The 136,014-nt window shown below is 39.3% G+C and overlaps 1 protein-coding gene across 3 annotated transcripts; it reads right to left on the bottom strand.

Moving 5' to 3' along the window:
* Positions 1–28,314: 28,314 nt before the first annotated feature.
* PSD (ARM repeat superfamily protein) lies at positions 28,315–111,320 on the bottom strand. Of its 3 annotated transcripts, none has more exons than XM_089460078.1 (16): positions 110,816–111,320; positions 108,412–110,434; positions 108,176–108,271; positions 107,908–107,997; positions 107,388–107,459; positions 107,197–107,256; positions 106,602–106,664; positions 106,413–106,508; positions 58,660–58,824; positions 31,197–31,370; positions 31,002–31,067; positions 30,773–30,871; positions 29,605–29,751; positions 29,069–29,433; positions 28,899–28,953; positions 28,315–28,773 (listed from the first exon to the last, which is right to left on the bottom strand). In XM_089460078.1, the coding sequence occupies exons 2-14, from the start codon at positions 110,158–110,160 to the stop codon at positions 29,344–29,346; spliced, it is 2,967 nt and encodes a 988-aa protein (XP_089316204.1). In that variant the 5' UTR covers positions 110,161–110,434; positions 110,816–111,320; the 3' UTR covers positions 28,315–28,773; positions 28,899–28,953; positions 29,069–29,343. The 3 variants fall into 3 exon arrangements, with proteins under 3 accessions (XP_089316204.1, XP_089316202.1, XP_089316203.1); XM_089460076.1 differs by having other exon boundaries at positions 107,388–107,492; positions 110,816–111,319; XM_089460077.1 differs by having other exon boundaries at positions 29,073–29,433; positions 107,388–107,492; positions 110,816–111,319.
* Positions 111,321–136,014: the final 24,694 nt, after the last annotated feature.

The following is a 136,014-nucleotide window of genomic DNA, read 5'->3' as shown; positions in this document are numbered from 1 at the left end:
TTTGTTTTAAAAAATGATAATAACATAATTTTACATATTATTCAATAACTTGAAATTAAGCGTAATTGGTAAGATCAATTTATTAAAAAAAACATAAATCCTACAAAACTAATATACACTTTTTAATATGCTTATATTGTTATTAATTTTACAATAATATTGTCCATAGATTTGATTTATCCTAAAATTACAAGGTTATATTTTTATTTATTTTGATTTCATATGTATAATATATATGTATAGATATTAACATATAATTAATTTGAAATTGTAATATTAAATCAAATGAGATAAACATATAATTTAAAAATAAATGTATGAAATTATACAAATATAATTTTTATTGAAAAGTGTGTAAAGACATGAAAATTGTGTAAGGATATGCATTGTTTATTTCAAAAAATATGAAATGATAATAATAATATTTTATTCAAAAAACGTGAAATGGCCTTTTATTATGAGTACTTTATGACTTTAAAATTACTTAGAACACTACCATGGTTAACCATGAGTTTTTATCTATCATTGAGAGTGTGACAAGTAAGTACCTTTAACTCAAGCAATGCCACCTCAACCATGGGGGATGATGTCATCCCTTAAAATGTGATTAGTTCTCATAAAATGAATTTTGATTGTACATTTTTGTTTTGAGGTTCATTTTTTATCTCAAAATTTCTCTAATGTTTGAAGCATCAAAAGATGTATTTTGTGGGTAAAACTTTGTTACTTCAATGCAACACATTGTTTTTCTATTGTACACACATAGACCTTTCCAAGGATGCAAGAATCGCCTCAATCGGAGTCTATATGAAAAATTTATGCCACTTGAAAGTTGACCTTCCTATTTTCACCACCATAATTCGAGAGGATGTCATGTTAGTCCCCATAACTCATGGGAAAGGGGTTATCAATGTGATCATGATAAAGAAGATTCCATATTGTAGCTCTAGTTAAGAGTTGAGGTAGTCAAACCTAAGCACTAGTAGGCTATCGAGTTGTACTAGAATTGGCCTACTAAGAGGAAAAGGAATTTCATTCTTTTCAAGTGCACTTGTTTCATAAACTAGTAGAATAGATGAGAATGATAGGGAGAGAAAGCATAGAGAGGATTTGTGCATTGCCGTAGTCCACTAGCCACAAGCCATATTTCTTTGTACTCGCAACCATTTTTTATTCGAAGAAAGAGAGCAGAGAGGCCTCAACTTCTAGCTGGGTTTTCTCTTGAAAGGGTTTCCCAAGTTATATCTTGTGTCAAATCATGGTTTGTGAGTTTTTATTTCGTTGTTCTATATTTTCTACATAATTTAATTTTCATGCATACATAATAAACAATAAACTACAAATCTAGAAATCTAAATAGAAATAAACCCACATAGTCTATATTTCAGATTTTTAGATCTGTTGTGATGAACTGTCTAGTGGAATATCCACGACATTTTACAAACCAACTTAGACCACACAAAAGGCATAAAGTGTCTGGTTCAATTCCCTACTTGGCCAGTGATGGATACCAAGTCATGTGTTGATGTGCCAGGAGGCCTTGTAAATGGGCATTAAGTGGTATTCTTGATCTGGCCCTTCAGATGACTTCCAAGCGCTAAATGGAAGGAGCCACCTAACTCATCAAACAACTGCCAAGTGTTGAATGAAGGTAACACCTAGCCTGACCTATGTTTGCCACCTGGTCCATTATTCAAGTGTCAAATGAGCTTTTGAGTGTCCTACAACATGCACATCATTTGGAATCCACCTAGCCTGTTAAAGGTCCCCAGTTGACTTTTGAATGGTCAGCATGTTGCATGTATTCTTGAAGTCACATGTCCTGTTAGTTAGGCACCAAGTGGGATTTCAAATAGGCCGTGAGTTTTCACATTATTTCGAAGCCACTTTTGTTATGTAGTCTTTGCCAAGTGGAAAAATTTCATGGGTGCCATTTGTTTCTTTCGATAAACACGAAGTGTCTCATCCAACTGGCACCATTTTTTTATGTGATGGATTCCAAGTGTCCAATAATGTGGTCGCCATTTGTTTGCCCTTTTCTCTGTTGGATCTCCGCCAAGGGACACACTGGATGGGCACCATTTGGGCCATCTTGTGGGTGCCAATTATCCCATCTAACTAGCACCAAGAGCCACGTCGATTGGGGACCAAGTGTCAGGTCAGATTTTCATTTGATGGCAATAAGTGTCTCACAATGTGCCATTTGTTTCACCTTTGCTCCATTTTATCTTTGTCTGGTGATGGGATGCATGGACGCCAAGTGTCTCATAATGTCAATGCCAATTGGGCCATTAGTGGGGCATTACATGTCCAGTAAAGGGGAATCACTTGGCCCATTGTATGTGCACCAAGTGGTTCAATGGATCTCTGTCAAGTGGTGTTCTTGGCATCAATTATCACATCGAAAGCCAAGTTTCCCATCGAATGGGCACCAAGTGGGTTTTTGGATTTTTGCCACCTGGTATGTTAATGGACGCCAAGTGGCACGTGTGGTAATTTCCAACTGGTCGGTTACAAGTGCACCAAGTGGGTTATTAATCTCTAACACGTGGCAAATAAGTTGAGCGCCAAGTGAGTAAGTTCAACATTCACCACTTGGCGTGTTATATAGGCATTGATACTGACATATGTGGTTGTCCATGTCTCCCACATAGTGTGCTAACCACATCATATCTGGTCATCTAATTTCTTCCACGTGGTCCTCTGTCTACCAGAGATATGACCATCAAATCACTATGTTGCACCCCATCATTGTTGACCTAGATTGTCATTGATGTCAATATGGCAATATTCTGGATGGGTAAACAATGACGTGAGGCCAAGGAGAAGTAGAGCATATGCATGAAGAAACAGGAGCAAGAAGCCATGAGGAGAAACCAGAGGAAAGCCAAGACATTCAAGCCATTAGAGAGAATATTGGAAGTCATAGGAGCTATGAGAGCAGAGCTATCAAAGTATCGAAAGCCACAGGAAAGCCAAGTAAGTGTAAGAGAGGGAGATTGAGGAGGAGCCATATCGGGGGTATCGCATGTAATATATGCCAAAGAGAGGAGGAGGAGCCAAAAGAGTGGAGGAGTATATAATATCAGAAGAAATCAAGAAGACAGATGAAGAGTGAATGCACGTGGTTATATTCCAAAAGGCGGGTTTGTAATAGTGACAATGGTTTTCGAGTGGACGCTAGGCGGTAAGTGGTATTTAGAGGAGAGTGCCCAATTCCATTAACTGAGCGACATGTAGCACGCGGGTGGAGAGAGAAAACCACTTTTTTGGGTGGTTATTTCCCTTGCAAATTGCTCACCCGAAATTCATGCAGATCATTGGATCCAGCGTAGGATGATCGATGGCAAAGGATCAACGAACGGTTTTGGGTTGATCGGGTTAAGTGTTGACCGTCAGATCGTGAGCACATCAACAGTGGAGGATTGCTAAGGAATACCACTTAATATCATATCATAAGTTATAAAGGGATATCACCCCCGAACCACCGAGTGCGATATGTATGCAAACCCGCTGCAACATTATAATACGACCTATTGAAATATCGCATCTGTTGAATCGCAATGTTCAAAAGAATTGACACCATTGAACTGTTGATTGCGATATGTATACAAACCCGACTGGACCATTGCAATATGATTTAATATATTATCGCATCCATCGCATATCGCAAGCCTCTTGTGATTCAAGCCTTTCCACATTGAAAGCGCCGATTGCGATATATATACATATATATATATATGGACCCGACGGAGTTATTAAAAACAGTTTATAATAATATCGTGTCCAGGTATCGGGGAATTGGCTATGTTATGTGCAAATTTGTCGTTTGCGATAAAGTTGTGGAGTTAATATAATATCACATCCAGAAGGGGAATTAGCCATCGGCTATGTTTTGCGCACGACTTATAAAAGACCTTCAAAACTTGCGATTGTAATAAAAGGATGACGTGGCATGTGGGACGTCTATATGGCTATAGTCTCTCTTATATGGTTTCCATGAACAATTAATGTATATTGTATGAATATTAAAAAGGGCCTCTCTGATATTTTTTTTAATATGCAACACTATTGTAATTCAGCCTCTCTTCCATATTAACGATTCCTGTGTGTATTGATGGATTTGAAGAGATAAAGGAAGCCGAAGAGTGAGCGCAGAGGAAGTTGAAAGATCAAGCGAGCACTGAGGAAGCTGAAGAGCCAGCGGAGAAAGGAAGCCAAAGTTCAGGGGTATCAGGAATATAAAACAGATAACAAGGAAAGTTTAGGGTGTTGGCGAACTGTAAGAAACAAAGGAAGCTGAAGTTCTGGCAGAAGTGGAAGGAACAGGAGGACAGAGGTAAGTCATAGGTCCAGCAGGGTTGGGAGAAGAGAATTACAACCAAACAGATCCATATAGTTACCACAGAGGGTTGGATCCCTTGAGGTTGGTGCCTCAGAACTGAAAGGATTGGTGTCCTGGGAGTTGGTGCTCCTAAATTCAAGGTTGGTGCCTTGACAAGACAGAGTTGGTGCTCTGGAGGTTGGAGCCTCACAAAGAGTCCAAGTTGGTGCTTGGCAACTAATTGAAACTATATATAGATATATATATTGTACTTGATTTATTGCAAATATCACATTAATAAAAGCATCTATTCATGTTATCTATTTATGTGTTCCAAATATAAATGTTTCATTCCTGTTAAAATAATAATTGAAAAAGAAACACTGATTCACCCCCCCTCAGTATTTCCAACAACTGGTATCAGAGCAGGCTTCTTCATATCAGCCTAACAGCTTGAAGAAGGATTCTTAGTCATGATGAGAAATCAAGAAGTGTCAGGAAGACCTATCTGTTTGATGGCACAAATTTTGGTTTCTGGAAAAAGAGAATGTCCTACTACTTAATGTCCCTTGGACCTGAAGTTTGGCGTTCGATCTTAAATGAGTACATAGCTCCTTCCACTCTTCCAACAGATCAAGACGAGAGGAAAGTCTACGTTGCAAATGTAAAAGCCTTAAACTCCATCACTAGTGGAATCACTGATTCTGAATATACAAAAGTCATGAATTGTAACTCTGCCAAAGAAGTATGGGATAAGCTAATTAGCTTATACAACGGGGACTCCAAAGTCAAGAAGGAAAAGCTTCAAACTCATAGAAGGAAATTTGAAAGTCTTAAAATGGATGATGAAGAAGATATTGCATCATACTTTCTCTGAGTAGCTAAAGTGGTCAACTCTCTTAAAGGATTGGACGAAAACATTGAAGAAAGCACCATTGTTCAAAAGATCTTAAGATCTCTCCCAGATAGATTTGACTCCAAAGTAAGTGCCATAGAAGAAGTGAAGGATCTAGATACTCTCAAGATGGATGAACTCCATCAAATCCTCATTGCTTATGAGATGAGAAAAGGTTGCCCAAGTTCCAAAGATGCAGCATTCAAGGCCTCAAAATCAAAAAAAGGGAAAGAAAGTAATGGCAATAGTGATGACTCCGATGTTGAATCCGAATTGGCGCAATTTGTACGAAGACTGAAGAAAGGATCTAAGCTAAAAGGTAAATGCCCTCTTATTTGTTTCAAATGTGGAAAAATAGGTCATTATGCTGCAAAATGTCCTCATAAGCATGATAGTGATGATGAAGAAAATTCTAAAAGGATGGTATACAAAAAAAAGGGTTCAATAAGAAGAGTTTCCTTTCTAAGCAAGATGAGTCTGATGAAGATGAATTTGTAGTCATCAAAAAGAAATCAACTAACCAGTTCCCTCACTGCAAAGGAGGTAATGAAAAATCAGATGAAGAAAATGATCATGTTGGAAGCCAAGAAGTATTATTTATGGCATTCACAAATGATGATGACTCGGGGCTAGATGGAAATGTAGATGAATTATTAATAAGTTCCATTGAAGAAAATGAGAAATTTCGGAATAAAATCATTTCTCTCAAGGTAGAAAACGAGGAAATAAGAAGAAGGGAAGATCTCTTGAAAAATAAGCTAAATGAAAAAGAAGAAGCTTGCGAAGAACGTGAAGCCGAAAGAGTATCTCTGAGGAAGGAATTGGAGCAAGTTAAAAAGGGTTGGAAAAGCTCTCAAATAGTTGACACTGTCCTAAATAATCAAAAACCTTAACATGACAAATCTGGAATAGGTTTTAAAGGAGAATCATCAAGTGCTAAGAATAATGCGAAAATCTATGCCGACATACTTTCCAGCAACCCAAAAGAAGAAAGATTATTTCATCAAAGGCTCATCCCAGATCCAAAGAATGAAGAGAGAGTAACTCCAAGGAAGAATGTTGATTCGAATCTTACAACAGATGCAAAACAGTACTTCATCAAAGGCCCATCTCAAATCCAAAGAATAAAGCGGGAGTAACTCCAAGGAAGAATGTTGATTCAAATCATGGCTATTACAACAGGTACAAAACTATCTTTTTTGGGCATTGTTTTCATTGTAAAAATTTTGGTCATCAAGCTAGACATTGCATGGCTTGTAAGAATGACACATCAAAACTGAAGGATCAAATAAACAAACCATATGGCCCCAAAGGGCAAGGACAAATCAAAACCTACAATTCTTTTGATCCCTTGGCCAAATTTGATCTGATTTGCTCATTATGTAACAATAATGGACACAATGAACAAAATTGCCCACTCAAAAGAGGAAAAGCAAGAAGTGAGAATCCCAACACGGATAAATGTGGCCTAGCTCTATGTGCTCAAAATGATGAAAATCATTGGTTTTTGGATAGTGGGTGCTCCAGACACATGACAAGGGACAAAAGGAAGTTTATTTCATTAAACAAAAAGGAAGGAAATGTATCCTTTGGAAGTGGATCTGCCACAATTTCTGGAAAAGGAACTGTTACTCTTATTAATGGAAAAGGAAAAGCTCAAAATACTTTGCTAGTAAACGAGCTCAAACACAACCTCCTGAGTGTTAGCCAAATCTGTGATCAAGGACATAATGTTGTCTTTAGCACCAAAGACTGTGAAATAAGGAACTCTTCCTCAGGGGAACTTGTGGCGAAAGGGGTTAGAACACCAAACAACATCTACATTCTGAATAAGATCCAAGAAGACAAATGCTACTTAAGTCAAACAGATGAAAGTTGGTTGTGGCACAAGCGACTAGGACATATAAGCTTCGATAACTTGAGAAATATAAGCAAGATTAAAGCAGTACGAGACATTCCAAAGTCATTCAAACCAAATCAAGGAATATGTGGTCCATGTCAACGTGGAAAGAAAACCAGAACCAACCACAAGACCAAGGAGTTTTCTACATCAAAGCCTTTGGAGATCATCCATGTTGATTTATGTGGACCAACTAGAACTCCGGCACTCCAAGGAAAAAAGTACTTTGCTTTATTTGTTGATGACTATACTAGAATGATGTGGATATATTTTATAAAATATAAGTCCGAAGAATTTGAGTGTTTTAAGAATCTTAAAGCTCTTGTAGAAAATGAAAAGAATTCAAAGAGTAAGTGCCTCGGAACACATAGAGGGGGAGAATTCACATCAAAAGAATTTAATGTATTCTGTAAAATACATGGAATTAAAAGAGAACTCTCTGCTGCCAGAACACCCAAGCAAAATGGGGTAGTTGAAAGAAGAAACCAAACAGTTCAAGAAATGCTAGAACAATGTTAATAGCAACTGACTTACACCCAAAATTCTGGAGAGAAGCAATCGGGACTGCTGTCTATACCCTAAATCGAACCCAATTAAGACCAAATAATGAAAAGACTCCTTATGAATTACGGAAAGGAAGACTTGCTTCAGTAAAATATTTTAAGATTTTTGGAAGCAAGTGCTTCATAAAAATCAATGATGGCTCACCAGGAAAGTTTGATTCTCGGGTTGATGAAGGGATCTTCCTTGGATATTCTACACGGAGAAAAGCCTACAAGTGCTACAATAATCAACTACACAAAATAGTGGAAAGCATTGACGTGAATATTGATGAAGACCATGAAGATTGATGAAGACCTTCCAGAGAAAGAAATTGAAGAACATGAAGTTGATCCTCTCATTGAAGAAGAAGAACCTAAAGAAGAAAAAAGAAATCAAGAAATACCCAAGGAAAAAGAACCATATCAAACTCCTTCAAAGATGAAAATTCTCCAAAAATATCGCCCGGAAGAGCAGATTATTGGCAATATAGATTAAGGGATGCAAACCCGAAGAAGGATGACAAATACACCAAAGAAAAATGATATTTCTCTTCTATCCATGATAGAACCAAAAACATTTACTCAAGCAAGTAAGGATCCTCATTGGGTAAAATCGATGGAAGAAGAGATGTCTCAAATTGAGAAGAATGAGACATGGGAGCTGTTACCTCATCCAAAGGACAAAAACATAATAGGAACCAAGTGGGTGTTTAAGAACAAAATGAATGAAGATGGACAAATCATCAGAAACAAGGCAAGGCTTGTTTGTAAAGGCTATTCACAAATTGAAGGAATTGACTTTGAAGAAACATTTGCACCAGTAGCTCATGTGGAAGCTATCAGGATGTTCTTGGCATTTTCTTTCTCAAAAGGATTCAAAATCTATCAAATGGACATAAAAACAGCATTTCTAAATGGGGAACTCAAGGAAGAAGTCTACATGGAGCAACCAGAAGGGTTTAATCTAACAGAAGGAAAAGAATTTGTTTGTAAGTTGAAAAAGGCATTATATGGGTTGAAACAAGCTCCTAGAGCTTGGTACGCAAGATTGGATCACTATCTACAACAACAAGGCTTCAAGAAGGGGGTGGCAGGAAGTAATCTCTACATAAAGACAGATGACGATAAGTTACTAGTCACACTTGTTTATGTTGATGATCTGATTTTTGCTAGTAATAATGATGAGATGAGCCATGAGTTTTCTCAAAATATGTCAAAATAATTTGAGATGTCAATGATAGGAGAGTTATCTCACTTCCTTGGACTACAAGTGTATCAAACCACGGCATGCATGTTTATATCTCAAGCAAAATATCTTAAAGACATGCTTAAAAGATATGGAATGGAAGACTATGCACCCATGAGCACACCTATGACCACAAGTTGCAAATTGAGCAAAAATGATGACTCCCCTCCAGTAGATGCAACTCATTACAGGTCAATAATTGGAGTCCTTTTGTACTTAATTGCTACGAGACCTGACATTATGCAAGCAGTAGGAATGGTGGGAAGATTTCAATCAGCTCCTAAACAATCCCATTTGTTGGCTGTGAAAAGAATTCTCAGATACCTAAAAGGAACGCCCGATTTCGGTCTCTGGTACCCTAAGAGCTCAACTCTTACTTTGACTGCATACACCGATGCTGATTAGGCCGGAAGTGTCGATGATTAAAAAAGTACTAGTGGAAATGCATTCTTCCTGGGAGACTATTTAGTATCTTGGCTCAGCAAAAAACAGACATCCATATCACTATCTACAGTTGAAGTCGAGTGTATAGTTGTCGCAGATTGTTGTACTCAAATACTATGGATGAAGGAAGCTCTAAAAGATGTCAACATAGGTACAAATCAACCAACTACCATCTATTGTGATAACACAAGTGCGATCAGCCTCAACAAAAATCCAGTGATGCATTCAAAGACCAAACGTATACCAATCAAGTATCATTTCCTTCGTGAACAAGTATCTGAACAAAACATCATCTTGGAATATATCAATACTAAGGAGTAGATAGTTGATATTTTCACAAAACCTCTTCCCTGAGAAGCATTTGAACATCTTCGTCAAAAGATGGGAGTTATCTCTTTAGCATCATTAAGTTGATTCATAAAGATGTTGCAGGACAGAGGGAGTAGTTCGATAGGGGGAGTCTCTGAGCACTCCTTTGCCATTGATGTCAAAGGGGGAGAGAAGAAGAATATTGCCATCAATAACAAAGGAGGATATTTTTGAGCTAGATTGTTATTGATGTCAATATGGCAATATTCTGGATGAGTAAACAATGATGTGAGGCCAAGGAGAAGTAGAGCAGATCCGTGAAGAAATCGGAGCAAGAAGCTATGAGGAGAAACCAGAGGAAATCCAAGACAGTCAAGCCATTAGAGAGAATATCGGAAGTCATAGGAGCTATGAGAGCAGAGCTATCAAAGTATCAAAAGCCACAGGAAAGCCAAGTAAGTGTAAGAGTGGGAGATTGAGGAGGAGCCATATCGGGAGTATCACGTGTAATATATGCCAAAGAGTGGAAGAAGAGCCAAAAGAGCAGAGGAGTATATAATATCCACAGAAATGAAGATGACGGATGAAGAGTGAATGCACGTGGTTATATTCCAAAAGGCAGGTTTGTAATAGTGACAGTGGTTTCGGGCGGTGGTATTTAGAGGAGAGCACCTGATTCCATTAACCGAGCGACACGTAGCACACGGGTGGAGAGAGAAGACCACTTTTTTGGGTGGTTATTTCCCTTAAAAATTGCTCACCCAAAATTCATGCAGGTTGTTGGATCCAGCGCGGGTTGATTGACGGTGAAGGATCAACGGACGGTTTTGGGTTGATCGGGTTAAGTGTTGACCGTCAGATCGTGAGCAAATCAACGGTTGAGGATCACTAAGGAATACCACTTAATATCATATCATAAGTTATAAAGGGTTGTCAACCCCGAACCACCGAGTGAGATATGTATGCGGACCCGCTACAACATTATAATATGACCTATTGAAATATCGCATTTGTTGAATCGTGAAGTTCAAAAGAATTGACACTGCCAGACTGCCGATTGCGATATGTATACAGACCTGACTGGACCATTGCAATATGATTTAATATATTATCGCATCCGTCGCATATCGCAAACCTCTTGTGAAGCCTTTGCCACATTGAAAGCGTTGATTGTGATATATATATGGACCCAACGGAGTTATTAAAAACAGTTTATAATAATATCGCGTCCAGGTATCAGGGAATTGGCTATGTTATGTGCAAATCTGTCGTTTGTGATAAAGTTGTGGAGTTAATATAATATCGCATCCAGAAGGGGAATCAGCCATCGGCTATGTTTTAGGAACGACTTATAAAAGACGTCCATAACTTGCAATTGCAATAAAAGGATGACATGGCATGTGGGACCTCTATATGGCTATAGTCTCTCTTATATGGCTTCTGTGAACAATTAATATATATTGTATGAATATTAGAAAGTGCCTCTCTGATATTTTTTTAATATGCAACACTATTGTAATTTGGTCTCTCTTCCACATTAACGTGTCCTGTGTGTGATGGATTTGAAGAGACAGAGGAAGCGAAGAGTGAGCGCAGAGGAAGCTGAAAGATCAAGCGAGCATTGAAGAAGCCGAAAATCCAGCGGAGAAAGGAAGCCAAAGGTCAAGGGTATCAGGAATATAAAATAGAGAACGAGGAAAGTTTAGGGTGTTGGCGAACTGTAAGAAACAAAGGAAGCCGAAGTTCTGGCAGAATTGGAAGGAACAGAAGGAAAGAAGTAAGTCATAGGTCCAACAGGGTTGGGAGCAGAGAATTACAACCAAACAAATCCAGACAGTTACAGCAAAGGGTTTGAGCCCATGAGATTGGTGCCTCAGAACTGAAAGGATTGGTGTCCTGGGAGTTGGTGCTCCTAAATTCAAGGTTGGTTCCTTGACAAGACAGAGTTAGTGCTCTGGAGGTTGGAGCCTCACAAAGAGTCCAAGTTGGTGCTTGGAAACTGATTGAAACTATATATAGATATATAGATATATATATATATATATATATATATATATATATTGTACTTGATTTATTGCAAAGATCACATTAATAAAAGCATCTATTCCTATTATCTATTTCTGTGTTCCAAATATAAATGTTTCATTCTTGTTAAAAATAATAATTGAAAAGAAATATTGATTCAACCCCCCTCTCAGTATTTCCAACAATCATATGTGTGTCATGTGACACATTTATCAATGGATCTGGTTGTTTTGTGTCTAAGAGTTGAGAAGGATTTGAGACTTGGATGTTTTCTGTGGTAAGTTGCAAGATGATGGATGGAGACCAACCGGACTGTCCATTGTGCTCCATTTGGTCTATCGACTTGGCACCAAGTGGCACTTCTAATGATCACCACCTGGACAGTCGATGATGCCGAGTAGTGTGTCATATATACCATGTGGCCCTTTGGATGACCACCATTTGGTTCGTCGAGTGGGTGGATTGGGCCCTTGATAATGCCCATTAGCCATTCCCAGTTGGTCATCAGATCAAAACACCGGAAGATGGATGACACCTAAAGAGGAGTGGGAAAACAAAATAGTGTAGTTATTGTACTAAAGAAATGGTAGAGACAAAATTACATTACATCATGTAATGTTTAGCTTAGAAGGATGATGCAAAAGGAAAAGAAGATGTAGTATACTTGAGGGGGATAATATGGGGTACAGAGGGAGGTACCCAAGGGAATAATGTAATAATGGGATGGGCCATAGTAATAAATAAGGTGGCTAACCCGTATCATGTATGGGACCACAAGTAGTTAGCAATAATGTAATAAGCCCATGGTATTAGATAGATGGTATTGAGGGAACCATGGTAACGACCCATGGTATTGTATGTATGAGGCCTATATAGAAGCTAAAGATTCCCCATTGAGAGATGTCAAGGACTATTGTATGAACAGGCATATAGCTTGTGGAGTGTTCTCCTTCCTTAAGGAGGAGTGTTGCCCTACCTTAAGGGTTTGATTAATAAAGTGAAGCATTTCTATCTATATTCAGATCTTGGTATTTCTTGGGTATATTTGTTATTTATCATATATATTTGGATCAGATCTATAACAAGTGGTATCAAAGCACATAACAAGTGGTATCAGAGCCATATGGAGTACAGAGGGAGGTACCCAAGAGAATAATGTAATAATGGGATGAGCCATAGTAATAAATAAGGTGGTTAACCCGTATCATGTAAGGGACCACAAGTAGTTAACAATAATGTAATGAGTCCATGGTATTAGATAGATGGTATTGAGGGAACCATGGTAATGACCCATTGTATTGTATGTATGAGGCCTATATAGAGGCTAGAAATTCCCCATTGAGAGATGTCAAGGAATATTGTATGAACAGGCATATGGCTTGTGGAGTGTTCTCCTTCCTTAAGGAGTAAATGTATGGTGTTTCCCTACCTTAAGGGTTTGATTAATAAAGAAACATTTCTATCTATTTCTATCTTATTATTTCTGGGTATATTTGTGTTCTCATATATTTTAGATCAGTTATATAAAAAGTGGTTTCAGAGCACTTTCTTGGGGAAAGTGGAAATTTATTTTTATTTTTTTGCAAGAAATTTTTGGGTGGCAAATTTACAGATCATATCTATACGTTTTGGTGCAAAATCTGTAGAATCTAATTGCAGATCTAAGTTGTTGGCAAAAAAATACCCAATTTGAAGAAAAAAAATCAGTCGAATCGGAGTCCGGATGAGGGAAATATTGTTGATTTAAAAAATTAGTTGTGTTGCGGACATTTTTCAGAGCGGCGAGTTTGCGGATCAGATCTGTACATTCTCGTGCAAAATATGCAGAATCTAATTGCAGATTCTTTGAAAAAAATACCCAATTTGAAAAGAAAGAAAAAAATCAGCCGAATCGGAGTCTGGATGAGGGAGATATCGCTGATTTAAAATTAACTATTTTTTCAGAAATTTTTGTGACATCGGGATAGTTGCAGCGCGAATCTGAAATTCCAATGCCTAGATCAGGATTTCTATCACATGAGAAGATGCAGAATGGTTGTTCCATTTCCTAAAACAAGTCATAATAAGGATTCTAAGCAATATTGACTAAATTGTGACAATTTCAAATTTTCGCCAAGTAAGTGAATTTTTTTTCCCAAACCCTCTTCATGGCAATTCTATATTTTACAGGAAAAGATAATGGTCCTACTATTGAAGAATACATAAAAGCAAAAAAGTCATCATGGGCACAACATTGGAGATTTTGGACAGTGGCTAATTTTTCAGATGAGGCAGCCACATGGTGGGAATTACTTAACAAAAAAAAGTGTTCCAACCTGCCCGATGAAGAATTTAAAAAATTCATTTTAGACAGATGATCTCATGCTAGAAAACAAGATAATGAGAAACATGTGAGGTTATTTTTTATTGGTATCTGCTTATTATAGGTTCATAGATATATTCATAAGGAGAAGATCATTGTGTCTATAAATCCTAGTTGCAAGCAAAATCTTATAAATGTCAATTTGGAAAAAAAATTGCAAGTTCCACCAAAACAAATGAAGCACACACAGGTTAATAGTGAGGAGGTGCAAGTTTATAGATATTTGAAGATTTCTATGGACAAGTATGTATTGCATTTTGAATTTTATGCTTCAGATATGGCTAATATGGATGTTGTTTTAGGATACCCTTGGATGGAATCGGTGGGTACTATCAATATTAATGTGCAGAAGAAATTCATGAAGCTCTGGTATAAAAAGAAGAAAATTACATTATAGGATATTCCATCAATAAACAGATAGAGTCCAAGGAGGTTGAAGCAGAAGATGTTCCAAGAACTGACACATCAGATGATGAGCTCTTAATGTTCGACAATCAAACACAAACATCAAACCAGGTACCAGAAAAACAGGTAGTGTGTAAGGAGGTTGAAGCAGAAAATGTTACAGGAACTGCTACATCAGATGAGGACTCAGTGGTTGAAGTAATATTGGAAGATAAGAAACAACAGCAAGCACCACAACATGTACCAGCTACCAATCAAGCGCCATTAGGTGGTGAATTAAAGAAAGATACACCGTTGATTAAAACTTCAGCATATCACCACCCACATCACCCCGCAAGAAAACAACCAACAAGATGACAACGAATTAGCCACAAAGACAACAACCCCTGCATGACAGATAGAGAGGAGCGACGATCCACCTACTACACCTCAACACAGAAGAGCCACCAGGGTCAACTTCCATCTCAAGTAAGCGAGGAACCAGCTAGATCGAGGGTTCACCTTTCTCTTGGATGGCTAGATGCACGTGCATGGTACCAATGGACTACTCTTTTGAGTAGATCTTATTATTTGTGTTCTTCGTATGTTTCGGGGACGAAACATGTTAAGGGCGGTGGAATGTAGTATACCTACGGGGGATAATATGGGCTACAGAGGGAGGTACCCAAGGGAATAATTTAATAATGGGATGGACCATAGTAATAAATAAGGTGGTTAACCCGTATCATGTAAGGGACCACAAGTAGTTAGCAATGATGTAATAAGCCCATGGGATTAGATAGATGGTATTGAGGGAACCACGGTAATGACCCATGGTATTGTATGTATGAGGCCTATTTAGAGGCTAGAGATTTCCCATTGAGAGATGTCAAGGAATATTGTATGAACAAGCATATGACTTGTGGAGTGTTCTCCTTCTTTAAGGAGTGAATGTATGGTATTGCCCTACCTTAAGGGTTTGACTAATAAAGAAGCATTTATATCTATTTCTATCTTATTATTTCTGAGTATATTTGTGTTCTCATATATTTTCAGATCAGTTATATAACAGAAGATTTAGGCATGACTTTATGGGTTGTGTAGGGATTTCTTTACTCGTTCCATACGTTGTTTGGCCTCGTGGACGTGATTAAAATATTCTATTCTATGCTATTCCCAGCAAATGGCCATGACTGATCTTCTCGGAATCTGTGTAGGTTATGTGTTAAACTGGTTTCGATGAGTATCTCACCTTCGTAACCCCAACATTAGTCTGTCATTTCTGAACCAGGGGGTTTATTCTCTAAAATAGGCGGGAGAATAAAGTCGTTGCCTCACCTATTGCAACCCAATTCCGGTCAAAGCTTATCCAAATCCCCCGACGTCTAAGCAAGCAACACCGACATGGTTTTTCTCATATGATTTTTGTCTCTGCTAAATTGAGAACATAAGGTCTTTATGTTTTCGTTCCTTAGAGCAGCCAATGCAATAGGAATTGATTGATTTAACATGATGAGTGGAAAGAGTTACAGAAGGTGGTTTCTCCACAGTTTAAACCAATAGTCTGGTGATCTAATATGCAGTGCGCTAAATAAGCGGAAGTAGGAAACACAAAATGGCGCAATGAGCTTCAGGGAAAGTAGAAACCACAAAGATTGTATGCAACCTTGTATGTATATGTATATATATATATATATATCATTTTCATGTTTTTACTATAAATTTTGGACTAAGATGTATAATTATGGTGAATATCTTGAAGTCTCTCCATCCGGTTCCAAAGTTTGAAATCAATTTAGAATATCAAGAAACCACTCATAGAATTGCATATGCTCTTTAATATATTGATTGTGAATTTGTAGATCCTTGAGCAATAATAAAATCTAAGGAATAGAGAAGACTAGTGAAGAAGACAACACGAAGGCATAGACCATATTATAGTTTTAGAAAAAATTCCTTCCTTATGTAAATAAGGATTGTGAACTCCAGAACAAAAAAACAAAAAAAAAAAATTAAAAAATTGAGACACCAAGACCTGACCTGTATATTGTTTTAAAGTTGTATAATCCAATTTATAAGCCTTATTTATCGTATGAATCACAAGGAATAAAGATGGCAAGTATGAATTGTGCAATGAAAAAGTGTCAATCTTATTGAGACATTGCTTAATTTAACAAAAACTTTTATCATTTGCGAGGGAATTTAATGTATAAAAAAATCATGGTTTAATTAATTAACCTTTTATACATATGTTGGAGATAAAGATGACCGAATATGAAATGCTCAATGGAAAAGCATAGAGTATAGAATTCCATGAGACGAAGTAATCTAACAAAATACTTAAATGTCATTTCCTAATACTTATTATTATTTGCTAGGGAGTGTAAGATAAATAAATTGAATTTTGGTTTATATATATATATATATATATATATATATTTTCAGAAGAAAAAAACACTGGAAATTTTATTAATATAAAAACCCAATGCATAGTCGCCCACCGCTACTAAATTAGTACCCTCAATAGGGACTGATCCAAGGATTTCCTAAAATTATCTCCTCCAACCACTGAATACTTTTTCCATTTCCAAGGATCCATGAAAGACAAATTGGATTAAAATGCATCAGTGCTTTGCACATTCACCATATAGGATATCTCGATTAATTAAGGACCATATTGACATCAATAATTTGAAGCCTCCCTTGAGAGAAGTATTTCTTTTGCAAGGTCATCTTCAACCATTCACTTTGTTCAGTGAACATCTTCTAGATTATTTTGCCACCTAGCATTTGATTAACTACCATAGGATCCCTAATCATTGGACCATCTCTATCAGCTAACACTCTTATAGTAGCCCACTTGACAAGATGGGATTTTTTATCGTTTGTCTCACCCCCTTGTCTCAAGACTTTCATGATTTCTCTACCTACAATTTGCATTATTCCCACTAGGGCTAAGAGGATTGATTATTGAGAATGCCAAAAAAATAGGGCTAAGAGGATTGATTATTGAGAATGCCAAAAAAATGAATTTTCTCTACCCATCCAATTGGGTTGAGACATTGTGGACCCCATTGGGCCATCTTGGATTTTATCTTCTACACTATTGGGACCCAATCTTAAAATATTCTATGCCTTGGTGAGCCTAGGTACATAAAAGAGGAGCAAAGACTTACCAAGGAAAATTCTAATATCCTAGCTATTTAATGAAGGCTTTGAAGGCTTGTGTTCCCATCATATATATTACTCTCACTATGGTTATTTTCCCTCTTGAGGCATTGAGGAATGTGTCCAAAATTATGTTAAACGTTTAAGTGATAATCATTATGCCCCTCCCAAAAAGAGTGTGTCATCCACAAACTCGAAGTGGTTAATTGCCTTCACCCCTCACTAATTTAATGCTCCTCAAAGTCCTAGACACTCTTTCCACCTCCAATTTTCTCTACATTTTTTCAACAATAAGGATGTAGAGCATCAAGCATAGAGGATGACCTTGCCTAAGACCACCCAATATAAGCTACTACCCCACTGATAAACCACTTTGCAAAACCAAAACGCCTTAGCACCATAGCGAAAAAAGAATGTATCAAACTATCAAATACATTAGGCATATCATGCTTGATGATCGTACCCTTCTCTTTGCTTGTTCAACTGACTTACTTTCTAAACCAATAAAATACTATTTGATATGCCTCTATTTCACAAATCCAACTTTATTTTCTAAGACAAGCTTGGGCAAAAAATTGCTCAATCTAAGAGAAGATTTTAGTTAGGATTTTATGAGAAGTGTTAAAGAATGAGGTAGGCCTCAATCTAAAGAGGGATGAAGGATTGCCATTTGGGGGGATCAATGGTAAATAGGAGAATTTTATTCCTCCCTCAATTTTGGCTTCCAACAAAATCCACATTTAATATCCTACAGATTTAATTTAATGATTTGCCAGCAAATCCTGTAAATGGACATGCTAAAGTTGCATGACTTAACTCCTTTATCTAATCTCAACTCCCAAATGGCATGAATTACATCCTCCTATTCTATCACTTAGTCATAACCTAGTTGTTGACAATGTGATCAACATCAAAGTCCCTACAAAAACTCTCGACTATTACTATCCATGGTGAACTCTTCCTCTATATAAGGATTTGAAGTGTTGGTATGCTACCTTTTGAAGGTTTTTATACTCGAAAAAATCCCAAAATCCAATGTGATTTCCTAGATGGGATTTCTCAACTACCTAGCATGCTTATGAAAGAAACTAATATTTCAATCTACCAATTTTATCAAATGCATCCAAAATTTCAATCTCCCAATTTCAATCTTCTTTGTGAAAAGTTTTTTTGAACCCCACCCTTCTAGATCATTTTCTTCAAAGTGAAGTGTCAAGGTAGCTTCATGGCATTCCATTGCTAATTGAAGTTTTCCGAGATGAAGTCATTATTCCTCCATTTCCTTCGAAAGGGAGATGCAATTTAGCTTGTTCCATGCTTTATGTTTATATGGTTCTTTTTTATTTTGGATTTCCACACAAAGAATTGAGACCCTCGCATAGAAATGTTGGACACTTCCTCTAGTATGACCATCAAACTTGATTCTCGACTCTGAAAAGGGTTAAATATAAACAAGATTAACCCATAATCTCCTAATACTAAATTGCATATGATTGTACTTTGTATATCATTGATTTATCCCATAGTATGACCCATTGAGGACAAACTTGCTCTCACTACAAAACCTAAACTACCCTTCCAAAATTCACCCACCATTTCCAACATATTGTTTCCTTCTATCTTTGTTTCCTAGAGGTGGAAAATGTATGGTTTATTTGTTTTATTGTTTCAATTCTCATTTGGTTGCCCATTCCCCTACAATTTTAAGACACAACCTTCATCATTTACTTGATTAGGATTGAGTACCATTGCCAAAGGCATTTTCTAGAGTCAATTGAGAGCCTAACTTTTTTTCCATGTTCACCATTGCTTCTTCCATTCTTCCATTTATCCCTCGCCTTCCTCTTCTTGTTGCAAAGCCTTCTTTCTAGTCACCATGTTGTCATAAGAGGGTAAAAAGTTTGAAGGGACAAGAGAGGATGAGGAAGGAATAATCAACAATTGAATAGGTTAAGAGATAGGTTCCTCAACAATCATGGGCATAGCAAAGGAGAGAGGGGAGAGGAAGGGTTGGAATAGATGGGGTAGGAAGATGGCAAGACTGGAGGGGGCAAGGTGAGGGTATAATCAAAGACTGCACTATTAAGTTCAAGAATGATAAAATAAAAAATAAAATGGAGTCAACTAGGTTTCCCCTTTCTATGTTGCCCAAAGAGGGGTTAGTTGCTTGTGTTCTCCTAACCTAATCCTATTGAGGTTGATTCTCAATTATTGGGGAGTTTGGGTTCTGTAGTGCTTTGTGAAGTGTCCATATCCTCGACACATTTGTCAGGCCAGGCAGTAACTCCACAAAACAAATAACTGATTCGTCTATTATTCCATAGGTAGGTCATTGTTATATACAATAAGGAGTGATTGTTCAGTTCATCTCCCGATGATTGTTCACATTCCTAATTTATTTATTTACATAAAATTCCCCCAATCATGAAGATTAAGTGTCAACAACATTGATGGAAAATCTACCTCTATATCAACTTCCTGTTGAAATATGTAACTAGGTTCGGTCTTCATAATGACATATGTAATCATGATTTTATGTATTCGATGAAAAGAGAAAAATAAATTTCATATTATTATTCTTGAGGCATGGGTTTCATGCTCAAGGAAATTTATTTTTAGATCAAGCACCCATTGAGTGTTTCCAGGGTTTGTCAAGTCAATTTAGTCATTGCCATATATTGTAGACCCATTTGGGCATGTTACATATTGTAAAGAAAAATTATTTGAGTCAAAGTAGAGTCAAAAGACTCTCCAAGACCTTGTCATGAGCTAGCAATCAAGTCAGCATTCAAAAGAGCAAGTCGACCTATCTAGAAGGACATGTTGGCCTATTAAAGGACTCTAGGTAGACTATATAAAGGAGGATTCTGCTTCATGCAAGGAGGCATTCGTTCAAGCATCAAGAAGTTTTTTCAAGCAAAGAAAAGAAGCCTAATACCTAGCAAAGAAAAGGAGCGCTAAATGAAGGAAGAGCGAAGCACTTTTGGGTCTGTTTTCTAGGCTATATTCCCACATGCATGTGAATTAGGGCATCCTCTGCAACAACGAAGTAACGAATTGCAGTCATCATCAAGGGTCATGTTTTGTGCCCAGAAAGGTCTCCTTTACAAGCTGAAGTAGCAAAGAAGAGAAGACAAGTCAGGCAAAGGAGAAAGGAGACAAATTTGTCCACCTTCTATCCACATGTGAACTAGAGTTATTGCAAACAAGGCTGAAATTGCAGTCTTGCTATAGTTAGCTGAAATTTGAGGTTGTGAAGCAAGTTTGACCAGTGTTAAATTGCAGGAAGGGAAGCACATCAAGGAGTGGCTTTGACTTGGTCTTGGAGGGGCCTTGGTTAAGGGTCATAGGTCTTGGATTTCGTCAATTGAAGTTTCATGAGAAGAGAAGAATTATTGTGGGTTTTCCTCTCATAATGAGAGGTTTTGGCCCTGGATGATAGCCTACATCTTGTGTTCTCATATCTCATTGTCCTTTATGATTTGGTAGTTGTTTGATTATAAGAACCCTAAATATAATCAAGAGAAAGAAGTTGATTAAGTTAAGGAAAAATACATCACAAGCAGTTATCAAAAGTAAGAGAAATCACCTTATATAGTTGCACTAGATTTCTCAACACGATATCACAACTAAGGTGATAAGACAAGGAAAGGCAACTTGAAGGACAATCAAAAGAAACATCAAGAAAGGTCAAGACATCAAAGAGGACATTGAATCATCAAGAAGGGATACATAAGGGAGAAACAATCTAAGGAGCATCAAGAAGGACTATTCATCTATCATCACATCTCGAAGAGAAGACCTCAAAACCCTAGCTCATCTAAAGAAGGGTTCTACACCTGAAGCATTCTTGAGAAGCTCACATCATCATCACAAAGAAAGGATCAAGACACATTGAAGCATCTTGAAGCCTATATATCCAAGGAAGTAGGAAGAAGCACAACCATCATCATCAAGGAATCAAGGTGATCTCGCTCTCCTTGATTCAAGGATCAATTTTGAAGAAAGACATATTCTATCATCAACATCATCAAGAAAGGCATCAAGTTGAAGATTTCATCATCTAGGAGTATCTTCACTTGACAAGTATGTATCTTTATATCTATGTCTGAATCTATCAAAATGACTTCATTTTGCAAGGAAAGCAACAAATTAGTTGGGTCATCAAACTTTCTTGCATGGAAAAAGAGGACAGATTTGATCCTCATAGAAAATGAAGTCGTTGGACATGTTAAGGGTTCAATCACTAAACCTCCAAAGGAAGAAGCTAAAACTCTAGCTAAGTATATGAAAAGAGAAATAAGGGTTCAAAGGATCCTTATAGAATCCATCAAGGATCCCTTCATACCTTACGTATCAAAGTTGGAGACATCAAAAGAAATCTACGAGAAGTTTAGTAGAATTATTCTCTATAAACACTATTGGAGAAGTTATAACTTTGAGCACCGAGCTATATAAGATAAAGGTATCAAAGGAAGAAGGGATATCCTCATATCTTATGAGGGTGTCAGAACCGATAAAGAAATGACCACCGTGGTGCTCAATGCACTACCTGATGAATGGGGCAACTTCGTATCAAGCATCTATGGAAAGAAGAAAGCCACCCCATTTAATGAAATTTGGTCATTATGTAAGATTGAAGAAACTAGGTTGAAGGCAAAAAGTGATGTGGGAACAAATGAACAAGTTCAAGCATTTGTTGCCATGGCTAAGAGGAAAAGGAAAGTTTGGGAAAAAAGAAAAAAATTGACATGTCAAAAATCCAATACTATGGTTGTCAACAATATGGGCACTACAAGAGAAATTGTCCTAAACTCAAGAAGGACAAGAAGAAAATGAATGAAGCTCATATCACCGAAGAAGTGGCAGACCCTAAATAGAAGAAATCAGAGTAGGAAGTGAAAAATCTCTACTATGACTGAGATAATCTCCTTTACCTATTTCTTCTTAGTTTTTGTGAAAGATACTTATCATGGTAGAAAGCATTGTAAGTATGATAGGATGGCATCATATTAGAAGCATATGATTGAAACAAGAACTCGTAACATCGTTATAGAAGCTTGAAAGATAGCTCAAGTAGAAGTTTACATGGATGTAGCAGTCATCACAGAAAGGAAGTAGCCCTTGACAACCTCATTGAAAGCGTAAGTAGTACTTTTGGGTAGAAGAAAATCATCTAGCATGATAGAGGATAGAAAGAGTTCATCATGCATCATCATCATTAAGAAGGAACATTTTCAGGATGAGGATAATCAAGATCATTCATTGGAAACTTCATTAGAAGGTTTGCCTCTACTTGGAAGAGGCAAGTGTCTCGTTGATCCTTCCACCTTATCTAGGATCTATTGTTTAGAAGAATGATGGTATGGTGACAATGGAGTGCAACATGTCAAGATGGTTGAAGTACTTTCAATCAAGGTAAGGAAGTTGTCGAAGGAAGTCTAGATGACCTAAAGAAGAAAAGGAGGTATGTATATATTTGATAGATTAAGTCATGTCATCACATAGTTGTAGACATCATGGGTAAATGCTCTACCTTGTGGGCATGATCAAAGAAATTAATTTCTTCCTTTGGAAAGATGCATGAAGGCATGTTTCACATATTGACAAGATGAAATCAACATAATATGTCCTCATATGGAATGTGTAGTTGACAAAGATGAAAGAACCATGGATGAGGGTTCTTGGGGAGCAATATGTGAAGAAAGAAAGAAGAGATCCTAAAGGATGCAACTATGGTAACAACCTCTAATTACTAGACGAATTAGCCATGACATCTCCATAGAGAAGAAATGAAGACCCTGATAAGGTCCGTAAAGAAAGGAGACCCTTTACATATAAAGTCTTGGAGATGTATTTATAAATGTTCAGGATGTTGATGTTGCAAGCAGATGTCATGATGAAAGGCCATCACAAAAGGTAACTTTGATTTGATTTTCATTTTTTATTTTTAAACAACATCTGGATGGGTTGATACAGGGCTACCAAAAGAAAGTTGTAGATGTCACCTACAACTAGCACTCATGTGGTTCGATGGAAGATCTTGAAAGGAAACATGACTTGAAAGAGGTAGTGGTGTAAAAGCCAGATGTGGACTAGAAGATCACTTTCCAACGAAGAGAAGGATGGCATGATTGATATGGTTCATGAAAGTGATGGATGGTCGATGCCCTACGAAAGATGAAGGCTCCATAATAAAGAAGATGTAGTTCATTACATTGAAAGGAGGAGCTCTACTAGAAGCTAAAGGTACCATGATCTCTACCAAAGAGTTGTTGGAAACAAGTCCCTAATTGAGACGGAGCTTGGACAAGTCCCTCAATAAGAAGGAACATTGGTACATTCCTTTTATAAGAATGGGTATATCTCCCCTAGTTAAGAGGGAGAGATAGACACATCACTCTTGTCTTCATATTGTGAAGAAAGAATGGAGGATTGGGTAAGCATCTAAGCCTGCTTCCAATACTCTTTGAGGATGAGGTAGGGCATCCAAGATAAGAGTAGTCGAAGAGGAAATTCCTTGAGGATATGTTATTCCAAGACAGGAAGAGTACTAAAAGGACTATGTGAAACACCTGGGTGGGGTATGTGCCTTGAGAGACAATGATGATGTTGGCTATTAGTCATTCGTCTCGCCAGCATTGTGCTCTGATCTTGTGGAGAGATAGAGTTGTTAGTCAAGGCCTTTCTATGTGACAATGTTGGTTGATATGATGAAATGCTCTAAGATGGCTTACCAATCCAACTCTTCTTATGAGAATTCTTCAGATTTACAATGTTAGAGTACCTTGTAAGGATTATGAATACCTCCCTAGTTAAGAAGGGAGTGTTGAAATATGTAACTAGGTTCGGTCTTCATAATGACATATGCAATCATGATTTTATATATTTGATGAAAAGAGAAAAATATATTTAATATTATTGTTCTTGAGGCATGGGTTTCATGCTCAGGGGAAATTTATTTTTAAGTCAAGCACCCATTGAGTGCTTCTAGGGCTTCTCAAGTCAATTGAGTCATTGTCGTGTATTAAAGACCCATTTGGGCATTTGACATATTGTAAAGAAAATTTATTTCAGTCAAAGTAGTGTCAAAAGACCCTCCAAGACCTTGCCATGAGCTAGCAATCAAGTCGGCCTTCAAAAGACCAAGTCGACCTATCCAAAAGGACAAGTCGACCTATTAAGGGACCCTAGGAAGCCTATATAAAGGAGGATTTGGCCTCATTCAAGGAGGCATTCTTTCAAGCATCAAGAAGAATGTTCAAGCAAGGAAAAGAAGCCTAATACCTAGCGAAGAAAATGAGAGATAAAGGAAGAGTGAAGCACTTTTGGGTTTGTTTTCTAGGCTATATTCCCCCACACGTGCAAAGTATTAGGGCATCCTCCTACAACAACAAAGTATTGAACTGCAGTCATCATCAAGGGTCAAGTTTTGGGCCAACAAAGGTCTCCTTTGCAAGCCAAAGTAACAAAGAGAAGACAAGTCAAGTGAAGGAGAAAGGAGATAAATTTGTCCATCTTCTAGCCACACGTGTGGACTAGGGTTACTACAAAGAAGGATGAAATTGCAATTTCTGCAGCAAGCTGAAATTCTGAAGAAGGGACAAAATTTGAGGTTGTGAAGCAAGTTTGACAAGTGTTGACTTGAATTGAGGGAAGCACATCAAGGAGTGGCTTTGACTTGGTCTTGGAGGGGTCTTGGTCAAGGGTCATAAGTCTTGGAATTCATCAATTGAAGTTCTATAAGAGAAGAATTCTTGTGGGGTTTACTCTCAAAAGGAGAGGTTTTGGCCCCTAGCTGATAACCTACATCTTGTGTTGTCTTGTCTCATTGTTCTTTATGATTTGGTAGTTGTTTGATGATAAGAACCCTAAATATAATCAAGAGAAGTTAATTAAGTAAAAAAACATCACAAGCAGTTATCACAAATAAGAGAAATCACCTCATATATTTGCCCTAGATTTCATAACACTTCCAACGATTCAGGGACATTCATTTGGTCCTATGAAATAGGATCCACTTCTAAAAATGAGGTCCCTATATATTTTAACTCGAAAAATTGAATTAAACCTTCTCTTCACATAAGTAATAGGAGAGTTTACTTTTGATTAAGGCCATTCAATTGCTTTGGACCCATATCCACGGCCATCTGGAATAGCCATAAACCCATGTATTGACCAACAAGTGCTTGATCTTGTTGTTGATGATTTCTAGAGTAGAATTGTGTGGTTTTTGTGATTCGTCCAACGTTTCGAATGGTAACTCCATCCATCATCAGGGACCAGAGAGCTTAGTGAGAAAATTGTGGAAGTCTCTGATCACTTATATCTAGTGCTTGATCTATCAACACCAACACTTTAATCCTAGTGGATAAAGTGACTTCACATTCAAGGTGGTAGAAGATTTCTTTATAAACCTAGACAATGATGTCTTACTGGGGTTTCTACAATGAGACACAACCAAGGTCTACAAGGCAATGGCCTCAATAAAGAGGATTGAAGGGTTTATGAGGCCATCCCCACCCAATTCCTCAACGAAGGGGTAGTTAAAGGAGCAAAGTCACGAGGGTCTTGCAATGCATAAAGGTAGATATATGTGTCTTCATAAACTCTTAGACCATATTTCCTATCACCTAAAGGTGTGTGAAAAGATTAAACCTTAATCTCATTCATCTTTTATTCTCTGTCATGTGGATATTTTTGAATCATTTTGAAGGTCCCCCATCAATATTAAACATTTTTTTAATTAAAATTGCTCTTAACACCATTAAGGGGCAACAACTCAAATGGTTGAGAAGTAAGTTTCTCACTCTCCCCACCCAATTTCAAATCCCCAAATGAGACAATATGACCCACTATAGATTGGCTTGAGGGTAGGTGTCCCCAAGATAAAGATGACCACTTGGGTTTATTCTTGAGGCATCTTGGTTCTAGGTTGAATCATAAGTTTCTTGTGAGGTATTGTCTTGCACGCGACTAATAATCAACTCCGGGCTTATAATAGTGGTAACTAGTTGGATTTGAACTTGGGCTTCACCCAAGTAATCCCAATCGATTATCAATTCCCTTAAGACCCAAAAGAAATTCTCAAACAATTGAGGGTAGGTCTCCCCAAAAAAGAGATTACCATTTGTGTTTAGTCCTAAGGCATCTTAGTACTAGGTAGAATCATACGTTTCTTGCGAGGTATTGTCTTGCACAATGCAAACAATTAGTTTAGGGTTTATTGTGGAAACTAGTTGGAATTGAACTTGGGCCTCAACCATGAAATCCCAATAGATTACTAATTACCTTACACCCAAAAAGAGTGCTCAAAACACCTCACTAAAGACATTCTTAAAAGGCGAGGCTTTCGTTACCTTCTAGCTTTAGGTAAATATCAACCCACTCGCCTAAGATAGAAGTTAAGTGATTACCTTAACAAAACTCACAAATATGACCTTTAAGGAATAAACCTTCTAAACATAAGGTTGACCCTATGTTTTAGAACATTTCTAGTTCTAGTCAACCCTAACATCAAAAGGTTTGGTCTTTGTTGTCCTTTGCAACCACTAAAGCTAAAGTTAATCTTTCCTTGGGTGCCAAGAAGATGTTTCAAATACTTACAACAACGGCATCCATTTCATACCTAAACGTTTACTTCTAGAATTGGCTAAAACCTCACCGTCAAAAGCACGATATCTTGTACATGTTGCATCAAATTTATATACATTTCTATAACAATCAACAATTTTAAGGTAGAGACTTTAGCAAGCTCGTAGTTCTTAGATGTTTATTTAAATGACGGTGTGGAGTCTGGCCAATAGATTTCATCACATCACATGACTTTCAACGGTTTTAAACTTCAAGGGCCAGTAGGGTAAAGTTTTATCTCCGTCACCCTAACATGTCCATGTTGACATGTCCATGTTCAAGGCGGGATGTGGTAGAACGAGTGCTCTGGATGGAAAGGAAACTGGAAAAGGCCATCAATAGCAAAAGGATATTGGCCATAATTCTCCATATCAATGGGGCTAGTATAGATTAACACCAAGCCCCGAGTAAAAGTTATACTAGGAAATTCTAAATATAGCGTCTCTTCTATGTCCAGGAGTACAAGTTATTCTAATGTGGCAGCATGCAATGCCTGCCATCCTGTAACTTTGCATCTCTTTCTGAAATAATCCTTTGGGAAATCCATCAAATTTTCACAATACGTTTCATAGAAATTGTAGAATAATTTTTTATTGCTAATGTACTGGCATAAAATGAGTTGCCTTAGTTCATCCACAACCGCCATGATAATTTCAGACTTTCTATCTATGCCATATGGTTGGGTGAAATACAACTACCTTTTAACTTGCAAAATCAAAGGAGGCTTACAACGTGCATTTACTATTTCGAATTCTAAACCTCTTAGCCTATGAATTATCTTAGACGCATGTACTAGAATCGAAAAACAAGTCCATGATTCTAGCAAAATTTTAAAGATATCTTTACAAATTACTAACACCATTGCATGGTGCAGAATGTGGTTGATATAATGCTCAATTACATACCTGTGTTTTTTACAAGCTTTATATTTCATCCTGTTTTCAAGATGAACATGAATATCAATTGCCTACTACTTTCAGCCTCAATTGAAGACACAGATTATCCTCAGAAAATTTCCATAACTGCAGCTGCTCTAGGCAGCAACAGTTGTGTTTATCTGACAACATCCACATGCATGCATATAAGAAATAACCAATAAATTAGCCATGATCTAGATAATAAATTTAAAATATATCACCATATCTATATTTATTACATCCATCCAACTGTCTATATCGGCTCTTGTGCTACAAATAGTCTAAAGCGCTATCATTTCTTGCGGCCTAATGATGGAAAATTGCCGGACTCCCTTCTCACCCACATCCTTCTAAACTTATTAACCAATCTAATAAAAACTATATTCAGTCAAAACTGGCTTGAAGCAGCTGTTACTGTGTGATTCCCATAAACTCAACCTAAGATTCCCATTCAAACCCTCTTGAATTCATTAGGCATTAGAGGTCCTTTGAAATGCTGCTATAAGTTACTTCCACAATATGATTGTTCATGAGAATGATCTTTGCCTCATGAATCTGATTGAAACGGAACAGGAAGAAACACCAAAACTCACGGCAGACCATAGATATCCCTGATAACTACACCTGCAGAAAGGCCTAAAGGTATGAGCAAACAGAAGCAAAAACAATATAGAGATGCTAAAATTAATCTGTCAAGTCAAATCCCTACTCACAAGCCATACAGACTACTAAAATTAGAGGTGGGCTACCTTCAGCTCAATCCCCAGTAACTGCTATCCAATGATCATGATGCAAGTGTACTACCTGCAAAGACACTTTGCACAGTAAACTTCACCTTAACAAAGATTTGACTTTCATATTCACGCCAAAGGCATATCTGTATAAGGAATCAGTGGAAAAGACAACCTGGTTTACACACCTACTGTTGGTCATCTATCTCTCAGAACAGAAACCAGAGAGTTTCAATTTCTGTTAGTCTCTTCAGCTCTCTTTACAGGTAGAAGATGAATGTTGTGATTGACTCAAACTATTTGAGCAGTTTGATTAAGCAATCAGAACCTCCAGGCATATATTGATCAGAAAAACAAATATTCATAGCAAAGGGGAATAAAAGCCCAAGCCCTCTGGTGTCAAAAATTGGATTAGCTGATCACTTGTAAGTATTCAACAGTAGCCATACTTGCAACGCCACTGCTATCTGAAGGCCATGCTTCCATTCTGCTGCATTCTTAGCCTTTCAACAAGAGACTTGTAAATAGATTTGAGATCTTTAACATCACAAAGCTGCACAGACAGTTTATGGCTAAAATCAACATCTCAAGAAAGAACAAACTTGAAGAAATTACAACAGCCTTTGTCACAACAGAAAACTTGTTTGTGTCAATGATAACAATCAGAAAATAGTACCATACTGATATTGGGTTTTGGGTAGCACCCAGGTAAATTTGTTCTTACCTTCAGCTCCAAGCAATACTTCTCAGCAAGATCCTTCGGGCACTGAATTGCTGGAAATATGTTCCTTGCAAGATGTAAAAGGAAATCATCCCCACATTTTTCATAGATGACCTTTTGAGCAACAACAATTTCACCAAATAGAGCATACTGCCAAATTGCATTGAGAAACAATCAGTAAATGTATTTTGGCCTAAGAAAGAAATGTCACATTGTCTGAAGGTAAAGGTATGATGCACTTAGTGGCTTAGGACATGAATAGTGTTTTAAGAGAAGAATGGTCTGGCCATTAATGAAAAGAAAAACATCTTCATGAGAAAAGAAAGGCATATTTTCCCAGTTTATTGACACAGACATCCATGCAAAACTAAAGCAAATCCATCTACAAAATTTCACACAATATCTTTAACAATAAAAGAACTAGTCATCAATGAAGATTGCAAATATATAGAGAACTCCTATATCGTAACTACACAACCCAGTATTGGATTCACTCAGAATGCCCTTTAAATCAGAACTGAACTTGTAACTTTTCCTTGGTGATAAAGACTCAACGAGAGAATTTTGAATTTCATCATATTTTGGATTTTTTTCACTTGTTGCTATCCTTAAAGCAGAGAATGGACGTTTCAAGACAAAGGCAAATCTGTCTCATGAAACATTGGAAATGATCAAAAGTTTTTCCAAGGCCATAAGTTCAGAGATTAAATCAATTAGACACCCCTATCTTCAAAACCAACTTTCTGCAACAGAATGAATGATTGAAAACCAGAAATTTATGTCATTGGTTATCAAAGTTCTGAATTGTGTAAAACATTGCTGAGAATGCACAGATGCCCTGCCTTTCACATGCATATTAGAATAAAAGACACTGATACATAAGAATGCCGAGCATGAATTCTCTGTTTAGCATCTGTTGATCCACACGAGGAAAAACAGTAGATAATGAACTTTCAGTATTTTAATCACTCAACAGCACCATGTCACTCTACCCAGTGGGTACTTAAATACCATTCTGAATTTATAATTGTTAACAAGCAATCTAAGATTCACAATACCATAGAGACCATTTGCAAATGAATTGTACCAACAGTAAAGTCAAAAAACTTGGATGATTTGTGATTAATGGGCGGCATAAATTTATAGCCACTGGCCAGGAAAAGAAACTTACAGTGTGTGCATCCCGAAGTTCAAATGTGTTGTCAAGAACACTATAGAAGCAACAATTTGCTGCAAAATTTTCAATGATAAAGCTTCGAAAACCAGGTACCTGTCGACATAAAATTAAGAGTATCACGCACACTAAGGAAAAGTGGGAATTAATCTAAACCATTCACACTTGTGCATGCACACATGCTACTAAAAATTTCTACATCCACACCTAGAGGAAATTAGCCTACCTTCTCATCTTCATTAGGCATGGTGCACCAATTTTTAATAAGCTTAATGAATACCTGTACACAGGACTGCAAAAAAGAATGTCTTATAGAAAGATCTGAGTCAAAATATAAGCCTAATAATGCACAAGTCAGATATAAAAATGTAAAAGTAAATAAATTATGGACATTGGATTTTCCTTCAATGACCATGCATACCTTCCTAACAAGAATGTCCTTGTGAATGCAAGCAGCACTTATAAGCAACTGGATTATTTCTTTCAAATATCCAGAGTTTTTTGGGGCAAGGAAGATTGCAGATAATTCATATGATGTTGCCGCATGCAAAAAATTAAAGAAAGTCTTCTGCAGCTCTTGCAACTCTCGTATTTCCTGAACATACACAATTATATCTCAACCAGATTTCCCAAAGAAACTAAACTTCAAAAACAGAGCACAACGTACCTATGCAGAAAGAATGCAAAAATACATGCTAATCTATACATAATGTCAACCTTAACAGAACATATTAGGGAAAAGAAAATATGAAATAACAAGCAACAAATACTGTATCGCTAATATGTCTATCTCATCTCAGCACATACGTATGTTCTAAATGAAACACAGTAAAATGTTATAGCATGCCATACTCCAACCAAATGTTTTAAAAGTCGGAATTGGACTCGGAACTGGCCAAGGCTCTCAACAGACTCAGATTAGAATTGGAAGAGTCTATCATTTATTAAACAATTTACTAAAATATACATAAAATATGAAAATTCTAATGAAAAAAAAAAATCATGTACATCAATGTAAATCCAAAGATTCCATACCATTACAGAATCATGCCCAAATTGGACTCCGTAACTCATGTAGAAGATTTTCAAGTTAATTAACAACATTTTTTAATCATCTTGTTGACTCTTCATTATCTGAGTCTATGACTCTGACCAAAACAAATTATGACTTTATCCTCCAATGATTCAAGATGATACTTCAGGGGCTCTCAAAATCTGGGGGCTGCTGAAGGGGTCAGGTGGGGAGGGGAGCCATTTTGCAATTTCCACCGACTCCCCACATTAGCAAATCAATCCTCACTCCACAAAAATACACTAATGGCAATGGCAATGACCAATTTCCCCTCAACTTGATGGAAGATATTGAATTTCTCTTTTAATCTGAATCCTCTGCTTTTTCTTTTCAAAATGAGCTAAAAGTCAAAAAAACAGAATTTATACCTATAAGCAACCTGTCTCAGAGTGGTTCAGTATGGAATCAGTATCATATTATTTTATATTAATACATTTCATCAATTATGATTTCCTTCATATCATCTTATCCAGAGTCTAGACCATGCTTGTATGGTCCAAATTTCAAAACATCGATCCAAAAATTGTTGCAATGATTCAGGAAGATGATTGACACCAGTATTGAATCAGTCAAACAGGTCAGTTCATGTCCCAGACACATTATGTATGGAACTGATCAAACCAGCCAGTTCAGTACAGAACTAGTCCCTGAGGCAGTTTAAGGCCCAGTTTGGTGCCTTCAGATGTCTGGCCAGCTGAACCAGACAGTTCTGGTTCCCGTTAAGCCAGTTTCTAAAACACTATTCCAACAAGGGAATAAAAATCCTATTGTAGCTACCACTGATGGCAATTATTGGAAAGCAAGCCCCACATAGTTCAAGCTTTAACATTGATAAATCCTTCTGTTGGAAAAGTAAATAGGTTTGGTCTTCATAATTATCTTTGTACTTGTATTAATTTGTATTTCATGTAAAAGAAGAAAAAGAATTTTATTTAAGCATGGGTTTCATGCTCGAGTCTAGGTCAAGCATGTTCTTCATGCTTCTAGCATTTGTTGAGTCAAAGATTTGAAATTGAGTAAAAGTCCATTTGGACTCTTTGTAGATAAAAAGAAAGAAAAAATTTTAGAGTCAAATAGTCCTCCACAAGGCCAAGTCGACCCTCCAGATGGTTAGGTCGGCCTGCTGAACAGACATGTCCCTTCACAGTGATGAGCAACTATAAATTGCAGTTAATCCTCTTCCAAAAAAGCAAGAAGTTTGTTGAGTTTCTGTAGCATAAAAAATGTGAGTTTCTGTGGCATAAAAGTGTGAGTTTCAGTGGCATAAAGTGAGTCCCTGTGGCAAAGGAATGTGAATTTCTCTGTGACTTATAACCTGAAGAAGATGCGAATTTCAGATCAAATGTGCAAGCTATTAAGTCTGGTTTTTTAGGTGACATGCAAGCTGATGAAGGACCTTTTTACGAGTTAGAGAAAGACTGCTAAGTCTGTAAAATACAAGCTACAGGAAGGACGAAGGATCACTGTGGGACAAGACATCTTGTGACAGATTAGCTATCTTATTGAAGATGAATCATGAAAGAGGAAGGGATGACTTCGAGTACTTGTGGAGGTATTTGTCTTGGGTCTTGATATCTCATTTGATCTGCTTCTATAAGAAGAGGATTGTTCAGGTTTTCCCCAATTGTAGGGTTTTGCCCTGGCATGGAGCCTATATCTTGTGTTCTTTATGTCTTTGTGATCTTTATGTTTTGGTAATTGCTTGATGAAGAAGTAAAATTAAATAATAAAGAGTTAACAAATATCACAAGTAATTATCAAGTAAAGAAGAATCAACATATTACCACAAATACCTTGATTTTCCAACATGGTAACAGAGCTAAGGTTAGAATAGGAAGTTTTGGAGATCACATTCTGTTGGTTCTAGTTCAGTGGCTCGCTTGTCTTTCCTGTGATGAACAGTGACTGTTGCAACTCACATAAATCACTGTATGTGAAAAGAAACCTTGATATATAGACCATGATCTTAACGAGACAGAGTCATCGCTTTAAAATGACTTGCTCCTGCATATACTTTATGACCTGTGATGATTATCTGCAGACTGATCTCCTGTAGATACAACAGTTTAAACATGAAGAAGACCCTGCTTTCAGCTCACTAATGATCAAACAGCATGACTCATACTATGTGATGGTTTTCATATTGGTTTGCTTATCTTTGTGGATGGTTTACAATGGCTCGCTACATATTACAAGCGGTTCAAATAGCATCTCTGTGGACTCATGCTTCTTTTGTTAAGGCTGCATTTATGATCTGAAGTTCACATTCCTTGTAGTTACACTCCTGTGGTTGTCATCTGTGGCTTGCAAACCGAGTTTCCTGTCGCTTGTATACTATGATTTATCATGAAACAGTGAGACAGTGATTACTTGATTAACATGACTCGTATAACCTGTGACAATAACATCACTTGAAGTTCATATGACTCTGTGACCAGGCATTCTATGATCTATATCTCTCATATGTGGCTCTCATCCCTTGAAGATATATATTATATTCCAGTGGCTCGATCTCTACAGTACATTTGTTGTGACACGTTACAGTGGCTTATTACAACGATCGCATACATGGAGCATCAACACATCTACAGTGACATTAACTCTATAACAAGTTGCATTACCTCCATTCTAATGCAACCTTTTCAGAAGACTTTTGTCTAGAAGGACCAAGTTCTCAATGAGTAAGCTGGGTTTTGTAATCTAGTCATACTCATGGAGGGTTTGTTCTTAAAACATCCTTGAGAAAGGGATCATCTTGATCAAAGAAACTCATTGAAATATAGCCCTTATGGAGGCCAAGTAGGCCTAGTAGGGCTACAAGAAGAAGATATTCACAGATGCATATTTCTCAAATGAAAGCTGAGCAAAGGAAAACCACTTTCCTCAGGTATGAACAGAAGAAACATGACGTTGATTCATTGCAGGACAAGAAAGGCAGATGGTCGAGTTAGAAGGCAACACTGGGCACATGTTAAGGAGCAGAGTTTCTGCTATAAGGCAAAGGATTTCAGGGCATTGTAGGAAGGCCGCAACACCTGTTTTGGAGGGTAAAGAGGCCTAGCAGAATGCTAGTGCAAGACCACATCCTCCAGAAGAAAAATGTTCATGAGATCAGGGTCCAAGGAGAAGATCATTGTTAGTTTGTGGCTACCCTAGACTGGGCCAAGAACCTCTGTAGGAAGAGTGCTCAAACCTGAAGCAGTTTGAACTTTGAAGACCTATGCTTTCAAGGAGAAACTAATGTAAAACGACCTGGTTCATTGGTTCTGTTCTGAAGTAATAAGGACAGAAATATAGAGCCCTATTTAGGGAAGTTTCCTAGCAAGTACAGTCCCTAAAGTCTGAGATCTGGATCTGCGTAAAGAGGAAAGGCTGAGCTTCTTGGATAATGTACTATCTCTGCAAACAAGATCACCAATCTGGAAATAGAGAACGTGAGGGTTTGTATGGATAGTATATCGAAGAGATGGCCACATTCTGGAGCAGAAGCAAGTATGCTGTGGACTATCATGAAGGGCAGAGAAAAATGAAGTCTGTTCAAGATACGAACAGCAGAGGTTTGTACCCTTGCCAAGGGTTTCTTCCATGGTATGTAGACCTTAACAGTATGCCCTATACACAGTACAGTTATCGCTCAAGGATGAAGAGAAGTCGACCTACAGTTTTGAGGAGAGAGAAATCTTCAAAGAATGAGCAGATAGGCAGCCAAGATGGGCTTGTACAGTGAAGATAAAAAGGCTCACTGATGAAGAAGATTGTAAATCTGTTCATATTGTTGAAAATAATACCAAGGAGAGGTGTTACTAGGATTTTATCCCTTTTAGCCTAGTGAGCATATTAATGGATTTTGTCTAGATGACATTTATGAGTTATATTAATGTCATGGGTGGAAAAAGTACTTAGAAGTATTGTACCATGTATTTTTTCCTAATATTAAAGTCACTTGTACTTTATAAAGTGACTTTATGTGTAAAGTACATAGTGTATTTTTCTAATATTAAAGTGAATTGGAAAATAACTTTATCTAATATTAAAGTGAATTGGAAAATAACTTTATGAGAAAAATAGAAAAGGTACACAACTTGAAAAAGGTACTATGAGACTTTTAAATGATGGGGCTAATGTATGAGGAGGGTCGTTTGGGAGAAATGATCTCAACCACACATCTTGAAATTTAGATATTAAATCTCAGCCATTGGATCCTAGGTTTAGAAATTCAATATTTTCCAAGGAGACAAAAGAGGGAAAACAGATCTCGGTCTTCACTTCACACTTGAGAGAGGATGAGGACAAGAGAAAACTTCGAGGAGAAATTGCAACATAGAAAGAAGGGCTCGAATTCCAAGGAGACTGACATATCAGCAGCACGAGTTTTGAGAAACAGCAGCATGAAATTCGAGGAGCTGGGCACAAATTTCAGGAGGTTCTGGGCACAATTTTCGAGGAGAAAGCAGCTCAGTTTAGGCCTGAAATGCGAGGCACAAATTACAGGACAGTCAGCCACAGTCAGCGCGAAAATCGAGGAGGATTTCAGCAGCTGTTAGGCATGAAAATCGAGGAAGTCACCCTTCAGCGCAGAAATCGAGGCAGCCTCCAGCACAGAAATCGAGGAATATTCTGGGCACATTTTCCAAGGAGCTGAGCTGTGAACAAAAATTGCAGAAATTCTAGGAATGTAATTTTGTGCAAATCTGAAGAGTTCAGTGGGTCTTCAATGAATGTAATTCTAGGAATGTAATTTAAAGCAACAGAAGAAAAGGGAGATAAGTATTGTGTTTATTTTATGTACTTATTCTAAAGTTCTCAAGCAACCAAATCCCCCATTGAAGACCAGTTTTCCCCAAGAGGTTGTGGGGTTTTTTTTTGGGGTCAGCTTGACCAAAAATAAGTGTCTCCTAAGTCCCCTGACAAAGGTACATTGAGGACACGAAGGACACGGGGGTTCAAGTGTTGGACACGGACACGTTGACCCCCCGGAACAGGACACGAAATATCTATATATATATATATATATATATATATATATATATATATATATTAAAAAATAGATATTTCTTACACAAATTCTCATTCATGATAGAAATTCATTGATTCGAACACAAATCTTCATCTAGATGTAAGTTTTACAAAGTAACATTATGCATACAAATACAATTGTGACATAAATGATAAATCATAATACATATTCAATGTTCATCAATGATCCAAAAGGAGAAAGACAAGATATTGTAGTTTTCTCATTAAGTCATCAAAATCAAAATGTGTATAGTGTTACATAGGTAGCAATTCCAATGGCAAATAGAAATAGCAAATACAAAACAACTACAAGCCTGAAGGAAGTAGGTAGCTCATGAGTCATCAATCCTCATAATCAAAATCAGCATCACTGTACTCATCATCATGGTCACCACTGCTCTCCTCTGCTGCATCCTCCTCTGTATCCAATGTCATATTTGCATCTACTGGTGTGGAGGATGACCCCTCTATAGTATCACCATCATCAAAAGTGACAGGCTCTAACACTAGCTCATTAAGATCCATGTTGGCCAATGCCAACTCAACACTGTTGTCCAAACCCATATCATCAGGAAAGACATCCCACATCTTTGTCTTTCCCTTCAACCACTCATCCCTCTACCTGTAAATAAGACGAAGGTTGGTGTGCACATACACCATTGTCTCTGCCCTAGACTGCTCAAGCCTGCTCTTCTTGACACTATACAAATTCCCATATGTGCTCCAATTTCTCTCTCAACAAGAGGATGAAGTCACCTGAGAAAGGAGCCTCAAGGCTAACTGCAATAGAGAAGGGCTTGTTGCCCCATGAGTTACCCACCAAGAATAGGGCTTCTTAGCCCCCTGTCTCTAATCACATCATATCCTGCAAATCGACCAGTGTCAGTGGAAAACTCTGCAAAGGCATCCTCCACCTCATCAAGGGATACTCTATCCTGAAAAATACGCCTCAATGCAGCTTTCCTCCGCTGTGAAATTTACCCATCCATGTGAGGGAATCTGCGGGAAGGTCCACCATGCAGCCACTCATGGCTGTAATATGGTGGGTTCAATGAGTGGGCCAAACAATGTAAAGGTGTGCAATTATTGTCCTATCTACTGACAAGAATATCTTGTATGGTGGTGAAAAAGGCTTTTTGATGATGTCTCATACTCGGGGCACTCACTCTGTAAAATAATGTTCATCACAGACTCAATCATGGAATCCCATCCCTCATAAACCTCTCCTAAGATGGGTTGGTCTGTATCTACAAATCGAACCAAAGAAATGATAAGGTTCATGATTTGAATAAGTACATCTACCCTCTCCCACCAAGCATCATCTAACAATATGTCCTTCACTCTTTTTTAGGCTACTCGATCTGTTTCTCTCCAAAAGGACCAAAACTTTGAAATAACCATGGCTCCAAGAGCGGTCTTGACCTCCCTCAACCTCTTCATCATGATGAATGAAGAGGCAAACCATGTATCCACAATCTTCAACAATGATAGATTGGTTTACTCCTTATAGATAGTGAGGGCATTTGTATGATTTTGTACAAAGTTGTGGATATGTCATGCATCCTCAATAATGCTTCCAATCCAAATCACATCAAAAGCAATAAATTTAAGTGCTAAATTCAAAGAATGGACAATGCAAGGTGTCCAAAATACTCGTGGATATTTAGCTTCCACAATCATGCAGTAGCCTTGCAAACAGATGCATTATCTGTAATAATTTGCACACAAGAATCAATACCTACATCTTCAATAACTTTAATAAACAAATCACCCATATATTGTGCATGCTTGTATTGTCCAAGTGCATCCACTAATTTCAAGAAAATTGGACCACTCAAGGAAGACACCATGAAGTTGATGAGTGGTTGTCTTGTTGGATCTATCCATCCATCAGAAACAATGCTAACCCCAGATGTTGGCCATGTTGATTTAATAGGCTCAAGCATTTTGTCCACCTCTTTCTTTGCCTTCGTCAACAACGTCGTTCTAAGCTTCTCTGACCCAAGAGGCACATACCCTAATGGAGCCCCTTACTTTAAAGCTCGGCACATCTCAATAAATAAAGGTGAAAACTTGCAGACCCTGATGAAATTGGAAGAGGAGGAGCATCTCTAATGGGGACATTCTTCCCCTTCCTTTACCCCTTCCCCGCTGCCCTTGATTGAGCTAGGAATGTTGTAAAAAATAAAGAAAAAAATGCACAAATTTGTAAAACAAATGCACATGCAAACTACTGCAATAAAAATGCAAAAAATAGGGAGAAAATGCACTTACATGTTGTTTGAATTGCCTCCAAAATGCTCCCACACCCTTTTCTCTTAGCTCTCACACACCCACAACGAACCCACAATGACTTTGGTGAAGTTAGAATGGCCAAATCAAACTTTTATCGCCGCGCGGATGGCGAAAATCCGTGACACATGTCCTGGAATCGGGACACGATCTGGATGACACGTGTCCCACTGAATCATGTCTAATTCGTCCAATTCGAGACACGTGGGACCAAGGGAGAGAATCCAATTTCTTAGAGTGTCTCATATGTGTGAATGCTTGCATAAATTTTGTATTAACTACGAGCTGACAAGAAAGTGAAAAAATAGTAGAAGTATTCTTTTAATGTTTGCAATAAATGCATTCTGAAATTTATATCAGCATGTCAAAACATGTGGGTTGGGCTTAAACAAACACATGCAAACTTGTAAATTGTGTTAAGGGTGCAGATCATAAATTTTCTACATGGTATCAGAGCCAAGTTCAGAGCCAAGTTGAGGCTCAAATCTTCAATTTCATTCAGCTAATAAAGAGGGCAGAAAGCATTTAAAGTCTTCAAACAGTAAACCAATAACTTTGAAACTTTGCTAGAAACCCAAAGACTTCAGCAGTTCAAAGGGAGGAAGGTTCTAGCTTCCAAATTTGCTCCATTTTGTTAGTTGTGGGGTTATGGCCACTAGGTTAAGTGTATAAGACATATTAGCAGGGGCTGAAAACTTTGGCCCATGGAAGGAGAGGATTATGCTTTTACTGGAGGAGGTGGAAGTGTGGGATGTTGTTGAAGCAGTTGTGCAAGCACTCATTGATCCAGTTCAGTTGGTGGAGTTCAACAAGAAGAATGTGAAGGAAAAGAGGATCCTTCTAGATACCATCAAGGACCATTTATTCCCTCATGTTTTAGGGATGAGATATGCATATCAGATGTGGGGATCCTTGGTCTCTTTGCACCAAATTTCTAATGAAAACAGGAAGATGGTGTTAAGACAAAAACTACACAACACCAAGATGACCAAGGCCGATAGTGTCACCTCATTCCTCACCAGAGTCTCACAGGTGAAGTATGAGTTAGCTACCATTGGAGAGGTTGTTCCAAAGGAGCAGTTGGTTGGGATTTCCTTAGATGGGTTCACCGAGAAGTGGGATGGCTTTATCCACGGCTTGGTGGCCAGAGAGCACTTTCATGGTTGGAGGAGGATGTGGGATGATTTCATCATGGAGGAGATCAGGAGGAGTGCAAAGGGGGGCAACAAGAGTGGTGGGGGAGGTGAAGATCAAGAAGGGGTCCTTTAGTGGAGCAAAGTAGGAGAAGGGAAAGCAAAAGGAGAAGGAGAAGGATATGAGCAAAGTGGGAAGATGGGTCACTACTATACAGTGTCCCAACAAGAAGGGTAAGAAGAAATAGGGGGTTTCCAATTCAATAGATGTGGATGATTTGCGGCTATGTTTGATTCAGAGTGTGGTTTGGTGGTGAGTCTAGCCACTCATGTCACATCTTCCCGTGCATGGTTCTTAGACAGTGGAGCATCCTGCCATATGACCAAAGTTAAAGAGCACTTCACGATCCTTTTGGAGGGATGATATTGACTTGGAGGTTGTGTTTGGCGACAACTCCAAAGTCAAAGTGGTAATCATGGGGAAAGTTTCATTTCAGAGAGAATCATCACCTCCTCTGAAGGTGACAGATGTTCTTTATGTTCCAGGGTTGAAGAAGAGTTTGATATCAATCTCTAGCTTGATGGATAAGGGGTATGAGGTGTTGTTCCAAAAGGAAAAAGTGTTCATGTATCCCAAGGCATCTAGTATCGAGTCTGCTTGTGTGAATGGAGCTCGCAGTGGGAGACTATACAAACTTATGTTTCAGCCTCTTCGAGCTATGGTAGCGCAAACCAGTAGTAGTGAGTTATGTGAGTTGTGGCACAGGAGGATGGCCCACTTGCACCATGGAGCTTTCAGGATGTTGAGGGAGATGGTTACAGGGTTGCTTGACTTCAGCACAGAGCATCATGATGTGTGCAGGGGGTGTGCTTTGGGAAAGTACACCAAGACACCTTTCCAAAGCAATGAGAGTAGAGCTACAGGTATCCTTGATTTGATTCATTATGACGTATGTGGCCCTATGTCCCATGTTTCATTGAGTGGATATGAGTACTAAGTGACATTCATTAATGACCACTCCAAGAGGACCTAGATTTGCTTCCTGAGGACCAAGGATGAGGTCTTTCGGAGATTCCAAGAGTTTAAGGCTCTTATGGAGAACCAGACAAGGAGGCAAATCGGGATGTTGAGATCAAACAATGGGGGTGAGTACACTTCTGCGGGATGAGAAATTTTTGTAGGAGTGTTGGCATCAAGAGGGAGCTCATTGTGCCTTACAACACTCAATAGAATGGGGTGGCAAAGAGGAAGAACAAGACCATTGTGGGTGCAACTAGAGCAATGTTGCATGATCAGAGTTTACCTTTCTTCTTGTGGGCCGAGGCGTGTAACATTGTTGTTTATTTGCAGAACAGGAGCCCACATAGAGTCTTGGGGAGCAAGACTCCTGAGGAGGTGTATACCGGCAAGAAGCCAGAAGTTGGGCACATCAGGATATTTGGGTGTCTTACATATTCACACGTGTCTGAGGAGAAGAGGACAAAGTTGGAACCCACAGTAGAGAGGGGTATCCTAGTGGGTTACAATGAGACCAACAGAGCCTACCGTATATATCTTCCTGCACAGAGGAAGATTGTCCTGAGGAGGGATGTGACATTTGAGGAGGAGAGGGCTTTGAGGAGGTCTCGGGAGGTTGATCAGGTAGAGCAGCAGGCTCCTCAGCAGGGGGCCACACTACAGGTTTCAAGGGCATCAGGTGGTGCATCAAGATTAGGAGGTTCGCCTTCTTTAGGGGTGACAGGTTCACAAAGTACAAGATCGCCTGGTGCGGGTTCATTAGGCATTGTATCTCAGAGTTCAGGATCTCCTTTGGTTATTTTAGAGCCTTCCTCACCAGGAGGAGGGGCATCAATTGAGGATTTTCCCATACCACCACATGAGACTATTACAGGGTAGAGGAAGACAATATGGCTTTGGGAGACCCTGAAAAAGGCTCAGGAGGCAGTGGGTAGACCAAAGTGGTCAATGAGGGAGAGTAGACCGCCAAAGAGGTTGGGTAGCTTTGTGGTAGATGTTGTGGAGACAGAGCTAGCTAGTTTTGAGGAGGCCACTAGACAGCAGATCTGGAGGGATGCCATGGTGGAGGAGTATGCCTCTATCATGAAGAATGACGTCTCGGTGGTAGTGCCACATCCTGATGGGAAGCCAGTGTTGACTTCCAGGTGGCTCTACATGATCAAACATGTTGCGGACAGCAGCATGGAGAAGTTCAAAGCTCGGTTTGTGGCACAGGGGTTCTCACAAGTAGAGGGAGTTGACTATGAGGAGACCTTTGCACCGGTTACTCACTATACTTCCATTAGAGCAGTGATATCTATAGCAGTTGAGATGGGATGGAGGATTCATCAGATGGAAGTGAAGACTGCCTTTCTCAATGGTGGTATATAGGAGGAGGTTACATTAAGCAGCCCGAGGGTTTTGAGTTGCATGTGAGGGAGTCTAATGTGTGTAGGCTGAAGAAGGCCTTGTATGGACTAAAGCAGGCATCGAGGGCATGGTACAAGAGGACAGATGCCTACTTCTAGCAGATGGGTTTCCAAAAGAGTGATGCAGATCTGAACCTATACTTTATCTTGGTAGGTGATGATCCCCTCATTCTGGTATTGTATGTAGATGACTTGTTCATTACAGGGTAGGACAGACTCATCCAACACTATAAGAGAGATCTCGCTTCCAAGTTTGATATGACTGATATTGAGTTGATGCATTACTTTATGGGGTTGGACGTTTGGCAGGAGGATGGCCACATCTTTGTGGGTCAAGGTAGGTATGCAGGAGACATCTTGAGGAGACTTTGTATGGATGGTTGTAGACCTATGGCTACTCCTATGATCACCAATTGGAAGAAGTCGCATGACGTTGATTCTGAGTTGGTGGACCCCATTTTGTATCGACAATTGATCGGGTCATTGATGTGTCTAGTCAACACTAGACTAGATATTTGTTTTGCAACCAACACATTGAGTCAGTTTATGATGGAGCCCAGGAGAGTACACTGGGTGGTTGCAAAACATGTGTTGAGGTACTTACAAGGCACAGTGGATTATGCTTTGGACTATGTCACATGTGATGGAGTCAGATTGAATGGTTGTACAGACTCAGATTGGCTGGCAATGTCAGTGATCAGAAGAGTACCTATGGATGTTGTTTCTCATCAAGCTCGGAAGTTGCGTCATGGTTCAATAGGAAACAGAGATCAGTGGCATTAAGCAGCGCAGAGGCAGGGTATATGGCAGCTAGTCAAGCAAGGTGTGAGGCATTATGGCTTCGCAAGATGCTTCATGGTTTATTTGGTCAAATGTTGAGACCAACTATGATTTACTGTAACAATAAGAGTTGTATTAAAACTCTTTGAGAATCCAGTATTTCACGACCAGTCAAAGCATATAGAGGTCAAATACCACTTCATCAAACAGTAGATCCAGCAAGGGGCAGTGAAGCTTGAGTATATATCCATTGATGAACAGGTAGCAAACATTCTCACTAAGTCTTTGCCAAGAGGCAAGCATGTTTTCTTCAGAGATAGGATGGGAGTGGTGAGCAACACCTTCCTCGGTAAGAGGGAGTGTTGAAAATAATACCATGGACAGGTGTTACTAGGATTTTATCCCTTTTAGCCTAGTGAGCACATTAATGGATTTTGTCTCGATGAAATTTATGAGTTATATTAATGTCATGGGTGGAAAATGTACTTAAAAGTATTGTACCATGTACTTTTTCTAATATTAAAGTCACTTGTAATTTATAAAGTGACTTTATGTGCAAAGTACATAGTGTACTTTTCTAATATTAAAGTGAGCTGAAAAATCACTTTATGAGAAAAATAGAAAAGGTACACAACTTGAAAAAGGTACTACGAGACTTTTAAATGATGGGGCTAATGTATGAGTGAGGGTCGTTTAAGAGAAATGATCTCAACCATACATCTTGAGATTTGGAGATTAAATCTCAGCCATTGTATCCTAGGTTTAGGTAAAAGTATTAAGAGGATCTTTAGACATCTTTTCAAATCTAGCAATCCACACTTGAGAGAGCATGAGGAGAAGAGAGGAAAAGAGAAGACTTCAAGGAGGAGAAATTGCAACAGAGAAAGGAGGGCTCAAATTCCAAGGAGACTGTCATATCAGCAGCATGATTTTCTAGGAGAAATAGGTAGCACAAATTTCGATAAGCTCCAACACGAAATTCGAGGAGCTGGGCACAAATTTCAAGGAGGTTATGGGCACAAATTTCGAGGAGAAACTTAGTTTAACCTAAAATTCAAGGTACAAATTTCAAGACAGTCAGCCACAAGTAGCACGAAAATCGGGAGGATTTCAGCAACTGTCAGGCATGAAAATCAAGGAAGACAGTCACCAAATCGAGGAAGATTCTGGGCACATTTTCCAAGGAGAGGAGTTGTGAAAAAAATGCGGAAATTCTATGCATGTAATTTTGTGGAAATCTAAAAAGTTCAGTGGACACAAATTTCAAAAAATTTGCATTTAATGTTATAGCAGAAAAGGGAGATAAGTAATGTGTATATTTTATGTACTTATTCTAAATTTCTCAAGCATTAAAATCCTCCATTGAAGACCGGTTTTCCCCAAGAGGTTGTGGGGTTTTTTTGGGGTCAACTTGACCAAAAATAAGTGTCTCCTACGTCACCTGACACGGGGACACGGGACACGAAGGACACAGGTATTCAAGTGTCGGACACAGACACGTTGACCCCTCAGAACAGGGCACGTTAGAACACGTTATATATTACTTTATTAAAATATATCTATATATATATATATATATATATATTAAAAATTAGATATTTCTTACACAAATTCTCATTCATGATACAAATTCATTGATTCAAACACAAATCTTCATCTAGATGTAAGTTTTACAAAGTAACATTATGCATACAAATACAATTGTGACATAAATGATAAATCATAATACATATTCAATGTTCATCAATGATCCAAAAGGAGAAAGACTGTAGTTTTCTCATTAAGTCATCAAAATCAAAATGTGTACAGTGTTACATAGGCAGTAGCAATGCCAATCGCAAATAGAAATAACAAATACAAAACAACTACAAGCCTGAAGGCAGTAGGTAGCTCATGAGTCATCAATCCTCATAATCAAAATTAGCATCACTGTACTCATCATCATGGTCACCACTGCATCCTCCTCTAAATCCAATGTCATATTTGCATTTGTTGGTGTAGAGGATGACCCCTCTACAGTATCACCATCATCAAAAGTGACAAGCTCTAACACTAGCTCATTAAGATCCATGTTGGCCAATGCCAACTCAACACTGTTGTCCAAACCCATATCATCAGGAAAGACATCCCACATCTTTGTCTTTCCATTCAACCACTGATCCCTCTACCTGTAAATAAGGCAAAGGTTGGTGTGCACATACACCATTGTCTCTACCCTGGACTACTCAAGCCTGCTCTTCTTGACACTATACAAATTCACATATGTGCTCCAATTCCTCTCGCAACAAGAGGATGAAGTCACCTGAGAAAGGAGCCTCATGGCTAATTGTTGTGGAGGAGGGCTTGTTGCCCCATGAGTTTCCCACCAAGAATAGGGCTTCTTAGCACCCCTATCTCTAATCACATCATATCTTGCAAATCGACCAGTGCTAGTGGAAAACTCTACAAAGGCATCCTCCACCTCATCAAGGGATGCTCTATCCTGAAAAATCCGCCTCAATGCAGCATTCCTACCCTGTGAAATTTAGAAAAGGTACACAACTTGAAAAAGGTACTAGGAGACTTTTAGATGATGGGGCCAATGTATGAGGGGGGTCATTTAGGAGAAATGATCTCAACCACATTTTGAGATTTGGAGATAAAATTTCAGCCATTGGATCCGAGGTTTAGGGATGCAATTTTTTCCAAGGAGACAAAAGAGAGAAAAGGGATTTCATTCTTCACTTCACACTTGATAGAGCATGAGGCGGAGAGAGGAAAGAAGAAAACTTCAAGGAGGAGAAATTGCAGCAAAGAAAGGAGGGCTCAAATTCCAAGGAGACTATCATACCAGCAGCACGATTTTCTAAGAGAAGAGGCAACACAAATTTTAGGAAACAATAGCTAGAATTTCGAGGAGCTAACATGATTTTCGAGGAGTTTTTGGGCACGATTTTCAAGGAGAAAGCAGCTCAGTTTAGTCCTGAAATTCGAGGCACAAATTTTAGGATAGATAGCCACAATCAACACGAAAATTGAGGAGGATTTCAACAACTATCAAGCACTAAAATCAAGGCAAACAAACACCCTTCACTGTAGAAATCGAGGCAGCCTCCAACACAAAAATCGAGGAAGATTCTGAGGACATTTTCCAAGGAACTAAGTTGTAAAAAAAAATTGTAGAAATTTTGGGCATTTAATTTTGTAGAAATCTAAAAGGTTCAGTGGGCACAAATTTCTAGAAATTTGAATTTAATGCTACAACAATAAAGGGAGATAAGTATTGTGTTTATTTTATGTACTTTTTTTTCGGGGTCATCTTGACCAAAAATAAGTCTCATATGTGTGAATGCTTGCCTAAATTTTGTATTAATCACCAGCTGATAGGAAAGTGAAACAATAGTAGTACCCTTTTAATCTTTGCAACAAATGCATTCTGAAATTTATATCAGCGTGTCAAAACATGTGGGTTGGGCCTAAACAAACACATGCAAACTTGTAAATTGGGTTAATGGTGCAAATCATAAATTTTCTACACATGTAATGAGAAACAGTGTTATGAGTAACCTGGATCAGTCAAAGTATTGACTGTAAAAAAGGTAGATCCTTTAGCCCTAAATTTGTGGTTTGAGAGTCAAACCACTAGTGCGAGGGCAGATTTGGAGTTGTGTTGACTGATATAGAATGTATAAGACGACTGTGTATTGTAGGCAAGGCCAATCATATCATGGAAAATTTTGCAACAGTGTACTTTTCATGTACAATTCAGCTTGAAGACGTTAAAGCAAATTTATGTTGTTTCTGATTTCCAAGGTGGAGTCAAGTTTGGCTTTTCAACAGTGTAAACTTCAAGATGAAGTGTTTTTGGAGCCATGCCAAGATAAGAGTGGAGAGAATGTTCAGATTCCACTCATCAATATTTTATTCCCGCAACAGCGATAAGAATGATGGCTCAATTATTAACAAGACAGCATGTCTTCATAAAGATTATAAATGAAGTGCCTTGATTGGGGCTTGAAGGGCACCAATTGAAAATTTTTCATTTTGGATTGAGTTTTTGGGTGTTTTTGAGTTCCAACCTCTTTATATTGACTACAGAAGTAAACTTTTGGAGTCCAAAAGTTCCAAGTGATCAATTTTATGCTCAAAAATGAAAGTGCCTAGAAATTCTTGAAACCAATGCCAGATCGATAAGCTCGCCAATCTAAATCCAACGCAATTTGAATCACTCAAAATCGATATTGTATGCTCCCGATATCGCGTTCTAATCGTTTTCCCAAACAGGCTAATTTTTTACAGGTTGGATGCAAGTATGCTGACTGTGCAATCCGTACACTGACTGTGTAGTCTGTATGTTGAAAAGGCAGGGTGACTGGGTAGTTTGACTATGATTTTAGGGCCAATGGCAGTTGCCAAGTGGCCTCACCACAATTGTCGAATTTTGTTGAGTTTTTATTGGTTGTTGGTTGTGGTTTCATGGTCCAATGGATGGAAGCCACGTGGGCCAATGGATGGAAGCCACGTGGCCTCTCAATGGTGCCATTCTTGTGAATTGGATAAGGAGAATGGTGAATGGTGAATTGGAAAAGCATCACGGGCTGACATTTGTGTGTCATGTATTATGGCCGATTAGGATTAACACCCTAAGTCAAGTACAATGACCCGATTTAAGAAATGTCCAATGGACGGGGTAAAAAATCATGTGGCCCCTCACATATTAAGGAAGAATAGTGCCCATGAGATATGGACTGCTCTGATGAGTCTATATCAGAGTGAATCAAAAACGGAAAATGGTGTTAAGGGAGAAGCTCAAGAACACCAAGATAATGGAATCAAATACTGAGACATCATAACTCACTAGGATTCAACAAGTTTGAGATGAGCTTGGACCTGTTAAGGTAGCCTTTTCAGATGAAGAGCTTGTAAGGGGCAATCCTAAGCAAGTTCTCAAAACCTTGGTCTACTTTTGTGAATGGCATTCTGGCACGAGAAAAGATACTAGATTGGAACAGACTGTGGGTGTGAAAATTCCTACACTCTAAAGGAACCCCTACTGCAGCGAATCTGAATCTACTTCACCTACTTGATTTTTAAATTACATTCATCAAGTTATTCTTCTGAATACTGAAGCAAATTACTTTTGCAGCCTACACTAATTAAACATTTGATCTCATGAAACAGAAAACGGAGCAAAGAACAAGATACATAGGACAAACTTATTTTTGGACACAAAAGTCCCCGAAAAACCCAATGCGGGAAAATTGGTGCAGCAGTTCCAAGAGTTTATTATTATGCAGGAGAAATATATGAATGCAAATCTATGATGTTCATCTAGCAATCCTTTACAGAGAAAATATTGGAGGAAAATCTGAGTGAGTTTTACCTCACTTCACCCGGCAGAATTCTCGCTGATTTGGCACAACACTGGCTAACCCCAGCTATTTCTGCACTGGCCCTGCGTCACCTCTTTTTCCCTCTGCGTCATCTATCCCAGCCGTTTCAACAGTTCCGGTACTCTGATAGAGAGTGGTTAGAGTTGTCCACATCTGATATGCATATGTGTTTCCTCTCACCTGACCAACCACATGATCCATCAGACTGTCCATCAGAATACTTTTTGCCTTTGCATTATTTTTTGTGAATTCAGCAAGTTCATCTACAATAGTAGGAGGTACAACCACTTGCCGCACTATGTCCCAAACTGTTGCCTCCTCAAACATTGTCTGAATTATGTCCTTCCAAATGGCATAGTTGGACATCCCATCCAGTCTGTCCTCTATCCTTAAGAACATGGCCATGACTGTTGTCCAAAATTTACAAAACCAAGAAAATAGAGAAATGGACTTTCCAGCACACCTTGTTGTCCCAAAAGTTCAATTTGTGAAATTTCACCTTGCTGTCCCAAAATATCAGTTTGTTGTCCAAATTGAGTTTGCTGTCCAACAATTCAGTTTGTAGTCCAAAGTCCAAACTGAGTTTGCTGTCCAAATATTCAGTTTTTTGTCCAAACCACTGTTTGTTGTCCCAAACTATTGTCTCTTGTTCAAACTGCAATTTTCAGCTTGAAATTTGATGACTAAAAAGAAATTCCAACAATCCCAACCCGGTTTTAATTTCACCTTATCACTCCCATTCAGTTAAATGCCCTTTCCCATAAACATACATTCAACACACAGAATTCTAGAAATGAAATTTGTAGATTAAAACACATGGGACTATCAACACACGCTGAAAATAAATATGGACATAACCAGACCAGCAACACACATAAAAATACACACAGATTTTTTGTCAACTTAGACCCAGGGAAAACCCCTTCAATCTTCTTCGGGGAAAACATGTTAGAGAGTTCTTCAAATTTATTTATCTTTCAAGTTCAGGAAAAATACATTTGCAAACAAAACAAAACACCAAATACAACTTATCTCTCCACCGCAAAACTCCTTGAAAATTGTGCCCACTTTGCCTCGATTTCCGCACTTGAAGATGAAAATATGTACTGTACGGATATGACTGCACAGATTTCCGTACCATTGTACGAATTTTTTCCCAAAAAAATCCAATAAAAAAATAAATATATATTTTTTTGAACTTCTCTCGAACGACATGCAACTCAGCATTCAATGTTGTTCATACTGTAGCTTCTGTTGTCTTCTAAACCTTGATTTCCATAACCAGCTTTGCCCAGAAATCACTCCTTCAGCTTGCTGCAACAAATTTCTCCTTCAGAACTTTTCTCCAGCTCTCAGGATCCTTTCTCCAATTTGTTCATGAAGAATGAATGCCTCTCTTTTCTTTTCCCCCTTTTGTTTCTCTAAATGACTTTTGGGCAACCCTAAGATCTAATGGCTCAGATTCATTTAAATCAAGGGATGAGAATAAATGTGCATTTAATTCTCACTTTCTATTTTTTAACTCACCCATTAAATAAAGTACTCACATTGTACTTTATGTCTAAAGTCATTTTTCACTTTATAATTTAACATTGACTTTACCACTTATAAAGTCACTTTCACTTTATAAAGTCACACTTAGGAAATGAATTATTTTGGACACTTTTCCCTAGGTAGAGACTAACACATGGGAAACCACTTGTCCAAGGTACATTAAAAATCAACAAGAACATGCTTTTGACTCAAACTTGAGTATGAAACCCATACTCCAAAATAAAATATAATTTCTCTTTCTTTCTTTTTCTTTCTTTCTAAAGAATATATAATGTCATGATTACAATTAAGTCATTATGAAGACCAAACCTAGCTACAATTTTCAACACTCCCTCTTAACTAGGGAGGTATTCATAATCCCATTACATGATAAAAGGAATCTCAATCTTGAAGCATTCTCATAAGAAGAGTTGCATTGATAAGCCATCTTTGTCAAGCATCTTTATCATAACCAACACTGTCCTTGAAGGCCTTAACTAGACAAGCTCATCCTTATTCAAGAGCATTATGTTGGGAGGATTTACGTGAGCTGCCACACTACCTCTAAGGCACATACCCCATTCGAATGTTCACCGAGTATGTCCTTTTAGGAATATTCTTATCTTGGATTTCCAAACCTGAATCCTCAAAGAATATCGGTCCTCTTCGACTACTCTTATCTTGGATTCCCTACCTCATCCTCAAAGAGTATCAGTCAACAACTTCTTTTCCTAGATTCTACAATCCATAAGAAGTCTCAATCTAAGATGCTTATCCAATCCTCCGGACTCCATTCTTTCTTTATGGCCTTCACTAAGACTTACGGTTGTTAGTCTTGGTCTAGTGCATGACCCATAAAGACAAGAACTATCCAACATCACTCCCTCTCAATTAGGGAAGAGATGTCTACCAAACCAGGCTTACCTCTCAGGTGCTCAAACTTCTTGTTTGGTAATGCTTTATTTAGTATGTTTGTTACCTTTTCATTTATAGGTAGATAGTGCAGCTCCACGGCCCCATCTTGTACTAGGCTTCTGATGTAGTGGTACTTATTATTTATACGCTTTGTCTTATCATGAAACACGAGGTCTTTCGTTAATATTATGCAACTTTCATTATCACAATATCTTTGTGAAGGGCTAAGCAGTCCTTCAAACAAGTATGATAATAACTTCCTGAGCCAAACTGCTCCTAAAAGACTTCACTTGCAGCAACATATACAGCTTCAGGTCATCCATATCTTGCTTTCTACTCATCCATGAGACCATAGAAGATCCTAGGCTGAAGAATCCTCCTGTTGTGCTTCTTTCGTCTGTCTCACTTCCACCCCAATCTGAATATGTATATCCCATGAGTTGGACTTCATTACTAGTATAGCGGAGGTAGTGATGTATAGTTCCACGCAGATATCTTAGGATGTGCTTGGCTGCAATTCAATAATCATGCTTTGGCTCCATCTGAAATTCACCGAAGACATTCACTACAAAACAAATGTTCGGTCTCGTACTCACCAGATACATCAAGTACCCAATCAATTGTCTGTAGAAAGTAGGATCCACCTGACTAGACTCTGAACTCCTCAATTTCTTTAGATTGGTAATCATAGGAGTCATCATAGGCTTGCTATCCATCATGCCAAACTTCTGAAGTATCTTGATCACATATTTACCTTGACCAAGATATATCGCACCTGGCCTTTGCCATATTTCCAGTCCCAAGTAACAATGCATGATCCCAGGATCCTTCATATCCAACTTGGCTGCAAACTGCTTCTTGCATTCCTGAATATGATGCTCTACACCTGTGACTAGTAGATCATCCACATACAAGAGTATGATGACTAGTTCATCCTAGACCACCTTGATATATAGGTTAGGATCTGCAATACTCTTGATAAAACCAAGTCTCAATAGGTACGCATCCATTCTTGTATACCAAGCTCTAGGTACTTCCTTAAGCCATATAGAGCTTTCTTCAACCTGCATACATGAGTCTCCCTATGATTTATTTCAAATCCTTGAGGTTGCCCAATGTAAACATCCTCATCAATGGTCCCATTCAAGAAAGTTGTCTTGAATCCATTTGATGGATATTCCATCCCATAGTAGCAGCCAACGAAACAAGTGATCTAATTGTTGCATATCTAGCTCTGGGAGCACAGGTTTCCTCGTAATCAATCCCTTCCTTTTGTGAGAAGCCTCTTGCTACAAACTTTGCTTTGTATTTATCAATGCTCCCATCTGCAGCGTTATTTATATTGTAAATCCATTTTGAAGTGACTTCAGACTTGTCACTTGGCTTAAGAACAATCTCCCAAACATCATTCTTCATTATGGACTGGTATTCTTCCTTCATTGCATTCATCCACTCTTGATGTTGAGTTGCATCTTCATAGGAGGAGGGTTTTGCTTCAATAAGCTTTGTCATCTATGCAGCATACCCAGAATACCTCTCTAGTCTTTTACTTTCCCTGAAGGACCCTAATGTCGTATGTCCTTCTGCTTCTAGAGATTCTCAACCCAGCAGACCTCTTTCGGTTTTCTAGAATAATCACTTGTTGTATAGCCTCACTCACACCTTCAACATCTTCTTTCATAGATGGTTATCTTGACCATCATTGTCCCTTGAGATATCCTCAAAGATAGGTATCTCTTCTTCATCAGAGTTAACAGGAATATCCTTCGATTTCTTCTAAGTTATGCTCTCATCAAAGATGACATCCCTGCTTACTTCAATTCTACGATAATCCTTAACATAGATTCTATACGCCTTTGATGAAGCACTATACCCAACAAAGATTCCCTTTAGAATGGTAGGATCCAACTTCTTTCTCTTGTCCTTAGGTATATGAATATACACAGGACAGCCAAATATTTGAAGGTGATCCACACTTGGCTTCTTTCTCATAAATGCTTCTTCTAGAGTCATGCTGTTGAGGATTCTGTGAGGACTTTGGTTCTGCAAGTAAACAATTGTCACACATGCTTCTCCCCATAGGAATTGAGGGAGATCTTGATCATGAAGCATGGCCCTGACACATTCTTCAATAGTTCTATTCTTCCTTTCAACAACGCCATTATGTTCAGGATTATAGGGAACGATAAGCTCCCTTTTGATCCCAGCTTCCTTGCAAAAAGTTATTAGCTCTTTGGAGGTGTATTCTCCACCATTGTCTAACCTTAGAGTCTTGATCTTTCTCTCGGTTAGATTCTCCACTTCATTCTTGAACTCTTGAAACTTTTCGAATACCCAACTTTGTCAAGAAAGTGGGTAAAATTATTGTATATCTTGTAGTGTCTGTAGAGGATCTGTTGATAACACGGAACAATAGAGCTCTATTGCATCCATAAAAAAATCCTTGAAGAAAGGTCTTGGGATGATTGATTCGGGACACATCTTCACTTCTACTCGAGCAATGAAGTGACTCAAAATCCAAAGTACATATTTGCTTCCCAAAAGAAGTACATAGCAGATTTGTTGAACAAGTTTGGCATGGTTGATTGTATGCCTCTTTATACTCCAATGGAACAAAATTTGGAGCTCACATCAAAAGAAGGGAATCCAGGGTCATGCGAAAAGCCTTGTCAAGGACATTGGTCTATTGCAAAAAGAATTCTAAGTTATTAAAGGGAGCTCGGGACTTTGGACTCAAGTATTCTAAGGTCGATAACTTCACCCTAGTTGGATATTATGGTTCAGAGTTTGATGAGGATAAAGAAAATGGAGTGTCAACTTCAAGTTATCTCATGAATCTTAGATTAGCAGTTGTCTCTTAGAGAGTATGTCATTAGTCAGTTCTAATAGATTCCACAATAGAGGAGATTGTGGTAGTTGTAGAACCAACAAAGGAGACAATGTGACTCGCGAAAATGCTTGAAGTTTTGCATGAGCAATAAACACATTGCACTCCTCTTCTGGGTCACAATACCACTAGAATCAAGTCGGCCAAGAATCCCAAATTCCATGATCAAACCAAACACATCAACACAAATTATCATCTAAACCGATCTAGTGTAGAGTCCAGAACTATTCATTTGAGACATTCTTCCACAAGTGAGCAAGTTGCAGACATCTTTACCGAAGCACATGAAAGAGAAAATTTTGAAAAGTTCAAAATGATGCTTGGAGTCACAAACATGCCTTTGGATTAAGGGAGGAATGTTAGATACCTAATCATTAGCAATTGAGGTAACCGTAAAAATTCTTGTAGAATACAAATGCAAAGAAATATGAAAAGTCGTAGATGAATAGGAAGAGTCTTTAGAAGGTTTTGGAAGTTGAAACCAACAACCACCTCCTCTATGTAGTTAAGAATGGTTATATTAATGGAAATCATCAAGAGCAGAGTTATTCCTCTACCCATCATAATGGGTAGATTACCAAAAGATAACAAAGCAAAAGGCAGAAATAAAAGATAATGAGATGGAGGATGGAATGGTAGCTCTAAAATTCTGTTTTGGAAGTTGAAACCAACAACCCCCTCCTCTATGTAGTTAAGAATGGTTATATTAATGGAAATCATCAAGAGCAGAGTTATTCCTCTAGCCATCATAATGGGTAGATTGCCAAAAGATAACAAAGCAAAAGGCAGAAATAAAAGATAATGAAATGGAGGATGGAATGGTAGCCCTAAATTTCTGTTTTGGAGCATCATTTGCTCTTTAGCTTCATATTCTTCACTGAAAATGACATTTGAACTTAATAGTTGTATTTGCATCTTTATTTGAAATGGCATTTGAACTTAATAGTTGTATTTTCATCTTTATTTGAAATGGCATTGTCCTTGGAATGATTGCATTTCTCCTTGTTGTGGCATCTTGCAGTAGTCATATTCTCATACACCAGACAAATGCGTGTTACTCTTATGATGATTTTCTCCTGTCAACAGCAGCTATGCTTACAGTTCTTTACAGTACCTTTTTTGTCAGAAGTTTCATTATCCCAGTATTTCCTTACAGCACAATAAGCTCCAGTCCATGACACATTATAGCAAGTTTCTTGATGTTTTTGTGTTGCTTGTTGAGATGTCCTAGTCTTGTTTCAAAAAAAATTGGAAAGTTATTACACTGCATGATACCTGGAGACGGAAGGTAAGATGATTTTATTAATGTCCAGCGAATGAAGACAAAGGCAGGTCAAATGGACTGAGGAATACAACCCATATAAATATAATGTGGGAGAGCAAGCACAGCTCCTAGAGTATGCTGAAAATAAGATGGGCAGGAAGCATAAGAACAAGGGAGAAACAGCCAAAGCGAAGCAGGATTCCCGCATGAGTGGATGCCAATGGGATGAAAACTAGGGCAACTAAATGCCAAGAAATTAATTCTCGAATACATAAAGCCAAGAAGGTTGCTCATATACCACTTGTACCAGATCATGCAGGTCACAAAAAAGAACTAATAATCACAACATATATGCGCAAAAGAACAAATAATAGACAATACTGAATGAGTCAAATACAATGGCAATGAGAGCAAAGAGAGGAAAATAAATATCGCAACATAGTGCCTCTACATATCAGTACTGACAATTTACGTGATTTTCGACTTATAATATGAAATACATGTCATGAGTTACATACAAGACTTTCTTTCCCAAGGTGCCAAAATATGTTACATAACATAAAAATATTCTATAGAAGGCATAATCCTTTGGTTCATAGACAATTATTTAATTGCCCTTCCCTTAAGTAAAACCAGTACAAGCTTTCGGCGAGGCTGGAGCAGGAAGGGTTCTCTTTTGCCTCGATGAAGAAAAAGAGTCAATTTGCCTGGGGATTAAGTGTTGCTTCAAATAACCAAGCCGAGTTTTTTGCTCTGTGGCAGGGCCTGGAATTAGCCCTCTCCAGGGGTATTAGACGTCTTCCAGTCTTTGGAGATTCTAAGATCGTCATTCAACAAGTGTCTAAATGCAAAAAGAATGATGAGCAGTTTCTACCTCCTATACTTCATCAAATTAATCTGCTGGTTGGAAATTTTGACTCAATTGATTTTTATCATATAAGAAGAAACATTAATGCAGCTGCAGATTCCTTGGCCAACCAGGGTGCCCAACTATTGCAAGGAGAAATAAAGATTGATAATGGGACCATAGTTTCCAAAGAGATACCATAAAACTGATAAGTTTAATTAATTTGGTTAAGACCTCGAGACCAACTAAGTGGGGTATAGGTATCCTGTTCAGGGCAATAAATTTCGCAGCGCATAGACAAGCAACCATTACCAAGGTTCTGAAACGAAGGCTCTGGAAGGATATGGAGACTTGAGCCAAACTCGACAGGTGGGAACAAACCGTTCCTTTGAAAAGGACACGTGACAGTTGGATTAATGCGGGCAAGGTAGATAGTGCAGGAGGTATGTGTGAACTTTCATTTTGTGATATCATCCCTCAAGGTGACTGAGCCATCATCATCGATTTCCAGAGGATCCTCTTGATTTTCATAATGGGCTCTGCAAGTGCTGCTCTGGCACTGCATGTTGCCATTAATGAAGAATGGAATGAGAGCGATGCGCATTTGGAGAGTGGGATGGTATTTATAGGAAGTCCTGGGTTTCCAGAAATTGGTGAACGTGATTTTCGTAGCTGCATTAGTCAAACCCACCTTCGTTTATGGAGTTTTCTTAGCGTGATGGAGAATTCTCTGAGAAGCAGTGAGGAGGATTCTGGTCCAGTCCTGGCAAGAATGGCAGAATTGTTTGAGTTTATCATATCCTTAATCTTGCGACACATAGAATTGTTTTCGGCAGGAGCGAGCGCTCAAAATAATTTGACGACTCGTCAGATGGGGTTAATTGAACTTAAGCTTGACAGGCTCCAGTTGGCAATGGAGATGTTGGAATTTCGTCTGGCTAATCCTCGGAGCGAAGAAGAGCATGATGCAGAAGCAGAGATTCTCCCAGCTAACAGTGACACTGAGCAGATGGAAATTGGATCACTCAATGGAGACTCCATTAGAGGACGAAGTGGGAAGAGCAGTGTCCAAGTAGCTGTAGAGGAAGTCAACACTGCAGAAGGTGCTGAGGCAGCAGCTGAAGCTGAGGGAAATCAGGTTCTGGGGGATATGTAGTTTTTCTTTCTTTAGATTTAGACTATGTTTTGTAGATTTTCAGTTTTTGGAGGGGTCTTTTGGAGGATCTATGGAATAAGTTCAGTATAGTCAATGACAGAACAGAGGGCAGCAATGATAGACTTGTTTTGAATTTTTTGAATAGATGGCCTGAAATACGTGCATTTTCTGAGAAAACTTGTAAAAGGACCTGACCTTCAAACCAGTTTTCTTAATAGAATGAATACCCATTCCTTTCAAAAAAAACAGTACTAGCTTTTCCTATAATGGATTGCTAAAATCTACAAAAATCAACTTCACTTGCACCAAAATATATCAAAGCAGTCCTAGAAAAATAAGGACTATTCCACAAATCATTCAGCTTGATGGATCCCTGTCAAACATTTTGTTCATTCACATCAAACCTATCCTAGAGCTACATTCTCGTTCGCAAAATCTACATAAAGCAACTTCATTTGCATTATTATTAATTAGAATGGAATATATATACAAAATATATCAAAGCAGTCATAGAAAAACAAGGACTATTCCACAAAACATTCAACGTGATGGAGCCTTGTGTTATGAACAAAGTTCATATACACAGCAGAATATTCACAAGATCTGAAATATATAGATATCCATGATAGGACATATATATTTATATAGGAAATGTACAGAAGGTATGAGATGATGATAAGAATGTCACAAATGAGAGCGCGCTTATATACCTAAGCAGGTGCCCTTTCATGAATGGTCATGTCCTTAGGGACATGCCTCTTCATTAACAATTATTATCATTTATGATTATTATTTATTTATTTATATTATTTTTATATAAATTATATTTATAACACCTTGTCAAGCATTTTGTTCATTCACATCAACCAATATCCTAGAGCTAAATTCTCGTTAGCAGTTCAATACTGTTTAGTATGGTGACTAGCCTGTAAATGCCACCTATTTTAATACAGAATTAAAAATGAGGATGGAAAACCTTTACATAATCTAAGCATAAGCAGTAGCACAAAATTACAAAATAAGAAATTGAACTTAAATGCAAGTACCTGAAGCTTTTTAAGAACTTAAACATGCCTTCAAACAATTCAAAATAAAAAAAATACTAAATCACCTCACGATATGTCAAATTTGTAGATACTAGATACTAATATTTAAGATCCAAATATGCAAATAATATAATGCATACAAACCTCAGTATTGCTGCCAGGGCCTGATGGAATTCCATCTTTAGGAACAATAGTAAACACTCTACTCACAATAAACGGAAATACTTCTTCCAGAATATGAGTCATTGCAGCCTTAAACTTGCAAATAAGTTGATTGACCAAGACAAGAAAATCCGTCATTTCCTTTGCCTGTGTTTGACCAATGTCAAAAAAATGTAAAATAATCAAAGAAAACATATTGCTTTTGAATTTGTTACAATAACTCATTTAATCTATGCAGAGATTCTAAAAAAACAACTAAAATGCATCCAAAAGACAGATTTTTCCAAACATAATCTTCATCAGCACCGCAATGCTCAGAAGGGGAAACGAATGTGCATTAGGAAATCTCAGTAGCTAAACAGGAACTTACACCATATGCTCAGAAGAGATATATGACTAGAAATCATTCTTTGCAAAAAAACATTAGTCTGTATTAGAAATAAAAACAAACACAATTCATAGGACAAACTGAAAAAGCATATAGTTTGAATTTTACAGATAAATTTTAGCCCATCACAATTGTTTAAACTTTAAGATGTAAAAATTGCATATTCATATTCATATTACTAATTCTGAAATACTCAATTCTTCTGATCCTATCAAAAGCGTAATAAGATTAGAAAATATGTATTGGTCATGTTCACATTCTAAAGGTTTAAAATGTGATCTTATCACTACTGATTTATGCATATATAAACAAATAATAAACTTGAAAAAAAAGGCAGTCTTCACTTCCACTAACAATTAGTTGTTTCTTTACCTTTTTCCTGTAGTTCCTCTATTAGTATCTTACTAAAAAGGATTTTAACCTATCTTTGTGCAGTGTGGTGAAATCTAAGAGAGCCTTATTACCAGATGGGTAAATAGGCTGATAATCATCTTGAAAGTTGAGATACACCAGGCTACAAAGACCAGATATCACTCGCATTGTTGCTTTCACCAGCTCTAGAGCCCAGATTGAAAGTTGTTGCACATGATTCCTTTGTTGATAACTTACCAATATTTTAGGAAACATTAAGTGGAGTGAAAAACTCCTTGATACACAGAAAGTATATATATATATAAAAATTTATTAAAAATGAATTGACAGATAATGATTGTTTACATTGGGGTTCCTGGCTTATATATCGCCATGGGCACCCTTTGGGGAAAGGGCATGATCTTATGATCGTGCCCTTTCGTCTAATTAACCTAAAATTAAATAATAAACCTAAAATTAAATACTAACTAATTTTTTACATAACATTGCCTTCCTCTCGAAAGAATGCTTTGTCCTCAAAGCATACGTAACGACGGATGTTGTTGACAAAATGCTTCATTCTCCCAAGAAGCGTCTTCTTCGGGTAAGTCCTTCCACTTGATCAGATATTCCAAGATGATCAAGGTCCCACACTTTAAAAGGTCTTGGATTAATCTCTCAATTTCCGTTTTTTGGTGATGTGGATATCGGTATGGCTTGATGTTGACGGGGTCTGACCCTGCCTTGACTTCTATTGTATGCTCAATTTCCCTATTAGGCAGCATCTTCATAGGTAGGTCTTGAAATACTTTTTCATGCTTCCGAATTAGATCTTGTATCTCTAGTGACTCTTCTCTGGTCATATTTGCAGATAACATTTCTAATTGGTGACATTGTACAACATAAGTGGGTGCTCCTTTTCGACTTAGCTTCATCATCTGAGATGATGATACAACTTGATTTTCTGGTACTTGGAATCCGTGTAGTTTGGACTTTTGAGCTCCCCATTTGAATTTTATAGATTATACTTGATGGTTCATAGCCATTGGATACCTAAGACTACATCTACTCCTCCTAATGGTACCATGAAGAACGGAGACTCTAAATTAAAGTCTTGAATCTGCAATTTGACCTTATGGCATTTCCCCACCTTTTCAATCTTCTTACCATTAGCTACCATCACTTTCATGTTTGGTAAGGGAAATGAAAAAATATTGAGTCTCTTTGCCACGGTTGCATCTAAAAAATTGTGTGTGCTACCCGAGTCGATGAGAACCACTACGTTGTTCTCCTTTATGTGTCCTTTTAACTTTAAAGTCTGAGGTTGCGATATACTTCCGGAATACTTCCGTCATCTAATTCTGGTGAGATTTCTGGGGCATCTTCTGTTTCTTCTATGTCATAATCTTCACTATTTGAATCATTGGTTGCTTCACAATTATATAGGTTTTTTGGTTCTTTTCCTTTAGCACATCTATGTTTGGGGTCCCACTTCTCACCACAGCGTTTACATTTACCCTCTTTTATCCTTTGCATTTCCAAATTAGATTTTTCATCTTCACGACGATGTGGTGGAACATATTTATTTGAGTCCTCATACAGGGGTATTCTTCGTCTTGAATATGTTTTTTCCGCTTTTGACCAAAAGATTGGTTCGAATTTCTTTTCAGTTGTTTTTGCTTTTCGTCTTGCTACTTTTATTGATGTAATGTCATGCATCTCAAGTTCTACTTGTAAATGGGTTTTGAGTCCCGAGACGTATGACTGAATTAAACAAGATTCTGATAACCTAGGTACTTGTGTTACTAAGGTCTCCCATTCTTGAGTGTATTCGTCCACACTTCCTTTTTGTCGTAATTTGATGAGTTTTGAAAATAACTCTTCTTCCTTTACACCTTGGAATCTTTTAAAGAATGCATCCTTAAATTTTCTCCAGCTAATGACGTGTGTTGTCTTTTTCCACCACATATACCAATTATATGCTTCCCCTTCCATTTTCATGGATGCGTGCCTAAGCTTTTCGTCATCATCATTGATGTCATATATCTCGAAGTATTCTTCTGCTTTATTTATCCATGCAACATTGTTTTTTTCGTTTCCGTCGAATTTAGGCATCTCGACTTTTGCCCTTCGCTGGTATGTCGCTAATGGTTGAGCGAAAAAGGGATGTTGAATGGTAAAGGTATCTCAAAGTTGCTTATTTGTAAGAGTCGCATTACTCACTTCTTGGTGGGGTGTCGCTGATTTTTTTGGGGATTCAGCTTTTTCATGAGTCTGTTGACTTTGTTGAATCTGATGAGTTGTGCTCTTGATTCTCTTCATTTTCTCATAGTAGTTGTGCAGGTGTACAATCGATCTTTTTACACAGAAGTTTCAACAATGTTAAGGACTCTCTGAGATCTACTTCTGTTTGGGCATGTTGATTTTCCATCTTTATTTCTATTCGATTTGTCGTATCCTGAAGATTTTTTATATTGTCAGCCTGATTTTTGATATTGTCAGCCTGCCTCTCAAGCTTGATCTGGAATTCATCTAATCTTTTACTGACCTCATCGTGGTTGCTATTTACCTTATGCTCTGTGTCAATCAATTTTTTCTGAAAATCAGCCATTGTCATTGACATTGAGCGAGTATGTGGAGGCGTGTATTTATATGCCAGCTTAATTTTTTTTTAATTAATTAATTAATTAAATTAATGTTATATATAATTTATGATTAAATTAAAGTTATGGTTACATATAATTATATATATATATATATATATATATATATCATATATATATATATATATATATTATATTATATATATTTATGTATATATATATGATATATGAATAGTCACGTCCCGTTGAAAAGTCACGTTCGACTTTTGACCAAGCGAATATTACCGCAGACGTGGGTGGCCAAAGACGAAGGTTTGGACTGAACCAGTCGCGGATGGGAACAGCACAGAGGGATGCAGACGCAGCGTGGTCGTGTGCAGAGACGTGACTACAGCGGACGGCGCGTGCACAAAGAGATAGCAGATAGAACAGCGGAAGCGGTGCGGAGGAAGTCGGCGGGGACAGGGATAACGGTGTGGATCAGCGGAATATGATTCTTTGTAGTGGTTGTCGACGGGGTTGCAGCGGACGAGAGGGACCTAGAGTGGAGGTGGTAGCAGCCGTGACAGAGTGTGGCCAGCGGGAGTCACGCAAGGAATGGACACAGCCAACAAGACAACAGAAGGAAGATGACGGCGGTGTCGGGGGACGCAAGCAACAGGCAAGAGCAGTGAAGGGCACGGGGTCAGCAGAAGCAGTAGAACGGCACAGTCGCCAACAGAGCAGGGGACAACTTCAGGGTTTTTAATGCAGAGCGGGACGGGATGTGAAGAAATATGTAAGGCCAGCAAGGCCACCAGCCCGCAGGGTAACGCAGTGTCTGGCAGGTAAAGATCGCTGCTCTGATACCAGATGCAGTGAAAAACTCCTTGATACACTGAAAGTATATATATATATAAATATTTATTAAAAATGAATTGACAGATGATGATTACTTACATTGGGGTTCCTGGCTTATATATCGCCATGGGCACCCTTTGGGGAAAGGGCATGAACTTATGATTGTGCCATTTCGTCTAATTAAGCTAAGATTAAATAATAAACTTAAATTTAAATACTAACTAATTTTTTACATAACATTAAGACCCACCAGGAAACCACTTAGAGAGAACAAAGAGAGCATTTTTCAAGAAACTTATATATTTTTCTAGAAGAAGAATGGCTTGCACCAAGATAACCCAAAAGTCAGATATCGCATAGATTAAAACTTATATCACAATGCAAAAGGATCAACTCTAAATCACTAACCATCTCAGTGAGGAACCCTTCATCTCTTTTATAGAATAGAAACAAGGGAAGATACAAAATATCTGGCCACATGCAAGAACCTTTGGGTTTTACTGTGTCAAATCTCACCCTGATTTGAACACCTGATATACCCTAGCTGTATGGATAAGAGTGCCCAGAAAAGTGCACCTCCTTCTAGAGATACTACCTCAAGCAAATAGCTGGTGCGTCCAAGAGATCTGCACCCTCATCCTGAAATAGAAAACCATGGAAAATTTTGGAATTTGGAAATTCAGAAATTTCACTTCTTTCCTACAGGCTTCCTGGATCTTAACCCTGTGAATTTTCAACCTTAGGGCTGTTATAAAATATGATGAAACAGCAGCAACTGCGGACATATTTCACCTCTTAACAATCCCAATAAACAAGGCAAACCAACATAAAAGATACCAAACACGTGCCAACAAGTTTCAGCCCTCTAGGGCAATCTTCTTATGCATGAACCAGATCTGAAATTCACTTTCTAACAGCTGTTAGTGTCCTTGAACAATTTCAAGGTTAACTTATGTCAAATCAGGAAGATATGGTATTGCTGGAAATTATCAAACCATGAAGATAAAGCTAGCTGAAACTAAAATCTGTAATAAGACATCTTTGGACAGTTGAAAACTCCATATATTCAAGGGATGAAATTTATCCATAGTATTCAAGAGGATCCAAGAAACCCAAGTGCCTCCCAGACAAGAGAGAAAAGTACACACAGAGAGAGAGAAGTGCACTCTTCTCCACAAATCTCTAACACAAGAGGTCATTCTCTCTTTCCTCTATATCAATGTTATCAGAACCAAACCAGTGATCGACCTGGAAAACACTCTAAACTAAAAACCAGTCGGAACTGTTATCACTCCAAGAAACTCTCCTAGGTTGTAGATGCCTGGTAACATATAATCTTCAATATTGTTCTCTGAACTATTGGAATAAATGATGATTTGGATCAAATTAGATAACCATTTCAGCTCTGTTTTCACTCAAGGCATGCATGAACGCTCTCACCAATACACGGCTTTAGACCACTAATGCTCAATAATTTATAAATTCAATGGATAGATGGAGAATACTGACTATACCAGCAGATTGCATACATAAATATAAATTAATGGCTAGCTACAGGCAGCAAAAGAGAATACTAACTGTACTGGCAGATGCATATATGACCACATATAGATGGCTAGCTACAGGCAGCAAAGAAGCTTGCAAATCTAATTTATCAAAGCAGAGATAAGATGACAGTTATCTGGCCTTAGACACAAAGAAAACATGAACAAACTGTTCAAGTACATGCATAGAACAGCAAAGAGAATGGACATTGAACATATAATGGCAAAAGAAGCTTATATTGCTAGAATGAAGATGAGAAGCTTGAAGGAACAGAGGAGGAATAATCTCCAGAAGTTGAACCTCTATTACATCTTACTCTCAGCTATTTATAGCCTGTTTACAATTCTCCTGAGCTCTAAGAGGCTCGGAGTCTTAATCTATCTGATCTGCATTGTTAACTAATTTGATGCCCTCTAGGCAAGCATGGGATCAGATTTTTCTGCTTCTGACAGCAGAGTAACCGCTTTCAGATATTTTTGGTAGCTTGTTGCGATGTCTGGGAGTTCTCCTGTGCCAGAGATGCTCCATGATGATTTTGTTGTTATGGATGAGCTGCGTTGTCTATTGATGCTCCATGACTGCTTTGTTGGTTTGGGGGGGGAGCTGCGCATGTTGTGGCTCTTTCTATTCCCCTTCCGGCCTCTGTCCCTGTCTCCCGGCTTTTGTTAGATAATGGAAAGGGTCTTCGGGCCTACATAATCCTTTAAACATTTATAAATGACTTTTTTTTTGTTATATAGAAAAAACACAACATTACTGCAAAAAAATCGCCTTCTCTGTGTATTTTGGACTTCAAAAGTCCTAAAATATGGTTTAATTGTCTACTGGGTCCGGCCTTGTCGCCATCACAAGTCGCAAAAGCCCTGCTCCTATGTATTTCCCTTATATTATGAAATATGTGAAAAACACTAAAAAATGCATGAAAATGAGTTTGGCGATTTCAGATATTATGTATTTCACTTCCCGGACCCTTTCTGGCCCCGGACTCATCGCAATCACCGTTGGCCAATGCTCCCTTCGTATTTTCGTTATACAAAGAAAATACATGAAATACATTAAAATTTGGGCTTTCGCAGACTTGAAAATATATATATTTTGCTTCTCGAAACCCATTGGGTCTGGGTTTCATCGCTATCGCACTGCCCCTGTTTCCCTTTATATTTCGTTATATAACGAAATACACGGAAAATGCTTCAAAAATGGCTTCGGCCCGGACTTCAAAATTTATGAATTCTCATATATAATGCCCTCGAGTCCGACCATCGGGTCGCCCATATGTATGTGCATAGACCCCGCCCCTTGGTATAGTGTCGATGCGATAAATAGCAATCGCGCGTTGCTCACTCCCCGAGTCCTTTATATAACATAGCATATGCTCCCCGTCGATCCGATCATCGGCGATGTCATGCGCCCGACTTTATTGCGATTAGCCGTTTAGATCTGGGCTATTGATCGGCCAGATCTAACGGCTGCTATTCATTCCTCTGTTTAAGCTTGCAATACTGGGTTTTTCATGGTTTTCAAGCGTTTTTGCCTCCCGATAGTGTATTTCTGCCCTTCCAAGTGCTCTCCTCTTGCGCTGATTTTGATCATTGGATGATCTTTGAGCAAATCTTGAAGATTTCAAGAGCATTAATGGATCCATTGGCATGTTTTTAAGCAAATTTGGAGACTTTAAGAGCCTATATGGATCAATTTGTGGGTCTTTTGCCAGCAAGGCTAACAAGAACCGTAAAAAAAAGGATCAAAAAACTGGTCAGCCAAAAACACATAAAATATTTAAATTTTAAAGACAAGCATATATATTCATGTGCATCCATATGAATCCAAACTATTTAAACACAAATAATCGAAAGTTCTCATTTATATAGCATGTAAGCGTGCACATAACCAAGATAGCATCAAGTGCAATCCATCTATGAACTAAAAATACATCAACAAACAGCCTCTAGATGGCCTCTAGCATCCATAAAAAATCATGCTACAACAAATACATACATATCATCAAAATCATTTTCTATATTGGGATCTCCATCATCAAATTCGCCCTCTAAGCATTAAAATAAGATAGAAAAAACGTAGTATGTCAATTCAAAATTTTGTTTGAGTGATGGTACATTTTCAGTAGGGCCATGACAGAGGAGTTCGGCAACCAATGCCACAAACATCAAGCTACATAGTGTTGAAAAGTGTAACTAGGTTCGGTCTTCATAATGACGAGTGTAATCATGATTTTATGTAATTGATGTAAGGAAGAAAAGAGATAAAATTATTTTGTAATGCTTGAGACATGGGTTTCATGCTCAAGGAATTTTGTTTTAGTTGAAGCTCCTATTGTGGGCTATTAGGTTTGGTCATCAAGTCATAAAATCTAGTAAAGTCAATGTCAAGGATTGAAGACCCATTTGGGCATGTAATTCATTGTAAAAGAAAATTTGTTAACCCTCCAAGACCTTGTCACAAGCTCCCCTTGAATTCGGCCTAAGGATAAATCTAGAAAGGCATGTCGGCCTTGTCACCAAGAGAAGTCAGCTTATTTTGGATGCACAAACCACTATAAATAGGGCAGCTCAGCCTCACTTGAAGCATGAATTCGGTCAAGCAATCTGAACCAAGAAAAGGTGCGAAGATCACAAGAGAGAAGCCTCATCACCAAGCAAAGGAAAGAGGAAGACAACTGAACCATTTTTCTGATCTGTTTTGGGCTGATTCATTCCACACTTGTGAAGAAATGACACTATCCAAACGGCAGAAGGAGTCGAGGTATTACAATCACACTTAAAGGTCAAATCAAGGAAAAGATTTCAGTGTATCTCAAGCCGAGTTGCCAAAGAAGAAGCCTCCACCTAGAGCGAAGGGAATCAAGGCTCTAAAGTTGATAAATTACACGTGCTAGGGTTTCTGAAGTAGGTTCGAGAGTTGCAGGTCTGATCTAAGGGACTGAAATCCAAAGGATAGTCGAGCTAGTGGGTGAAGGAAGAAGTTTGACCACCATTGACTCAAGGAAGAAGAAGAAGTTAAATCTAGAAGGCTTGTGACTTGGTCTTGGAGAGGTTGTGTCAAGGGTCTTGGTCTTGGTATTCGTCAAATTGAAGTCTCTATAAAAAGAAGAATACGTTTGGGTTTTCCTCTCAAGTTGGAGAGGTTTTGGCCCTAGTTGATCACCTACATTCTCTGTCTCTTGTCTCTCTATTGTTTATGCTTTGGTAGTTGTTTGATGAAGATCCATTATGGATCATCCAGGAATTGATCATACACCATGTATCCCACATCTCACTAAGCACCCCCAAAAATGGAGTAAACACTTTCGAAGTAGCCTAAAAAGCTAACAATAACTCTCATGCAAGCATCTTACATAAACATAAGATCTACACCTTCTTTACAAATGGATCATGCATGCCATCTGGACCTTTCTAAATTTGGGACATAATGAACTGAGTTTTACCAATGATGGAAAAATTGGAAATATACTAAGATTGGCTAATGCATGTGCCCTCTATGTTTTACATAACTATACCTTGCTCACACTCTATTGTGCACAAGAATCTAAGGCAAATTGTTCCATAATTGCTACCATATTGACATGCATTTAATGCGTTCTTCCTACTATCATATATACCTACTATTGTACTTGTTGACTATGTGCACCCTTGTGATGTGAAGAAGAACTTATGAGCTAAACCAAGTAATATATAACACTCCCTCTTAGTGAGGAAATTGGTCTCCACAAATCCCAATCTCTGCCTCAATGCCTTGATCTTCCTTTTGCTAGGGGCTTAGTCAAGATATTGATAACCCATTGATCTGTTTGAACATACTTGAGAACCAATGCTCCCTTAGAAAACTTTGTCCAAAAGAAAGTGGTACCCAATGTCAATGTGCATGGAGCAGTCATGGACTCATGGAATACTAGATTCAGAGTCAGATACAACTCCGAATGTCGTAGTAGAGCATAGTAAGCTCCAATATATGGCCTATTAGCCCTACTATCACCTTGTGAAGTCGTATGGCTTCGCAACTAACAGTGTTGGCTACCATGTATTATGCCCCTACTGAATTCAATCTCATTGATGCCTATGTCCCATTGAACCAAGATATTATACTCAAACCCAAATTGAAGCAATAAGCAAAAGTTCTCTCCTTATCATTAGCATTCCCTACCTAGTCAAAATCAACAAACCCATGCTTAACAAAGCACATGTTTTGTAGTGATCACATTAATGTACCCTGGCTTAACCATATACTAGCTCAAAGTCACCACAAATTATATATCAACTCTAAGTTTAACCATATTACATTAAAGATCCAATCAATTATTTATACACTAAAATATCTACCAAATTTGAATGCAAATCAACATGCAACATCAGATTTGGTGCCATGTTCGAGGAACACACCTAGACTTAGCCAAACTTCTAGTCCCAAGAAATGGTGCATCAAGCAATGTCCTTTATCTTGAAGCCTCATGCCAACTTTATCTTGCACATTGATATAAGTTTCTCAAAACTCCCTAAAATTATCAAGTCATCTACATATATGACCATAACAAGAAGATCAAATCTATCAAATAAATGATAAAGATTCGAATCTACAAATGTTTCGATGAAGCCAAAATCTAACAAGTAATCATTGATCTTGGAGTACCAGGCAAACAATCCCTAACTAAGCCTATAAAACGAAATCTTAAACCTACACACATGGGTATGTTGCTCATGCACCTCATAAATTCTTAGGTGATTAATGTAGACTTCTTCCTCAATCACACCATTGAGGGTTCTCTTTATACCCATCTAATATAATTTCCAACCAAAAATATTACAAGAATGATAGTCCTAATAGAAGTATACCTAGCAACTGGAGCAGACGTCTCCTTATAGTAAACTTCCTCTCTCTAAGAGAACCCTTTAGCTACAAATCAAACTTTGCACTTCTCTATGTTGCCATCAATTGCATGTTTTATCTTGTATAGCCACAAAGAATCAACCATTGATTCCCCTTCTAGCCTAGTCACAATCTCCCACACAACATTCTTCATAATGGAATTGTTCCTCCACCATGGCATCATACCATGCCTACTCATAACTAGAAGGCTTTGCAGCAATAACAAAAGACACTGACACAACATAATTGGGAAACTTTTGAGTATGGTGGCTTACTCGAAAAGAAGTCTTTAGAGAACTAACTTGCTCCTCTACCTCCTATAAACTTTGTGCAAGCCACCTTGGCCTTCTGATCCTAACCTGCATTGGAACCTAATTGATCCAATTCTCATTTACCTAGAACCTATGGATCAACTTTTGGGGCAAAAATCATCTCAAACTCCTCAATCTCTAGTAGAGATTGTTGAGACTTAGAGGACCTTGCATCCTCGTCAAACTTGACATCTTAACTTACAAATTTCTTTCGTTGGGAGGAAATGTAGACTTTGTAAGCCTTAGAAGCTTCATTGTATCCCACAAAAATACCCTTCAAACTAAAGAATTCCAAATCAATTCTTTCCTCCTTAAGAATATGAATATCTACATGATAAACAAAAACACAAAAATGTTATACTTGTGGTTTCTTACCGATAAAAGCTTCTTCTAGTATCTTGTCCCTTGAATATCTTAAAAGGAACAACTGATCAAAATGTAGACTAATGTGCAACATGCTTCTACCCAAAGAAATATGGGGTAAATCTAGATCTTTGATAATTGCTTTGGCAATTTGAATGATGCCATGTTCTTATTTTCTGCAACCCCATTCTATTACAAGTTGCAACACATTATCATCTCCCTCTTGATCCTTACCTCTTTGGGAAGGTGTCAAATTCCTTGGAGATGTTATCTAACCTCAACACTTTGATCTTGTCTCTCTAACTTTCTATAAGAGTTTTGAACTCTTGTGACTTCCCAAAAAGACCTCATCCTTGGTCTTCTTGAAGTAGGATCCAAGTGTTCCAAGAGAAATCATTAATAAATTAAACATAACAAGTGTTACCTAAAAGTCAAATTGAGGTCATGGATCCAAATATGCATGAATGTATTAGGTCAAAAATCTCTCTTGACTAATGCTCGGCTCGCTACCTAGTAAAGTAATCTTCACATGCTAGCCAAGTGCACATGTTCATCTTCTCAAATTAGACATCTGGCAATCCCTCGACCATGTTCTCAAAGATCAAAAATGCTCTGTAGTGCAAGCGACCCAACCTCTTGTGTAAAAGCTCACACAAGTTGTCATTCTCATGCACTAGGGCTCTCACTGGATCCCCCAACAACCTATACAAGCCACCCTCTCAAATACCTCTAGCCAAAACTTGATGACTATCCAAGCATCTCCTTTGGATGAAGATTCATTCATCATCAAACTCAGCAATACATCCTAGGTCTTTTGTTATTGAAATTTAAAAAGTAGATTCTTGGTTAAACCACATACACATAAAACACCATTTGGTTCAAAAGCATCACTTGAGAGCATCAACAATGACATGAATCCCCTCCTACTATGAGAAATGTGGCACGATCACCAAGCTCAAATTATATGCCTACCTCTAAATCCCAAAGTCTACCAAAGGCCTTCTTGTTAAAGGTCATATGTTTGGATGCTCCACTATCCACATACTATTTGACATCAAACATGATGTTAGATAACAGGCATAGGACCATGGAGAAGGTTTTCTCAAACCTAAATGCAAGTTCATCCACTCCAATAGAGGTTCTTGCACTCCCTACAAACTAATTATGCTAATGTGGTTTGCCCTTCCCCTTATTCTTCCCAAGACACTAAGATGCATAGTAACAATCACATTATGCATCTAACGCTTCAAACACAGGATGTGGCTCTTGTCCTTCTTGCCCTAATTTGTGTAAAAGCTCACACAAGTTGTCATTCTCATGCACTAGGACTCTCACTGGATCCCCCAACAACCTATACAAGCCACCCTCTCAAATACCTCTAGCCAAAACTTGATGACTATCCAAGCATCTCCTTTTGGATGAAGATTCATTTATCATCAAACTCAGCAATACATCCTAGGTCTTTTGTTATTGAAATTTAGAAAGTAGATTCTCGATTAAACCACATACACATAAAACACCATTTGGTTCAAAAGCATCACTTGAGAGCATCAAGAATGACATGAATCCCCTCCTACTACGAGAAATGTGGCACAATCACCAAGCTCAAATTATATGCCTACCTATAAATCCCGAAGTCTACCAAAGGCCTTCTTGTTAAAGGTCATATGTTTAGATGCTCCATTATCCACATACTATTTGACATCAAACATGATGTTAGATAATAAGTATAGGACCATGGAGAAGGTTTTCTCAAACCTAAATGCAAGTTCATCCACTCCAATAGAGGTTCTTGCACTCCCTACAAACTAATTATGCTATTGTGGTTCACCCTTCCCCTTCTTCTTCCCAAGACACTAAGATGCATAGTAACAATCACACTGTGCATCTACCACTTTAAACACAAGATGTGGCTCTTGTCCTTCTTGCTCTAATTTGTGGAACCTGAATCCTCCTTCTTTTCTAACCCTTCCTGAATCATTCTTTCTTACTACCCTTTTTCATCCTATTAATGACAATTACACTCTGCTCTTTGACAATTACACTCTGCTCTTCGTCCTCCATACCTGCAATAGTGTCCAGTCTCATTTCTTCTTAGAAGAAATCACTCCAGAACTTCGCGAAAGTGGGAAGCTTATCTCAAACACAAACACCCCAAAGAAAAGGCTACCAAGAAGATGAAAACCCATTCAAGTCTATAGCTACTAACTCTTCACTCCTTACCTCTTCTCTCATTACCAAAAGTTTGATCACGAAGTTCAAAAATATTCATTAAGTAACAAGCTATGGTATCTATGATATTCATTTGTGTGACTATAGGCTTATTCCTTGGAAGCATCATCCAATTGATGTTCTCCCTATAACATAATGTAACTAGAGCATGAAACATCTCCTTAACAACATCACTAAACACTACCATAAATGAAGTTGGAGGGGTCGTCCACTCTGTCTTCATATCTGAAACTCAATGTAGTTGTACAATCACTCCATGAAAATGTTGCTACATAAAATAGAATAGCAACCCAACCCAAAATGTACATCTAAGGTGCAACGCTCATAGTAGGGGTTGTCACTCTGATCCCTACTCACTTCGTTTAAGCTCTCTCCTAGACAAGCTAAGGGGGTTAGTCCCTAAGGGGTAGCTTGAAAGGGAAAACTTGTTGGAACAACAAGTCCTAGGAGACTAAGGGCAAGGCTACTACCTCTATAGATAACTTGGACTTGGATAGATTTAGCAAGTGAAATTATTAATGGGCAATATATGTGTATTAAAAGATAGATTTAATTTAAGATCAATATGGAAATAATAAGATCTACAAATTGGAGACCAGTGCCTTCATAACAATGCTCAAATGTGAATACTTGCACAAGATAATATTCCAAGTTACAAGGAAGAGAGTGTTGCAAGACAATTGTTAGATAATAAATCAGAAGATTATAAGTAGCTAGAATATGAGAAATAATACTTAATAAGAACTTGCAAGGAAATATAACTTGTACTTCAAGTAAAGATTATCAATGATAATATGACATTCAACGCATAAAATGGACGAGTACAAGAAAATAAAACTTGCAAATAAATGAATAAGCTCACAATTCCAAATATAATAACCCAATGATAGAAATGAGAAAGTGCAAGATGAATGCAAGACCTATCTAGGTGAAATGCAAGAATCTTGGTTACTTTTAGTTAAATGCCTAATCTAGATTGTTTTGAAACTAGTCTTAAACCAAGTTGTAGAAAGAAGGTCTGAGGAAGAAAGCTAGGGCTTTATTAATGATACCTCCCCTTGCTTCTAAAGACCCAAGTGCCTTCGTTCCTACAAGGTATTGCTCGCAAGAGAACTACAAGGTCACCTATTTTAACTATTGAGTAAGGGTCTAGCCTCTCAAATTAGATGAAGAAGGTGGCCCTAAAACTTTCTATACAACCAAGCTTATGCTTGGAGGTAAATTTTAGGATGCACAACTAGATCTAAAATGCAAGATGCAATGCTTCAATGAGACAAAAATGATATCAATATTGCTTCAAGGAAAGTAAAATGCCAATATGTTGGTAATCACAAAGTAGATAGATATTTCAAAGCACAAGATTACTAGCTAATGACAATGATCAATGAAACAATAGAAAATACTCAAAGAAACAATGATGATTATAAAATGTTAAAACAAGATCTCACAATGCCTTAGAACAAAGTGTTCTTGAGATTATTCTTCTCTCATTTAGACAAATAAAATAAGTAAAGAAAATAGAGTGCAATTACACTTATTAGATGGCAGATGAGATTGCTAATCAAGATAAGGAAAAACTAATTAGATCCACAATTTGCAAATGAAATGAATAACTAGACCAAGTAGCAATGATTAGCAAATGCAATGAAAATATTAGATCTAGGTTGCAACTATCATGCAACTAGCAAATGCAAGAGATGAGTTAGTAATGCAAGTTAGATCTAAACTAACAAAAGAATAAGAAAAGGCCTCCCTCTAAATGGAGAGGCGGCATACCATGGGATGAGAATCCCAAGTTCCCACAAGAAACAATGTTACTTTTATTATTAGTGTTACAAAGAGAGAGAGAAGCCTCTTGACAAAGATAGAGGCTCTTCCCCTCAAGGAGAATTACAATGATGACAGAGGTTCTACAACAACAACTTTCTCCTTGGAATGATAGCTTGATCCACTTATAATCTTGATGTGAAACCTCTACAAACAATAGACCAAACCCTTATGATGCCCGCAGTCTTTAGCAAGGGATTATGTAGTTATGAATTGCTCTCGGCCTCTTTCCTCCAAAACCCACGATCTAGCAAGATTCAAAGGCTAGAACAATTTGTAAATTTTATATGATGTGATTCCAAGCCTTAAAACTTTGAAATTTAATATGAAAAGCCCTCAAGTTAACGTTGCTTTAGATCATCAAATGTATTTGGCCTCCCTTAGAAAATTACAACCAAGAGGAAAGAGGCCTTTTAGGCCTGCGACTTCCCTCAAAATATGATATGTCTATAGAAGCTCTCAAAGGACAGAGCCTTACAAAAAACAACAGTGAAATAACCCTTCAATTGATGGAATAATATCCCTACAAAACCAAGAGTTAGTCCTTGAAATAAATAAGTTAGGAGCAAACATTTAAATGTTTGCGCTAGGCCAAGAGAAACCCCTAAAGCTTGCAACTAGCCTTCAAAAGGCAATTTCCAACAACCAGTCTCAAAGAGGCTAGCTACAAACTTCAAACAAGTGATCAAACCCCTTTTAAGCGATAATTATAGGCTTGCAAACACCAATGATTAGTCCCAAAATCATATGAAAATAAGAGAAAGCCTTAGGAGGTTGCAGCTAAGGTAAACAAGCCTTAGTAGGCCTGCGGCTCCCTAAAAAAAGGTGAAGATCCAAATCAGAACCCTCAGAAAAGATTGCAAGATTTATGTGAGAAAAACCCTAATGAAATTTTGAATTTTGCAACAAAAAAAGAATTAGCCCTCAGAACCTTGAATAGCCCTGCAAAAATTTGATCAAACTCTGCAAAATGAAAATAAGGCTTGCGGCCTTCAAGAAAGAGGGCTTCTAGGAATCACTGGTAGCCCAGAATTTGATGTCAAATTAATTATAAATTTTATTTACGAATTTGTGGTGAAACTTCTGCGAATTAGGCTCAAATTATCTTCAAAAAAATCCATAACCCTCCTCCAAAAACCCTTTATGCGGCATAGATGCAATAGCTTCCTCCGGAGCTCTTGGTCCTTAGGAAACAATGAGGTTTCCTCTCAGAAGTTGATAGATGGGATCAAATCTCAAAAAGGTGAAATTTTGTGATGAATTTGCAAAGAGAAATCCTTCCAAAACCTAATTTGTTCACTGCAAAACAAGGAAGTTAATACACATAAAAGTTTATCCAAATTCAATTAGAAAACGAACAGGACTACACCAAAACATAGTGGGAACCATAATCCTATTCCAACTAACAACCAAGCCAACAGCAAAAAGGGTAGTCAACCACTTCTACCACAATTTACAGACAATCAAGTGCCAGCGGGCAAGGAAGCAGTTGAGCCAAATCAACTCCTTAATAACTATGCTCATGACTATGCAAGATTGGAGAAGAATACTCGAGCAACTATGTCCTTCACCGAGTACAATAACTTTCAATACTAGAATAGACCCCGAGGCTAGCTCAATGGAGAGCTAGCACGCAAGGTAAGTAAACTCCCTTTACCTTCATTTGATGGATCATCTAAATGTTCAGCACGAACATGGGTGCAAAAGTTGAAGATCTATTTGAGGCTCAACCTAGTGGCAGAAATCGATGTTATTCAATTTGCCACACTACATCTGGAAGGAGATGCCCGTGAATGGTGGTACCATGGTTTAGTCACTTTGGGGCATGCAAAGATTGTCTCTCACGAAGAATTTACACAACACTTGATAGATGGTTTGACTGAAGGAACCCAAAGAACCATTTCAAGGATTTAGCCATGATCAAACAAACAAGGTCACCAGAAGATATCATTGTCGAATTTGAGCAGATAGTGGTAATGGTAACAGACATATCAGAGGAAAGGTTAGTCATGCTCTTCGTATAAGTGTTGGCTGTGCTGCTATAGGGTTGGGTTAGGGCATTTAACCCATCCGCTTTCCAAGAAGGCTCGAGATATGAGCAACGCATCTACAACACCTAAAGCCACAACACAACCTTCCATCCCCCAAGGGATAGAGAAAGGAAGCCTCCCCAACGAGAAGGGAGCCGACAAGACAGGATTGACGATGCAACCTGAAAACGAGCTCAGACGGAAAAAACTATGCTTCACATGCAAGGACCAATAGGAACCAGGGCATCATTGTATGGGAAGGGGAAAATTCACTACACAGAAGTTGCATCTGACGATGAGGAAGAGGAAAAAAAAACACATACACTAGTTGAAGAAGGACCACCACAAAAGGAGGCCAAAGAAGAGGAACTCGACAATCTTAAGGAAGAGCTACGCCAAGAAGAAGCGAAAGCAAAAGAGCAAATCAACGGATGGAAGAAGCCCCGACCACAAGTCAAGATTGCAACCCTTTTTGGCACACCCAGGTACTACACATTCAAAGCAAGAGGAGATGTCAGAGGACAACGTATCACTGCATTGATCGACAGAGGAGCCACACACAATTTTATCAACGCAACACTCATAGCCAGGAGAGGGCTCCCTACAGAAGATTTTGAAGGCCTTGATGTTATAGTTGCATACGGGTACAACTTGGACTACACTCGAATGATTCTAGGTTTGAGTGTAACCCTCGGTAATTATACTTTTACTAATGATTTTTATGTGATTGACTTGGCTGATCTCAATATGGTTTTGGGGGTTCAATGGCTATATTCTTAGGAAGACACACTATGGAATAAAAAGCTCTAAAAATGGAGTTTAAAGCTCCAAATGGCAACAAGGTTGTCTTGAGGGGCATGGTAAATGGCAGACCACAAGTTGTCTTAGCCAAAAGAAAGGAAGCAATATTCAGACATGGTGATATAGCTTATGTAGCTAACTGCAAGATCATAAGTCAGAAGCCCCCTCGTGAGGACAAACCACAATATGCAACAAACATCCAGCAAGTGTTGGGCAAACACAGCCATGTGTTCAACGACATTCCCCCACAATTGCCACCGAAAAGAGAGTTTGAGCACACGATTCAATTGGAGGAAGGAGCTAAACCTCTGATAACCACACCATATCGACATCCAATGAAGTTCAAGGACGAGATAGAAAAGACCATCCAGGAAATATTGGCCATGGGGCATATCTGACCCAACTCAAGCCCATTTACATCATCCGTGGTGTTGGTGAAGAAGAAGGATGGCACATGGAGAATGTGCATTGATTACTGGGCACCTAACAAGAAGACCATCAAAAACAGGTACCTCATTCCTCGGATAGATGAATTATCGGATGAACTAGATGGAGCAGCATATTTCTCGAAGATCAACCTACAGTTCAGATATTACCAAATTCGAGTTTGGGAGGAAGAAATGTGAAAAACAACATTCTGATGCCACTATGGACACTTTGAATTGTTGGTCATGCCATTTGGGCTAACCAACGTCCTCGCCACATTCCAATCATGCATGAATAGCATTTTCAACAAGCTGTTGGAAATAATACTGAGAGAGGGGGTGAATCAGTATTATCAAATCAATAAAACTTTTTCATTTCCATACTTAGATACATATACGCTACTTCAGTTAATGGAACCCACGTGTATACGCAACTTTGTCTAATGCAACTAGCATATATCCAGAATACTTATGATTCAGTTAATCCATAAAATGTTGATCTTTAGTTAGTGCATCAGAGCTTCATTAACCATATGAACAGTAAGCAGGTGCATTAAAACAAAACAGATCATCACACACAAGAAGCACACATGAACACCATGATATAAGGTGGAAACCCAATGTGGGTGAAAACCACCTGCTGCAAGTCATCTCTATCTTCTTTTAATAAGAAACTTCATTTTACAATATTTCTGTACTGGTGCAGTCTTATACCAGTACACAGGCTTCTACCTGCAGAAGGCTACAACCTTCTCTCGTTCTCCAGACTCTCCTAGATGGGGCTACAACCCCCTTAGCTCTTGTACTAGTAGGTGCCTGCCTACTGAATGCTCCAATCTTCACTTGCTCTCTAGTTGCTACTGGAAGGGAGCTACTACCCCCTTTGCTCTTGTACTAGCTGATGTACTAGTACATAGGCGCCGACCTACAATCTCCTTTCACCCTCCAGGGACCACATTTCATACATTTTCAGACTGGATACTCTTAAAGCACAACACTATACTCTGAAGGCCACGTTTCATCAAATTTTCATAATGGACCCATAAATATCATTGAAGCACAAAACAATCAATACTAGCATCATCAATTTCTGAATCACTGAAACCCTGTCAACAACACAGTCACCAGAACATAGAGCAGAACACTGAACTCTGCAACAATATTCAGGAATGAGAACCAACTGTATCATCAAAATCATGCATCAGAGTGCATACGCTACTTGGAAGTGTTGAACCAGCATGTATACGCAACTTCACCAAGGTGAACCAGCATATATGTCATCAATTGCTTACTTATAACTTGATGCACTTCCTGTCTTCAGACATATCCAAATTATTACATATACAAGGATAATATGTGTGTTAGCACCCAGATCTAGTCCATCAGATCACATAAATATGAGTCCTTATGATCCTGATCCAATATTAGTTCTCATCCATCAAATACTGAAGCTAAACACAATCAACCAAACAGGATATGCAGAATACTGACACCTTTAAACTGTCATCAGAACTCATCAACAACCAGAACCACCTGTAACTTCAAACATCATAGCTCAAATGGTATACGCTACTACAATGAACCAAACCCGCGTACATACGCGCTTACACCAAAGCCAACCCGCATACAGATCTATAAATATTCAATCATGACTTGCAGCGATTTCAAACTTAAGTTATACCCAGTTCAGATCATTACCTGTGTCAGTATACAGATCTAGAATAAACATAATCAATCATATAGAGATAGTTCATTTCAAACCATTTGATCCAGATCTATCCTTAGATATTGTTCTCCATCAACCGATGAGATCCCTCCTTAGCTCAGATCAAGCAATGCATCATCAACCCATAACCTGCATACTGGATCTCATACTTCATCAGATATTCAAGATTTTTTCGATGCACTTGCCTAAAGGTCTTCTTCTCCTTTTATAGTCTTAGGCCTTGCTCAATACCATGGTCCAAAACCATAACAAACCAATACCATGGACCCAATACTTGGGATCAACACATCTGACGAGATATTATGGTCCAAAACCATAGGTTCAAATACCAAGGACTAACTACCACGGACCAAAAGTAAGTTCTCCAACATATACGCGCTTTTCCTTGCATGAAAGTGCGTGTATACGCATACGCGCCTTTGTAACGTCTAACCCGCGTGTATACGCGGCTTGGTCACGATGAACCTACGGATATATATTTTCTCTTCATTCTTGTAGTCTGATCATCAAATCCTTGTTGCTGACCTGCTGCACTATGATCTGTCATCTGTGTGATTTGCCATCAAGGACAACACTTGTCTCATAATGCCAACACAAGCAATTAAAAAAGTTTTTGTTGGTATTTTTTGATGATCTCCTCATCTATAGTGAGACCTGGGATGATCATTTGGGACACTTGGATCAGACTTTGAGCATCATGTAAGAACAGTCTCTATATGCCAAGGCATCAAAATGTGAGTTTGGGTTGACAGAAATTCTTTATTTAGGGCATATGGTCAGCGCACAAGGGGTACATGTCCACCAAGAGAAAACCTAGGCAATTTTGGATTGGCCTACACCTAAAACACCAACAAAGTTACAAGGGTTTCATGGGCTTTGCATCTACTATCAACGATTCGTTAAAGGGTTCTCCCAGTTAAGAGCGTCTAATTTGACAAAAAAGGGAGCATTCAGGTGGACAGAAGCCGCTGACAAGGCATTTAACAAGTTCAAAGAAATAATGAGCTCGTGCCCAGTATTGGCTCTTCCTGACTTTGTCCAACCATTTATATTGGAGTGTGATGCGTCCAGATAGGGAATAAGGGTTGTCCTAATGCAAAAAGGTCATTCGATCGCATTCTAAAGTCAAAAGCTAGAAGATACAGAGAGACTTTACTCCATATATGACAAAGAGATGTTGGCCATCATGCACACATTGCCAAACTTTAGACAATATATGGTGAGTAATAGCTTCATAGTCAGAACAGACCACAACAGCCTGCGACATTTCTTGGGAGAAAGGAACCTAAACGGGCAGCAGCAGAAATGGGTAAGCAAAATTCAAGCCTACGATTTTGACATCGAATATGTAAAGGGGAAGAAAAATGTGGTGGTCGATGCACTTTCCAAGAAACCTGCAGCTTGCACCCTCATGGAGCTCATGGGAGATTGGAAGGAACACCTTTACGCCGAGTATGCCAAGGATCAGTTTGCTTGCGCGCTATTTGACAAGATTATCCAGAATGACAGGTACAAAATAGTTGATGAAGTTATTTACTATAAAGACAGGATATATCTGGCTCCTAAATCTACACTTAAGGAGAAAATTATGAAGGTTACACATGATATTCCTTCAGAAGAACACCAAGGGTTATTCAAGACATATTGTCAGATCCAAGAACAATTCTCATGGAAAGGGCTCAAGGAGGATGTGATGAAGTACGTCAGGGAATGCATGACATGTCAACAAAATAAGGTTGAGCATACACCTCCCACAAAAAAGGGAAAGGATATCAATGGATTTTATCATAGGATTACCCAAAGCACAAGGCAAGGATTGCATATACACAGTGGTGGACAAATTAACTAAATTCGCACATTTCTTTGTTATCTCATTGGCTTACTCAGCCAAACAAGTGGCAAAACTCTTCTTCAAAGAAGTCTTCAAACTAAATGGGCTACCAAAGAATATAGTTAGCGATCGTGATAGTTGATTTATGGGCACATTCCAGTAGGAGTTTTTAGACTAGTGGGAACTGAGTTAGCCCCTAGTACTAACTATCATCCACAAACTGACGACCAAACAGAAATTGTGATTAAGTGGATTGAAGGGTATTTGCGCAACTATGTGACATGTCAGCAGAAGGCATGGATCAAGTGGTTGTACCCCCCTTTGCTCTTGTCAATTTCGGTGGTGAAAGATTCCACCCTAATTTGACTTTGCTTCTTTTTTCCTCTTTACTCTGGTGCATGAAGTCTTTGAAGGGTAAACGAATTCTCTGAGCTTGATATCCTCTATTGAAAAGGATTGTGTATGGATTAGAGAAGCCTCTCTTCACTTCTAAGCAATTCAAAGTGTCTTTCCTGAGGAAGCGAATGGATTTTTTACATCTTTTTGTGACAACGTGACCCCTGGGTATGACCTTTTGTGACAGCGAGTCACTTGGGCACCATTTCCTGAGTCAGCGATTCATCTATGCTTCACTCCTTAAATAGTGAGTTCATTTGGGCACCATTTCCTGAGTCAGCGAGTCATCTATGCTTCATTCCTGAGATAGCGAATTCATCTGGACCTAATCTCTTAGACAATGAGTCCTTTTGGCATCATTCTAAGGCAGCAAATTCTTTTGGACATCTATTTTGTGACAACGAGTCTCTTTTGGCTTGATTTCTGTAGTGATTTTATCACAAATCAATGCTTTAGGTCTACAATTTTGAAGCAAACATTCTGATCAAGGGAACGAGGCCCTTTCTGGCTCATGCAAAGAATTTCCAAGGAGGCAAGCTGGAAACAGGGACTAGAGGACAATCACCGAGCTTGATTATATCTGACCTGTGGAGGAGAAGCCTTGAATAGGATAGCGAGGGTATCCAATTCTTGACTGTTCTGAAACCAGGATCCTCGCAACAAGAGAAGAATCGTGGCCCAAGTAAGCCGAGATTATAGCAGGATCGGGATTGATAATTCAGATAGCATAAAGCCCAGAAATCATAGGAGATAGAATTCATTTATAAGTTTGTAAACCATTGCAATAGGAAACAGAGGTTAACTGCGAAGAAACCTTAGGGCAAAAATTACCCCATAACACTACATGCCCACAAACCTGTGGTCTCAATCAAACCCTAATTAGGGGCCTTCTCTTGCGGTCTTATCAAAGTTTAAAACACAGTCTTTCCATGCAGATTAGAAGAAATACCTGCTTTGAATTATGTCTCAAAAATTGGTTGCAAATTAGTCCTCAGAACAAGACTCAAAAGGCCAAAAATAGGCCTCATAAATGGTGCCACTTCTTCCTCAAGGTGGCCGAAAATAAGCCTCAGAGATGATGTGAGTTTCTCCTCATATGTGCCTCAAGAAGGCCAAAATTAGTGCTCAGAACAAATGCGAATATTTCCTCACACAATGCCTCAATTTTACCTCTAAAAGTGTCGAAGTCTACTTCAGAAAGATATCTTTAGCCCAATGAATATCCCACAGAAAATTAATAAATTTAAGCCTAGAAATCCCCTTGAAAACTCGACATACTTCCTCCGATTAGCGTGACTACACAAGCCTCCAAAATATCAGATAGAATTTTGATAGAGATGAGCACGCAAATTTGTGCCTTTATAAGGGCAACGAATGCCCTATATATACACAAAGGAGGGGCATCTAAATGGGGGGCGACTAGCCCTTAAACCATAGAGTCGATCTTATATTAACCTCAATAAATTCAATTTGTTGACTAAGTTGACCTGATCTATAAGCTCAGAATAACTTCATATTTCAAAATTATTTTGTAGGCCGACCTTAATTTTTCTTTATGACGCCATCTTCAAAGTACTATATCCTCCTTTTGATTGACCTCATAAAAATTCCTTTTCGAGAGTTGCTTTAGCTAATGAATAGCAACGCCCATGACCAAACAAAATATATCAAAGATCACCCAATAAGATATATTAAATATTGTGCCAAGCTTCAGACCAAGTCATCAAACAGATTTGGGCATCATGACCTCACATTCGAGGTTTCAACTTTGAGAAGCCATATCTTTTCAACCGTGAGGAATTGTATGGTGTGCCACCTATAATTAGACACAACATGACAAGCACAATCAAATGATGATGGTCTTGCATGAAAATTAATTGATATTCCCATTTGATTTCCTCAGCAAATGTGGGGCATCATGACCACACCGCAGGGGTTTCTAAACTTTTAAGGTTCCTTCTCTTCCCTGTTGGGCTTCTTGTCCTTTGGAGCTTCCAATTAATGCAATCCATGATGTATAGTAAGAGTGTTTCGATGCCAACGTCATTCAATAGTTTGATGAAGAAGGATAGCCCTTAATATCACAAGAGCCTCCTGCAATGGTTGAAGACAATGAAAATTTTGTGTCCCATAATCTAAACTAGAATTAAAAGGGAAACTAAAAATTCAAATCTAAAAGAGCCATAAGAAGGAGCCTGTATTTCCTTCCAATTCAATTAGAAAATCAAGATGGCTTACCCAAACATTGCAAGATGCATAAGAACAAGTGCGAGCACCTAAATCTACATTTCAAGTAAGTAATCATCCTAAGAAGTTTCGAACTCATGTTGCATCGATGACTTCTATTATTGTGAGAGAACCTTCCATCTGTGAGAAAACAAATAAGTGTAAGTATGGAGAGATGCCATGACGAAAAACTATGAAATTTAGGAGACAATTCCAAAATCTACCGAGGAATCAATGATCAATGACATGCACTTAGTTGATGTGAGCATTGAAAAGAACATGGGCAAGTTTATTGCCAAAGGATTCTCTCAAAAGAGGGTGTTGACCTTTTTGACACTTTTCCTCTAATTGCCAGAGTTTTTGAGGTGCACGGGTGAGATTCAATATTGATAGGATAATGAAGGGCACTTTGTGAGGTGATCCATGCACCACAAGCTTGGTATTTCAAGATCAATGAGCTTTTACTCAAGTTCGGTGTTTCCAAGATTTGTGCAGATTTTAATCTTTGGTTTTTTGATATATATGATCCATCAATCATGATCCTCTTAGGGATCCCTCCAAGGCATGTTGTTTGTCACCATCAATGGCTCATGTACCACTTTAATTTCCACATCGAGAGTTTATATTCCATAAGTGTTTGTGTTCACTTATCATATGTCTTGATGCTCCACTGTCGATGACCCAAATATTCTCATCTTCAAATGTGCCAGTAAGTGTTGAGAATAATCCTTCATTGTTTATAGAATTCTTGGTCATTTTTTCCTTGAAGGATAATAGAAGATTCCATAATGCCTTGATACCTTTCTTGAGATAACTTGCTACCAAAGAACACTTCTTCAAAGACTTCTTCAAGGATGTATCGATCTTCATTACGCCCTTAGCCAACCTTAGCTCTGATACCATGTTGAGAAATCTAAAGGGCTATAGTTAGTATGATTTCTCTTAAACTTGATAATTGCTTGTGGTGTACTTTTACTTTTTCTTGCTTAATAGCTTCTTCTCATATTATTATGTTATTCTTATCATCAAATAGCTACCAAAACAAGAAGATCAACAGTACACATGAACACAAGATATAGGTTGGGAGTTAGGGCCAAAACCTCTCCACTTGAGAGGAAAACCCACAAATCTCTTCTCTTCTTATAGATTCTTCAAATGATGAATTACAAGACCTCTAGACCAAGACCAATACTCTTCCAAGACCAAGTCAGACCTCCTCGATGATGTTCTTCCTTTGTCCAAGTCAAACCCAGTCAAATCTATTCTAGCTGCACAACTTCGACCTCGAGCTACAGAATTTCGGCCTCTGCTGCAGGTCTAAAATTTTCGGCCCCTAGTAACCACTGTTGCCTTCACACGTGTGAACAAATTAGGGCTTCCAAAGCTTCTCTTGACGTTCACTTGGATTTCTCCTTCTCCTAGGGCTTGAGAATGACCTACTAGACCTTCCTTCGACCTTTTTGCGATTCCTTCAAGTTTGATCTTGCAGCAGCAAAACCCTAGCTTCCTTCATTCGCATGTGTGAAAAGAGAGAGAAAACAACACAAACACTTGTCCTTTCGTCCTTCCTTCTCCGTTGCCCTTCTTTTTCTCCTTCGCTTGAATGATGAGAGGATGAATGATGTTCCAAGGAGGTCGAGTTCCCTCCTATATATAGGCTTTCAAGGTGGACGAAATGCCCTAGTGTTAATTTTAGGTATGTTCTATGCTTAGAGCAATTTATTTCAATTTCACAGTTAACTCAATATCTTTTCCAGATTAGCAATAACATTAGCGTTAAAGTAAATTGCAGATAGAACATAAACATAGATCACAGACGACAAGCCAAGACAAGAGGACACAAGATGTGGCGCTAGCCAGGGACAAACCCCAATGTGGGGAAACCCTTGATCAATTCTTCTTATATGTTCTTCAATAGTTTAACAAAGAGAACGAGAGAGAGAAATAGTACATATACAACAAAAGTCAACACTTTGACTTATCTAAATAAGGGCATAGATCATCTCTAAGTAGATGATACATGAGGTAGCTAAACTTAGTTGAAGACATGCTGCTTCAACTGATTCTCCAAGGTGACTCCATCACCAATCATTGTGTTGCACCTTGTCATCACGCTCTACCTCATTGTGTTGCACCCATCATCACTATGCTGGACCTCATTACCATGCTGCACACATCATACTGTTGCACCTTCCTGTACTACAACATCTTGCAGTACCATATCATCTTGCTTCCAAATGGTCTCATGACATTTTTGCCTAACGCACATCCCTTACATACTCCTTCATGATCCTCCTTGAGTTCAGGGATGCCATTCACCATTGAATTTAGAGTTGGTAAGATTTTGTAGTGAAGATGAACAAACCTTCTATGCCAAAGTTCACATGGACTTACTTCAATGTGAAACAAAGCTTGAGAGAGTGTAGTCAACAATCTATAGAGTCTTCCTTCACGAATCCAAAACATCTTTGCATTTTCAATGCTAGAGTTTTTTATCCAACACTACAACCTTTCCATCTATAAAAGCAACTCTATCTCCTTTATCTTCTAGACATGAAATAGAAAGTAGATTATTTTGCAAACATGGAACAAACAGGGTGTTGTTGAGATGAATATTTCCTCCATTCTCTAGCTCCAATGATGTTGATCCAATTCCTCTCACAAGATAGCTCTTCTTGTCACCAAGTTCAACAGAGTAGGAGGATTTTCCTCTTGATAAGGTCTTCAGTTGTTTGTGTTCACCTGTCATATGTCTGGATGCTCCACTGTCAATGACCCAAATATTCTCATCTTCAAATGTGCCAGTAAGTGCTGAGAATAGTCCTTCATCCTTTATAGAAGCCTTGGTCATTTTATCCTTGAGGGATAATAGAAGATTCCATAATGCCTTGATACCTTTCTTGGGATGACTTGCTACCAAAGAACACTTCTTCAAAGACTTCTTCAAGGATGTATTGATCTTCATTATGCCCTTAGCCAACCTTAGCTCTGATACCATGTTGAGAAATCTAAAGGCTTGTAGTTAGTATGATTTCTCTTAAACTTGATAACTGCTTGTGATATCTTTTTACTTTTTTTTACTTGTTAGCTTCTTCTCGCATTATTATGTTATTCTTATCATCAAATAGCTACCAAAACAAGAAGATCAACAGTACACGAGATATAGGCTGCAAGTCAAGGCCAAAACCTCTCCACTTGAGAGAAAAACCCACAAATCTCTTCTCTTCTTATAGATTCCTCAAATGATGAATTCCAAGACCTCTAGACCAAGACCCATACCCTTCCAAGACCAAGTCAAACCTCCTTGATGATGTGCTTCCATTGTCCAATTCAAACCCAGTCAAATCTCTTCCAGTTGCACAACTTCGAACCCCAACTACAGAGTTTCGACCCCTACTGCAAGTCTGAAATTTTCGGCGCTCAGTAACCACTGTTGCCTTCAGACATGTGGGCAGATTAGGGCTTCCACAGCTTCTCTTGACCTTCACTTGGACTTCTTCTTCTTCTAGGATGACCTACTAGACCTTCCTTCGACCTTTCTGCAATTCCTTCAACTTCGATCTTGCAATAGCAAAACCCTAGCTCCCTTCCTTCGCACGTGCGAAAAGAGAGAAAGAAAACAACCCAAACACTTGTCCTTTCGTCCTTCATTCTTTGCTGCCCTTCTTCTTCTCCTTTGCTTGAATGATGAGAGGATGAATGATGTTCCAAGGAGGTCGAGTTCCCTCCTATATATATAGGCTTTCAAGGTGGACGAAATGCCCTAGTTTAGGCCAAATTCTTAGTTGTCAGGCCAACTTGGTCTTGGAGGGTATTTTGACTCTTTTAAATACAAAAATAATTCTTTTTACAAGTTACAATGTACCTGATGGGGTCTTCTTCATGTGACAATGACTCTTTTGACATCTTGACCCTAGGACAAATCCTTGAAGCACACAATGGGTGTTTGACCTCTAAAATAAAAGACCTTGAGCATGAAACCCATGCTACAAAAACAATAATAATAATTTTCTTTCATTTTACAATATACAAGATTCAATAGTACATTTCATATTTATGAAGACCGAACCTAGTAGCACATTTTTCAACAGAAAAAGGTATAATAGCCAGCAGTTGTTGCTTTGTTTGCTTCATGAGCTTGGGAGACATTATCGGTTTTGAACTGTAAGCTTGGGACACACTAATTTGTTGTTTAAGTTTGTATTTGCAACTTAAAAATTGTTATTTTGTTGTAATGTAATCATATTTTATGTCTAATAGAAGCATGTGTGTTTTGGTCCCAAATTTGGCTTGTAGATCTAATTTTATGGATCTAATTTTTGGGTTTTTTAGTTGCTGAGTTAATATATTGCTGTAACAAATAACCAAGTTGATACTGCAATAATTTATCATGCTTTAATTTTTACTTTCAAATCTGATCTATGCTGGGCTAGAGCTGAGCAAATTTAATTTTCAAATCTGAATTTTGTGTTAGATCTAGCCCTAGTGGCTGCTGAAATGCTCTAGCCAATTAATATGTGGTGTCTACACTCTTGAACGTTCCATAAAGAGTTTTGTTGACTGCATATCTAAAGTTCTGGCAGGTGTTTCCGGCAAAATCAGATTCAGCATTAGAACTGAAACATCTATAGTGCATAACCACAGCCTTCTGAGGCAAGAATTTTAACAACAGTTACTATGGAGAACGAAGTTTTAAAATGTTTTAAAATACGAAATATCATCAACTACAAATTTATTCAGTTTTCATTTCTAACTCCTTGTTTCTCAAAGTACCACTTTGCTTAGGATATCTATTTCTGTCATCAATTTTCTAAACAAACAAGTCAATATTCAGTAAACATCAATTATTTCTCAGTATCTTGACTGAAAACTAACATGTCAGTTGATCACTGGATTGGGAACTCGAGCTCTGGTTCTAGGGTTTAACGCAACAAGTGACAAAGGGTACCAAGCTTCCATGGAGACACAGGGAAGAGGGAGCTCCACTCCCTCCTACAGTTATATGGTAACAAATAGAGGAAGAGAAAGGAAAAAGAACAAACCTCCACAGCCCTTGGAGGTCAAGACAAAAAACACAGATACATAGAAGACGGAAGGCAGCAAAACCAATGCAGAACAAGGGGCCCACGAAGAAGACTGTCAGGAGGAAAAAAAGGAAGACAAAGGTCAAGGATCAGAGAACAAAACTAAGATGGGGCCCTGTAAACCCAAGACCATAACCAAACCTCGGGTTAGGGATCACATGGCTAACTATGCCATCATATGTAAATTTATGGGAATCTGACCATCAGAGAAAGCGTTGTACACCTGGATAAAATATAACTGGAAACCAAAGGGGGAGTTAAATATCCATCTTGGATCCAAAGGTTTTTTCACTGTGGTGTTTACGAACATGGAAGACAGAGACAAAATTTTTGAAGGAGGGCCATACTTCTTTGCAGTTGTTGGTCTTTATATGCGGCCATGGACGATGAACTTTGTGCCAGAACGAGAAACCTTCACTTCAGTACCGGTATGGATTCGACTATACTCCTTACCCCTAGATTACTGGATGCCAGAGTCTTTAAAAGTTATAGGCAATAAATTAGGTCATTTCTTAAAAATTTCAGAGGAAACTCTAAGGGGTAAATAATAAAATATACATCCTATGCTCATATATGTGTGGAGATGGACCTATCAGGAGCCCTTCTAGATGAGGTCATTCTGGAAGTCTATGACGAGGAATGGGTTCAAGCAATTGACTATGAACATATCCCGTTCAGATGTCACAAATGTCATGAGCATGGACATCTATCCAGAGACTGTCCTCTTAATAGTAAGGAGGAAAACCTAAACACCAACAAAGGAAAAGGCCAGACAGGTTTTACCAAAGTAGGAGGAAAAAGAAAAGGAGGAGGAAGGAAGACACAGAAGAACCCTAGTGTGAATGATAAAACAAAAAGTTACAACAATTTTGAGATCTTAGATGAAAAAGAAGCTGAGGGAGGGGATAAAGAGAGTATAGAGAATCAGACAGACAGGGGGGAAAGAAAAAGAGACCAGCATGGAGTACACTCAGGAACAGAATGAACGCACAACGGACCCTTTGAGCACCATGGAAGGAGAAAAAGAACAAGAAATGCCCCAAAGTGAAAGTGGTACAGAGGATCAAGACTTCCAGGAGATCTTGGAAAGGGAGAACCTAGAGCTGGAAAAGTTTCTAGAACAGGGAGGCAACCCGGGAATAAACTCCATCCCTCAGGAGGACGTGGTCAAAGTCCAACAGATATTTCTTAACAAGGCACATCAATCAGCTACAGGAGTCAAAAGAGGACATGACAACCAGGAAAACAAAGGGACTTCCTCAATAGGATTAATAACAGGAAAACTAACAAAAAATCCAGGCAAGAGGAGGGGAAGAAAAAGACAGAAAGAACTACTACTCGAGTGCAAAAAACTCATGATTGATTCAAGAATGATGAAAGACCTTCCTAGTTACTCCTTCATAACCCCACCTCAATGAAGATCACAACCTGGAACATTAGAGGACTAGGGAGCAAAAGAAAACAGAGGAATCTCGGTAAAAGGATTAAAGAGGAAAAACCTGACATAGTAATATAGTATTCATACAGGAAACAAAATGCTCAGTGGAGAGGATCCGTGAAAATCATAGCAAATGGGTCAATAGATATGAATACCTTGAAGTTAAGGCAAATAAATCTACTAGTGGTATTCTCACTCTCTAGGATCCACGGAAATTTGGTGTGATTGATGCGGAGGCATCCAAACATCACCTTTCTCTGATTTTCCAACTGGTGGGTGACAGACAATGTTACATGATCACCAATGTCTATGATCCGCAACCAATGGAGGACAAACTTCAACTCCTCATAACACTGGAGGATATGAAAAAGAGACACCCACTCTACCCTGGATTCTTGGAGGTGATTCTAACATAACAAAATCACTCATGGAGAAGAAAGGAGGAACAAGAATACTTGGTAGAGACTCAATTGCCTTCCAGAACTTCATCAACAATATGAAATTGGATGATATGGAAACAAGCAAATGGAATCTTCACTTGGAATAACAAAAGAGGGGGCTCTACCCAAGTGGCCTCAAAATTAGACAGATTTATGGTTTCAGAGGAACTTCTTCTCAGGGGAAGCAGCATTACTGCACTCATACTACCTTTTGGAGTTTCAGATCACTGGCCTATCCAATTGGAAGCTTCTCTTATTGGCAAACCAAGGAACACACCCTTCAGGTTTGAGAATGTGTGGCTCACACATTCAGATTTCCTCACAAACATTGAAAAATGGTGGAAGGAAGAGCTTCACCTTCAAGGCACAAAGATGTTCCTTCTTCATTGTAGGCTCAAACACATTAAAGGCAGACTCAAAGAGTGGAATAAAAAGGAATTTGGTAACATCTTCAAAGCTAAAGGAGAGGTGGAAAAGAAACTAATGGAAATAAACTAGATTCTTATCACAAAAGGCTATACAGATGAAAGGAAAGAGATGGCAGAGTCACTCCAACAGGAGTGGGACAACAGATGCCTTCAAGAGGAAATACTCTAGAGACAGAAATCCAAAGTACAATGAATTAAAGAAGGGGAGAGAAACAACAAATTCTTTCACAGATCCACCATAGCTCACCGAAACAACAATAGAATTGTGAAACTTACAAATCAGCGTGGTATAGAGAGAAATACTCATGAAGAGATGGAGAAGTGTTGAAATTTGGTACCGGAGGACAGGTGGTTCCCTTAGGCTTTGATCTTTGGCCTAGGGAAAAGTGTCCAAAAGAATTTAATTTTTCTCCTAAAGTGACTTTATAATTTTATAAAGTTAAATCTAATTTAAAAGTGACTTTAAGTGATAAAGTTACTAAGTCTAATTTTAAAGTAAATGAAAAATTAGAAAGGAAAAGTGACTTTGGAAATAAATGACTAAGTGGGTCTTTATTAAAGTGGGGTGAATTAAAAAATAGAAAGTGAGATTTAAATGAGCATTTAATCTCAACCATTGATCTAAATCTATTTCAGCCATTGGATTTAGAGATCACCCAAAAGTCACTTGGATCACCCAAAAATCACTTGGAGTTATATTAAAGGAGGAAAAGGTCATTCATTCTTTCATGAGCAGATTGGGAGAAGGAGAGCAAGAGAGCAAGAGAGATTTCTGAGCAGGGAGGAGAAAGAGACAGCAGCTTGGCACACATTCCAAGGCAGCAGTTGAGCAAATTTGTACAACTGATTCAGCACATAGTGAAAGGCAGATTTTTTGCACAAAAATCGAGGAGCAGTTTGCTGATTTTTCTGCACACAAAACGAAGGCCGTACAGCATTTATTGTTGTCCTGTTTGCTGTAATTTCCAGATTGTTGTGAGGCACGGGAAAGGAGATAAGTTGTAAATTTGCTTGCTGATTTTTTGCTGAATAATTCTCACTGTAAAAAGGCAATTTTCAGAAATAAAGAAGAGCTCTCAAACTGGTTTTCCCCAAGAGTTGTAGGGGGTTTTTCCAGGGTCAAGTTGACCAAAAATATCAGTGTTTTAATGTGTTTTAATGGCTGTTTTTGATTGCTGATTTTTAATTCTGCAATTTCCAACATTCTGAAAAATTTCCAGAATTTGTGTTTTCAGCAATATTTATTTTTTTCAGTTTGTTAAATGTATGGTTATGGGAATGGGCATTTAACTACATGGGAGAAATAAGGAGAAACTGAAAACCGGGGTGGAAAACAGAAATTTTTACATGGTATCGAAGCTTGAGTGCTGAAGGGCAGTTTGGGACAGCAAAAGGAAAAATTACAGTTGCTGATTTTTCACTCAGAAAATTCCAGCAAGCTGATTTTTTCATAAACAGCAGTTTTATCTTTACTACAGCAGTGCTATTTTTCAGTTTTAGGAGAGCAGGATGTCATTGGGATTGAGGGTGGAGGATAGGTTGGATGGGCATACAAATTACAGTGTTTGGAAGGAGAGAATGCAGAGTATCTTTGAGGAGGCAGAAGTCTGGGATATCATGGTGCATACCGCACAGAACCCTATTGTTGTGCCCACTGATGTTACTCAGTTGGTTGAGTATAAAAAGAAGAACAATAAGAGTAAGAGGCTGATTCTAGACGGAATCAAAGACCATTGCATTCCTCATGTGAGAGGAAAGAGCAATGCCCATGAGATGTGGACAGCATTGTCCAATCTCTACCAGAGTACCAATGAGAACCGGAAGATGGTCCTGAAGGAGAAGCTGAAGAACATTAAGATGGGTAATGATAGTGCAGCTGGATATCTCACAAAGATTACCAATGTGAGAGATGAGTTGGCAGCGATTGGAGAGGCCATTCCATCCACTGAGTTGGTGCGTATTGCAGTGAATGGCCTCCCCCGTTCATGGTTGAACTTTGCTGATGGGGTTTGTGCACGTGAGACCCTTCCCACATCGGAGAGGTTTTGGGATGATTGTATTCAGACAGAGATCAGGAAAGGACAACTTGGGGCAGCCAAGCCAGTTGAGCAGGATGAGGACATAGCACTGGTGGCAGGAGGCAAGAAAGGCAAAGGGAAGAAGCAGGCTTCCACATGCGGCGGTGGAAGCAAAGGCAAAGGTAAAGGTAAACAGGGGAACACACAGAAGGACTATTCCAAGGTGAAGTGTTGGAATTGTCAAAAGATGGGACACTATGCAGTTGTGTGTCCGGAGAAGAAGAAGAAGAAGGGGAAGAACCAGGACGTGGCAACTTCAGCAGAGATTGAGGACTTTGCTGGTCGTTTTGACCGAGAGTTTGCGTTCACTACGTGTGAGTCCTCTAGTGCAGGATCACCTGCCACACAGGTTCAGAGGGAGCATGCTTTTCCCTCGATTAGCGGAGCATCTACAGGTATCTGGTATGTGGACAGTGGGGCTTCACGTCACATGACAGGAGTCTGTGAGTACTTCTCAGAGCTTTCAAAGAGTGGCACTGATATTGAGGTAGTACTCGGTGATGACAGAGTTGTTAGAGCAGTCGGGGTGGGGACAGTGACATTTCAGAGGGAGTCCAAACCTCCCTTGAAGGTGTCAGAGGTTCTTTATGTGCCAGGGATGAGGAAGAACATCATATCCGTCTCAGCTTTGGAGGACAGAGGATATGAGGTACTGTTCAGGGGAGGACAGGTGTTGATGTATCCCAGGGGCACTCCAGCTGATTCAGCTAGAGTGATAGGTGTACACCATGCAAAGGTGTACGCCATGCAAAGGTGTACAAGTTTGCATTCCAACCCCTTTTGGCATTGAGCAGTAGTACCGACAGCAGAGCTAGCAGTTCTGAACTGTGTGAGATTTGGCACCGCAGGATGGGACATATGTATCATGGAGCCTTGAGGACATTGCGGGAGATCACTACAGGTGTGCCATATTTCAGTACTGATCACTTTGATACTTGCAGAGGTTGTGCGATGGGCAAGTTTGCCAAATCCCCTTTTCCCAGCAGTGACAGCAGAGCGACGGGGATACTTGATTTGATTCATTCCGATGTGAGCGGTCGGATGTCTCATGTTTCCTTGAGTGGATATGAGTACTATGTCTTATTCATTGATGATCACTCCAGGAGGACCTGGATTTATTTCTTGAAGACCAAGAGTGAGGTCTTCAAGCGGTTTCAGGAGTTCAGAGCTCTTGTGGAGACTCAGACAGGTCGAAAGATCAAGTCCCTGAGGTCGAACAATGGAGGAGAGTACACCCTTGGAGAGTTTGTTGATTATTGTGCGGAGGCAGGCATTAGAAGGGAGTTCACTGTTCCTTAAAACCCCCAGCAGAACAGGGTTGCGGAGAGGAAGAACAGATCCATCATAGGGGCTGCCAAAGCCATGATACATGATCAGGGGTTGCCATTGTTCTTGTGGGCAGAGGCCTGCAACACAGCTGTTTACTTGCAGAACAGGAGTCCGCATCATGCCTTGGGGCACATGACTCCGGAGGAGGCTTTCTCTGCGAAGAAGCCTGATCTTGGTCATCTTCATATCTTTGGATGCATTGCATACTCCTATATACCCAAGGAGAAGAGGACCAAACTAGAGCAACAGGAGAACAATCTACAAAGTGAAGAATTAGCAAACATTCACACCGATACCATCAACAAAGGACTAAGGTGGGTAAGTGACTATTGGGACCAAGCAAGGAATGATAAGAAATGGAGAACTTGGAAACTTCCAGATTACAATGGAATGGGCATGTTGCATACTCAAGCTATAGCCCTTCAAGGTCTTTTAGACAAGAGACAAATCTTGAACTCAAACTTGAACGATCAACTAAGATGGGGAAAGAACAAGACAGGGCTCTTCAACCTCAAGGAAGCCAAAAGAATAGATGCAGAGCTCAACCTTCCAAATACTGATAAGATATGGAAAGAAATCTGGGAAAATCCTCACTAGATGAAAGTAAAACTGTTCAAGTGGCTGGTTCAACAGGGCAAGATTCTGACATGGGATAACCTAAGAAAAAGAGGCATTGTTGGCCCCTCAAGATGTCATTTATGCAGACAACATGAAGAAACTACAAATCATCTACTGAATAGATGCACTTTCACCACAACACTTCGGAATTGGGTTGGTGAAGTCTTTGAGCAGACAGACAGAAATGTTAATGACATCACTACTACGTTGAAGAATTGGAGGAAAAATTTTTCGGACAATGAGATCATTAACTCCGCCTCGATGTTGACCCCAGGATTCATAATCTGGAATGTCTGGAAGAAGCGCAATAACAGGATTTTCAAGGAGAAAACGAGTCCAGTGAGCAACATCCTTAAGATAATCCTTAAACAACTGAAAGAGACTGTTCATATCCTGGGAAGTGCAGCTACTTGCAAACCCATCAGTCAAAGAGAGGCCAGAATTTTGGAGAGGTTAGAGCTCAAGGTTCTTCCCCCTCAGGGTTCTATTGAAATTAACAAGAAGACCTCAATAGACGAGTCTTCTTGGCAACCCCCGTCTCAGCGATTTCTAAAATTCAACATAGACGGGGCTTCAAAAGGGAATCCGAGAGAGGCTGGTTATGGAGGGGTCTTGAGAGATGAAGAAGGAAACATACAATTCATCTTCCACAGTTATCTAGGAACAGCAACCAACAATATGGCTGAGCTCATGCCGATGGAGTCATGCCTGGAAATACTGCTCAAGCACAACATTCCCAATGTCATCATTGAGGCAGACTCGGAATTAGTCATTAACTCAGTGAAGAGGATAAATGTTGGCGCTACTCCTGAGAAAATCTCCGAACACTGGAGGCTTCTGCAAGTCTACCAAAGAATCCAAGGTCACCTACGAACGCTGAGAACTCTTAGGTTGGTGCATGTTCGCAGGGAAGCCAATAAAGTGGCGGACTGGCTTGCAAATGAGGGAGTAAACAAGCATACCGACTTGTGCTGCTGGTGAGAGGAGATAACGGATGACAAGTTGAAGGAGCGATGCTCTTCCAGGGCATCAGCGATCGACAGCAGCATCAGGAAAATTCAAGAGTCAGAATTTCCGAAGTAGAGCCACATAGACGGGGTCTCGTTGATCTGGAGTCATTATGAATTGTTTTGACTTATGTGAGGTCCTTTTCAGAATGCAGGTCTATAATGATCTCCTTAACAGCAAACCAACAGTCCCAGATGGATGGCCGGAAAGAAGGATCTTCATCTTTCTTTGGCCCTTGCGCCGGAATCCAGACTTTCTCGGCAGCCGTAAAACCCCCGTTTGTATTACTGAGATCGCTTTACTGCCTGCGGGGTGGTTTCCAGTATGTCGGAAGCTCTTTAGGCCGGAAGCGATTTTTCACAATCGGGAGTGATTCCATTCACCACGCAACAGGTGGCTTCGGGTGGGGAGGAAATACCGCCCTCATCGCGCACTAACTTCCGGTGCATTTAGTTTGCGCGATATCATCCCTAACCGTTGGATCAAACAAGGGCATTCAACGGCCAGTATGGAACATGCATGTTGGTGGGACCGATACAATGGTTATACTCCGAGCAGTTTGCATGACCTCATGGGAATCGCGCGCAACTGGTGGATTTCGAGCGTCAAAAATGATAGACAATTATGCCAAAAATGGACCCGATATGATTATAAATTATGGTTTACAGGGTTCATCGGGTCTGAGGTGTTGGTTAAAGGGTGAGCTTGTTGGCCACCCGATATGCTTTTCATCCGATAGATCTTTAGCTTAGAATCCAAAGGTCAATTTTGGACTGCTGGTTTATTTTGTCGTCTTGCGTCCTTTTCGTGAGCCCCACCGCCGAGGTCGCTGATTGTACACTATTTCTCTTTTTAATGGAATAAAAAGGATCCGCTCTTGCCTTAGCAAAAAAAAGAAAACTAACAGGTCAATAGCCAATTTAAACACATGCAACAAAAGCATACATATCTTAGGAATGAACTATCATGTCTATGTAATCAATATTATAATAAATAATTGTTAAGTTTAGGTATGTTCTATGCTAGAGCAATTTATTTCAATTTTCACAGTTAGCTCAATATCTTTTCTAGATTAGCAATCACATCGGAATTAAAGTAAACTGCAGATAGAACATAAATATAAATCGCAGAAGACAAGCCAAGACAAGAGGACACAAGATGTGACGGTAGCTAGGGACAAACCCCAATGTGGAGAAACCCTTGATCAATTCTTCTTAAATGTTCTTCAATAGTTCAGCAGAGAGAGATAGTACATTTACAACTGAAGTCAACACTTTGACTTATCTAGATGAGAGCATAAATCATCTCTAACAAGATGATACATGAGATCAGTTGAAGACATGTCGCTTCAATTGATTCCCCAAGGTGACTCCTTCACCTATCATCATGCTGCATCTCATCATCATGCTGCACTGCACCGTGTTGCACCCATCATCACAATGTTGGACCTTATGGCTTCTGCACCTAATGTTGTATTGTTGTCCCATGTGTCATGATTGAACCATGTTGTCCATGTTCGCTGTCCCATTGCTTGTTTGATGTCCCTTGCATGCTTGTTGTACCATTGCATGCTTGGTGTACTTGCTGCTAAGTACCATACAACTGTCCCAATGTTAGTTTGTTGTCCCTTGCATGCTATTGTACCATTGTGCCACTGCTGCACAATGTCATGGCTGTCCCGTTGTGCTTTGCCATACCATAACAGCACCATGAATTTGTTGCACTAAATACTAGTTGTCCCATGTTGTACCATTGTACCATTGTTGTCCCATTGTGCACTATATGCCATTGACCATTGTTGTCCCATTGTTGTACCATATGTTGCACCATACTGCACCAAGTTGCCTTTGTTGTCCCATTGCTTATCATTGCAGCACCATGTAGCATTGTTGTCCCACTGTTGCACTATACTTCACCAAGTTGCCTTTGTTGTCCCATTGCTTGTCATTGTAGCACCATGTGGCATTGATGTCCCACTGCTGCACCATACTTCTTGTTATCCATACTGCTGCACCATTGCTGGACCATACATCTTGTTGTCATATACTATGTTGTCTATAATGTTACAATGTTCATCATAAGACTTGGATCTATCATTCATTGTTGAAATTTGGCACCGGAGGACAGGTGGTTCCCTTAGGCTTTGATCTTTGGCCTAGGGAAAAGTGTCCAAAAGAATTTAATTTTTCTCCTAAAGTGACTTTATAATTTTATAAAGTTAAATCTAATTTAAAAGTGACTTTAAGTGATAAAGTTACTAAGTCTAATTTTAAAGTGACTTTTATAAAGTCAATGAAAAATTAGAAAGGAAAAGTGACTTTGGAAATAAATGACTAAGTGGGTCTTTATTAAAGTGGGGTGAATTAAAAAATAAAAAGTGAGATTTAAATGAGCATTTAATCTCAGCCTTAGATCTCAATCTATTTCAGCCATTGGATTTAGGGATCACCCAAAAGTCACTTGGGGTTAGATTAAAGGAGGAAAAGGTCATTCATTCTTTCATGAGCAGATTGAGAGAAGGAGAGCAAGAGAGCAAGGGAGATTTCTGGACAGTGAGCTGCGGAGTTTCAGCAGCGGAGTTTCAGCAGAGCGGAGTTTCAGCAGCGGAGTTTCAACAGGGCGGAGTTTCAGCGAGTCTGTACAGCGGAGTTTCAGCGAGTCTGTACAGCAGAGTTTCAGCAGGGCGGAGTTTCAGCAAAGCTGAGTTTCAGCCAGGCTGAGATAAGTTGTAAAAGTTTGCTTGCTCATTTTTGCTGAATATTTCTCTTACTGTAAAAAGGCATTTTCCAGAAATAAAGAAGAGCTCTCAAACTGGTTTTCCCCAAGAGTTGTAGGGGGTTTTTCCAGGGTCACATTGACCAAAAATCTCAGTGTTTAAATGTGTTTTAATGGTTGTTTATTACTGCTGATTTTTATTTCTACAATTTCCAGCGTTCTGTAAAATTTCCAGAATTTGTGTTTTCAGCAAATTTATTTTTTCCAGCTTGTTAAATGTATGGTTATGGGAAAGGGCATTTAACTATATGGGAGAAATAAGGAGAAACTGAAAACCAGGGTGGGAAATGAGAAATTTCTACATTCATGACTGTGATTCAATCCAAACGGCAGATAGAGCATCCTTATTTAGAACATCATTAAGGATAGATGAAGGTGTGGCTTCTTTATCTCAACGTTTACATGTGACAGCATTCCTTCCAAGACAACAATGGTATTCCTTTCACGACTGCGTATAGGATAAGGGCTTTTCCTTTCATGACAGCAAGAGCATTCCATGTGTAGAGAGCACTTCTTCTAGGATAGCGTTTAGGTGCCATCTCCATTAGGCAGCGTAGCAACTAGGTTTAGGGCATCTCTTCTCCTTAGACCTGCAGCTAGGGTTTCTGCCTTCATTTCCATGGCAGCGTATTATTACTTCTTCATAGGGCAGCGTTAGGGCTTCTCCATAGGGCAGAGTTAAGGCTTGTTGTTAGGCCTCCTTCACCGTGCTAGATCTCCCTTTCCTCCTGCGCCTAGGGTTTCTTCATTAGGGCAGCGTAGAGGGCACTCCCTCTAGATTAGGGCAGCGTTATCCCTTAAGATCTCTCCTCCAACTAAAACCCAAAGACAAGTAGAGAGGAAGAGATCCCAAGTGTATTGAAATGACTTGAAGGCCATCTCTATTTACACTAAAACGTTGAGCACAAGTGGAGTTTATTTGGTTGTTGGCCGACCTTGACGAATTGTCCCATAACACAAATAAATTCATATCTTTGTAAATACTTATCAGGATTTGGATGATCTTTAGATTAATCCTACACGTCTCGATGAGAGGGATCCAAGAAAAATATCAGCTGCCATTAATAAGATGACCCATATGGAGTTTGGCCCTAGTTGCCAATTTTAACACTCCTCAACTAGGGAGAACTCCATCTGTTGGTCCATATGTCCGATTGTACTATCTCTACCATCAGTGCCTTGCACTGCTCTGCTCTACTGAACCATGAAGAAGAAGAATTGATCGAGAATGTCTCATACCATTCTCTACTGACCCGAAGTCAGTTCCATATGAAGAGAGTGTCATATCACTCTTACTAACCCGAAGTCAGTTTTTTTGATACCAGATCAATATCACAAGAGAGTGTCTCAAACCACTCACACTGATCCCAGATCAGTTTCATTGATCCCAGATCAATGGAGGTCATCCTAGCATAGGGAGTACAGTAGATACAACGATGCGACCATCGATAGTACTACTATGGTCCCTAACCCCATTTCGTTGCTCATTGATCAGATGAGAGGTACTTCCCATGAATCCCAGAGTGCATGGGTAGGATGCCTCGACAGGGAACTAATCATCCTGTCCCACAGGAGAACAAATCATCTTGTCCCAAAGTCGCCATGAGGTATCACAAGAGAAGGCTGAGCCATTCACCCTGTACACAGCGCACCATTAGGGGAGGGTGGGTCGCCCTATGGTCGCATGTTGCTCCAGTAAGTACCCCAAGCCCCCTCCAAAGCACTCCCCAAGCTCAATGCATGCAACATGCAGGACCCTTATAAGAAGGTCTCTCCAAGTCATTCGAGAAAGTCACAGATTTGACCTTTCCCCAGGGCTTTGACAAAATGTCTGCAACCTGTACATTTGTCTCAATACGATGGAGCCTCCTTGCTCATCGACGTACCATATCCCAGATAAGGTAGTATTTGAGGTCTATCTGCTGGAGCAATCATCAAATATGGGATTCCTCAACAATCGAATCCCCCCTTGGTTGTCACAGAGAATCACAGTGGTATTCATCATGTGTACAAACAGCTCATTGAAGAGTTTCCACAACAAAGCAACTTCACACGAGATCATACTTGTAGCTATGTATTCGGTCTCAGCGGTGCTCAAAGCAACCATCTTCTGCTTCCTGCTCATCCAGGATATCATAGTAGAACCCAAAGAGAACCAGCACTCAAAAGTGCTCTTGCAATCCTCCACACTGCCTACCCAATCAGCATTCAAATAATCATGCAGCGTCACATTTCCGGCAGTGTATCTCAATCCATGAGAGATTGTGCCCCGAAAATATCTCAGAAGATTCTTGGCAGTAATCCAGTGAAGCTCAACCATATATGAGCTCAACATGCTAATTGCAAAACATATGTCTAGACAAGAGTTCACCAAGAACATCAATGCTAGTATGAGTTTATGAAACTCAAAAGCATTTCCCATATCAGGTCCGACATCACTACCACATAACTTTTGAAAGTTAAGCTCCATCGAGGTAGTCACGGGCTTGCAGTTTACCATTCCAAATCCAAAATCCAACTCCCTCTTACTTTTGCAAATGAGAGGGTCGGAACCTATCAGAAAGAGGTCGTCCTCAAAAGGTTTCAGTATGAGAGGTCTATCATCCACAACCTTCAAGCAATGGTTTGGATCGGCTTCACTCCTAGTGAATCTCAACTTCATCAGACAGCTATCAATCCTCTCATATCAAACCCGGGGTGGTTAGCTTCAAGCCATAGAGGGCTTTCTTCCACCTGCATACATGAGATTCCTGATGAATCTCAAACCCCACGGGTTGTTCCAAACCTGTGGACCTGCTACATGAGGGGAATGGTCCCCTTGTGAGATTTTCCTTTGGTACATCTCAGACATGTACCTTCATGCTCCCTTTGAATTCAAGCATCCCTGTCATCATCTGACTCAGACCTCCGGTGCTATGTGTCAACTTACATGGTCCCCAATGGACTTTTTGCAATTTGATACAAATTGCCAACCCTGAACCCACGAGTAAAAGCATCTTTGAAAATTCTATTTTCAAACACGTACCTTTCCATCGATAAATGCCACCCTGAAACCTTTGACTTCCATTGCCAAAATGGACACTAGGTTCTTCTTCCGGTCAGGTACATAAAAGAGATTATGTAAATGAATCGAGTTACCCTCATTCAATTGAGGAGTAACATCCTACACCCTTTTCGGAATAGATGGCATCGGCTCCAAGTATAATCCCAAGATTGTTTCCATCTCTACCAAATTCGAGAGAGCACCCTTCTATCTGATGAGGTGCCTTGAAGCACTACAATCAATAAGCCAGATTCCCACAAAATCTGAAGGAGAGGGCCAATACAAGATAACGCCTCTTTATCTTATCAGAAACAACATTTGATTCTTCATGATTGGGGTTCCTTGCTTTCATTGAAGAGTCAGTTGTATCCATGATGACCTACATTACCCGTCATTCCTCTGATCATTGAAGATGTCCCTGGAATGATTGTTATCGTCATCAGGTGATGTGTCCTTGCCAGTTGCACACTCCTTCGCATAGTGGTCGAACTGCCTTTCCTTCCATCCTTAGATCCAAACTTCCCATAGAAGTGATCTTCAGGTAGGCCATCAGAAACTTCTGCTGCACCATTCTAATAATTTTCTTTGCTTCGACTTCACTCTTGGTGAATTAGAAGAGGGATGAGTAATCCATTGATCCTTTTGTCCTTTCCCAACTATCTTCGGTGATTGCTCTTTCACTCTTGCTTGGGCTTTGTCTTCACCTCAGCTCCGATACCATGTTAAGTTTAGGTATGTTTTATGCTAGAGCAATTTATTTCAATTTTCACAGTTAGCTCAATATCTTTTCCAGATTAGCAATCACATCAACATTAAAGTAAACTGCAGATAGAACATAAATATAAATCACAGAAGACAAGCCAAGACAAGAGGACACAAGATGTGGCGCTAGCCAGGGACAAACCCCAATGTGGGGAAACCCTTGATCAATTCTTCTTATAATTTCTTCAATAGTTCAACAGAGAGAGATAGTACATTTACAACTAAAGTCAACACTTTGACTTATCTAGATGAGAGCATAGATCATCTCTAAGAAGATGATACATGAGATCAGTTGAAGACATGCTGCTTCAACTGATTCTCCAAGGTGACTCCTTCACCTATCATCGTGTTGCATCTCGTCATCATGCTGCACCTCACCGTGCTGCACCATGTTGCACCCATCATCACAATGCTGGACCTTATGACTGCTGCACCTAATGTTGTATTGTTGTCCCATGTGTCATGATTGAACCATGTTGTCCCATGTGTCATGATTGAACCATGTTGTCCATGTTAGTTATCCCATTGCTTGTTTGTTGTCCCTTGCATGCTTGATGTACCATTGCATGCTTCGTGTACTTGTTGCTAAGTACCATACAGTTGTCCCAATGTTAGTTTGTTGTCCCTTGCATGTTGTTGTACCATTGTGCCACTGCTGCACAATGTCATGGTTGTCCCATTGTGCTTTGCCATACCATAACAACACCATGAATTTGCTGCACTAAATACTAGTTGTCCCATGTTGTACCATTGTACCATTGTTGTCCCGTTGTGCACTATATGCCATTGACCATTTTTGTCCCATTGTTGTACCATATGTTGCACCATACTGCACCAAGTTGCCTTTGCTGTCCCATTGCTTATCATTGCAGCACCATGTAGCATTGTTGTCCCACTGCTGCACCATACTTCACCAAGTTGCCTTTGTTGTCCCATTGCTTATCATTGCAGCACCATGTAGCATTGTTGTCCCACTGTTGCACCATACTTCTTGCTGTCCATACTGCTGCACCATTGCTGCACCATACATCTTGTTGTCATATACTATGTTGTCTATAATGTTACAACATTCATCATAAGACTTGGATCTATCATTCATGACTGTGATTCAATCCAAATGGCAGATAGAGCATCCTTATTTAGAACAGCATTAAGGATAGCTGAAGGTGTGGCTTCTTTATCTCAACGTTTATGTGTGAGAGCATTCCTTCCATGACAGCAATGGTATTCCTTTCGTGACTGCGTATAGGATAATGGCTTTTCCTTTCATGACAACAAGGGCATTCCATGTGTAGAGCACTTCTTTAAAGGACAGCGTTTAGGTGCCATCTCCATTAGGCAGTGTAGCAACTAGGTTTACGGCATCTCTTCTCCTTAGACCTGCGGCTAGGGTTTTTGCCTTCATTTCCATGGTTGTGTATTATTACTTCTTCATAGGGCAGCGTTAGGGCTTCTCCATAGGGCAGTGTTAGGGCTTGCTGTTAGGCCTCCTTCACCGTGCTAGATCTCCCTTTCCTCCCGCGTCTAAGGCTTCTTCATTAGGGCAGCATAGAGCCTAGGGCACTAACTCCCTCTAGATTAGGGCAGCGTTATCCCTTAGAATCTCTCTTCCTACTAAAACCCAAAGACAAGTAGAGAGGAAGAGATCCCAAGTGTGTTGAAATGACTTGAAGGCCAACTCTATTTATACTAAAACGTTGAGCACAAATAGGGTTTATTTGGTTGTTGGCCGACTTTGACGAATTGTCCCATAACACAAATAAATTCATATCTCCATGAATACTTATCGGAATCGGATGATCTTTAGATCATCAATCCTACACCTCTCAACGAGAGGGATCCAAGAAAAATATCAGCTGTCATTAATAAGATGACCCACATGGAGTTTGGCCCTAGTTGCCAATTTTAACAATAATACCCTGAATAGGGTGTTAGGGAGGGCTATCCAAGGAGGGTAGCCTGGGTAGACAACAGTCCTCCATGTGGTGTAGTTCAAGACAAGAAGCACCAGCCACAAGTACAAAGGTAAATGCTGGAAGGGCTGCAGGTGTTATCAGTGCAACCATACCCATACTATCCCATTAAGGTAAGCATTTCATTAACTATGGCCATGAGGGAAGGAAGTCCTCGGGGTCTCATTACACGAGAAATAAGCAGAATCATGCCATTGTGGAAGCTTGGGTTGAGTTTTGCAAGTGTTGCCACTGGACTCTGGATGGTCACCATGGCCAGAGGATAATAGTAATCTCCTCTGCAAAACTGTGGCTCTCAATTTGTGGTTGATAGACCTGTCCCAAGGTATCTTATGCCAAGTTTCAGGGTTAGTGGTGCATACCCTGTTCAGAGCTTTGGCTTTGTCAGCAACTTTAGTGGTGGTTTGTGCATTGTGACCAGGGGTTTAGTTCTGAGTTCATCTCTTGTGCATCGTGACCAGGGATTTGGTTCTGAGTTCATCTCTTGTGCATTGCGACCAAGGGTTTGGTTCTCATTTCGTCTCTTGGGCATTGTGACCAGGACTTTGGCACTCATGACTTTGATACTGCATTTGTTACTCCTTGACAAAAGCTCAATCCCTTGGCCCTGTTGATTTGAGAGTGGCCGCAGAAGGTGACCATGTAAGTGCAAGCAAGTTGGAAGTTTGGGACAAGGGGAAGTCCAAGGAAGTAAGAAACCAAGCCTTGCAAAGGTTGTTGCAGAAGTCTATCACATTCGCTTCTCTGTGAAGGCTAAACAAAAGGTGGCAGCAATAAAGAAACAGGTAAGGAAGAAACACTAACAAACTTCAAGTGCAAGCATTGATGCAAAGCTAATAGCCTAGATCCCCCACCTCAGTCACTCCAAGAGTAAAGATTCCAAATATGTGCAAATGCTAGAGTTATGTTGGCAAGTCAAGGGGCTGGTGGCCTTCGCAATTGAAAGCAGATGCAATCAGAGTTCTGAAATTCTGTGAAGGCTGGATGATCTTGACAAAAAAGTATGAGAATAAGACAGCTCAGCTTGATAGCAAGCATAACAGTCTGGTCACTGCTATCTGGGGCTCAGAAGCTTGTACTGATGATATCCAGAAGGTGGAGATGGAGACTAAGGTTGGCAATGCTCACCAAGCAGGGAAATGATATAAAGAGGACAAAGCAAAGGGAGTGGTCCAGATGAAGCACTGCACTGGCACAACTCCCACGCTGCAAGATGAAAACACCCCCCAGTCATCATAGACTTGGAGGAAAACTAAAACTCCTAAGCCCCAGTTTGTTCAGATTTTCCATTAGTTTTTATCTCTTCGATGTTAGCTCTTTTAGGTATAGACCCAGCAGGGTCTTTGTCATCCAGTTCACAGCTAGTGAGTAGCTCTTCTTCACGAGATATATATATTTTAATTGTTATTATCTCTTTTTGAAAGCTGCAGGATGACTTCTTGGACAGCCAGCAGATAACACTGGATGTATTTCGGCTGTATATATTAATATATAAGTAGCTAAATTACGAAAACAAAAACAAAAAACAAATATATATATAGAGAGAGAGTGAGAGAGAGAGAGATTATATGAAACAACATTATCTGAAGACAACGTCTCAACCTTTACAAATTCAGAATTGTAACATGCAACCTCCATTTAGAGTATATCCAGTTTTCTTTCCATGAGAGTATTCACTCTCACAATGGGTATCAACTTTGCAATATCTAACAATTCTTGAAGGATGTATCTTGTTTTTCTCATACAATATATCTGTTATTTTGAGTCTTGACACCATTTGTATCTGGTTTTTCTCAAACAATATATCTATTATTTTGACACCATTCATAGCATTTGATGTAGTCAGTATTTACTCTTTTGAAAATCACCTTTTCATGCACAAGGTATTTCTGGATATAACAACATTCACATTTTATATATTTGGGTATTATGAAACTGTACACAGTAAATTTAATGAAACACAATAATTTGAACAATGCATACCTCACTTTCAACAAGTAGTTGTTCCATTGCTCTCGGAAGGTAAGGAAAAACAGCAGTTCCAAGAGTCTCAACCATCCGATGAAGAAATGAAATGACCTAAATCAATGCATCAGAGTGATGTTGTTATGTACACTGTGAAAGCAACGAGTTTTACTAAAAATGCAGAAAATAGGAAGTTGCAGCTCATACCTTGCTCCTTAAAAGCTTATTATTCGGAAATGCCAATGACACTTGCAATAAAACATCCAGTGTCTGTGAATTGAAGTTTAAACAACACAGCATACATAAAGATTAATGGACACATGAAAAATAAAGAATTCAGGGTTAGCTTAGACCATGTCCAAACTGATATCTAAAAAGAAATTCCCAAAAATTGTGCATCAGATGTCTCCAACTCTATCAAACAAATATACTATTTAAAATAATTTCACATACTCGAATGTTCATTCCGATTTATTTACACACTTTTTCTCACTCACATAGTTCAGGCATAGAACAGACCTTCCGCAAGCTGGCTGCTCAGTGATTCCATCATTCTTACAGAGCAATTTAATAATCTTTCTACATAACTAATTCTAGATGCTAAAGTAATTCTTATTCCAGTGTGGTATTTCTACGTTTCTATCTTTTAAGTATCAAGCCATACATAAACCAATTCCGCATTCAATGTGATCTAATTTCTGGTTAATTATAGACTTTTAAGCTCACTGAATCTAGCCCACATTTGTCTTCGTTATGATTATGCAAAAAGTTGCACCTCAAATATCCAATTTCTCAAGCTCACCTGTTTGAACATAATTCCAACTGCAGGGCGGCTGGTGGTAGTAAGGCGCTCTCCAAACCCCTGAAGACAAAGGCGTTACAACAAACAGATAGAAGCCCCCAATAAAATATGGATGATAAAATGGACAATAGACTTATCTTGAATACAAGAAGTTAAAATTACACTAGATGTGCAAAAATATAAAAAATAACCTTGCTTAAAGAATTGATTGCTGAAATAACACGTTGCAGGCGTGCCACTTTTGCAGCAGACTCTACTGGATCCTGCAGTGAAGCATTAGCAAGCAACATATTCACCTGAATCAAAGAAACTGCAGTTATATCAATTTATGAAGATGCACAAATAAATGAAAAAATATCCTACACACATAATTTGTTCCTACTTGCATCTTTAGTTGCAAAAATATAACATTGGAAGATGTTCTAAATTTCTAATTAGAGAGATGCATCCATGGAATCATAAAAATCCCTTTTAACCTGAAGGATATTTATGTACCACTATTTTTCTTTATTCTGTAAAGCATTGACACAAGCAACACAGCAATCACTGTTGGCAATAAATAGTGCAGTTGACAATAAAGTCACAAAGTCCTGATGATGGATCCCAGTTGGGATTTGAAACGCTGACGAAAAATGGTTCGTACTGTGGATTCTCTGGTAACTAAGTCAAAAGATATAAACCACAGATGTCTTAAATCCAGGAACTTATTACCTGTTGACAGAGTGGAACCAATAAAGCTGAAAGATATTCAGACTGCTTTTCTACTGACACCTCCTCCATTCCAATCAACAAGCCAATAGCCTGAAAACAAGCATGATTAGCACAAACATGAATACAATTCAAATAAAATGATAAATATTTTATTTTTGCAAAATAACAATAATGACAAACATATATATAAAAGGGAACATCGAGCCTACAATAATTTAATAAAGGCAACAGGGATAATATCAAGAAGAAGAAGATGCAATCTGCCTACCTCAAATGTGTGACTCCCATCTTCGAAACCCTGTGCATTTGCTTTACTTGAGTTCACATCAAGTTGGGTGAACCGAGATAATGTATCTTGCAAACTCTTTTGATTGAAATAAAGCAGGAATCATGTCAAAAGGTATTGAAACAACCACAGTAAACTATTAAGAAATAAGTATATACTAAATTTTGTGCCCACCAAACATAGTTCCTTCAAGAAAAGGAGGTTACAAGGACCCAAACCTGCAAAATTTCATCTATGAAAGGTACGAGCTGTGCCCTTAATGCTTTCACAACCCTCATTAACAGATAGCTTGCTCGACCACTCACATCTTGATTTGGATGGTGAATACCTCTCTGATCGAGAAATGCAGGCAGGACCAAAGGAATATATTCAACATGTTGTTGGACAAAACGCACATAACGAGTGATTGTTTCCAAATATACAAGTGCAACAACTCGATGTAAATGGAAAGGAACTTGAGCTGATAAAAGCAGTTGAAATATCTCCCCAATAGGCCCATTATCATTTTTCATTGTTTCCTCACTCACTCCTTCACCAAGGGCATAAAAAAGTGAAATAGAAGCCTCAATATCTTCAAAAGATGTTTCAGAGCTTCCAAGGCTAGCAGCCAGTGTGTTCCTAACAAAACTTTGAGTTACATCGGGTGCCACATGACTGATACTCCGAAACAATTGAAACAGACCCCTGCGATCTTCAGCCATTTTTTCCTCCTCATCTTTGCCAACCGTGTCAGGAATGTTTAGTGGATCCCGATACATTGGATCATAGTGAATTCGAGCTAGAATAACTTCCAATATCTGTTCAATGTGAACCATCTGCTTACTATTCAATGGAGAAGTGGCTTTCATTCTGGATAAATAATTTGACAAAAATTGCTGCGTATTAGAATCACCATCCTCAGTCCCATACTGCATAAAATAAAATACTGAGGGCATAACTTCATCCAGCATTTCTGTAATAACTTCTTTCACTGCGGGTGTTTCATTAGGAATTTCATTTGAATCAAATTTTCGAGCACACTCTAAAACCTCTTCTGCAAATCCCGTAACAAGAGCACCAAGTCTTGAAGTGAATTCAGAATCTTCTTTGCCAAGCACCACACCACATACCCGACCTACTTGTAACTGTCTAAGAAGAGAAATCTTAGATTTTGGATCCATCCTCTTTGATACTATGGCTAAAATACAATTGGCTGCAGAACCTCTAAGCACTGAAGATCTTTGTTCTGACAAAATAAACTCAAATAATATAGGTATAAAGCTATCATTAGCTACCAGACTAATATCAATCCAAGTCACATATCTCCGTACTGTTTCTAAAAGCATTGCAGTTAACTCTGGCCTAGAATCTTTGTAGAAAACCACCAAATCATACCACGCTCTTACAATCTGAGGCACACATTGTTCTCTCATTGCATCTTTTATCCGTCCTGCAATGCTGATTTCCTCAGAATTACGAGGATAATCCAAACTAATCAACTCGTCATCAAGTGCATTAAAAATACGGCAAAACATATCTACAACCATGGGACCTTTGCTCACAGCAGACAGCAAATCTAGGAAAACCGATGGCCACCGGGCCGGATACAAGATAAAGATTAAAATAGCAAAAATTTGAGCCAGCTTATTTTTCACAAAAACTGGTCTCTCTAATCCTGAACTCTGGTGATTCAAACCATTCTCGATTCCTTCCATACAAACGAAGGACATAACAGAATTTTGGATAAACAGTTGTTCTTGCTGATCTAATGAAGTATAGCGGAGCTTGACAATTTCTTCCAAACTCTGCAAACACCAGAACTGCACTTCTGCATAATTGCTGGCACTGAATCTTTGTATGCAAAGCTGTGAGATTGAAGGTGATTGTTTTACTTGTTGACAATAGGCTGCAGCTTGAGCTTTCAACTGAGGATCAATGCCGCCAGTCTGATCGAAACTGATGATTATTGCCCTCTCAAAATCATCCATGGATACCAAATTCAAGCTCACACTAGAAAACCACTAAAAGATCAATATCCTCCAATACCTCAAGAAATAACCAGCTTCTTCAAAAGTTCAACCAGTTTGAATCCTTCCTGGGACAGAGTTCTTATTAGCTATGCCCTACTATCGTTTAAATAAGCGATGGTTCTAGATGCACCGCGCTTTATGTACACAAAATTTCAACGAATTTGAGTAATTAAGCATGCAGGGTTTGGATTGAATCATGTGCGTTCCTTTGCCAAGGGTGCCGATGAGAAACCTACAGATGGGTTTAGAAATTTTAGATCTTTGGCTTCAATGAACTGTAATATAATAAAAAAATATGACTTACTATCACTTCTGTAACTAAAACATTTACTTCTCTTTGGCAAGGGTTTTGATGGAAAACCTACAGTTGGGTCTGTAACCTTTACGTTTTAGGCTTCAATGTACTCAGATATAATCATTTTTTCTTGTATAGTATAATTTCAGGGAATAAAGGAGGTTCGGATTGAATACTTTACCGTCTGCCAAGGGTTTTGATGACAAGCCTACAGATAACTCTGGAAGTTTAACTTTTTCTTTATAATGTACTCAGATATAATAAAACTACATATATTTATTTAAACTTTGTGAATAAAGGAGATTGTGTAGCTTGTACCTGGAAACCCTAAGGGCACTCTTTCTTCGTTAATCCCAAAAACATTTAAGACCCTGTAAACGGATGTCCATGGAATTCCGGAACGCTGCGCGTTTAATGTGTAAAGGTATCAAATGCTGGCCTGTTTAACAAACGCTACCAGGTTTGACCCCTCCACCTGCATCAACGAACCCAGAGAGATAGAAAGGGAGGAAGGAACGGAAAAAGCATCTGTTAAACCCCCAACGCTTGAATTTCTTAAAAGAATACCGATATTCAGATAATTCTAGGTTTTATTCTTCTTCAGCTGCCTTCCTTCCGCAGAAATATCAACTATTGAATCTAGGCATGCGGGATTCGTCAAGCGGTTTTCCAGGGGCTGGTGTTAATTAAAGGAAGATCCTTGAAATAAACGAGAATGCAGCGCATTGCGGGTCGGGAGCGACGAGACGGATGACGTGGATAGCACGTGGAGCAGAAGTGGAAATCATGGGAGGCGAGTCCGGCTAGGTACGGGAATTTTTGTTGGTAAGGAACTTAGGGTTTAAGTGCTGGAGTTGCGAGTGGTAGGAAGACGTTCCACGCATGCAGAAAAACATATGTGAAGGTGCCACGTCAAGAGATGCTTGAAGAACACGGCATGCTAATAGGCACTGAAAGTGGTGGGAAGACGTTGCAAATGAGCAGAAACGTGACTAGTGATGCCACGTCATGTGGTGCTCAAAGATCACCCGGACCAGAATAAAATTTGCCCAATAAAGAGCCTTCTAAGACATTCACTTCTTAAATTTAAATGTTATTGATGACGTGTACATTGCAATTTTATTCATTACATAAATGTGCAATTTATATTATATCTTTAGTGGATAAATGGAAAAAAACTGAATATTATTGTATCTTCAATGAATAAATGGAAAAAAACTGAAAATGATTAAAAGGGTTGATAGTGACCTTTTATTTTAATGATTAGTTGACAATAACTAAGAATTTTGGGCATTTTGAAATAAAACTTTTTTAAATTAAGTGTTTTTTATTTTTTTGAAATTACAATTATTATTTATATATCTAAAAAAACACTTTAGTGATTACTTTAAAGTAAGTAAGAAATTTGTGCATTTTGTTATTTATATATCCAAAAAAAAATACTTTATTGATTACATTAGAATAAGTAAGAATTTTGTGCATTTTGAAAAGGAAAATAAATTGTTTATTATTTTTTTGATTTTTGCATAAACCTTAAAAATGGCAGATCTACTTCGAAGCGTAGTAGGAGTGAGTGTCTTTGCAATCAGAAAAAATGTTTTGGAATGTCAAGGTGTTAAGTTTGAGAATAAAATGGCCACAAAGCAAGAAGCCGCAAAGGCTGTGAGGTTACATAAGCGGCAGATGGTCGTGACAATTGTTGGTACCACAGGGATAGAGGATTGTGATCCCTTAGCCAAAAACTATGGGGATTTGCCATTAGAAGCCATTGATTCAAAGGAAATCAAAGGCTCCTGTAAAGTAGCGGGTCGAGGAACCCCCACGTCGCTCCTTACTCACATGTTGTCGAGAGTCCCTAAGCCAAATTCACAAACTTATTGTCAAATCTTTGTCAAGCTCCCCTTGAGGCATTCACTACTCATTAGGGTTTGTTCCTCAAACCTAGTTTGAGACCTCAAGTTTTCCTTAGAGCTCCAAGTGAGTATTCCCTCAATCGTGTTGTTTTTTTAAGGTAAGCAGTTGGACGATGCTTCCCCTCTCTCAATCTACAACATTGGTAAAGATGTCATTGTTTTTATGGTTCTTCATTTACGTGGGAGGGTTGGGAGTAATCCTTCCACCTCTCGAGCTTCTTTCTTATAAAGATGTCGCCCATGCTCAGCCCCCTCCTAAGGCAGATTAGCCCTAGGCATCTCCTGAACCATTTTTGGTGGAGAAATCGGAGGAATTTCTCTTCCTATAGATATCTCACCCTGATCTAGAGGATCTCCATCAATTATACTCAGAGGCAACCCTAATATGTGGTTTTAATGGCTTTTGGCCCCGCATGACCGATCTTTACCAATGGATCCATTATGTATGCACTAAGAATTGCAAGGTTGGTTTCTACTCAAAAGGCTTCTTCATTGTGCTATTAGGGGCATTGGAAGATTATCGTAAAGCTTCATCTAAAGGGCCTTGGTTTTGGGGCAATGTTGGATTGTTTCTAACCCCTTGGTTTCCAAATTTCGACCCTTCCATAGCTGTCATTACCAAGTTGCCAATATGGGTCTACCTTCCTAATCTGCTAACTCATTTGTGGGACTACTCAATCTTTTGGGACATTGGAGACTCTCTTGGTCATTTCCTTACTACTGATGCATCTCATGGGCAGCTTGGTGTATACACCTATGGCAAAATTTGTTTTGAAATTGATATCAATAAAGGGCTACCAAACCAAATCAATTTGAAAATTGGTGAATTTTCACTAGACCCGGGCTCTGGACTACGAGAATACTACTTTTTGTTGTCACTTATCTCATCAAACAAACCATTTACAAAATTATTTCTGACTTTTAATTCTCAACTGAAGTAGAACATCTGAAATTCCAAATCTAAAAGTTGGAAGTCCTGCAACCCTCTTCCTATGGAGAGCATGAGCTCCCCTTATTTGAATAAGGACGATAAAGGCTCTAATGATGAAATCCATTCAAGGGAATAAGTCCATGACTCAAGGCCTTAATCATCTCTTAAGTCTCCTACTATGAACCACGCTCCTTCGGCAAGCACAAAGATATTGAATAGTAATGTTTCTTCGAGTATATTGAAACAAGCTCATGAGTCAACTTCTTCGAAATCTAATACGGAATCTCCTTTGGTGTGCAATGATCATCTACATATCGCTTTGATCAACCCTCTTGTGGAAGGGTGGGTCATGGTTTCAAAAAAGAAAAGATCGCCTTGAGGATCAACCCTAATTTGGGTGATTCTCCTCTCTAATTGTCTCTTTTGTCCTTTTACGTCTCCTTTATTATTCTTAGTATCATACATATCAACTTTTATACTGTCATTATATGGCATACTATGTCAAAAAAAAGAGTCATGGTGGCATATGACATAATTTTATTCCTACTTGATTAATATAATTTTTAGACTTAAAAAAAAAATGTTTTATTAATTATAATTATTATTTATATATGGAAAACATTTGTAACATACCCCTTCCTAATCTCGGCCCAAAACGAAGTTTAGAAGGAGGTAGTAGTTACAATGTTGACCAATCACCGTGGTCTCGTTATGGAAACAGGGTCTAAAATTTCGCTTTCTTCCAACTTCTTCAGAATTTAAAATGGATAGCATCGGTGCGTTCATCTCTTTGAGACCTTTCCAACAATATAAATTTGACCTCGATATGACTTATGGATCAAAAGATACAACCATTAATAGATAGGTCAATTACAACCTTGCCACATCATCGATGATTCCCACGTGGTAATCACATAATAGCTCGTGTGCCACCTGACCCACGTGCTATGTCGTCATGGACAAATCCACATGGATAGTCGCAATCCTCCGGATAGTCAAAGGTTGGCCTTTCTGGTAGATAAACACGGTCACAATCAAACCACAACCTCAACCCAACCTGGTCGGCCAGCGCTTGGCCCCAACCTCATGTGAAGATTTTATCACTGCAAAAACTGATTTATTTTACCTGCTTATTTTCCAATAAGTTATTTATGAAAATCCTTCAGTAAACATTAAAATAAATTATGTTGTAGATATGACACCATAATACAGAAACAAACACATGCATAAGAATCAACACATCAACACAAATTTTTTGGACAATAGTCCCCGAAAAAACCCAATGTGGGAAATCGGTGCAGCAAGGTAGGATTTTATTATTCAACAATTCTTCAATACAACTAGGTGCCAAACTGGCTTACCCAACAGAAAGAAAATTCTATAGCACTTCTCCCAGTCTCAGCGTCAGGCTAGCTGACCTCTGTGTAGCTCCCAAACCCTATGCTCAGCTCCTGCCTCTCTGCGTCAGCACTGGGTCTCTCTGCATCACCCACACAGGCCCTCTAGTGACTGCGCAGTCTACTGCCTCTCCGTCCGCCTCTTCAACCTCTGCGCTGGTCTTCTAGTGTTGTTCCCAACTCTTTGTTTCATACGTGTTGCCTCCTGCTGCTCTCCATACCACTAGTCCTAATTTCTCAGCTAACCCGGCTCCAGAAATCGAACTGACTGGTCTCCGTCAGTGTGTTCTCCAACTGACCTTCAAGCCTCTTCTTATACTTTTCTTGTTGGTCCTTCAAAGGCTGAGATTAAATCTCTAATCAATGTCTAAGATTAGATCTGGCTTGATCCGTGACTTTTGGAACCTTATAACCCAGTTTTATATTAATACCCATTAATATTTTATTTTTCCTAAGTTTAGACTTAAGAACTCCATTAAAATATTAATTATTTTAATATCTCCCAAACCGGTTAGAATCTGCCCAAACCATTTATGGGTCTTGGAGATCTCACGTGCTTTAGTCTCTCCACCAAGTTTCATGGCTAGAGTGCATCCGATGCTACCCCAAATCAACACTCCCTCTTAGCAAGGATTGTGCTCTAGTAATATTCCATACTGAACATTACTCTGACTATACGACACCAATACCTGTGATAATGCTAGGCCTCCTTGCCCAACATCCTCTGCATTATTTCATCCTGTACTGCTGCCTATGGCTCTACCTCTGTCACTGTTGCATCCGTACAACAGCTCCCTCTGCATTTGTGTTGTTGCTGGTCCTTTTTCCCAACACTACATCTGCACTGCAATCTCTTCTTGCCATGTTGCATCGTGCTACTGTTGACTACTTCTACACTGCAACATCACCCCCATTTCTGATATTGAAATGGATTCTTTATCATCCCCATCTTTTCCCTGAAATAATCAAACTTTGTTCTTCCAAGGGCCTTGGTGAGGATGTCTGCCACCTGTTCTCCTGTAGGAGTGTAGCTCAATTGTACAGCTCCTCGTTAGACATAGTCTCTAACAAAGGACACCGGATATCAATATGCTTTGACCGATCGTGAAACACTGGATTCTCAGAGAGCTTGATGCAACTCTGATTATCGCACATGATCCTGGTCGCTTCCATCTTTCTTCTGAATAGGTTCACAAGCAGTTTTCAAGCCATATGGCCTCACACGAAGCTGTGCTCACAACCATATATTCTGCCTCATATGAGCTCAGAACCACGGATTTATGTTTCCTACTGCACCAGGAGGTCATGATCCAATGTTGAAATAGTACCCATAGGTACTTTTCTAATCCACTGAACTTCCTGCCCAATCTGCATCAGTAAATCCACTCAATCTGATATCCTTATTCCCGGTGTAAAAAAGTCCATAATCGATTGTTCCCTATAAATACCTGAGAAAATGTTTGGCTGCTGCCCAGTGCACCCCCTTCGCCTCCACCATGAACTGACTAAGGGTGTTGACAGCGTAGCAAATGTCTGGCCTGGTATTGGCCAGATACATCAGGGACCCTATGAGTTGCCTGTATAAGGTGGGATGAACATCCTTGTCTTCTGATGCATCAATCTTCTTCTAGTTGGTGATCATTGGAGTAGCCATGGGTCTACAGTCCTCCATCCTGAATCTCTTCAAGATTTCTTTAGCATATCTCCCTTGCCCAAGGAAGATCTCCCCCTTTTGCTCCAAAATTTCCAACCCTAGGAAATAATGCATTTGTCCCAAATCCTTCATGCTGAATTTCGTGGCTAGATTCTTCTTGTAGTCCCCTATGAGCCTGGATGCTCCAACCATGAAGAGATCATCCACATATAATACTAAGATTAAAGGCTCATTCTCTACAACCAGAGTGTAGAGATTTGGATCTACATCACTCTTGACAAATCCCATTTTCTACAAGTAGCCATCAATTCAACCATACCATGCTATAGGTGCCTGTTTCAGCCCATACAAGGGTTTCTCCAATCTGCATACATGAGACTTCTTCTCAAGTGTCTCAAATCCCTCTGGTTGTTCAATGTATACCTCTTCTTCTATCGCTCCATTCAAAAATGTCGTTTTGACATCCATCTAATGAATCTCCCACCCCATCTATGTTGCAAGAGATATCACGGTTCTTATAGATGTATACCTGGATACCGCGGCAAAGGTCTCTTCGTAGTCAATTCCTTCCTTTTGAGCATACCCCTTAGCCACGAACCTGGCTTTGTATTTCTCAACACTGTCGTCTGCAGCTTATTGGATCTTGTAGATCCAACTCGAACCTACCATTGATCTATCTTCAAGCCTTGGCACTACCTCCCAGACATCGTTCACCATTATGGAGTTTTAATCCTCTACCATCACATCCAGCCAAACTTGATGTTGAGTTGCCTCCTGAAAATTGATAGGCTCCTCATCCTAAGCTACTAATGCCTAATATCTATCTGGTTATTTTCGCTCCCTCTTATTGTTCCTTGGCGCACCGATGAAGTCCCCTCATCTCGCAGAATATGACAAAGTTCCTTGCTCGTTCTTCCTCTGCCAACAGGTGTTTTTGTTAGCTCCTCTTCATCCTGTGATTCTTCTTGACTTGAGGAAGAATTCTTTTCTTCCGTTGGTTGAAGAGGTTTGACCAACGGTTCCTCTTTTGACTGCTCCTCATAAGGCATTTCTCGAGATTTTTTAAAAACCCTGTCCTCCAAGAACTTCACATCTCGTCGAACTACTACCTTCCTACTCCCTGGAAGATAGATTCTATATGACTTAGCATTCTCGTTATATCCCACTAGATATCCTTTCTCTGCAGTTTGATCCAGCTTCTTCCTCTTTTCCTCGGATATGCGGCAATATGCTAAGCTCCCAAATATCCTGAAATGACTGACTTCAGGCATCTTCCCTATGAATACTTTCTCTGGAGTAATCATTCTTAATGCTCGATGAGGAGTTCTATTTTGAACATAGACTGTTGTGTTGCATGCTTCTGCCCACAAGAATTTTGGCATATCCTGATCATACATCATGGCCCTAGTTGCTTCTACAATAGTCTTGTTCTTTCTTTCTACTACTCCATTCTGCTTCGGTTTGTAAGGAGTTGTCCACTCTCTTCTGAAGCCCTCCTTAGCGCAAAAATTACTGAAGTCCTTATCGACATACTCTCCACCATTATCTGAGCGCAAAACTTTTATTTTCTTCCCAGTCAAATTCTCCACCAGAGCCTTGAACTCTTTGAAACGACAGAAAACCTCATCCTTGGTTTTGAGAAAATAAATCCAAGTTTTCCTTGAGTGGTCATCAATGAAGGTGAGGAAGTAATCGACACTACTAAGAGATTTAGTGGACATGGGCTCGCAGATATCTGAGTGTATCAATCCTAGTACATTCTTGGCCCTGTTTACTTCTAGGAAATGTTTCTTTGGCATACTTTCTTAGAGCACATCCTCTGCAACATCATCTAGTTCCATACTAAGATCTGGAACTCCTGTTACAGTGCTCCTGAGAATTCTTAGAGCCCCGTGGTAAAAATGTCCCATTCTTCTGTGCCATAGTTCATTCAAATCCTTGTCTCCATGACTGCCTATTAGTGCCATTGGTGATTCTAGTTGTAGTCTGTACAACCTGTTACTTTTGATCCCGATATGTGCTTTCTTTTTCCAGCTTGGGTGTTTGACACATACTTTCTCCTTGATAAAGAAAATGTCATAGCCTTTGCCTTGAAGTTGCGATACGGAAAGTAAGTTCATCCCCAATCTTGGTACATGCAACACATTGGTAGCACGAAACCCCTCTCCTGTTTCTGTTTGAAAAAACTATGGTACCCCTCCCTACTGGAGTACACTTTGCCTTGTTCCCCATGGTGATCTAAAAGTTCATCTTCTCCTCCTGATAATCTGAGAAACATTCCCGGATTCCCGTCACATGCCAAGAGGCTCCACTGTCTATATACCATACCTCTGATGATGTAAAGCTAGTCACACAAGCCACTTCTTCTTCTAGTATGGAAGCCAACATAGAGAAATCGAAATCACTTTCTCTTGTATAATTTTTTGAAAATCTATGTGAGTCTCCTGACGTAGATGCTTCTGCATCATGGTCTCGACCCATAATTGATTTTCCCTTCCTGCCTCTAATTACTTCCTCTAATAACAAGTGAAGATTTTATCACTGCAACCACTGATTTATTTTACCTACTTATTTTCCAATAAGTTATTTATGAAAATCCTTCAGTAACCATTAAAATAAATTATGCTACAAATATCACACCATAATACAAAAGCAAACACATGCATAAGAATCAACACATCGACACAAATATTTTGGACAACAGTCCCCGGAAAAACCTAATGTGGGAAAACCAGTGCAGCAAGGGAGGATTTTATTATTCAATAATTCTTTAGTACAACTGGGTGCCAAACTGGCTTACCCAACAGAGAGAAAATTCTACAGCACTTCTCCTAGTCTCAGCGTCTAGCTAACCTCTGCGTAGCTCCCAGACCCTCTGCGTCAGCTCCTGCCTCTCTGTGTCACCCACGCAGGCCCTTTAGTGACTGCACAATCTGGTGCCTCTGTGTCTGCCTGAGAGGCTTTGCTTCTGCCTCTCCAACCTTTGTATTGGTCTTTTGGTGTTGTTCTCGACTCTCTGTTCCATACTTGCTGCCTCCTGCTGCTCTCCAGACCACTAGTTCGAATTTCTCAGCTAACCTCGCTCCAGAAATCAAACTGATTGGTCTCCCTTAGTGTGTTCTCCAACTAACCCTTAAGCATCTTCTTATACTTTTCTTGTTGGTCCTTCAATGACCGAGATTAAATCTCTAATCAATAGCTAAGATTAGATTTGGCTTGATCCATGACTTTTGGAACCTTCTAACCCAGTTTTATATTAATACCCATTAATATTTTATTTTTCCTAAGTTTAGGCTTAGTAACTCCATTAAAAATATTAATTATTTTAATATCTCCCAAACCGGTTAGAATCTACCCAAACCATTTATGGGTCTTGGAGATCTCATGTGCTTTAGCCTCTCCACCAAGTTTAATTGTTAGAGCACATCCGATGCTACCCCAAATCAACACCTCACTAACTCACTCAACCAAATGACTATGCCAAGGGCCCAACCTAATCTGAGCCCCAACTAACAGATCCTACACAACTTACTCTGGGGTTGACTTGACTTTGTGCCATGACCTAGCCAGCATGGCTGACTGGCCCGACCCCCGACTTGGCGGGTCCCATGACAAATTCAAGCTTGTTTGGCGAGCTTTTGTACTTATAATTTTTTTCGCTTTCCTTCCTAGTTTTACACAAATGCTGTGACATTCAACTAACTTGTTGAAAGTTGCACAATAGTTTTTAATGATGGAATTTGGATAAATGGCGTGCCAAGGAAGATGCACTCAATGAATGTGCATTCAAGGGAATTTCTTCAAAATCACAGGGAACTCGAGCAACTCCTTTGCACAACATATAACACGCCCCTTATAATCAATCAACTCACATACACAGAGCAAATAATTAGTTGTAACACCCTCCTCCCACATTTACCCAAGTTAACTAGTTCGCTCGAGTAATATGTGATGAGAGGCTACTATGATGTGATTAAACTCCCCATGTACAGTTAAGGAAGTGGAACCGACGTGACGAAACCAAACTGACCTTCCACACATGCTACAAAACCTTTAGGATCAAACCAACCCTTCCTAGTGGCCAACCCTTGAGAAAACTTGACATTTCATTGATTTGGACCCTCAACCACTCCCATGACAAACCATGGATGCGACTGAGGCCTTCCAGTCGCTCCAACGACTATGGACTTTTTTAGGCAGTTCTATGCCAGTGATCCCATACTCTGAACCACTTTTTTAGGGCTAGGTCTCAGACCACTGCCCATAACTTCATGAAGCTTCCAGAAATGAATAATAACAATGAAACAAAGATACTAATGCAATCACTGATACAAGTGCTTGATCTTATCCCTACTAGTCATGACAAGATTTTTGTCAAACATGTCATAAATATGTAATATATAGGTCATAACAATGTATCTAAGCATAGGGGTATCATACTTATCTGAGATTCATAAGGAAGTATTGTTGCCTTATCACAATAGTTGCATTATCACCTGTTATGACATATATTCACTGTACATTCAACTACTAATAAAAACATGATGAGATCCATACATCATGTCTATTATAAAACATACTCATAATTAACATATAATCAATAGGCATAACAAGGATATAACAAGCATAAAATCCACATATAAGCCAATACATTTACACATGAGATATTAAGGAGAAGAAGCTCTTATTAATGAATGTAAAAGCTAACCAAGTATGGGAGTTCCACAAACCACCCGACCATATATTGGCTAAACCAAATATTTCTTTTAGGCAATCACCCCTCTGCCATATTCCAAGCATGAATCTGGGACTCAAAACCAAACCAATCCAGGTTTCCTCGGGCTTTACCACAATCCCCACCGTATCACTAGGCCCTAAATAAGCATGGATGCCACTAGATTTCTCCACCTACACTGTGAGGAATTTGCATTCCTCTTAGTCTCTAGGCTTTACTGTATATCCTGCCATTCACCAACGAGGATTCCTAAGCCCTAATCGAGACTCGACCCTCCAGGCTTTGTCGCATATCCTACCATTCACTAGTTGAGGATTCCTAGGCCCGATCGAGGGCACACATCTCTAGGCTTTACCATATATCTCTTCATTCACCAGTCGAGGATTCCTAGGCCTACCGAGGCACACAACATCTAACTTCACGCAATCTCGCCTTCTCTGATCCAGGGATTCCTAGGCTTTGTGTTTTTTCTTTCAGAGACCACCTCACTTAGTTTCAAAACCATTCGACAATCCAGCTCAACAAAATACAATAGAACCCACCACACCATGGTTATCTGGAAATGGCAAGGCAAGGCTGAAGAACATTGATGCACTTGGCAAATCCCATGTCAATGACAACAAGAGAACCAAAATACACACATGCATGCACCATGCATGCCAAATTTAGAAAGGAAATCACACATGCAAATCGATGCCTACAAGTAATCCCGTTGTAGTTGCTTGATCCCGCTCTTCCTTGCTTTATCTTTGCTTCCCTTTTCCTTCTCGGACCTTCCTTTGCTTTCCTTGATCCAATTCTAAATTTCTCCAAGAATGCTCTAAGTGTCAAAGAGTGAGAGAGAGAGAGAGAGAATAGAGAGAGAGCTCCAAAACTGAACTGACAAAAGGTACCAACTGATCCTCATAAGCCTTTTTATTAATGAGGCCTCTAATTTCTTCAATTTTCCTTGTCACATGCAACCTGTGACCTTTCACCTTCCTTTTCTCCTATTTTTATTATTTTCATTGCAAATAAATGCCACTTGCCTTTCCAAAGCTTTTTTGTCATTGCCTTTGCCAATTTCCTTTAGCCATAATAAACCAAATGAACACCCAGACTAGGATGTTTTGCCCAACATTCAACTTGGAATATGTGTCCCATAACCATGGTTACTATTTTTCCTTTATTAATCTTATTACATGGAATTTTTACCAAGTTTGTTCATTAGCAAGCAATCTAACAAACCTTATTCGTCAATTTCATGAAAGAAAAACAACTATTTATGCTCACACAACATTTTAAAGAATTTATCCATTCTTCAGACATGCACACTATAAATCAAATATCCATTAACAAACAGGAATTCACATTCCTTGATATCAATAAGACCATTGATCCATTACCATGCACATGTACTTGTCATTCAATGATCCAAAATGGATCTTGGATGGACTTCTAAGTCTAAAGTGTTCCTCACAGAGGAAAATGAAAGTCAAGGGATGCTCCTGGAAATAGTCCCATTGCGTAGATCTTTTCATTCTGAATCTACTGCAATTTGAATGGGCTAAAATGGACTTTGGATGAAGAAGTTATTGCAAAAAGAAGTTTGCCTTTGTCCTTTGAAAAGGAGGCAAAATCTTATGAAAATGGGCTTAAGGCCTTATATGCAAAAATCGCATGTGAAAGGTTTAAAGGGTGGACCCAAAATATTATGTTCCATAGCCTAAACCCTTATCGGATCCGTGAGATGTATCAAATCGGAGCAATGAATGGATAAAGGCCTGACGGGAGGACAAGGCGACATGCGATTAGCGATTGCGATATCGACGATCGGAGGAGTAGGGACAGAGACCCCCGCTGATGCGATACGCGAGGTGTGATATCGGCGATCGGCGGATCGACTGCCGACATGGTCAAAGGGAAGACCCTTGGGGTCGTTGCGATTGATGTGTGATATAGCGACGAGGCCGATAGCGATACGCCGATATCGGCGATCTGTGATCCCCAATATAAGGGGCCATTGACAGTACGACATGCGATAAGCGATAAGGGCCAGACCTGATGGGATTATAGACCTGATTCCATAATATTTGAAATATGGGAATTCTGGATTTCTGTGTATTTCCCGTGTATTGGTTTTTTTTTACCATTACGCCATGTGATAGCGATTTGTGATAGAATGGCGGACTCGATGGGTTTATCAATGCGATTGAATGCATTTTGAAGTCCAGTAAAGCGCTCAATCATGTTTTTTCGACAGTTTTCCTGTGTATTGCATTATGTGGCCATTTCTGCAGGAGGAAGGCCAAATGGTTGGGTTTCTTGTGCCCACTGATTCATTGCAATAAGAAACTGATTCTTTTGTGGAAATAATCGGGTTCTTCAATGATGGAGGACTATAACCGATGCATGATAAAAACACAAAGAGCGCGATTAACTAAGGGTCGCTGGGGCATTGTAAAAGGTCGTTGGAAGGTTTCCGAGAGTCACTTGGAGGTTGAACGAACTACAGAGGCATGTAGAGGCCGAGAGAAGCTCAGCGAGAGCCAGAGCCAAAGCCAGAGAGCTAGAGCCAGAACCAAAGCCAGAGAGCCAGAGCTAGTGCCAGAGCTAGTGCCAGAGCTGAGAGCCAGAGCCAAAGCCAGAGCCAGAGCCGGAGAGCCGGAGCGAGAGCCAAAGCCAAGAACAACAAAGAGATCAAATGATCCAGTTGTTGCTGGTGTCCAAAGTGTGTTGAAGATGGAAGAAGGCATTCTAGAGATAGTGAGGGAATTTTGAGGGAGTTGGTGCAAGCTAGAGCAAGATCACTCAGAGCGCTGATTGAAGGAATCTAGTCGAAAGAAGCCTAGATCTGTCTGTAGAAGTATGGACAGCCAGCGAGATAAGTTGGTATTCTAAGCCCGTTGTTTCTGTGTAAACCAATGGAGTTGAGCGTGGACCTTGTAAAAGAATTTATGCCATAATCCCATAGAGCATAGTCGAGTTGACTAGAGCTCACGGAAACGTAGCCCAAGAGGTTTGGGTGAACTCCATATTACTTTGTTGTCTTATTTGTTTGTTATTTGCTGCACTATTTTACTGTTACGTGTATTTACATATCAGCATAAGCCACAGAACTTAAAGCACTTAACAGTTAAAGGCAAACTAAAAGCATACACCTATTTCAAGCACTTTTTAATTATGAAATTGGTTAATCATAAGGTCTTGGAAATATTTAAGCTTTGTAAGTGGGAAAGGTTCTTGTAAGCTGACAAGAAGCCTTTAGTGCCCCATTTTCAGATCAGGTGGTATCAGAGCCTGAGATTGATTAACCCCACCTTCAAGAAGGTGATAACAAAGCTGGTTATACCAGAGCAAGTGGTATCAGATCAAAATGCTTGATTGATAGAGCAAAGATTGCTTGTCTGGAAGGTGTTTAAACAGTCAGAGTTTGATTGTATGCTTATTTGCAGACTGACTATGTTTGAGTTTGCAGAGGTGAAGGGAAAGCTATTGATAGCTCAGTCTAGGAGAGGACAAAAAGGAAGAAGGGCTGAAGGCATTCTTCTTATCCCAGAGGACCTCAAGGCAATCCTTGAAGCACAAGAGGTTTGTTGCAAAAGGTTGTTGAATAAGCTCTTTATTAATCTTGTTTGAAGTTCTTTTGTTCATTTGCATAATGACTACTACAAGTGAGTCCTCAAATTATGCTTTCTTCACAAGATTCTTTGATGAAGACATGAAGCAAGACTTGTTCACCATGATGGATATGGTGAGAGAAATATATGAGGATGGAAGGAAGAGCAGCATACTTAGAGAGCAGTTGAATTCCGTAGAGGAAGAGAAGTAGTTGCTTTCTGACAAATTGCAGGAAATGGAGAGGCAACTTCATATTGCAAATATGAACCTAAAAAGGGTGCATGAGTTGGAGACGTAGCTCTTTGTTGCCAAAGAAGCCTTGGTCAAGTACTAGCTTGAAGAAGAGGTAAACAATTCATGTTTGTCTTCAAATTCTTCTAAGAATGCTTATATTGGTTCTTTTGAAAAACATACTAGAGGCATAGGTTCCGAGTTAATGTCCAAGATGGGCTATGAATGAAAAGGCTTAGGTAAACATGCATAGGGTATTGTTGAGCCAATAATGATTGAGGAAAGGCCTAAGTATTTGGGTCTTGGCTATGGACAGTCTTATGGAGAAAGTTCCAAAGATGCCATGAAGGCCATTGAAATAGTTCCAAGAAGGAGTTTCATTTCAGGTCTTCTACCTCAAGAGTGTGAAGATTGTATTCGTGGAGAATGCAATAGCTTGGAACATCATTTGTAGGATGCAGGTGTTCATAAGCATGCACTTGAACCAGAGAGTTGTGGAAACTTTGAAAGCCTTGAAGAGATTGATGGTGTTCCAAAGGGAGCCACTTCATTTAATTCACCTCCTCACGAAGGCAATAAAGGTGAAAGAGAAAGGTATAAATCTTCTTTTAACCATATTCCTTTTGATTATGTTCAACATGATAAATTTCCATGTAAGCATGGGAAAAGAATTGCATGTTCCTTTTGTGGTTTGGTTAACCATAAGGTTTCTAGATGATGGAAGAGAATGGCCACATACAGGAAACCTTTGAAGGAAAGGAAGTAAGAAGCCAAAGGTCCATTAGACAAGGCAAATCATGATGTCAAGAGGATGCACATGTGTTGCACTTACTGCCATAAGCAAGGACATTTTGTTACAAAGTGTTGGACTCTGAATCCAACAATGCTTCCACGAAACTTGAAGAAGGTGGAAAGAGAAAATGGTAGGAATGGAAAAGGAAGATTCCATGAATGATGTGTTTCAGGATGATTCACATGTTGATGCAAATGTGCAGACAAAGGTAGCACCTTTGAAATGGATTGGTAAGAAATGGTTAGAGTTCTTATCCAATTAAAGATTGCATTTCTTTTGGTTTGATGCATCTATTTGCATTTCTTTGTTAATGGAATGCAAGTTGCAGGATTTTACCAATAAGGTGAATGGAAAAAGTTGAGCAGGAGACTCACTTTGTTGCTGCAACATTATGATCATTTCAACTTTGAAAGTACAATGTGCTTAAATGAAAGTTGAAGGATGAAATGCATGCATGAGAATGATGTGCATGAACACAGGGATGCTGATGATTTCCTTGTATTTGAACATGTATGTGTAATTAACTTGCAGGGTTGATTGCTTTGTTTTAAACATGCATGTAATATTGACTTGAGAAAAGTTGATTTGGTCTCCAAGATGGAGATGATGATGAAGTGTTTCATATTTTGAAAGGAATCCTTGAGATCTTTTCTACATGCTTGACTTGAAGGGTCATTTGTTTTAAAGGCATGTTTTGTGGGCTTGTTATCTAGTCCATCATTTGTATGCAAATGTAAGACATGGAGGTGTTCACAAGATGTGAAAATCTGTTTCTTTTGTTGAAGCAGGGGTTTATGCCATCCAATTGTTGTCTGTATTTATGTTGTTGTTAACAGTTGTTGTTGACAGCATGTCAAACAGGTACAAATGAAAGTTTTTGTGAAGCAGATGTAACTTCACATTGATTTGGGCCACCTTGGATCAATGATCAAGGAAGAGAAGTTCAAACTACCTTCTGTGACCATCTCAGTAGGAGTTCTGCATGAAGTCAAGGAGGAAAACAGTTCTTCCTAAGAGGACCAGCACATCTAGGGAGGAGAGTGGTCAAAGGCTTTGGTTCAGAGGCACTATGCAAGACAAGTGTATGGAGGCTGAAAGAAGAGGGTGAGGTACTCTCATTTATTGTTCAGATCAATATGTCAGTCTTTTGGAGATCAAAAGTTATTTTAGTGGGAAGGTGTGATCCAAAATGGATCTTGGATGGACTTTTAAGTCTAAAGTGTTCCTCACAGAGGAAAATTAAAGTCAAGGGATGCTCCTGGAAATAGTCCCATTGCGTAGATCTTTTCATTCTGAATCTACTACAATTTGAATGGGCTAAAATGGACTTTGGATGAAGAAGTTATCGCAAAAAGAAGTTTGTCTTTGTCCTTTAAAAAGGATGCAAAATCTTATGAAAATTTGCTGAAGGCCTTATATGCAAAAATCTCATGTGACAGGTTTAAAGGGCGGACCCGAAATATTATGTTCCATAGCCTAAAACTTTATCGGATCCGTGAGATGCATCAGATCAGAGCGATGAAGGGATAAAGGCCTGGCGGGAGGACAAGGCGACATGCGATTAGCGATTGCGATATCGGCAATCGGAGGGGAAGGGACATAGACCCCCGCCGATGCGATACACGAGGTGCGATATCAGCGATCAGCGGATCGGCGGTCGGCATGGTCAAAGGGAAGACCCCCGGGGCCATTGTGATTGTGATGTGCGATATAGCGACGGGGCCGATAGCGATACGCCGATATCGGTGATCGACGATCGACGATTGGTAATCCCCAATATAAAGGGCCATTGGCAGCGCGACATGCGATAAGAGATAAGGGCCGGACCCGATTGGATTATAGACCCGATTCCATCATATTCAATGCGATTGAATGCATTTTGAAGTCCCGTAAAACACTCAATCATGTGTTTGTGACAATTTTCCTGTGTATTGCATTATGTGGCCATTTATGCAGGAGGAAGGTCGAACGGTTGGGTTTCCTGTGCCCGCCGATTCATTGCAATAGGAAACTGATTCTTTTGTGGAAACAATTGGGTTCTTCAATGATGGAGTACTGTAACCGATACATGATAAAACCATAGAAAGCGCGATTGACCAGGGGTCACTGAGGGATTGAAAAAGGTCGCTGGAAGGTTGCCGAGAGTCGCTTGGAGGTCGAACGAACTACAGAGGTATGCAGAGGCCGAGAGAAGCTCAGAGAGAGCTAGAGCCAGAGCCAGAGAGCCAGAGCCAGAGCCAGAGCCAGAGAGCCAGAGCCAAAGCCAGAGCCAGAGCCAGAGAGCCAGAGAGCCAGAGCCAGAGCTAAGAGCCAAAGCCAGAGTTGAAGAGCCAGAGCCAGAGAGCCAGAGCCAAGAACATCAAGGAGATCAAATGATCCAGCTGTTGCTGGTGTCCAAAGTGTGTTGAAGATGGAAGAAGGCATTCAAGAGACAGTGGGGGAATTCTGAGGGAGTTGGTGCAAGCTAGAGCAAGATCGCTTAGAGCGCTAATTGAATGAATCTATTCGAGAGAAGCTTAGATCTGTCTGCAGAAGTATGGATAGCCAGTGGGATAAGATGGTATTCTAAGCCCATTGTTTCTGTGTGAATTAATGGAGTTGAGTGTGGAGCTTGTAAAATAATTTATGCCATAATCCCAAAGAGCATAGTCGAGTTGACTAGAGCTCACGGAGACGTAGCCCAAGAGGTTTGGGTGAACTCCATATTATATTGTTGTCTTATGTGTTTGTTATTTGCTGCACTGTTTTACTGTTACATGTATTTACATATCAACATAAGCCACAAAACTTAAAGCACTTAACAGTTAAAGGCAAACTGAAAGCATACACCTATTTCAAGCGCTTTTTAATTCCGCAATTGGTTAATCATAAGGTCTTGGAAATATTTAAGCTTTGGAAGTGGGAGAGGTTCTTGTAAGCTGACAAGAAGCCTTTAGTGCCCCATTTTCAGATCATTCAAACATTAGGAGCATAATTAAACAATTATCTCATGTGGAAAATAGGTTGGCAAATGAGAGTGGGATTTCAACTCTCCACTCAACCATAAACGAGATACAACCAATATTACTTGTAGCTATCACTCCCAAACTAAATTCCAAATCTTCAGGAGGAGTGCTTTCCGAGGGAAAGCTTCAACCAATAAACAACTAAAACGGGATACCACAAGGCCACTTTGCCTCCCTCCACCAGCTACACAAAATTCCACTCAATCTTTTTAGAATTTTTATACATAATAAACATCCATGCTAGGATTCTACAGTATAGAGAGTTCAACTCACCTTCAGGAGAGGAGAGTCCACAAATAAGGAAGGATCATCAATGGATAAGCTATTGTAGGAGCATAGAAGCCATATCTACCAGATAATTCATTAGTGAGAGCAAGCACTAAAGGCTAAGGCTTTGGAAAGTCAAAATGGAATTTTTGGCACAATTATTTAAGAAAATAATGGAAATTAGGAGAAAAGGGAGGTGAAAGGTCACAAGTTGCATGTGAGGAGGAAAATGAAGGAAAATAATGGAAAATGAAGAAAATAGAGGCCTCATTCATAAGAAGGCTTATGAGGATCAATTGGTAACCTTTTGTCAGTTCAGTTTTGGAGCTCTCCCATTATTCTCTCTCTCTCTCTCAGACTCTTGGAGGGTGTGACATACTTGGATTTTTGGAGCAAGACGGCAAATGAAAAGCAAGAAAGTGCAAGAAGGCAAAGGAAAAGCAGGAAATCGCAAGAAGGCAAAGGAAAAGCAGGAAATCGCAAGAGGGCATCGAGATCAACAACTACATCATATTTTATTGTAGGTACCAATTTACATGTATGTTTCCTTCACTAGTTTTGGTCATGCATGGCATATGCATGTGGATTTTTGGTTGTGATCTGTCTTAGCATGGAGGATGGTCGGGATTGGCAATGGATTGCATTACGTTTCCATTTCCTGGATAGCCATGGTGATTGTGGGTTTACTTTCATTGTTTTGTTTTTGTTGGTTCTCATGTTTCCTTAGCTTGGGTTGAGTTATTAGTCCTAGAAGCTCTAGTTGGACAAACGCTTTGGAAGCCTTGTAACAACTTGGGTTGAGTTACTAGTCCTGGAAGCCTTGGTTGGACAAATGCTTTGGAAGCCCTTGGTGGGTTGAGTTACTAGTTGTTCCGAATGGAAAATGGCATCAACCCATGGTATTCATCCACCCATGGAATTTACCCATGGTATTGTAAGTGGCATCCACCCATGGTATTTATCCACCCACCCGTGGTATTGTGACATCCGCCCATGGTATTCATTCACCCATGGAATTGACCCGTGGTATTGTATATGAAAAATATTATAAGTAACAAGTCACATTTTGCAAAAGGACAGATTGTCCACCACAATCTGTCCTTTTACAAAATGTGACTTGTTACTTATAGTATTTTTCAGTTACAATACCACGGTCAATTCCATGGGTGAATGAATACCATGGGCAGATGTCACAATACCACGGGTGGGTGGATAAATACCATGGGTTGATGCCATTTTCCATACAGATCACTAGTCCTGGAAGCCCTGGTTAGAGAAACTCTCTGGAAGCCCTGAATAAGATGTGGGTTGAGTTACTAGTCATGGAAGCCTTGGTTGGACAAACACTCTAGAAGCCCTAGAAGGCTTGGATGGAGACCAATCTGATGATGGTTTTGTCATGTCCAACCGTGAGGTGGAATCATTGTTTGACGGGTTGAGCTGGATGGTCTCTGGAAGCCCTGTATGAGTTTTGATTGATGTGTTCTATGAAACCCCACATTCATTCTTGGAATATGGCATGAGGGTGAATGGCTGAAGAGATATTTGGCTTAGCCATTCTACGTTCGGGCGGAACGTGGAAGTCCCATCCCAGGTTTGGATTTTGCATCATTAATGAAAGTTTATTTCTCCTTGTATTTCTATGAGCATTTGATTGATTGTATGTGCTCTATATGGTTGTAATTTCATGAGTATTTATGTCCCTATTATGATGGTTATGTATGTGTTTTATGATAACAACACATGTTTTTACTTGTAATTGAATGATCAATGTATCTATGAACTAATGGATGGAATGGCAGTTGATGTGTTGAGGCATCAATGGTTCTTAGCGATTCTCAGCTAAGTATGATACCCTTATGCTCAAAACTGTGAATTGCACCTATGCATTGCACATTTTCAATATGTTCAACGAAATGATTATCATGGTTAGTAGGGGTCCAATCAAGGTCTTGAACAAGTATTTGATTTAGTACTATCCTTTCCATGTTATTTTACTCATAAGAAGAGATGGTTCAATTATGGGCAGTGACCTGGGCCTGAAAAAGTGGCTCAAATGCTGAAGTCGTTGGCACAACACTAACAATTTTGGTCTCTAGTCATTTGCAGGCAAGCCTGTGAGAGCGACTATGCCTTAAATTGCCCAAAAGATCAATGGGACCCCAAGGAAAGCTATCTAAAGTATTGGATTGGTTCCTCAAGGTCCTGTAACTGATAATTAATGTTTGTATGGTGTGTTTTCGTTAGTTCCACTTCCTTAACGTGACTTAGGAGGTCGAATCATATCATAGTGGCCTCTCGTCACATGTTTACCTCGGTTGGCTGGTTGCTTGGGTAGATGTGGGAGGAGGGTGTTATAGAGTGGTATTAGATCATGGTTCACCCCTTGGATTGGAAGGGATATGTGTTGATCATGCATGCATGTCAATTACATGTGATTGCATTCAATGTGCTTGTTGCATGTGCATGATGTTGTTCGTGGTTGTCGTCATGTCGTCATGTGAAATTTGAGGTGTTATTGTGGAATGCATCATTGTGATGACTGGTTACATGTCGATTTATGTTGCTTACATGTAGCATTGTAGTATGCTTGGTTACATTCTTGCATGTTTGGTTACATTCTTGTATGCTTGGTTGCATCAATCATTCTTGTAGGTTTGATTTCAAATATTATTCATTCATGCCTGGTCATATGTATTTATGCATATGTGTGGATGGTTATGCATCACTTATTGTTACACAGTAATTTGTCACCATCCCTGTTACTCCTCTTGTCGTACCTTGGAGGACTCATCCCGGGAGTTATAAGAAGTGACAAAGTCTAAAAACACTTGCATAATGTTCCCCGAGTATGTACTTCATGTTCCCTGAAGACACCTTCTACAGATTATCCCTGAAAAGTGCTCTTTTTCCATTGGCGCAGGTCCACAGTATCTTACCAGCGCCAATCATGGAGATCCTCAAAAGAGGGCGCAACCATTGGCGCTCTGTCTTAGAGCAGCAGTCGCGCCAACCAAGTTTGGTCATGCTTTTTGCCTTAACGCACGTCCGACTGTTGTTTCCTTCATTACATGAAGCTTTTTGAGGATAAAAAATCAGTCTTATGTCGAGCTCTATCCTATCTCCATCTTTAGTGGCTTTTGGGGATAATGTTAATCCACAATAGGTGTCCCGGTTCATCGTATCCTCCTCCCTTCTTCATCTATATAAGCTTGTCCTTATGCATTTGACAAGCTAGTGATAATCGTTAGTCATGGAGTGCTAGATGTTGAGTTCTTGAGTTCTTGGAGGAATGCTAGTGAATGTTGGAGAGGTTATGCTGTCGGAGAGGAGATGCATTGCAAGACACATATAGTTACTCGCCCACCCAGGAGAGGTTCAACGTCAGAACCATGGTTGTAACTTTTCCTGTTTATTATTAATTAATGAGCGACTGCTATTATAGTTCCAATATCATTGTCTATTATGGTGATGTGTTGATTTATTTCCTTTCTGACTGAAATATAGTTGTGCCTTGGTAGATTTTATGTTGGTATCTGTCTCTTCCTTTGCATGTGCAGGTGTTCGTTTATGAACTGCTGGAGCGAGGGAGCGGGAATATCAACTCTGCTTCAATCATAGCGTTGGACTCCAGGTTGGTCTTCTTAATTCACCTTTGATGCATAACTAGGAACTTGCGTAGCAGCGTGGTTTGATTGTGGCTAGTTCTGTTTTAGGCTAGTGGGATCGCCTCTGTCCGCAGAGGGGATTTACCTAACCAACAACTTGGCGACCCCGCTGGGGAGAAGCTATTTGGTCTTTGTCTTGCATGTTAATTTTCTTCTGCTTGCTTGAGTGAATGAGCTTCCTGAGTCAGTTTTGAGTTTATTCTTTACTGTTTGACCCATCTGAGCACTGTCAACCCGACCTGAGGTCGTATTATTTATTTTTCTAGCCGGCAAGCTTAATTGGCGCGGTTATTACTCTGACAGTCGCGCCAGTTGGCGCATGTTGCTCGAAAGCAACTCGCGCCAATCCTGTGGTAGCGCAAGTTGCAGGCTGACAGTCGCGCCAGCCCTGTAAGTTTTGCCTGTGTGTGGGTGGAAAGCTCTTTCAGTCTCTTTTTATATCTCTTACAGCCTCTGGAAGTGTGTTGAACCTCTGCTTGACTGGTCTTAGCCTTTATCCTTCAGCTGTTTGCTTATTTCTATTGATTTTCGTCTCAGCCCTAGAACATCTAGTGACTTTGCATGTCTAGTCTTCTGTGGGAAGTTTCGGTCTCTTGGTTATCCAGTCAGCTTGTTGGTTGTGTTCTGCACCTATCCAGTGATTTGTTAAAGCTTGATCTTCTATACTCTGAGTGCTTCACTTCTAGCCTCTTTGGATTTCACTTGACTTCATTCGAACTTAGATTACATGGTTCAGTGAAAGTCTTTGTGTTTTTTCCTTGCTTGCATGGTTCATTTTGTTTCAGAATTGGTTCTATTTCATTGAGTGAACTTGGATTGTGCATATCTCTTAAGATCTGTTTAAATGCATCATGCCATCTTAAAGGAAAGACAAACAAAAAATCTTTTGCATCATATTAGTTAGCATTTATTGTTATTTGTTGCTATTAAAAAGAAAAAGAAAAAATTTCATTTCTTGTTATTAGCTGCATTAGGATCTTTGTTGTTTGTTGAGTGATCATTTTGTTTGTGAAAAGATCTCAACCCTCCTGTAGATAGAATTCATCGAATCAAAATGATATAATTTTGGCATATAGTTTGCATTTAAGAAGTTTTTGAGATATCACATACGGTAGGACCAAAAACTGAAACATAATCGAAGATAAACTTTAAAATAAACTCAATGAACATAACAACGCATTGGAACATAACGCAAATACTCTAGAGGTCTAGGTTAGAGACGTGTTCCGGCGTCTTTAAACCTGGTAGTTTATCGTCGAGTGGTTGGGTGATTCCTCCATGGTGAAACGATAGGTGCCAATACGGACTGTGCTCCCACGTACCGTCGCGTATATATTGGGAGACCCCTATAGGAATAAAGCCTTTATCCATAGGAAGCCGTGTCAGCCGCCCTACGATTCGCAATGCAGTGAACACACCATTCACGAAGATCGACCACCCGTACCCTAAAAAGTATTCTGTGGTTTTGCGAAAAGTTTGGCACACCCTCTACCTAGAATTCCAGAGCAGTCACTTTTGATCCTTTTCGGACTCCTTAAACGAAAAGGTGCCTGTGAGCGTCTTGTCACTTCGTGCTCATTAAATATTCGAAGGAGACTAGAGTCATCTTTTATCCTTTTCTCGACTCTTAAAAAATGAAAAGGTTAAGTTCAATGTCTTAAAATTTATTGGCCACGATAACATCTACCCAATTAGATTTTGTTTGCGTTACCTTGAGTAGGATTTTTTCTCGTTCAATGGCAGCCTTCTCGGCGCCCACCGGCCAAGGTGTTCCTCCTGATGGGAACCCTTGTCCATTTCCTTCTGTTGGAAATGTCGGTGTTCAGTATATCGCAACATTGTCTTTGCCTGGGTTAACCATTGGTTTACCCGTATGGTTGTTTTCAAACTCGGTGGTCTCAAGTGTGATGACTCCTGTTCCGCCACCACCTCCTCCACCCGAACAACACCATGTTGATTCTAAGGTGGACCCCTTCCCTTCTTCGCCCATTGCTGCGTCCTCATCTTCTACTTCGCCTGGTGAAACCTTGGATTTCAGTAACCAGGTGGCTAAGAAGAAGAAGAAGAAGACCAAAAAGAAGAAGTCTCCTAAGGGAAAGGTCGCATCTACAACGAAAATATCTGAAGTGGAACCACCTTCTGCTCCTCCGCGGAAGGCTAAGTCTCCTTGTCGATTATGCAAGGAGGACCATTTTCTTTCTGATTGTCCTGGTATTCCCAGGATCCTAGATATATGGTCCCGTGACCCGACTCACCCCTTGTCGTCGCAAATCGACGATACCTTGTCAGTTGGTAAGAGAAAAGGGAAGGTTCGTTTCCCTTGTCGACTTTGTGAAGGTAATCATCTCCTTCGCCTTTGTCCACTTATGGATGAAGCTTCCCGTCTTTTGGCAAGTCTGTCGGCTCCCTTACCCCAACTACCCGCTGGATATCAGCGTCTTTTTGCAACTGCAGATCATCTCTCCACTAACCAAGTGATCAAACATGATTCCTCTTTGGTCCAGCCCTCTCTTCCTGAACCTACCTGTGCTCCGCCTGCTCCAGACCAGTCCCTGGTCGGAACGAGTGTTGATTTATATTCATCATCTACGCACCACTCTATCATCAAAGATGAACCACCTGAGTCCAAACCAAACGAAAGTCCACAGTTCCAGATTACAGTTGACCCGGTCTTTCAAAAGGTCCAGCTTACAAGTGACCCGGTTTTGCCTACAGAAGTTCCATCCTTAGATGATCTTACACCTGAATCTAAACCAGACAAAAGTCAAAAGGTCCAGCTTACAAGTGACCCGGTTTTGCCTTCAGAAGTTCCAGCCTTAGATGATCTTACATCTGAATCCAAACTAGACAAAAGTCAAACGGTCCAGCTTACAAGTGACTCGGTTTTGCCTTCAGAAGTTACCTCCTCAGATGATGTTATCACTGCAAAGAATGAAGATCCCACCGTCCAAATTCTATTCATCAACATAGACTCTAATGATCAAGTGAGCATCCCTCTCATTCCTTCGCACCAGGAAGAAAGTCCATCAGAATCATATCCGGCTGTCTATCCAGTCCCACCTCCAAGCAACCTAGTTGTTTCCTTCAATTGGGATCAACTAGTCAATCCTCGGTTACCAGCCTCCATACCATTTCGAATTATAGTCCAAGTCTACCGCATGGTTATGGCCGGTACAATTATTGATGAGGGATCTCCTGTGAGTATCCTTTCTTCAACAGCTTGGGAAGCACTTGGTTCCCCACTGCTTCTGCCTGAGATGAGAAACCTTACAGGTTTCCATCGAGAAATCACTCGACCTTTAGGAATTCTTCCCAATGTACCT

The sequence above is a fragment of the Pinus tabuliformis genome, chromosome 7, assembly GCF_031772625.1.
Source record: "Pinus tabuliformis cultivar Carrire ecotype Pingquan chromosome 7, CPIR1, whole genome shotgun sequence".
Lineage (NCBI taxonomy): Eukaryota > Viridiplantae > Streptophyta > Pinopsida > Pinales > Pinaceae > Pinus > Pinus tabuliformis.
Note: the sequence above shows the minus strand (reverse complement) of the source record. Positions and strands in the feature narration are given on the sequence as shown.

Coding starts and splice junctions, on each gene's coding strand:
- PSD (XM_089460076.1), bottom strand. CDS start 110,160: ATGGATGATTTTGAGAGGGCAATAATCATCAGTTTCGATCAGACTGGC. Junction 108,272..108,411: donor TCATAGATGAAATTTTGCAG/GTTTGGGTCCTT, acceptor TTCAATCAAAAG/AGTTTGCAAGATACATTATC. Junction 29,434..29,604: donor AGTATTGCTTGGAGCTGAAG/GTAAGAACAAAT, acceptor CTGTCTGTGCAG/CTTTGTGATGTTAAAGATCT.